Here is a 127,796-nt window from a genome sequence, read left to right as displayed (position 1 = left end):
CGGGCTGAACGGTGGCTTCACCAGAGGAACAGGGTTGCAAAAGGCAATCAACGTTGCTGTTGGTGTTCTTCCAAGGCTGGAAAGGCAGTTGGGCAGGGGATGAACTAGGATCGCCAGGACTCGCATGTGCAACGGTGATTCGAAAGCGCTCCCCATGGGAAACGCTCTAGCATGGCCCTGGGTTGATAAGCTTTATGTCAGGAGGTGTCGCGATGGCAAAAGCAGCCTGGTTTCATGCTACAAACACAACGGGAAGGTCCCTGATTTTGACCCTCTTTGTGGCGGCATCATCTGTGGCTGACAGCAGGGATGTGCTGTTTGGTCCGGGACAAGCCAGATTTATTGTTATTGTCCAGATTCATTACTGTTATTATCCCAGAATATGATTATCTGGGATCCTTTTGGCACAGGGAGGAGAGGCTTCTGGCCAGAGCTGGGAGTGTGCTAGAATCACCATCTTTCCTTGATTCTGGGCTTCCCCCGCCAGCTGGGCGCGTGGGGGTAGGTGCAAACGGAAGCCTCAGACGCTGCAGGCTCCTCGTGCCGGTTTTAACTGCGGAGGAAGACACGGAAAGAAGTCGCAGCGGAGAGGGAGGGGGGAAGAAAGAGGTAATTATTCATGTTTCACGACAGACAAGCATCTGGCACAGCCGCGCTTCCTCTTGTGTAGTAATTACGCTCAGCCATGTGTTGTGTTTGACGCTGGGAGAGCGGCTGTAATTTATTCTGGCTCTTCCCTTTGTCGTGCACCAGCTCCGGGGCTTGATTTTGGAACTGGGCGGGAGGGAATCCCGCTTGCCTCGCGGCCGCGCTCATCCCAAAGTGAGCTTTGGGCTGCAGTGATTTGTTTTCCCTCCTGCACCTGTGTGATTTACAAAGCTCATTGCCTCTGCTGTCTGGCTGACCCCTGTCATTCCTCGTCACCCAAAGGTTTCTTTTCGGGGCACTTTTTTTCATTCTGAATGAAGAAAGTGGTTGCAATGAATGAAAAATGTGCAGTCCCCTTTCTCCAGGAGCGGGAATGGTCTGGGTGCTTCTGCCGTGCTGCGATGTCTAAGGGACCTTCCTGGCTTGCAGAGCATCCCCCGCTGACTGACAGCGTGTCCATGGACATGCTGGGGCTAAATCAAAGCTGGTGGAGCAACCCTGAAAAATGTACTTGGTTTCAGGGTCCACTCTACGCAGAGAAGTCAAAGTCAGCAGGTATTTTGGAAACCCCCAAGGCCAATGTTCTGTCTGGGTTAGGCCATTGAGGGAGAAACGGTGGAGGAGCCATAGTTTGGTGCCCATCTCCACCAAGAAGCGCAAGGTGCAGAGCAGCCGGCAGTGCTGGGCTCCTGGGGCTCCAGCACAGCACGAGACAGGACCACCATCTGCCCACAGACAGATATTAAACTGTCTGTCTTGGCAGGGAGGTGGGAAACACGAAGCCTTCTTCTGCCCTGGCGCAGGATGCAACGCAGAGCATTGCACATGGGCTGGTTCCCTTGGCAAAAAAAAACCCCAAACAGTGTTTCTGTGAGAGCACCGTTTTCAGCATTGATGCGGACTGTGGAAATTGAGTGGATAAGTCAGCTGGAGGAGAGCGCTGGGGATGGGAAAACGGGGAAGAGCGAATTGGAGGGGTGGCCTGGGCACGCTGGCGTCTTGCATGGAGGATGTTGACTAGCCAAAGGGATTTAAAACTTGCTGGAATAGTCCACGGAGGTGGAAATCCTGGCTGTGGAAGTTGTTGGATGGGGAGAGCTGCCTCCTCCAGCACGCGTTGCCTACGCGCTGTGACACGGTGGAGACGCCCGTGCTGCTTTTGGGGTCACCAGCTGCGCCCATGGTGCTGAGCGCAGCCTTTGCAGCTGGCAGGTGAACTAACCCCCGTGCCACCTCCTCACCAGCCTCGCCAGCAAATCCCCGCTGCAGCACCCAGGGCTCCAACCCGCGCACGAGGCCGTGGGGGCGCGGGGCAGCTCGCGGGCCCGGAGGGGGACGCGGAGCGGAGGTGCTTTCCCGTCGGCCCCGCTGCAACATCTGACGCGAGAGCAGGATGTCGTTGCGGCGGCTTCTCATTGCAGCCTGGGGCAGGAACTGGGTTTTCGCAGCAGCCAGGAGGAAACGCGGCTCGCCGGTGAGACGGGGCCGACGCGGAGGGAGAGGTGGGGCGCTTGTGGACCTTGGACCGCGCTGCTGGAGCAAAGTCTCGGCGCGGTCCCGGCTGCGCGGGGAAGGAAGCGGCCATCGGGCGCCGTTGCTTCGCGGGGCCGTGCCGAGGATGCGGGGGGAGGAAAGGGGCTTCAGAAGGTGCCTTTCCTGCAAGATCTCCTTCTCCCATGGGTGCCAGCGCGCCTTCGGTTCTTACCCAGGTGCGCCCGGGCTTTTTTTTTTTGCTTTTATTATCCAAGCTACTACAAGGTAAACCAGTCAGATAGTTACAGGCTAACAATATATTTGATAATGCATTAGGGAGAAAAAAAAAAGGAAGGAAGGAAGGATCTGAGCCCAGGAGGTGGTTATTTTCAGCATTAATGCTAACTGAGCTGAAAACCCCAATCTCTCTCTCTTTCTGTCTCCTTTTTCTTTTCTTTTTTTCTTCTTAAATGCGAATTATGTGGTGCATGTGGCGTTTTGCAAGTCGGCCCCAAGAGGCGACCAGCTTGCACGTGGCGGGCTCGCCACCAGTGCAAGACCCGTGTCTTGGCCACGCTATCCCTGACGCAATTGCTTTATTTCTTTTTAAGTGCGATATTCCATATTTCTGGTATTCCTGGAGCCAGGGCGGACGAGGAAACTCGAGTTTCTTCTGGCTCCTCAGCCCTTCTGCTCCCTGCGGGGCTTGGGGCGCTTTGTCTCCAGGTGGGGCCAAGCGCTGCTCTCTCCCTCCCGACCTTAAAACGAGAAGGGAAAACAGCCCTGCCTGCCTTTTGTTTGCCTTTCCTGGACGCCTGATTAGGAAATGCCGGATACCTTCCCGCCGGGGGAAGCTATGAAGCTATTTTTCTTTCTTTTTTTTTTTTTTTTTTTTTTGGTGCTCCACTAACCTATTTCATTCCTTTTATTTATTTATTTATTTATTTATTTCTCCTTTTTCCCTTTCCTCCCGGCAAAAGCAGCACGAGGGACGTGGCAGGCACCACATCAGCAGCTGTGTGCTTGGGCGCGCTCTTGTTTTCCCACAAGGGATCGGGGCTCTGGCACCCGGGCTCAGCTTGCAGGCCCTTCTGCAGAACAGGACGCTGTGCCCTTCTCCAGGGAGCTCTGCTGGGGGCAGTGGCCCAAGAAGCGCTGGCTGGGAAGGGAGGTAGCCCAGGACCTCGGGAAGGCGCTGGATGATGCTGGCTCCGTGCTTTCCTCCTCTGCTCGAGCGCTGCTGTTTGGTCACGGGGTGGTGGCAGTGTGTCCCCTGCTGCCCTGCACCTCAGCTCATCCCACTGTGCTCTCTGCAGGCATGCGCTGAAGATGGAGCCGGGCAGCACTGAGCTGGAGAGGGTCAGCAGCAGCTCCGCCGAGAGCCTCAGCCCACCCTTCCGGAGTGTCCACGTCAGCTTCACGGCCGGCTCCAGCGACAGCCTCGACTCGGACGCGCGGACCGGCAGCGATGGCGGTAAGCAGCGCGCTGGCCCCAAGGAAGTGGCTGCCCACATCCTGAGCGCCGCCATCGCGGCACCGTCCATGGAGCAGGACGGCTGCCCGCCCCAGCAGCCCTCCATCCATCCGCTGCTTCTGCCCTGCTGCTTCTCCATGTCCTGGTGGGGCCCTTGAGGGTGCCCTTGGGCGACAGAGCGCTTGAGCAGGTTGCCCGCAGAGGCTGGGATACCTCCATGCTTGGAGATGCTCCAAAGCTGTCTGGGCACCATCCTGGACAACCTTCTGCAGGTGACCCAAGGGGGTTGGACTAGATGATCTCCAGAGGGATTGTCCTTCCAACCTCTGGGATTCTGCAACATGACGGTATCAGTTAAGCCAGCATCATCTTTTTACTCCTCTTCTTCAGTTGGCCCGCGTCCAAAGCATTTGTCCTGTCATTTGTATAAAGCCTCCATGTGAGAGCACTTGTGTTTCACCTGCACGTGCTTTCTCCTGCATGCGCCTCACAGGCAGCAGGTAGCCTTGCTGTAGGAAGTCCTCCCCTGATTCGAGGTGTACCAGACAGAGTCTGGTGCTAGAGGTCACCTCTCCGTCTCCTTGCATTCACAGCTGTTTCTTGAAGGGGTAAAATCTGCCTTTGTTCCTTTAACTGAGATCTAAAAATATTTACGATGAAGTCACCTTTTTTGTAAGTGTAACTTAGGCATGCACCAACATGTCCAGCAGCTCAGCAAGCATTTCCTTGGCAAAAGCAACACCGCGCGGTGGAAGTGCTGTCTCTCCAAGAGCAACAATTATGTGTGGCAATAAAATCAAGAGCATGAGCTCTGCAAACTCACTTTTTTTCACTGCTAGGTGGGAATTTTTAGGTGAGACTGTGCCAAAAAGTTGTATGAGGCAGAGGAAAAACCTTGTGGTTGAGCCCCAGGCTCTGCAGTGAGCTCTGCAGCTGTAGAGCAGTTGATTGCTCCATGGTTGGGTATCCAATGGAGATGGAGCCACAGGCAGGCATTAGCAGAGCTTGCGTTGTGCCCAAAGCCATGTGCCAATGGCACACTGAGCCGCCTGGGGCTCAGCCATGTTGTGGAACCTCTGAGCAAAGAAATCCAAATATCCACTGATAGAGGATGGATGGCAGGACAAACTGGCCAAATCCAAGGCCTTCCTCTAGGATTTGGACTTTGCAAAGAAAAGAAAACCCGACAAGGTCAATGTCCTCCCTGGGCTGCTCTGCATGCAACACGAGCCACACTGCCCTCACCACGCCATGGTGCTGCTGAAATTCAGCTCCCACCCAGCTTTGTTTAAATGTTTGTTGTCCAACAGGAACGCTTCAATCTCACCACCTCACTAGCGACATCTGGAGTAAAATATTCACCCTCTCCCAGCTTTTTACTCTGCAGGTTTTGGGGAGAGGGAATTTTTTAGGTGGCCGCCATACATAACCTGCCTGGAAGACCTGCTGCGTTACATTGGATGAAGCACCTACCCCGCTGGGTGCAGTTTTGCGAGGATTAGTCAACGAGGTTCATGCTTTGGGTTTGGGTGTTACCTCCTTTGCTTCTTGTGGGCGAGACGGGCCGAGGGGCTTTGCTGGTGGGGCCAACTTGTGGTGGTGATGGCGATGCGTTCCCAGCCGTTGAGGACCATCTGTTCCCCTGCCCATTGCCCATTTCTCTGTGTTGTTGTCCCCTAGGACACTCGTCAGAGCCGAACCACTCGCCACCAGTGGCCGAGAGCCGAGCGTTTCCTCCCATGCCTTTTGCTGCTGACCCCTGTGAGGACAGTGCCCCCTCGGACCCCAGCCACCCGCCCCCGCTGCCCCAGAAGAAGACGGTGAGCAGGGCCTTGTCCTCCCCAGACGGCTTCTGCTGGGGACCGGCCTCTTCGGCAATAGTGGCCGGTGCGAGGCTGAACGTCAGCCACTCCGACAGCAACGTCTGCCTCCGCGAGGAGCCCCCCTTGGGCTACCCTGCGTGCCTGGGGGGGCCCCCCGGCGCTTTCTCCTCCTCTGAGTCTCTGGAGAGAGGCTCCAAAGGGAATGGCTCCTGGGACTCCGCCGCCAGCAGGAGCACGGGGAGCTGCATGCCCAGCCGAAACCACCAGGCCCTTTCCTCCTCGCAGCTCAGTGTCTCCAGCCAGGCGTCCTCGGGCTCCAGCCTCCAGCTCCACAACCTCCTCAGCAACATCGAGAGCAAGGAAGGGGTGTACGCCAAGCTGGGGGCCCTCTATGCCGAGTCAGTGCGGCGCCTGGTTGCTAAGTGCGAGGACTGCTTCATGCGGGAGCAGAAGAACGAGCTGCACTTCAGCGAGAACAACTGGTCGCTCTTCAAGCTGACGTGCAACAAGCCCTGCTGCGACTCAGGGGACGCCATCTACTACTGTGCCACCTGCTCCAAGGACCCCGCCACCACCTATGCCGTGAAGGTAAGTCAATGGCCATAGCATGCACAGGCTCATCCCCATCTCCGTCTGAGGATGAGGCCAAGAGCCACAGGGTCCAAGCCACACTGGGGGTCCGTAGTGGAGCTGGGATTGAGCCTCCAAGCTCCTTCTCCCGGTATCTCAGCATGTGGATGGGAATGAGAGCCAGGCGTAGGCAGTGGGAAGCACGATCAGCATAGGGTGGCCCGTTTTCTCAGTGCTTGTCCTTCTCGTAACTGAAGATTGGCAGGTAAAACCCCTGCCAAAATTGCCATTGTCCCCCCACCCCTTGCAGAAAGTCACTCTGGAGGAGCAGTTTTGCCTGCCAGTCTAATACTTACAGCTGTGGAGCAGTAGGGTCCCCAGTAGCCCCACCATTTTTCCCCAAATCTTTGCTCTCTACAGAAATATTATATTGAAAACGTGGAGGCTTTCACCTCTGGCAACGCAAGCTGATTAAAAGCTATGCTAAAGAGCAGGCTGTTTCCTTCTGCATGCCTTTTAAGGTCTGGCCCAGAAACCGTGTGAGTGCTTCTGTGATCTTGAAACCAGCCGCCTTAAGACATTGCAGATCTCAGTAAGAGAGTGCAAGGGCTGACTGTGAGGTGCTTCATGAGGTCAGGTCTGAAATGCTTTCCTGCTAGCGTGCAAAACCCATGTTTGAAATGGAATTTTTTGATGCACAAAGTCATCTCCCTTAAACTTAGCTCTCTTAAGCATCTGCAACCCGCGCCACGTGCGTCCCGCGGACGTGGAGCTCTTGGCCTCGGTGGCTGCGTGAATGCAGAGCCTTTAATTTCTACTTTGATTCAACCCCAGGGGCACCTCATTGCTGCTGGTTCCTTGGGTTATTTTCCAAGCCTAATATAAATTGCCAAGAAAGCATTGCCAGAGATGCATTAAGTGGGGACAAAAAGCCCTGCTGAGCTGATTCCACCAGTGCAAAACCCCAAGGGGATGTTTTAGCTAAGTGATAACTTCAAAGCCGTTAGATACTCCGAGCAGTAACTTTTTTTTGGTGTGTTGGACCTAAATCCACTCATCTGCTGTCTGCCCCAGCTCCCTGGAAATGCTCTTTCCGCCCCAAAAGTCCGCCGGGGGGGATACAGAAGCAGCCCCCTTCCTCCCTTCTTGCTTCCGTGTTGCAAACTTGGGGGGGAAATGGATTTTGTGCCCAATCTATCTCGCACGCATGCTGACCATGTGCTCCGGGCTCTGAAACCTTTTACGCCGAGCTGCAGCCCGCCACTGCTTCCTGCGGGGACGTGTAAATACATCGCTGAGTTAAAAAAGGGGAAAAAAGGGAATGCCAGAAGGTCCGTGAGTTAATGGGTACCTCTATAATAAACCTGGGTTTAGGTTTGATCAGTCTTTGATGGACTCATAATGCTAAAACACATAAAAAAAAAAAGATAAATTCATGTCGTGTGGGCTTGAGAGAAACTAGACCGTAAATGATTTTTTTTTTAAATCCCTTGAGTTTGCTGGACTCTCACATATTCCTGAGCCCATTGCAAATGCTCACTTTCTCCCTAGGGTTTTTTTTTTTTTCTCAACGTGCCAATTGGACAGAGTTTGCGGCCCTCTTTCCCTTAAGAAGAGAGGTGGTGGCAAAGGATGTGGAAGTAGTCCCAGGTCTCCAGATGAGACGAGGGTTTAGCCGGGTGGGATCAGAGGAGGGCTTGGGCGGGAAGGGAGCTCTGCAGATCCCTGTGCACCCCTTGCTCCACCCAGCGCCACCCTGCTCAGCTCTTGGGGCATCTCTGTCACTGACAGGCTCTGCTTGGCTTTGCTCTCCCCTCCTGCAGATCTGCAAAGCTCCGGAGTCGAAGGGAGCCACTTCGTACTGCAGTCCCGCGGTGCCCGTGCACTTCAACATCCAGCAGGACTGCGGGCACTTCGTGGCCTCCGTGCCCTCCAGCATGCTGCTGTCCTCGGGCGGCGGCGGCGGCGGCGAGCACAACCGCATCGTGGTCATCACGCGCGAGGTGCCCAGCCAGACCACGGCCGACTTCGTGAGGGACTCGGTGGCGCTGCACCAGGCCAAGCCTGAGCTCTACGAGCGCCGCGTCTGCTTCCTGCTGCTGCAGCTCTGCAACGGCCTGGAGCATCTCAAGGAGCACGGCGTCATCCACCGCGACCTGTGCCTGGAGAACCTCCTGCTGGTGCCCTGCAGGCCGCCCATGAGCTGCGCCAAAGCCAAAGACGACAAACACTTGCCCCGCCTCATCATCAGCAATTTCTTGAAAGCCAAACAGAAGCCAGGAGCTGGAGACTCCAAGCTGAAGAAGAGCCAGGCCCGGCTGGCCCCGGAGATTGTGTCGGCCTCTCAGTACAAGAAGTTTGACGAGTTCCAGACTGGCATCCTCATTTACGAGCTGCTGCACCAGCCCAACCCCTTTGAGGAGAAGGTGCACCTGCGCGAGCAGGACTACAGCCCCGAGGACCTGCCGGCGCTGCCCAGCCTCTCCATCTACTCGCGGGGGCTGCAGCAGCTCGCCCACCTACTCCTGGAGGCCGACCCCATCAAGCGTGCGCGCATCGCCGAGGCCAAGCGCATGCTGCAGTGCCTGCTCTGGGGGCCCCGCAAGGACCTCACGGAGCAGCCCCTCAAGCAGCATGATGAGGCGCTGCGCCAGGCGCTGCGCAACTGGCTGGACATGAAGCGCGCGCTGCTCATGATGAAGTTCGCCGAGCGCGCCGTGGACGCCGAGCGCAGCGTGGAGCTCGAGGACTGGCTCTGCTGCCAGTACCTGGCGGCCGCCGAGCCCGCCGCCCTGGCGCGCACCCTCAGGCTGCTGCAGCTGCTCTGACGCCGGCGTGGGGCGGGCGGGCAGTGCCTGGAACCTTGCCCCGTTTAGGGGGATAATTAATATTATTATTATTATTATTATTATTATATTTTGGGGGGGAAAGGTAAGTCTGCCGTCTAATAAACTCCTGCCTGCGTGTGTGTGCGTTTCTACTGAGCACCACGTCCTGGAGGTGATTCCTGCGCCTGGGGCCTTTGCTTTCTTCCCCTGCCCACTCCTGGCCTGGCAGCAAGGTCTGATCAGCACGGTGGGCAGCAGGGCGCTCCCTGCTTTCCCGGGGAACAGGAGCCCCCGGTGCAAACGTTCCTCCCGCATGGGAGGGAGGATGTCGCGTCCGCACAGCGGTTGCCAAAGGGCCGGGACGGGGCTGCTCGCTCGCTCGCTTGCGGCGGGTGATGCGGCACGCTGGGAATTACCCCTTGTAAAGTTAATGAGATGGAAAATCCCCGCTTCGCCTCCCGAGGCCCCGGGGAGAAAGCCGGGCCACGTGGCTCCTTCCTTGTGCCTGCTCCTCGTCCCGGTTCTGCCATCGGGGCACCTCGAGAGAGCGTCACCCAGGCTCCACCAGCCCCTTCCGCCTCCCGCGCACGAGTCTTCTCCTGCAGCCTTGATGTGCCTCCATAACCAGCGTGACTTCAAGGAGGAATTTTTAAATTCCTCTGTAAAATTTTTTAATTCTACTCCCCCCCTTTTTTCTTTTTTTTTTTTTTCTTTTTCTTTTTTTTTTTTTTGACACTGTGAATCTTCTCCAGGCTTCTCACCTGGATCTTTATCTGTTGGGCTGAGATTGCTGCTGCTGCTGCTGAGAGGGAATGTGGTGCCTTGGCAGGGCACCCATTTCTGATGAGTTTCCCCCCGATCCCCGCAGGCAGGAAGCCTTGCACGTTGCTGCCTGCTGAAAAAATGCAGGACGGCTCCAACTGTGGTCGTCAGGGACTTTTTGTTCCCCTCTGCTGGCTTTATTGCATCTGGCTACTGTGTCTGCTCCCCTCCAACACAGGCATGAATCAGGGGCCTCCTGGCTGGTGAGGTCTGTTCCGTGGGCCATCCTGGAGACATTGCTGTCAAAAGCCTGGCCCTGTGGTCTTGCATGGACTGTGGGAGTGATTGAGCAGCTGAAAGGAGCCCAATATGTTTGGCATAGATGGGATCAAGAAATGACTGGATTCGTTGGCGAAGATGTGGGGAGCAAGTCGGAGGCACGTCTACAGGACAGCGCCCCAGGATGCAGGGAGAGATGGGGCACTGGCAGTGCAAACCCAGTGCTGGCTGTCCACAGGGAGATGGTTTATTTGAGGAAAGAGGCTTGCAAGGCTTGGAACCAAGGATGTGGCCAGACATCCCACTAGTCCACACAAAACGCACATGTTGGGATGCGCTTTGCATGCTAAGTTTCAGCTTAGTGAAAACCACTGGCCTTGATGCAGACAGTGTATTGGGGAGGGTTTAGCATTTAAAAGTCAAGGCCCCAGGAGCTGGACACAGCTGCTGACTGGTGCACTCACTGCACAGATGAGTTTGCGGGGCAGTGGGTGCCACATGTTTTCTCACCTGGGGTGTGAATGAGACAACTACAGGGTAGTTGGTGCTGTTGGGAGCGGTGCTGTGACCGCTCCTGCCCTGCTCTAGAGCCACCCCGGGTCCCCGTTCCCTCCCCGTCTGCATGGTGCTGTCACAGGACAGCCCTCTTACCCTGTGTGCTAGGTGTGACGTGGCCCAGCTGGCAGCACAAGGCAGCTAAGGACATGGTCAGCTCTGCTTAGCTCTCCTGGCGAGCAGCAGCAGCAATGCGAGGCTGTAGCTGACGGGAAGGATGCTGCTGCAGGAAGCCCAGAGCCGGTGGAGCTCGGAGAAGCTCTCGGTCTCTACGGCCACCAGGACGTAGGAGATGATGAGCTGGGTGAAGAGCCAGGTCGCACCATAGTAGAGGAGCTCAGCACCACGGGAGGCAACCTGGGCACGGAGGAAGGGATGGATGCGGTAGTCGGCCTCCACCATGATGGCCCAGCACAGGAATCCAAAGAGCTGCCCAGCCTGGAGGCCGTGCCACCAGGCAGAGAAGGCGAAGGTGGTGAGGAGCGGCCAGGCCGGGCAGCGCTCGAAGATGAGCCTCCTCAGCCAGCGCGATGTGCTCTTGTTCCAGGTCCGAGCAAAGACCGACACGCGGTTGGTGCTCTCCAGTGCCCACAGGTCGCTGCCCGAGAGGTCACCCTGGCCTTCCTCCGGCCCGAGGCCGGCGGCCTCCAGGAGGGCCTCATCCAGCATCCACTGCGAATAGTAGGCCAGCTTGAAGAGCAGGGCTTGTGCCCACACGCTGCTCACACAGCCGAGGCCAGTGCAGCCCCACACGGTGGCCAAGCGACCCTGCAGTGCCATGCGTAATGCCTGCAGAGCCAACGCACAGAGGCATCTCCAGCCAGCAGTCCCCAGCAGGCGGTGGGAAGCGAGCGGGAATTCGATCTGGGCCCGAAACCTCCTGAAGGAGCACAGGGGACCTCCTAGGAGGGCTGGGAAAAAGAGCAAGTAGCTACAGAGAGGCAGTGCTCGCTGCAGAACGCCCCGGCCAGGCTGGAGTGTGACGGTGCCCTCATGGACATCCAGGGACACAGATGTGACTTTCTGGGTCAACAGCATGAGGGCAGAGAGGACAACAGCTGACCTGGAAGGAAAACAGACAGGAGCTGCAAGCTTGCTGGGCTCAGGGGCTCTCCACCCTCCTGGAACACCTGGGAGGGCTCCAGGCTCTCCGAGGGCAGTGGGAGAAGGGACGGACATACCTAGTATCTTGTGGGTTCAGCACCTGGCTCCGCAGGCCCAGGTGGCAGAGTGTCAGCCAGGACATCTGGAGGCTGAAGGCCCAGCTGTGCACACGCGCCGGGCTGACGAAGAGGAGGATGAGCACAGAGGCAGCTGCGGGGATGAAGAGCAGCACGGCGTAGCCACCCGCGGACGCGCTGGCAAGGAGGCATCCTCCAGCGAGCAGGGAGGCGTACCTGGAAGGTAAGGGATGCCCTCTGGCTGCCCGTTAGGAGAAATGGGTCTTCAAAGTCCTGCTCCAGCCAGGCCCAGCAGCCTCCCTGATGCCCCAGTGGTTCCTCCCTTAGCTGTCCATGGGGCCAAGAGGCCACTGGGGCAGTTGTGGCTACAGGTCCCATTCTCTGCCTTGTTCTCTTGCCCATGGTGATACCCCCAACAGCACAGGAGGGGCAGACAAGGCTGTTCTGGGGCCCCAAACTGGCCCCACATGTCCTGCTGCACCTCTGTCCACCTGCTCCGAGAGCCACGAGCGACCAGCCCGGCCGCAGAGGCAACGGCCACATACCGGGCACTCAAAGAGAGGCGCCGCGACGCACAGAGGTGGTGGAAGAGAGCGGCGAAGGGCAGAGCCGCCAGCTGGTACGAGGCCACGGGGCAAAGGACGAGCGGGTTTGCCCAGCGCATGGAGCCACTTGCTTCTCTGATGTCCTCCGGTGCCGGGAGAAAGGACCGCACCGTGCGCCGCGCCGGCTCCTCTTTATACGCGGCAGGGCTGCACCGCCAACGGCCAAATAAAAACAGAGTGGGGCCAAGGAAACGGAGGCATCTGCAGCGAGGGCAGCAGAGCGTTTGCGTGCGTCAGGGCTGGCCCTATGGAGCACCAAGGGTTTCCGTGCAGGTGGAGAAAGAATTTAGGCTTGGTGTTTGCTTGAGCCATTGCCATGGAGAGCGTGTGAGCCACCAAGATAAGAGCCCTGTTGGGCTGCCAGGTGCATCGGGGTAGGAGAAATAAGGCTTTCCCCTTCCAGAGATGAATGCCTCAGAATACTTAGTTTTATGATCATCAAAAAAGAAATCTCAATTCTAAAACTAGATGAAGGCTGACATTTCATTTCTGCACTTTTCTACTCTTTAACAGCTTGTTAAAACCAGGAAGGTTTTTTTTGGTTTGTTTGTTTGTTTTTTCATGAGATTAAGTGACTCTGTGGACTGGCGGAAGTAGCAATATTTGAGCATTTAAATTTTCATTTAATGCTGAACCCCCAAGTCTATCTCAATTTTGCAAGAAAACTGCTCCTCCTAGAGACCAAAGGATTCAGCTGTGCAAATTCTGCATTTAAATGGCGAGAATGAGCTGGGGCTGTTTCTGAATTACCCTGCTGCATTGGCTGTCCCTGGGTTCACATATTGCCTCTGGACGTGGTCAGTACAGAGCATGCTTAAGATGCAAAATGCTGATTACTCCTTGGATTTCTGAATCCCTTGGAGTTTTTCCTATGCTGATGGTATCTGTGGGACCAAAACCCCAAGGAAAAAAAAATAAAAAAAGACTTGCTGCTGCAGAGAACCTGGCTCTTTGTTTGTGCAGAGTGTGTTTTAAGAACAGGCCATTAAGTGTTTGCAGTGTCTATGTGATAGCACTGGAGAGAAGCTTCTTCCATGCCAATTTGGGCATGTGTGGCATGCAGCAGCATCCTGGTTTCCATCCATCCTGCCGGACCCATGGAGGCCAGCATTGACTTTGCAAAGCAAATCAAATATTTTTCAAGACCTCTGCAATAACTGTTTGAGCAATTCACTGCCATGGTGCTGCAAAAATGCCCTTGCTTTTCTGGAAGCCGAAAGGATTTTCCCTGGCAGCGCGTGCTGGAAATTTTGAACATTGTGCAGTCCTCTTGTTCTACACCATTAGATAGGGGAGCACAAGAGAGAACTTTAACTGCTTCATTTCTATGTACCACACAAAGGAGGACTGGCATCTCGAGGCTTTCTAGTTGCTTTCTTAGTGGAATACCGTACCATTCTGGGGACATTTTTGCTTGCCTACTGTAATGCAGTCCGCACTGATTTGCTGCAAGACACTTTGCAAAGTGAAGGGTGTAAGTCAAAAACAAACAAACAAGCAAAAAGGTACTTTAAAGAAAAAAGAAATCAGACTCTAGAGAAAAGTGCATAAACATTAAAATAGGAAACTTTGTGACTTTGGGAAAGCCATTCAGTTTATGTGGCGTTTCCCATCTATCAACAAGGATGGTATCTAGTGCCTCCTTGTGGTACTAGAAAGTAGAGTCCATTAGAAACCTTGGGATTATTTGGGATTGCTGCCTTTGGTGGATGGCCCTTTTCCCCCCGGGTAAAAGTCTGGTTGCTTCTCCACAGTAGCAGAGGGTCCCTGGAGGTCTCATGGAGGTCTGAGAAGGTCATTTGTGCCCTATGATAAAGTAGCTTTGAGGCAGGTCCCACTGGCTAATTGGCTAATGAGGCAGGTCCCACTGATTAATTGACTGGCTCTAGACCTCCATGGATGTCAGAGGAACATCGACAGGGCCTAAGGTAGAAGCTAGGGGAATAAGATATAATTCAAAAGCTTGCCTTTGTTTCGGGTAAAGCCCACATGTTTTGGGGTAAAGCCCACATGTCCAGCCTCATTGAGCAGCCTGTCTCACTGAACAAATAGCTTGGTCTTGATGCTGAGCTGGACTTGGCTGCTGAGCAGGAGCCTCAGACCCACTGCAAGAGGAAATGGAGGTGGGTGGTGATCCAGACTCCATGCTGCTGATGAGGCCATTTGTTGACCATTAGTCTTCTACATAAAGGTGGGCTGAAATTGTGTATATGGTGTTTCCTATGCCGTATATAAACACACTTTGTGAAATGGCGACTAAATTTTGCCTTGAAAACTTCTGTTTCCTGTGTTCCTTGGTGAGGTGTGCCTGAACACAGAAGAGAAAAGAAAAAAAAAAAAAAAGGTTGCTCATGAAACAGATGTGGAGGTGATGAACCGAGGGGTATCTGGTGCGATGAGACTCACTGTGGAATGATTGTGAAGCATTGCAATGGCTGCTTAGTTTCAAACTAATCACAACGACAAAGTCCACACTCATGGTCCTGGGCGCTACACAAGCTTGGTGGCTCATGCGAGATTTTTCTCTTTGCAACAGTCCAGGACAGGCATGGCTTGAGTGTTTGAGTTTTCTGGGAATGCAGTAAGCATGGTGGTGCTTTCTAGGAGTACATCACTCCAATCTGGATGCTGCTTTTGTACAGTGCAATGTATGACTAACTTGACTTCAGTAAAAGGTGGGTGCAAAGCATATAAAAGAAATCTTTGAAAAATATCATGCTAAGATAGATGGTAATTCTGGCTCTACTTGTTTTCTAGGGCGGGAACTGCGTCCTTGTAGAAACATGCTCTCCTAGACACTGGTCAGAGACTCTGAGTGTTGCCCAGAGGCTACTAAGTCTGGAAGGATATGTTTCCTTCACAGGATCTCAGGTGTTTGCTGCACCTGGGCATTCCTGTTAAGGATGATCGAGTGTCATCATTGTTACAAGTCCCAGAAGATGAGGACTCAGCCACTGTCACAGAAGGGATTGTCCAGGGACTGTCCGAGCCATGAGGAGGAAAGTCCCACTGGCGGTTTGCCTAGAGCCTCCTTAAAAGCAAACCCAGCCCTCTTGGCTGAATGTCAAACTGGGCGTAACTTTGAAACTCAAGCGGAAGAGGAAAGGGGGAGCACAGAACTTGTGCTGGCAGCAGGAGCCTTCTGCTGCTCCTCAGCTGCTGCCCGAAGGTGTGAGAGCCCCTTGGACGCCCTGTGCCAGAGCCAGGTACTGCTGCTGAGGTGTGAGGGAGCGAGGGCTGAGTCCTCGGGGCAGGAGAGGGAGTTTTCCTGTGTTTGTGAGGGGAAGGAGAGCAGAATGCCGGTGTCCATGGGACTGGGGTTGTTGGGAATGGCCGGTGCAGATGATCACACAGGAGAAAGGACTTTAGTGCCCTCCCACTCCTGCCTGTCCACTCTTTGCTATGACCTTGTGGTCTTGCTTTCTGTGGGTCTCCTTGGAGAGCATGTGTCTCCTGCAGGGAATGCCTGTGATTCGAGCAAGGTGTTTTATTAGTCCTACCCTGCAGAGCTCCTTTCCAGCAGAAGGTCACCCCCAGCCTGTCCTGGTGCATGGGGTTTATGTCTCCCTAGGTGCAGGCCCCTGCACTTGCCCATGTTGAACTTCATGAGGTTCTTCTCTGCCCACCCTGGTTCCAGCCTCTCTGGTACCTTTGTAGGGCAGCAGAGCCCTCTGAGGCATCAGCCACTCCTCCCAGTTTAGTATCATCAGCAAAATTGCTGAGGAGGCACTCTGTGCTTTCATCCACAGTATTGTTGAGTAAGTCGAATAAGGCTGGACCCCGTGCTGACCCATGGGGGACCATGCTAGCTGCAGGCCTCCGAATAGGCACTGCACCACTGATCACAACCCTCTGAGCTCAGCTAGTTCTCGGTCCATCTCCCTGTCCACTCAACTAACCCACACTTCCTGAGCAGGCCTAGGGGATTTTATGGGAAGACGTTGTCGAAAGCCTTGCTGAAGTCAAGGGAGACAACATGCACTGCTCTCCCCTCATATATCCAGCCACTCGTGGCAATGCAGAAGCCTTCCAGACTGGCTAAGCATGATTCCCCCTTGATGAATCCATGCTCACTACCCCTCACCACCACCTTTTCCTCCACATGCTTAGAGGTGACATCCAAGATGAGTTGTTTCATCACTTTTTCTAAGATGGGCTGCACACAAAATACTTCTGCTACTTCCCCAGCCCATCCCTGCTAGGTTCTCTCTTCTCCACCAGCACAGCCAGTTTGCCCAGGCTCCCCAGGGCCCCTTCTGCCTCCTAGTCTCAGAGACCTTCTTCACAGCCCAGGCTTGCCTGGGGTTTACCATGGCTGGAAGCGAGGACTGGGGATGATGGAGAGGTCCATTTGGTGACCACCCTCTGCCTGTGGCTCAAGCCTTGTGCTGATTTCCTCTTTCTGCTGCTGCAAACTGAAACTGAAAGCTTGTGCTCTTCTTCCAGATTGACTGCAATTCTCCGAGGCACCTAATATGGCCGATGCAAACGCAGGCTTGGAGCGGGAGGCACTTCCCCACGTTTCTGAAGAAGACATGAATGAGATAAAGACTGCAATAGAGAAAGGAGACCTCACAGCAGCAGCTGCAAAGGCACAGGAGATCCTGGCTAATGAGGAAAAGATCCAGCTCCACATCGCTGTAACAGGGGACTCAGGCTCTGGGAAATCTTCTTTCATCAATGCTGTGCGTGACCTGGAGGACCATGAGGAGGGTGCAGCAGCAATTGGAGTGACGCAGACTACATATAAGTGCACCCCTTATCTTCACCCTGATTACTCCAATGTGATATTCTGGGACCTGCCTGGCATTGGGACTCCCAATTTCAAACCAGACATGTACTTTAAGAAGGTGAATTTCAACCGCTATGACTTCTTCATCATCATCTCCTCCAGGCGCTTCTCATACAATGATGCCATTCTTGCAAAGGCCATTCAGGCTCAGGGGAAGCGTTTCTACTTTGTGCGCTCCAAGGTGGATCAGGACGTGAGCAATGAGCGAAGATTCTACGATGAGGAGGGAGTCCTAAAGGCTAAAGGGAAAGAAGCTACTGGGAGCCGGCCACAGCAGTATGATGAGAGGGCAATCCTGTATAAGATCAGGCAGGACTGTGAAAAGAACCTGGAACATCTGGGCATACGGTCCCCTCGAGTCTTTCTTGTCTGCAGGGATGCGTTTAGCTTCAAGTTCGACGGTCCCACACTGTTGCAAACCTTCCTGGAGGAGCTGCCAAGTGAGAAGAAATTCACCTTCCTACGGACCCTGGCCCACCCTTCTAAGGAAGTGCTGAGGAAGAAGAAGGAGATGCTGATGAAGCGAGTCTGGCTGAAAAGCCTTGTGTCATGTGGAGCATCCGTTGAACCCACCAAGTGGCTCTCTGTAGCTGTTGATTCTACAATCCTGGTGACATCCCTTCAAGAGTACTGCCGGGTCTTTGGCCTGGCTGAGGAATCCCTGCAGAAACTAGCAAGGCAGGTGAACAAGCCTGTGGAGGAGCTGAAGGCTGTCATAAAGTCACCCCTGCTTGATGAAATATCCCGGGATCTTGTAATTAAGCTGTTGAGCAAGAGCTTTGATGTCGCTGCGACATACGTTCCACATTTGATCAAGTTCTTGCCAAAAGAGTTGCAGGTGATAGGCCATCTGTTGTCTGCAGGTATTGCTTTCTTCACCATGTTCTTTCTTTTGAGGAAATTTATCTCTGATGCTGCTGATGCCGCTGAATGTGTTTTGCTGAAGGCTTTAGAGGAGAAGATTCAAAAAAGCCACATGGGGATCTGAGCAGAAACTCTGCAAGGATTTGCCAGAACATAGTGTCCCTTCCTCAGCGCAGCCCTTTCCCTTCCCACAGCCCAGCCAGGCTGAACCCTGCTCATACTCTTACTCCCCTTCAACCTCACCGACACCTGTATGTCCTCATTTTCTGCACATATTTTAGTACCTGTGCTTGGGACTTTCCCCTCTCAGAGTTCTTCCTTGTAGATAGGATTAGAATTGCTGTTCGCAGAGGGCTTGTGTGTTCAGCCCGCTGAGGACATGGGCAGGTTTCCCCTATAATTCCCCTTTGGAATGTGTTGCAAAGGCTGTTCCTGGCTCTCACACATGCCTGGAGCTCCCAGCAAAGCAGGGGGGCATGGGAGCAGGAGGAGGGCAAAGGGAGGCTCTTCCCTTCCCCAGCAGAAATGCGCTCCAAAAGGACTGTGCGGCCTGGAGGTCCTTCTGGTGACTCTCACCCTTACTCCGGCCAAGGCAGAGCGGAGCTCTCTCTGCAGGAGGGCCTGCAGCTCTCTCAGGCCTCTGAGCCCATCTCTTTCGTATTGCCCAAGCCCTGCCTGCAACAGAAAGCGAAAGAAGAAAACCTGCAGGAGGGAAAACATGTAAACAGGAGTGCTGGGTGTGTTTACCCTGGTGGACTTTGCTTTTGTCCCCTGGGGTGAGGTTTGTGTCTAAGGGTGCATGGGCTGTCGCCTGCTTCTGAATCACAGAGTCACAGAGTGACTGAGGCTGGAAGGAACCTTGGGAGTTCCCAACCTCCCTGCTCGAGCAGGGTCAGCTGGAGCACCTTGCACAGGATCACATCCGGGCGGGATTTCAGTACCTACTGGAAAGGAGACTCTACAACATCTCTGGGCAACTTGTTCCAGTGCTCTGTCACCCTCACAATAAAGAAGCTATTCCTCACATTAAGATGGAAATTCCTGTGTTCCAGTTGGTAGCCATAACCTCTTGTCGTGTCACTGGCCACCACTGAAGAGAGTCTAGCCCCATCCTCTTGACACCCTCCCTTAAGGGGGTGGGTGTCGCACTGATATAAACACTGAGACACGCTGAGAAAGACTGTGGTGACACAGGCGACCGCCACAGAAACACGCGGCCAGCCAGGTCTGCAGCTGCGGGCAGTACCTGGACCTCTCCGTGTTACTGGGGAGCAGCAAAGCCAACCCCTGCCTTAGTGTGAGCAGGTTGACGAACTGCTTAGCCTGGTGGTGGAGCGGAAGGAGGGGGTCGAAAGGCTGCGGAGCATCGGGGAATGCGAGAAAGAAACAGTCTGGTGGGGCCGCGCTCTGCAGCCATCCCAGGAAGGGCACCCAGAGAACCCCAAATGGATCTGAGGATCCCCTGCCCTCCTGCCATAGGGCGGAGGGGGCAGAATTAACAGTATTAAGAGATGAACAGGAATGGAAACGGATCCCTGTTTGAGGTGGCGGGAGATCCCTTTCCAGGCCCGCCTCAGCCCCCGAGGTGACCACATTCAGCAGGTACGAAGCCCTGGAACTTGAGGGCCAGACAAATGAGGTCACGGATCCAGGTCCTTCTAGGGGTTGTCTGGGGCGAGACCATCCCATCCATGCCTTAAGGCCGCCCCCACTAAGGAGAAAAGGAGCAGGTGGAAGAAGCAGCGAGTGATGGTCGTGGGAGACTCCCTGCTGCAGGGCACAGAGGCACCAACCTGCAGAGCCGATCCCTTGTTCAGAGGGGTCTGTTGCCCTCCAGGGGTTCGAATAAGGGATGTCACAGAGAGACTGCCAAGGCTTGTCCAGGCGTCGGACTATTATCCCCTGTTACTGTTTCATGTGGGCACTAATGACGCCATGGGGAAACGCAGCAGTGTCAAATGAGATTTCTGAGCCCTAGGGACGGCAGTCAAGGTTCTGGGAGCCCGGGTTGTGTTCTCCCCTATCCTCCAATGAGGGGAATGGGTATGAGGAAGAAAAGGCGCATATTTCAGGTAAGCAGCTGGCTGCGCTGCCGGTCTTAGCAACAGGGTTTTGGTTTCTATGACCTTGGGACACTGAAGACCAGCAGCTACTGGGGAATGATGAGAGCCACCTCAGCAAGAGGGACACACATGTCTTTGCCAAAAGGTTGGCCAGCCTAGTTAGGAGGGCTTTAAAGTAAGCAAGAAGGGGGAAGGCGAGTGTTACCTGGACAGAAAAGTCAGTGTGACACAGCCAGAGTCAGGTGTCCAGCGGGAGCGTGGACATGGGGAAGCAAATATAAGATATGGTTATAGAGGGTCCTCTTTCACCCCTCCCAGGAAGCCTGCAGGCTCGATTCCTTCTCTGAAGTGTTGGTACACCAATGCACGCAGCACGGGGAATAACCAGGAGGAACTGGAGATCTGTGTGCGGTCCCGGTATCATGACTCATCGCAATTACGGAGTCATGGTGGGACAGCTCACATGACTGGAGCGCTGCCATGAAAGGCTGAGTGCTCTTTAGGAAGGACAGGCTGGGAAGCTGAGGTGGTGGAGCTGCTCTTCATGTGAGAGAGCAACAGGAACGCATGGAACTTGGGGATGGATGATGAGCGAGCTGAGAGCTCATGGGTAAGCATTAGAGGGCAGGCCAACATGGGACACACTGTGGTGGGTGTTTGCTACAAGCCACCTGATCGGGGTGAGGAGGTTGAGGCGGCCTCCTGCAGACAGCTGGAAGTAGCCTCACAGTCACAGGCCCTGTTTCTCATGGGAGGCTCCAACGACCCTGACATCAACTGAATAGACAACACAGCCAGGCACAAAAATTCCTGGAGGTTTCTGCAGAGCATTGGTGATAACTTTTTAACACAGACTGTGGAGGAGCCAACAAGGAGAGGGGGGCTACTGGACTGGGTACTAAGAAATAGAGAGGGACTTGTTAGAGATGTGAAGGTGGGGGCTAGCCTTCGCTGCAGTGACAATGAGCTGGCTGAGTTTAGGATCCAATGAGGAGGAAGCAGGGCGGTAAGTAGCCTTGCAGCTATGGACTCCAGGAGGGCCAACTTTACCCTCTTCAGAGACCTACTCGGAAGAATCCCAAAGGCTCCAGAAGGAAGGGGGGGACCAAGAGACCTGGTCAGTATTCAAGCAGCACTTTTTACACGCTCCAGATCGGTGCATCCCTGTGAGCAAGAAGTCAGCTGGGTTGGGCAGGAGACCTGCGTGGATGAGCAAGGAGCTCCTAGCAAAACTCAGACAGAGGAAGGCAGTATGCAGAATGTGGAAAAAAAGACAGGCCCTGTGGGAGGAATATAGGAATGTTGTCAGGGAATGCAGGGATGCAACAAGGAAAACTAAGGTGCTTGGGACTTTTGGAGCCGTGTGGTCTCTGAGAATACCCTGACTATCTCCGGCTCATCTCATATGCTCTGACTTTCTCACGCTACTCCTTTAGGTGACAACACAACTTTTCTGTCCGGATCGAAGCCTCTGACACAGTTGATGGAAGAACTCCCAACAACCGTGTGGCAATGTGCTCTAAGGTGCGGAATGACAGTATCAGAGGAGGAGTACGCTCTGATGATTGGGAATGATGGTGCCTTCTTGCACCCTGCTGCACAAACTGCCTTATCTAGAGGTTATTCAGCCTCGGACAGACTGCGTATCCATCCAGGAACCTCAGGTAGTTGCTGTCCTGGGGCCTCCTGTTAAGGATGCTCTGGTGCCAGTGACCCTACTAGGCCATGCAGATGAGAAGGACTCGTGCAACCTTACAGGAGAGATGGGCCAGGGACTGTCCAAGGACAGCTCTACAGGGGAGGAAAGTCCTACTGGTGGTTTGCCTGGAGCCTCCTTAAAGGGAAACCCAGCCCTTTCCTGCACCTCAAACTGGGCGGAACTTTGAAACACAAGCGGAAGAGGAAAGGGGGAGCACAGAGCTTGTGCTGGCAGCAGGAGCCTTCTGCTGCTCCTCAGCTGCTGTCCGCAGGTGTGAGAGCCCCTTGGACCCCCTGTCCCGGAGCCAGGTACTGCTGCTGAGGTGTGAGGGAGCGAGGCCTGGGCTGCGTCCTTGGGGCAGGAGAGGGAGTTTTCCTGTGTTTGTGAGGGGAAGGAGAGCAGAATGCCGGTGTCCATGGGACTGGGGCTGTTGGCAATGGCCGGTGCAGATGATCACACAGGAGAAAGGACTTCAGTGCCCTCCCACTCCCGCCTGTCCGCTTCTTGCTGTGACCCTGAAGGTCTTGCTTTCTATGGTCTTCAGTGTCCTTGGAGGACACGTGTGTCCTTGCAAGGACCTCCTGTGATTCCAGCAGGACATCTGTTAGATCCCATCTGGGCTCTAATCTGGCGCCCTGTGGTGAGAGGTGTCCTCAGCTTCTCCTGTGTTGGAAACAAGTCCAGCCTACATGAGGGCTGGGGCTGCTTGGAGGTGTCTGAGTGTGAGGAGAGCAGGACGCGGTGCCCAGAGGAGGTCAGGCCAGTTGTCGTGGCCATTCCTGCTGTGTTGTGCTTGGTCCTGGTCGGAAACACCGACAGAGCTCTTCCCTGCTCCCTGGGCTCCCTGGTGGTCGGAGAATTGCTCCCACCCTGGCACAGTTTTTTTGGGCTTCTCCATGCCCCAGCCCTGAGTCACTGGCTTTCGGATTTGTTCTTGCTGTTGCTGCCGCTCCCTGGCTGCTCCTTTTGCTCCCTGCAGGAAACTTTGCGCTTCCAGAGGACCATTGTTTCTTTAGATACAACCTGTCCATGTGCTCTCCTGGCGGCACAGGAGAACTGTGCCATTGTCTTGGATCAGTGCTTTCCCACATGCTCCCCTGGGGCAAAAGGAGGGTTAAGATCCACAAGCTTTACCTCGCAGAGCCCGTGCTAGCCGCTCCGCCAGCTGGTTACCAGGGCACGAAGCACTTTGGCTTCCTGCACGGTCGCTCCAGGGACTCTGCTAATGGGTCTCTGGGGCTGCAAGAGGCTGAGGTGGGGACAGGTCGCTTGGGTGCCCTGGCTCTGTCTGTGGCTCAGCCTTGTGCTCAGTTCCTCATTCTGCTGCTGCAAAACGAAAGTGAAAGATTGTGCTCTTCTTCCAGGCTCTCTGCACCCACACTCGCTGCAGATAAAATGGCCAGTGCTGACGCAGACTTGGAAAGAGAGTTCCTTCCCCACATTTCTGAAGAAGACATGGATGAGATAAAGGCTGCAGCTGAGAAAGGAGACCTCGCAGCAGCAGCTGCAAAGGCACAGGAGATCCTGGCTAATGAGGAAAAGATCCAGCTCCACATCGCTGTAACAGGGGACTCGGGCTCTGGGAAATCTTCTTTCATCAATGCTGTGCGTGACCTGGAGGACCATGAGGAGGGTGCAGCAGCAATCGGAGTGACGGAGACAACGATGGAGTGCACCCCTTATCCTCACCCTGATTGCTCCAATGTGATATTCTGGGACCTGCCTGGCATTGGGACTCCTAATTTCACAGCAGACACCTACCTTCAGAAGGTGAATTTCAACTGCTATGACTTCTTCATCATCATCTCCGCCGGCCGCTTCTCACACAATGATGCCATGCTTGCAAAGGCCGTTCAGGCTCAGGGGAAGCGTTTCTACTTTGTGCGCTCCAAGGTGGATGTGGACGTGAGCAATGAGCGAAGATTCTACGATGAGGAGGGAGTCCTAAAGGCTAAAGGGAAAAAAGCTACTGGGAGTCGGCCACAGCAGTATGATGAGAGGGCAATCCTGTATAAGATCAGGCAGGATTGTGAAAAGAACCTGGAACGTCTGGGCATAAGTTTCCCTCGAGTCTTCATTGTCTGCAGGGATGATTTTAGATTCAAGTTTGATGGTCCTAGACTGTTGGAAACCTTCTTGGATGATCTCTCAAGTGAGAAGAAACTCACCTTCCTACGGACCCTGGCCAACACTTCTAAGGAGGTGCTGAGGAAGAAGAAGAAGGAGCTGATGAAGCAAGTCTGGCTGAAAAGCCTTGCATCGGCTGGAGCTGCTGCTCTTCCCGTTCCTGGTCTCTCTACGGCTGTTGATATTGCAATTCTGGTGAGATCCCTTCAAGAGTACTGCCGGGTCTTTGGTCTGGCTGAGGAATCCCTGCAGAAACTAGCAAAGCAGGTAAACAAGCCTGTGCAGGAGCTGAAGGCTGTCATAAATTCCCCCCTGCTCAATGAAATATCCAAGGATCTTGTAATTAAGCTGTTGACCAAGAGCATTGGGGGCGCTGTGCAATATCCTCTGCTTCTCATCAAAGTAATTCCCATAATTGGGCCAGTGATAGGCTCCTTGGTTTCTGCAGGAATTGCTTTCCCCAGCACATTCTTTATGTTGAAGAATTTTCTCTCTGGTGCAGCTGATGATGCTGAACGTGTTCTGCAGAAGGCTGTAGAGGGGAGGACTTGGAAGAGCCAGATTTAAACCCTCACACAGTTTCTCTGATGTCTGCAGTGCTGCATGAATCAGTGCTATGCTCAAAATCTAAGGGGTATCACTGGAGTCTTTTCCAGGGCATTCATTTTACCAGAGGGGTTGATGTTGATAACTGGTAGTAGACACCATGAAATGCATAGCTGCCGCATGAGGAAGACAAATGACTTAAAAGGAAAAAGATGTACCTCTTGTTTCTTTTTGCCCTGCTCTCCATTTCCTGTCCATGAAGCTTGATGATGATGATGCTTTGCAGCTTTCTTATGCAGCAGCATTCGTTTGGTGGGGTTGAAATAAAATGACTTACCAACAAATACGTGTGCTGACAGTGCCTGCCTGAGAGCTGCCCTGCTATTGATGGGACACCATGGGGTAGGTGTCAGGGTGTGACGCGTCACGTGGACGCCTTTCCTGCAGAACCAACCGCAGTCCTGGAGGCTCGGGCTCTCTGCTGGTGCTGTGCTGCCCTCACGTGGGACTCCTTAGGAATAGCCCCAGTTTCAGTGTCAGCCTTCCCCAAGGTCAAGCCAGTTTCTCTGGCTATTGACAAGTGACAGCATCCCTAGGAGATGTGCAATGAGGTCCAAGTCTGTCCATGGAGGCAGAGTCAAGAGCTATAGCTCTCAGATAGATGGTCTGACCTCAAGCTGCATAAGAGACTCGTGTGTTATTTATGGGGGGACATTTGAGGTTACAGAGAATCTGGTGGTTCAGAGGGCTCACAAAAAGCCTCCTCAGGCTCTGCTGCTTTTAACCAAGCCAGGCCTCTTTTTGGAAAGAAACAAGGAAATCTTCAAAGCAGATGGCCAAGAGCAGTGGTCAGTCACTCCACACTTTCTTCCCCAAGCTTCATGGGCACCTGGCCCGTGCCCATCTCCTCTGACCTGTCTCCTGTGGTTGCAGTTTTTGGGTTGCTCACTCTGTTCTCTAATGCTTTGGCATGTTAAGGAGGACTTGTAAGTCTCCAACCACCCCCTAAGCTCCCATCCTACCATCTCCCAGCACCTGCTGGTACATACAATTTTTTGGAATTCTTTGGTTTATCCCTTCTTCTCATATGCAGCCCTCAACACGAGGTATACACAGGCTTTCTGGCCTATGTTTCCGGCTGCTCCACCAAGCGCTGCCCTGCCACTGACTAGTGAACAGGACACTCTGACTAGCGAAGGAAAGATCCACCTCTGGATTGCTGTAACCGGTGACTGAGCTCCAGAAAATCATCTTTCCTCAACGCTATTTGTGGCCTAGAGGAATTTGAGGAGGCTGCAGCTGAGATTGGTGCGATGGAGACAACGGTGGATTGCCTCCTTTGCAGAGTGCCTCCAGAATGCAGAGTTCTGGTGTCTGCAGATACAGCTTTCTGCAGAACATTCTTCCTTTTGAGGAAAGTTCTCCCTGCTGCTGCTGCTGCTGCTGCACATGTGCTGCAAATCCCTTTAGAAGGGAGGACTCAAAAGAGCCACTGGGGGATCTCAGTACCAACTGTGTGTCAGGAATGTGGGGAGCTCCCAGGGACAGAGGGTCGGAGAAACAAGACGCTCTGGGATGTAAATCCCAGAAGCCCAACCAGGTCTGGCCAGATGCATCCCCTGCCTTCAGTGCTGACTGACGCTCTGCCTGGCTGCCCCAGCAGCTGCCCTCGGCTTTCCCCAGAGCTGACTCCCCACTACCCGCAAATCATCCCCATCCTAGCTGGGCCGTGACTCGGTACTGCCTTGTTAGCTAAAGCCACGGGGTCCTCAGGGGCTGCGTGATGCTCTTGCCATGCACAGCTCTTCCCTCCCCTGGACACCCACCTTCCTCTACAACCCCCACGGCTCCACGCGGAGCAGGACTCTCTGCTCCTCGTGTACCCCATAGGTGTGATGGGGACAACCCATGACACAGAGAGCGCTCCTGGGTGCTGCTACAGAACCATGACAGCAATAAAATAATTATGCTTGGAACAATCAGCATGGAAGTCTCTTCTCCTAGTTTGCTGAGAGGCAAGTGCTCCTCTATTCTGCATGAAGGGGTGGAATGAAACTTGGACCAGAGCAGCAGCTCAGAACTTTGCCCTCATCAAGGCATCGGTGCTCCTGCTGCCACGTGGCAATTGCTTAGAGTTTCTGTAAGAGCAGGACTTCCTGGCACAGGGTGTCCTTCCCCTCTGCACTCATGATACAGTGCAAGCCCAGCCAATATGGAGGTCGTCCATGTGATTAACACAGCACAAGCCTTGTGCTGTATTCTCCATTCAGCTGCTGCCACTGGAAAGTGAAAGTGGTGCTCTTCTTCCCGGCTTCCCACCTGGCCTTTTCAGGCAAGGAAATTGATACCTCTTGCTCCACATCAGGCTGGGCTACATTTGAAATCCAGTCAGAGCAGCAGAGCAGGAGCACAGAGCTTGTGCTGGCAGCAGGAGCCTTCTGCTGCTCATCAGCTACTGCCCGCAGGTGTGAGAGCCCCTTGGACCCCCTGTGCGAGAGCCAGGTACTGCTGCTGAGGTGTGAGGGAGCGAGGGCTGGTCTGCGTCCTCAGGGCAGGAGAGGGAGTTTTCCTGTGTTTGTGAGGGGAAGGAGAGCAGAATGCCGGTGTCCATGGGACTGGGGGTGTTGGGAATGGCCGGTGCAGATGATCACACAGGAGAAAGGACTTTAGTGCCCTCCCACTCCCGCCTGTCCGTTTCTTGCTGTGACCCCGAAGGTCTTGCTTTCTATGGGTCTTCAGTGTCCTTGGAGGACACGTGTGTCCTTGCAGGGATCTCGTGTGATTCCAGCAGGACATCTGTTAGTTCCCATCTGGGCTCTAATCTGGCGCCCTGTGGTCAGAGGTGCCCCCAGCTTCTCCTGTGTTGGAAACAATTCTTGAAATGTTAGGAGATGGACCTTCGTAAATTGTGGGTTTAATATTAAGGCAGATAAACTGAAAATCTTTTGTATGTGAGAATGGCCAACTTTTGGAATGGCCTGGCCTCCCGAGGGGTCTTTGGACCCCGACGTAGTCTGAAAAGTATACTTTATCGTTATGGGAGATCCTGGCCACCCTGATCAGATTCCTTATATCGTTCCGTGGAATGATATCCTGAAAGAACCCCCCATTTGGCTACAAATGTGTATGGTAAAATGTGGAAATGGGCAGAAAGTACTAGCAATGAGTTTGGGGGAGAGAAGCCCCCCATTTCATCTGCACCATGCACACCCAGATTACCTGTCCTACAAGAACCACCCGAGGATCCGATTTTACCACCCTATAGCCCCCAAGAAGCACAAAGCCCCCCTGTGGTGCTGGATCAACCCGGTGGTCCTGTCCAGGATGACCCTCTATCTCCACCCACACCAGAAGGGGTCAAACTTATGGCCCGGTGGGAACTGGTGAAGCCATCTCTCCTGACTCCACCAGCTCCCTAGTATCAGTTTTACCGCTAAGGCAGGTCCCTGGAGGAAGTGGGAGTGCGCCCTTCTTCACCACGGACCTGTATAACTGGAAGCAACAAAACCCTCCCTTCTCAAAAAATTCTGGGAGCAGAGAGCACCTAAGGAACCTCGATACCCACAAATCCATGGGCCCTGATGGGATGCACCCCAGAGTGCTGCGGGAGCTGGCAGAGGTCATAGCTAAGCCGCTCTCCATCATCTTTGAAAGATCCTGGAGAACAGGGGAGGTGCCAGAAGACTGGAAGAAGGCCAATGTCACGTCAGTCTTCAAAAAAGGCAAGAAGGAGGACCCAGGCAACTACAGGCCAGTCAGCCTCACCTCTGTCCCCGGAAAAGTGATGGAACGGATCATACTGGCCGTTGTCTCCAGGCACATGGAGGACAAGAAGGTGCTCAAGAGTAGTCAGCATGGATTCCCCGAGGGGAATTCCTGCTTGACTAACCTGATAGCCTTCTATGATGAAATGACCGGCTGGATAGACGAGGGGAGAGCGGTGGATGTCGTCTATCTCGACTTCACCAAGGCTTTTGACACCGTCCCTCACAACATCCTCCTGGGCAAGCTCTGGAAGTGTGGGATAGATGAGTGGACAGTGAGGTGGATTAGGAACTGGCTGGATGGCAGGGCCCAGAGCGTGGTGATCAGCGGTGCAGAGTCTAGTTGGAGGCCTGTAGCTAGCGGGGTCCCCCAGGGGTCAGTCCTTGGTCCAGTCCTGTTCAATTTATTCATCAATGACCTGGATGAAGGCACAGAGTGCTCCCTCAGCAAGTTTGCTGATGACACAAAACTGGGAGGAGTAGCTGATACCCCAGAGGGCTGCGCTGCCATCCAGAGGGACCTGGACAGACTGGACAACTGGGCGGTGAAAAACCTCATGCAATTCAACAAGGCCAAGTGCAAGGTACTGCATCTGGGGAGGAATAACCCTAGACACCAGTATAGGCTGGGGACTGACCTTCTGGAGAGCAGCTCTGCGGAGAAAGACCTGGGTGTCATGGTGGATGATAAGTTGACCATGAGGCAGCAGGGTGCCCTCGTGGCCAAGAAGGCCAATGGGATCCTGGGGTGCATTAAGAAGAGCGTCTCCAGCAGGTCGAGGGAGGTGATCCTGCCCCTCTACTCAGCCCTGGTGAGGCCACATCTGGAGTATTGTGTCCAGTTCTGGGCTCCACAGTACAAGAGGGATGTGGAGCTGCTGGAGAGAGTCCAGCGCAGGGCTACAAGGATGATCAGGGGCCTGGAACATCTGCCCTACGAGGAGAGGCTGAGGGAGCTGGGCCTGTTCAGCCTGGAGAAGGGAAGGCTGAGAGGGGATCTGAGGAGTGTCTATAAGTACCTCAAGGGAGGGAGAGCAGAGGATGGTGCTGGTCTCTTTTCAGTGGTGGCCACTGACAGAACTAGAGGTAATGGCCACAAACTGAAGCACCAAAAGTTCCACAGGAATTTAAGGAAAAAATTTTTAACAGTGAAGGTGACAGAGCACTGGAACAGGCTGCTCAGACAGTTTGTGGAGTCTCCTTCTCTGGAGATCTTCAAAACCCTCTTGGATGCAGTCCTGTGCCACGTGCTCTAGGTGACCCTGCATGTGCAGGGGGGTTGGACTAGATGACCTCTAGAGGTCCCTTCCAACCCTAAGCATTCTATGATTCTATGATATCCCTTCTTAAATTTGTAATCTATAGTTATCAACCCACGTGGGAATGATTGTGAGCAGCTCCTCCATGCTCTATTTACATTGAAAGAGAGGGAGAGAATGTTAAGAGGAGCTAGAGAATCAATACCAGGTATAGAAGACCTGACCGAACATGGTCGTAGAAATGTTCAAGATGAACGTGCGCCTCTCCAATGGACGGAGTGGGATTACCATACAGTGGACGGGTGAAGGTCCACTGAGTTGTATCGGCAGTTTCTGATACAAGGGCTTCAAAAAACCCTACCAGCCAGAAAACCTACGAATTTGTCAATAGTAGCAGAAGTTAAACAGGGATCCTCTGAATCCCCCAATGCATTCTTGGAACGCCTGCTAGAGGCATATCGAATTTATACGCCTATCGATCCAGAGGGCCCTGCAAACCAAAAAGCTATAAATCTGGCCTTTGTGTCTCAATCAGCCTTAGGCATAAGAAAAAGGATCCAAAAACAAGACAGATTTGCAAGAAAAAATTTAGAACTGAACCAGTAGAAATTGCTCAGAAAAAAAATCACCAAGGCAACAATAGCGACAGTGGAAGCTCTACAAGCCACTCCACCCCGTCGTCCTCTAGATAGGAAGTTTCCCCAAGGAAGGGAAAGAGGAGATAATATGGGGAAGCCCGCCAGATGATCCGTTCTTGACCGAGATCAATGCACGATTTGTAAAAAGAGAGGACATTGGAAAAATGAGTGTCCTTACCGAAATGCGCCACCAAACTCACAAGAAATTCTATTTATGAAAGAAGAAAACAACTGACGGGTCGGGGCTCTGACAGCCCCAAGAACCCAGCGTAACTTTGGCGGTTCGGAGGCAACCTGTGTCATTCCTTATTGACACAGGAGCGTCACACTCAGTACTTAAAGAACCATTAGGCCTCCTGTCCCAAGAGACAACTAGGATACACCAGACAGATGGCAGCAGTTACATGAGAGACAGAGTCTGGTATGCAGTGGCCGCAGTGGTGCCTTACTGGAAGCTGTGTGGGCCTCCCGAGCAGTAGCCATTACCCACTGGCCAGCACACCAAAAGGGAAATAGTCAAAACAGGTGGCTCAACAGCCAGTAGGGCCACTACAAATCTTAACATTAATGGGGAGGATAAGCTGGGGCTGTTTCTGAATTACCCTGTTGCATTGGCTGTCCCTGGGTTCACATATTGCCTCTGGACGTGGTCAGTACAGAGCATGCTTAAGATGCAAAATGCTGATTACTCCTTGGATTTCTGAATCCCTTGGAGTTTTTCCTATGCTGATGGTATCTGTGGGACCAAAACCCCAAGGAAAAAAAATAAAAAAAGACTTGCTGCTGTAGAGAAGCTGGCTCTTTGTTTGTGCAGGGTATATTTTAAGAACAGGCCATTAAGTGTTTGCAGTGTCTATGTGATAGCACTGGAGAGAAGCTTCTTCCATGCCAATTTGGGCATGTGTAGCATGCAGCAGCATCCTGGTTTCCATCCATCCTGCCGGACCCATGGAGGCCAGCATTGACTTTGCAAAGCAAATCAAATATTTTTCAAGACCTCTGCAATACCTGTTTGAGCAATTCACTGCCATGGTACTGCAAAAATGCCCTTGCTTTTCTGGAAGCCGAAAGGATTTTCCCTGGCAGCGCGTGCTGGAAATTTTGAACATTGCGCGGTCCTCTTGTTTTACACCATTAGATAGGGGAGCACGAGGGAGAACTTTAACTGCTTCATTTCTATGTACCACACAAAGGAGGACTGGCATCTCAAGGCTTTCTGGTTGCCTTCTTAGTGGAATACTGTACCGTTCTGGGGACATTTTTGCTTGCCTACTGTAATGCAGTCCGCACTGATTTGCTGCAAGACACTTTGCAAAGTGAAGGGTGTAAGTCAAAAACAAACAAACAAGCAAAAAGGTACTTTAAAGAAAAAAGAAATCAGACTCTAGAGAAAAGTGCATAAACATTAAAATAGGAAACCTTATCTGCGACTTTGGGAAAGCCACTCGGTTTGTGTGGTGTTTCCCGTCTATCAATAAGGATGGTATCTAGTGCCTCCTTGTGGTACTAGAAAGTAGAGTCCATTAGAAACCTTGGGATTATTTGGGATTGCTGCCTTTGGTGGATGGCCCTTTTCCCCCCGGGTAAAAGTCTGGTTGCTTCTCCACAGTAGCAGAGGGTCCCTGGAGGTCTCATGGAGGTCTGAGCAGGCCATCTGTGCCCTATGATAAAGTAGCTTTGAGTCAGATCCCACTGGCTAATTGGCTAATGAGGCAGGTCCCACTCGTTAATTGACTGGCTCTAGACCTCCATGGATGTCAGAGGAACATCGACAGGGCCTGAGGTAGAAGCTAGGGGAATAAGATATAATTCAAAAGCTTGCCTTTGTTTCGGGTAAAGCCCACATGTTTTGGGGTAAAGCCCACATGTCCAGCCTCATTGAGCAGCCTGTCTCACTGAACAAATAGCTTGGTCTTGATGCTGAGCTGGACTTGGCTGCTGAGCAGGAGCCTCAGACCCACTGCAAGAGGAAATGGAGGTGGGTGGTGATCCAGACTCCATGCTGCTGAGGAGGCATTTGTTGACCATTAGTCTTCTACATAAAGGTGGGCTGAAATTGTGTATATGGTGTTTCCTATGCCATATATAAACACACTTTGTGAAATGGCGACTAAATTTTGCCTTGAAAACTTCTGTTTCCTGTGTTCCTTGGTGAGGTGTGCCTGAACACAGAAGAGAAAAGAAAAAAAAACCAAAAGGTTGCTCATGAAACAGATGTGGAGGTGATGAACCGAGGGGTATCTGGTGCGATGAGACTCACTGTGGAATGATTGTGAAGCATTGCAATGGCTGCTTAGTTTCAAACTAATCACAACGACAAAGTCCACACTCATGGTCCTGGGCGCTACACAAGCTTGGTGGCTCATGCGAGATTTTTCTCTTTGCAACAGTCCAGGACAGGCATGGCTTGAGTGTTTGAGTTTTCTGGGAATGCAGTAAGCATGGTGGTGCTTTCTAGGAGTACATCACTCCAATCTGGATGCTGCTTTTGTACAGTGCAATGTATGACTAACTTGACTTCAGTAAAAGGTGGGTGCAAAGCATATAAAAGAAATCTTTGAAAAATATCATGCTAAGATAGATGGTAATTCTGGCTCTACTTGTTTTCTAGGACGGGAACTGCGTCCTTGTAGAAACATGCTCTCCTAGACACTGGTCAGAGACTCTGAGTGTTGCCCAGAGGCTACTAAGTCTGGAAGGATATGTTTCCTTCACAGGATCTCAGGTGTTTGCTGCACCTGGGCACTCCTGTTAAGGATGATCGAGTGTCATCATTGTTACAAGTCCCAGAAGATGAGGACTCAGCCACTGTCACAGAAGGGATTGTCCAGGGACTGTCTGAGCCATGAGGAGGAAAGTCCCACTGGCAGTTTGCCTAGAGCCTCCTTAAAAGCAAACCCAGCCCTCTTGGCTGAATGTCAAACTGGGCGTAACTTTGAAACTCAAGCGGAAGAGGAAAGGGGGAGCACAGAGCTTGTGCTGGCAGCAGGAGCCTTCTGCTGCTCCTCAGCTGCTGCCCGCAGATGTGAGAGCCCCGTGGACCCCCTGTCCCGGAGCCAGGTACTGCTGCTGAGGTGTGAGGGAACGAGGGCTGGGCTGCATCCTCGGGGCAGGAGAGGGAGTTTTCCTGTGTTTGTGAGGGGAAGGAGAGCAGAATGCCGGTGTCCATGGGACTGGGGTTGTTGGGAATGGCTGGTGCAGATGATCACACAGGAGAAAGGACTTTAGTGCCCTCCCACTCCTGCCTGTCCACTCTTTGCTATGACCTTGTGGTCTTGCTTTCTGTGGGTCTCCTTGGAGAGACCCTTCCTTCTCCTGCAGGGAATGCCTGTGATTCCAGCAAGGTGTTTTATTAGTCCTATCCTGCAGAGCTCCTCTCCAGCAGAAGGTCACCCCCAGCCTGTCCTGGTGCATGGGGTTTATGCCTCCCTAGGTGCAGGCCCCTGCACTTGCCCATGTTGAACTTCATGAGGTTCTTCTCTGCCCACCCTGGTTCCAGCCTCTCTGGTACCTGTGTAGGGCAGCAGAGCCCTCTGAGGCATCAGCCACTCCTCCCAGTTTAGTATCATCAGCAAACTTGCTGAGGAGGCACTCTGTGCCTTCATCCACGGTATTGTTGAGTAAGTTGAATAAGGCTGGACCCAGTGCTGACCCATGGGGGACCATGCTAGCTGCAGGCCTCCGAATAGGCACTGCACCACTGATCACAACCCTCTGAGCTCAGCTAGTTCTCGGTCCATCTCCCTGTCCACTCAACTAACCCACACTTCCTGAGCAGGCTTAGGGGATTTATGGGAAGACATTGCCGAAAGCCTTGCTGAAGTCAAGGGAGACAACATGCACTGCTCTCCCCTCATATATCCAGCCACTCGTGGCAATGCAGAAGCCTTCCAGACTGGCTAAGCATGATTCCCCCTTGATGAATCCATGCTCACTACCCCTCACCACCACCTTTTCCTCCACATGCTTAGAGGTGACATCCAAGATGAGTCGTTTCATCACTTTTTCTAAGATGGGCTGCACACAAAATACTTCTGCTACTTCCCCAGCCCATCCCTGCTACGTTCTCTCTTCTCCACCAGCACAGCCAGTTTGCCCAGGCTCCCCAGGGCCCCTTCTGCCTCCTAGTCTCAGAGACCTTCTTCACAGCCCAGGCTTGCCTGGGGTTTACCATGGCTGGAAGCGTGGACGGGGGATGATGGAGAGGTCTATTTGGTGACCACCCTCTGCCTGTGGCTCAAGCCTTGTGCTGATTTCCTCTTTCTGCTGCTGCAAACTGAAACTGAAAGCTTGTGCTCTTCTTCCAGATTGACTGCAATTCTGTGAGGCACCTAATATGGCCGGTGCAAACGCAGGCTTGGAGTGGGAGGCACTTCCCCACGTTTCTGAAGAAGACATGAATGAGATAAAGACTGCGATAGAGAAAGGAGACCTCACAGCAGCAGCTGCAAAGGCACAGGAGATCCTGGCTGATGAGGAAAAGATCCAGCTCCACATCGCTGTAACAGGGGACTCGGGCTCTGGGAAATCTTCTTTCATCAATGCTGTGCGTGACCTGGAGGACCATGAGGAGGGTGCAGCAGCAATTGGAGTGACGCAGACTACGTATAAGTGCACCCCTTATCTTCACCCTGATTACTCCAATGTGATATTCTGGGACCTGCCTGGCATTGGAACTCCCAATTTCAAACCAGACAGGTACTTTAAGAAGGTGAATTTCAACCGCTATGACTTCTTCATCATCATCTCCTCCAGGCGCTTCTCACACAATGATGCCATTCTTGCAAAGGCCGTTCAGGCTCAGGGGAAGCGTTTCTACTTTGTGCGCTCCAAGATGGATCAGGACGTGAGCAATGAGCGAAGATTCTACGATGAGGAGGGAATTCTGAAAGCTAAAGGGAAAGAAGCTACTGGGAGCCGGCCACAGCAGTATGATGAGAGGGCAATCCTGTATAAGATCAGGCAGGACTGTGAAAAGAACCTGGAACGTCTGGGCATATGGTCCCCTCAAGTCTTTCTTGTCTGCAGGGATGGGTTTAGCTTCAAGTTTGATGGTCCCAGACTATTGCAAACCTTCCTGGAGGATCTGCCAAGTGAGAAGAAACTCACCTTCCTACGGACCCTGGCCCACCCTTCTAAGGAAGTGCTGAGGAAGAAGAAGGAGATGCTGATGAAGCGAGTCTGGCTGAAAAGCCTTGCGTCATGTGGAGCATCCGTTGATCCCACCAAGTGGCTCTCTGCAGCTGTTGATTCTACAATCCTGGTGACATCCCTTCAAGAGTACTGCCGGGTCTTTGGCCTGGCTGAGGAATCCCTGCAGAAACTAGCAAGGCAGGTGAACAAGCCTGTGGAGGAGCTGAAGGCTGTCATAAAGTCCCCCCTGCTCAATGAAATATCCAAGGATCTTGTAATTAAGCTGTTGAGCAAGAGCTTTGATGTCGCTGCGACATACGTTCCACATTTGATCAAGTTCTTGCCAAAACAGTTGCAGGTGATAGGCCATCTGTTGTCTGCAGGTATTGCTTTCTTCACCATGTTCTTTCTTTTGAGGAAATTTATCTCTGATGCTGCTGATGCTGCTGAATGTGTTTTGCTGAAGGCTTTAGAGGGGAAGATTCAAAAAAGCCACATGGGGATCTGAGCAGAAACTCTGCAAGGATTTGCCAGAAGACAGTGTCCCTTCCTCAGTGCAGCCCTTTGCCTTCCCACACCTGAATGATACAGCCCAGCCAGGCTGAACCCTGCTCATACTCTTACTCCCCTTCAACCTCACCGACACCTGTGTGTCCTCATTTTCTGCACATCTTTTAGTACCTGTGCTTGGGACTTTCCCCTCTCAGAGTTCTTCCTTGTAGATAGGATTAGAAGTGCTCTCCGCAGAGGGCTTGTGTGTTCAGCCTGCTGAGGACATGGGCAGGTTTCCCCTATAATTCCCCTTTGGAATGTGTTGCAAAGGCTGTTCCTGGCTCTCACATGCCTGGAGCTCCCAGGAAAGCAGGGGGGCATGGGAGCAGGAGGAGGGCAAAGGGAGGCTCTTCCCTTCCCCAGCAGAAATGCGCTCCAAAGGACTATGCTGCCTGGAGGTCCTTCTGGTGACTCTCACCCTTACTCCAGCCAAAGCAGAGTAGAGCTGTCTCTGCAGGAGGGCCTGCTGCTCTCTCAGGCCTCTGAGCCCATCCCTTTCATATTGCCCAAGCCCTGCCTGCAACAGAAAGCGAAAGAAGAAAACCTGCAGGAGGGAAAACATGTAAACAGGAGTGCTGAGTGTGTTTGCCCTGGTGGACTTTGCTTTTGTCCCCTGGGGTGAGGTTTGTTTGCTGTCATGGTGCTGAGGCTTTGTGTCTAAGGGTGCATGGGCTGTGTCGCCTGCTTCTAAATCACAGAGTCACAGAGTGACTGAGGCTGGAAGGAACCTTGGGAGTTCTCAACCTCCCTGCTCGAGCAGGGTCAGCTGGAGCACCTTGCACAGGATCACATCCAGGCGGGATTTCAGTACCTATTGGAAAGGAGACTCTACAACATCTCTGGGCAACTTGTTCCAGTGCTCTGTCACCCTCACAATAAAGAAGCTATTCCTCACATTAAGATGGAAATTCCTGTGTTCCAGTTGGTAGCCATAACCTCTTGTCGTGTCACTGGCCACCACTGAAGAGAGTCTAGCCCCATCCTCTTGACACTCTCCCTTTAGGGGGTGGGTGTCGCACTAATATAAACACTGAGACACGCTGAGAAAGACTGTGACGACACAGGCGACCGCCACAGAAACACGTGGCCAGCCGGGTCTGCAGCTGCGGGCAGTGCCTGGGCCTCTCCGTGTTACCTGGGAGCAGCAAAGCCAACCCCTGCCTTAGTGTGAGCAGGTGGACGAGCTGCTTAGCCTGGTGGTGGAGCGGAAGAAGGAGGTTAAAAGGCTGCGGAGCATCAGGGAATGCAAGAAAGAAACAGCCTGGTGGGGCCGCGCTCTGTGGTTGTGCCACACTCTGCGGTTGTCCCAGTGAGGGCACCCAGAGAACCCCAAATGGATCTGAGGATCCCCTGCCCTCCTGCCATAGGGCGGAGGGGGCAGAATTAACAGGATTAAGAGATGAACAGGAATGGAAACGGGTCCCTGTTTGAGGTGGCAGGAGATCCCTTTCCAGGCCCACCTCAGCCCCCAAGGTGACCACATTCAGCAGGTACGAAGCCCTGGAACTTGAGGGCCAGACAAATGAGGTCACGGATCCAGGTCCTTCTAGGGGTTGTCTGGGGCGAGACCATCCCATCCATGCCTTAAGGCCGCCCCCACTAAGGAGAAAAGGAGCAGGTGGAAGAAGCAGCGAGTGATGGTCGTGGGAGACTCCCTGCTGCAGGGCACAGAGGCACCAACCTGCAGAGCCGATCCCTTGTTCAGAGGGGTCTGTTGCCCTCCAGGGGTTCGAATAAGGGATGTCACAGAGAGACTGCCAAGGCTTGTCCAGGCGTCGGACTATTATCCCCTGTTACTGTTTCATGTGGGCACTAATGACGCCATGGGGAAACGCAGCAGTGTCAAATGAGATTTCTGAGCCCTAGGGACGGCAGTCAAGGTTCTGGGAGCCCGGGTTGTGTTCTCCCCTATCCTCCAATGAGGGGAATGGGTATGAGGAAGAAAAGGCGCATATTGCACGTAAATAGCTGCGCTGCTGGTCTTAGCAACAGGGTTTTGGTTTCTATGACCTTGGGACACTGAAGACCACCAGCTATTGGGGAATGATGAGAGCCACCTCAGCAAGAGGGACACGTGTGTCTCTGCCAAAAGGTTGGCCAGCCTGGTTAGGAGGGCTTTAAAGTAAGCAAGAAGGGGGAAGGGGAGTGTTGCATGGACAGAAAAGTCAGTGTGACGCAGCCTGAGTCAGAAGGTGTCCAGCGGGACCAGAGACTTGGGGAAGCAAATATAAGATATGGTTATAGAGGGTCCTCTTTCACCCCTCCCAGGAAACCTGCAGATTCGATTCCTTCCCTGAAGTGCTGGTACACCAATGCACGCAGCACAGGGAATAACCAGGAGGAACTGGAGATCTGTGTGCGGTCCCGGTATCATGATCTCATCGCAATTATGGAGACATGGTGGGACAGCTCACACGACTGGAGCACTGCCATGGAAGGCTGTGTGCTCTTTAGGAAGGACAGGCTGGGAAGTTGAGGTGGTGGAGCTGCTCTTTATGTGAGAGAGCAACAGGAACACATGGAACCTGGGTGTGGATGATGAGCAAGTTGAGAGCTCATGGGTAAGCATTAGAGGGCAGGCCAACATGGGACACACTGTGGTGGGTGTTTGCTACAAGCCACTTGATCAGGGTGAGGAGGTTGAGGCGACCTCCTACAGACAGCTGGAAGTAGCCTCACGGTCACAGGCCCTGGTTCTCATGGGAGGCTCCAACCACCCTGACATCAACTGGGAAGACAACACAGCCAGGCACAAAAATTCCTGGAGGTTTCTGTAGAGCATTGGTGATAACTTTCTAACACAGATTGTGGAGGAGTCACTGTGGAGAGCTGGGCTACTGGACTAGGTGCTAAGAAATAAAGAGGGACTTGTTATAACGAGATGTGAAGGTGGGGGGTAGCCTCGGCTGCAGAGACCATGAGCTGGCTGAGTTTAGGATCCAATGAGGAGGAAGCAGGGCGGTAAGTAGCCTTACAACCATGGACTTCAGGAGGGCCAACTTTAGCCTCTTCAGAGACCTCCTAAGAAGAATCCCATGGGGGATTCTAGAAGGAAGGGGGGCCTGAGCGAGCTGGTCAGTATTCAAACAGCACTTCCTCCACGCTCCAGATCGGTGCATCCCTGTGAGCAAGAAGTCAGGTGGGTTGGGCAGGAGGCCTGCATGGATGAGGAAGGAGCTCCTGGCAAAACTCAGACAGAGGAAGGCAGTATGCAGAATGTGGAAAAAAGGACAGCTCCCTTGGGAGGAACCTCAGGTAGTTGCTGTCATGGGGCCTCCTGTTAAGGATGCTCTGGTGCCAATGACCCTACTAGGCCGTGCAGATGAGAAGGACTCGTGCAACCTTACAGGAGAGATGGGCCAGGGACTGTCCGAGGACAGCTCTAGAGGGGAGGAAAGTTCCACTGGCGGTTTGCCTGGAGCCTCCTTAAAGGTAAACCCAGCCCTGTTCCTGCACCTCAAACTGGGCGGAACTTTGAAACACAGTTGGAGCAGCAGAGCAGGAGCACAGAGCTTGTGCTGGCAGCAGGAGCCTTCTGCTGCTCCTCAGCTGCTGCCTGCAGGTGTGAGAGCCCCTTGGACCCCCTGTGCCGGAGCCAGGTACTGCTGCCGAGGTGTGAGGGAGCGAGGGCTGGGCTGCGTCCTCGGGGCAGGAGAGGGAGTTTTCCTGTGTTTGTGAGGGGAAGGAGAGCAGAATGCCAGTGTCCATGGGACTGGGGTTGTTGGGAATGGCCGGTGCAGATGATCACACAGGAGAAAGGACTTCAGTGCCCTCCCACTCCCGCCTGTCCACTACTTGCTGTGACCCCGAAAGTCTTGCTTTCTATGGGTTTTCAGTGTCCTTGGAGGACACGTGTGTCCTTGCAGGGACCTCGTGTGATTCCAGCAGGGCATCTGTTACATCCCATCTGGGCTCTAATCTGGCACCTTGTGGTCAGAGGCGCCCCCAGCTTCTCCTGTGTTGGAAACAAATCCAGCCTACACAAGGGCTGGGGCTGCCTGGAGGTGTCTGAGTGTGAGGAGAGCAGGACGCGGTGCCCAGAGGAGGTCAGGTCAGTTGTCGATTCCTGCTGTGTTGTGCTTGGTCCTGGTGGAGGTTTCCATGAGCTCTTCTCTGCTCCCTGGGCTCCCTGGTGGTCGGAGAGATGCTCCCACCCTGGTACAGTTTTGTTGGACTTCTCCATGCTCCAGCCCTGAGTCACTGGCTTTCGGATTTGTTCTTGCTGTTGCTGCCGCTCCCTGGCTGCTCCTTTTGCTCCCTGCAGGAAACTTTGTGCTTCCAGAGGACCAATGTTTCTTTAGATACAACCTGTCCATGTGCTCTCCTGGCGGCACATGAGAACTGTGCCGTTGTCTTGGATCAGTGCTTTCCTACATGCTCCCCTGGGGCAAAAGAAGGGTTAAGATCCACAAGTTTTACCTCGCAGAGCCCGTGCTAGCCGCTCCGCCAGCTGGTTACCAGGGCACGAAGCGCTTTGGCTTCCTGCAGGGTCACTCCAGGGACTCTGCTAATGGGTCTCGGGGGCTGCGAGAGGCTGAGGTGGGGACAGGTCACTTGGGTTCCCTGGCTCTGTCTGTGGCTCAGCCTTGTGCTCAGTTCCTCATTCTGCTGCTGCAAAACGAAAGTGAAAGATTGTGCTCTTCTTCCAGGCTCTCTGCACCCACACTCGCTGCAGATAAAATGGCCAGCGCTGACGCAGACTTGGAAGGAGAGTTCCTTCCCCACATTTCTGAAGAAGACATGGATGTGATAAAGGCTGCAGCTGAGAAAGGAGACCTCGCAGCAGCAGCTGCAAAGGCACAGGAGATCCTGACTGATGAGGAAAAGATCCAGCTCCACATCGCTGTAACAGGGGACTCAGGCAATGGGAAATCTTCTTTCATCAATGCTGTGCGTGATCTGGAGGACTATGAGGAGGGTGCAGCCGAGATTGGAGTGACGGAGACAACGATGGAGTGCACCCCTTATCCTCACCCCGATTACTCCAATATGACCTTCTGGGACCTGCCTGGCATTGGGACTCCCAATTTCACACCAGACACCTACCTTCAGAATGTGAATTTCAACCGCTATGACTTCTTCATCATCATCTCCTCCGGCCGCTTCTCACACAATGATGCCATTCTTGCAAAGGCCATTCAGGCTCAGGGGAAGCGTTTCTACTTTGTGCGCTCCAAGATGGATCAGGATGTGAGCAATGAGCGAAGATTCTACGATGCGGAGGGAGTCCTGAAGGCTAAAGGGAAAGAAGCTACTGGTAGCCGGCCACAAAAGTATAATGAGAGGGCAGTCCTAGATAAGATCAGGCAGGACTGTGAAAAGAACTTGGAACGTCTGGGCATAAGTTTCCCTCGAGTCTTTCTTGTCTGCAGGGATGGCTTTACCTTCAAGTTCGATGGTCCTAGGCTGTTGCAAACCTTCCTGGAGGATCTGCCAAGTGAGAAGAAACTCACCTTCCTATGGGCCCTGAGCATCACTTCTAAGGAAGTGCTGAGAAAGAAGAAGGAAGAGCTGATGAAGCAAGTCTGGCTGAAAAGCCTTGCATCGGCTGGAGCTGCTGCTCTTCCCATTCCTGGTCTCTCTATGGCTGTTGATATTGCAATCCTGGTGAGATCCCTTCAAGAGTACTGCCGGGTCTTTGGCCTGGCTGAGGAATCCCTGCAGAAACTAGCAAAGCAGGTGAACAAGCCTGTGGAGGAGCTGAAGGCTGTCATAAAGTCCCCCCTGCTCAACGAAATATCCAAGGATCTTGTAATTAAGCTGTTGACCAAGAGCATTGGGGGCGCTGTGCAATATCCTCTGCTTCTCATCAAAGTAATTCCCATAATTGGGCCAGTGATAGGCTCCTTGGTTTCTGCAGGAATTGCTTTCCCCAGCACATTCTTTATGTTGAAGAATTTTCTCTCTGATGCAGCTGATGATGCTGAACGTGTTCTGCAGAAGGCTGTAGAGGGGAGGACTTGGAAGAGCCAGATTTAAACCCTCACACAGTTTCTCTGATGTCTGCAGTGCTGCATGAATCAGTGCTATGCTCAAAATCTAAGGAGTATCACTGGAGTCTTTTCCAGGGCATTCATTTTACCAGAGGGGTTGATGTTGATAACTGGTAGTAGACACCATGAAATGCATGGCTGCGGCATGAGGAAGACAAGTGACTTAAAAGGAAAAAGATGTACCTCTTGTTTCTTTTTGCCCTGCTCTCCATTTCCTGTCCATGAAGCTTGATGATGATGATGCTTTGCAGCTTTCTTATGCAGCAGCATTTGTTTGGTGAGGTTGAAATAAAATGACTTACCAACAAATACGTGTGCTGACAGTGCCTGCCTGAGAGCTGCCCTGCTATTGATGGGACACCATGGGGTAGGTGTCAGGGTGTGACGCGTCACGTGGACGCCTTTCCTGCAGAACCAACCGCAGTCCTGGAGGCTCGGGCTCTCTGCTGGTGCTGTGCTGCCCTCACGTGGGACTCCTTAGGAATAGCCCCAGTTTCAGTGTCAGCCTTCCCCAAGGTCAAGCCAGTTTCTCTGGCTATTGACAAGTGACACTATCCCTAGGAGATGTGCAATGAGGTCCAAGTCTGTCCATGGAAGCAGAGTCAAGAGCTATAGCTCTCAGATAGATGGTCTGACCTGAAGCTGCGTTAAGAGACTTTTGTGTTATTTATGGGGGGACATTTGAGGTTACAGAGAATCTGGTGGCTCAGAGGGCCCACAAAGTCTCCTCAGGCTCTGCTGCTTTTAACCAAGCCAGGCCTCTTTTCGGAAGGAAACAAGGAAATCTTCAAAGCAGATGGCCAAGAGCGGTAGTCAGTCACTCCACACTTTCTTCCCCAAGCTTCATGGGCACCTGGCCCTCGCCCATCTCCTCTGACCTGTCTCCTGTGGCTGCAGTTTTTGGGTTGCTCACTCTGTTCTCTGATGCTTTGGCATGTTAAGGAGGACTTGTAGGTCTCCAACCACCCCCTAAGCTCCCATCCTACCATCTCCCAGCACCTGCTGGTACATACAATTTTTTGGAATTCTTTGGTTTATCCCTTCTTCTCATATGCAGCCCTCAACACGAGGTATACACAGGCTTTCTGGCCTATGTTTCCGGCTGCTCCACCAAGCGCTGCCCTGCCACTGACTAGTGAACAGGACACTCTGACTAGCGAAGGAAAGATCCACCTCTGGATTGCTGTAACCGGTGACTGAGCTCCAGAAAATCATCTTTGCTCAACGCTGTGTGTGGCCTAGAGGAATTTGAGGAGGCTGCAGCTGAAATTGGTGCGATGGAGACAACGGTGGATTGCCTCCTTCGCAGAGTGCCTCCAGAATGCAGAGTTCTGGTGTCTGCAGATACAGCTTTCTGCAGCACATTCTTCCTTTTGAGGAAAGTTCTCCCTGCAGCTGCTGCTGCTGCTGCACATGTGCTGCAAATCCCTTTAGAAGGGAGGACTCAAAAGAGCCACTGGGGGATCTCAGCACCAACTGTGTGACAGGAATGTGGGGAGCTCCCAGGGACAGAGGGTCGGAGAAACAAGACGCTCTGGGATGTAAATCCCAGAAGCCCAACCAGGTCTGGCCAGATGCATCCCCTGCCTTCAGTGCTGACTGACGCTCTGCCTGGCTGCCCCAGCAGCTGCCCTCGGCTCTCCCCAAAGCTGACTCCCCACTACCCGCAAATCATCCCCATCCTAGCTGGGCCGTGACTCGGTACTGCCTTGTTAGCGAAAGCCACAGGGTCCTCAGGGGCTGCGTGATGCTCTTGCCATGCACAGCTCTTCCCTCCCCTAGACACCCACCTTCCTCTACGACCCCCACGGCTCCACACGGAGCAGGACTCTCTGCTCCTCGTGTGCCTCATGGGTGTGATGGGGACAACCCATGACACAGAGAGCGCTCCTGGGTGCTGCTACAGAACCATGACAGCAATAAAATAGTTATGCTTGGAACAATCAGCATGGAAGTCTCCTCTCCTAGATCTGAACCAGCTTGCTGAGGGGCAAGTGCTCCTCTATTCTGCATGAAGGGGTGGAATGAAACTTGGACCAGAGCAGCAGCTCAGATCTTTGCCCTCATCAAGGCATCGCTGCTCCTGCTGCCACGTGGCAATTGCTTAGAGTTTCTGTAAGAGCAGGACTTCCCGGCACAGGGTGTCCTTCCCCTCTGCAATCATGATACAGTGCAAGCCCAGCCAATCTGGAGGTCGTCCATGTGATTAACACAGCACAAGCCTTGTGCTGTATTCTCCATTCAGCTGCTGCCACTGGAAAGTGAAAGTGGTGCTCTTCTTCCCGGCTTCCCACCTGGCCTTTTCAGGCAAGGAAATTGATACCTCTTGCTGCACGTCAAGCTGGGCTGAACTTGAAATCCAGTCAGAGCAGCAGAGCAGGAGCACAGAGCTTGTGCTGGCAACAGGAGCCTTCTGCTGCTCCTCAGCTGCTGCCCGCAGGTGTGAGAGCCTTGTCTGCAGGGACGGTTTTAGCTTCAAGTTCGATGGTCCCACACTGTTGCAAACCTTCCTGGAGGATCTGCCAAGTGAGAAGAAACTCATCTTCCTACGGACCCTGGCCCAGCCTTCTAAGGAGGTGCTGAGGAAGAAGAAGGAGATGCTGATGAAGCAAGTCTGGCTGAAAAGCCTTGCGTCATGTGGAGCATCCGTTGAACCCACCAAGTGGCTTTCTGCAGTTGTTGATTCTACAATCCTGGTGACATCCCTTCAAGAGTACTGCCGGGTCTTTGGCTGAGGAATCCCTGCAGAAACTAGCAAGGCAGGTGAACAAGCCTGTGGAAGAGCTGAAGGCTGTCATAAAGTCCCCCCTGCTCCATGAAGTATCCCGGGATCTTGTAATTAAGCTGTTGAGCAAGAGCTTTGATGTCGCTGTGACATACATTCCACATTTGATCAAATTCTTGCCAAAACAGTTGCGGGTGATAGGCCATCTGTTGTCTGCAGGTATTGCTTTCTTCACCATTTTCTTTCTTTTGAGGAAATTTATCTCTGATGTTGTTGATGCTGCTGAATGTGTTTTGCTGAAGGCTTTAGAGGAGAAGATTGAAAAAAGCCACATGGGGATCTGAGCAGAAACTCTGCAAGGATTTGCCAGAAGACAGTGTCCCTTCCTCAGTGCAGCCCTTTGCCTTCCCACACCTGAATGATACAGCCCAGCCAGGCTGAACCCTGCTCATACTCTTACTCCCCTTCAACCTCACCGACACCTGTGTGTCCTCATTTTCTGCACATCTTTTAGTACCTGTGCTTGGGACTTTCCCCTCTCAGAGTTCTTCTTTGTAGATAGGATTAGAAGTGCTCTCCGCAGAGGGCTTGTGTGTTCAGCCCGCTGAGGACACGGGCAGGTTTCCCCTATAATTCCCCTTTGGAATGTGTTGCAAAGGCTGTTCCTGGGTCTCTCGCACGCTTGGAGCTCCCAGGAAAGCAGGGGGGCATGGGAGCAGGAGGAGGGCAAAGGGAGGCTCTTCCCTTCCCCAGCAGAAATGCATTCCAAAAGGGCTGTGCTGCCTGGAGGTCCTTCTATTGACTCCCACCCTTACTCCGGCCAAGGCAGAGCGGAGCTCTCTCTGCAGGAGGGCCTGCTGCTCTCCCAGGCCTCTGAGCCCATCCCTTTCATATTGCCCAAGCCTTGCCTGCCACAGAAAGCGAAAGAAGAAAACCTGCAGGAGGGAAAACATGTAAACAGGAGTGCTGAGTGTGTTTGCCCTGGTGGACTTTGCTTTTGTCCCCTGGGGTGAGGTTTGTTTGCTGTCATGGTGCTGAGGCTTTGTGTCTAAGGGTGCATGGGCTGTGTCGCCTGCTTCTAAATCACAGAGTCACAGAGTGACTGAGGCTGGAAGGAACCTTGGGAGTTCCCAACCTCCCTGCTCGAGCAGGGTCAGCTGGAGCACCTTGCACAGGATCACATCCAGGCGGGATTTCAGTACCTACTGGAAAGGAGACTCTACAACATCTCTGGGCAACTTGTTCCAGTGCTCTGTCACCCTCACAATAAAGAAGCTATTCCTCACATTAAGATGGAAATTCCTGTGTTCCAGTTGGTAGTCATAACCTCTTGTCGTGTCACTGGCCACCACTGAAGAGAGTCTAGCCCCATCCTCTTGACACCCTCCCTTCAGCGGGTGGGTGTCGCACTAATATAAACACTGAGACATGCTGAGGAAGACTTTGGCGACACAAGCGACCGCCACAGAAACACACGGCCGGCCGAGTCTGCAGCTGCAGGCAGTGCCTGGGCCTCTCTGTGTTACCGGGGAGGAGCAAAGCCAACCCCTGCCTTAGTGTGAGCAGGTGGATGAGCTGCTTAGCCTGGTGGTGGAGCGGAAGGAGGAGGTTGAAAGGCTGCGGAGCATCAGGGAATGCAAGAAAGAAACAGCCTGGTGGGGCCGCGCTCTGCAGCCATCCCAGTAAGGGCACCCAGAGAACCCCGAATGGATCTGAGGATCCCCTGCCCTCCTGCCATAGGGCAGAGGGTGCAGAATTAACAGTATTAAGAGATGAACAGGAATGGAAACGGGTCCTTGTTTGAGGTGGCAGGAGATCCCTTTCCAGGCCCACCTCAGCCCTCGAGGTGACCACATTCAGCAGGTACGAGGCCCTGGAACTTGAGGGCCAGACAAATGAGGTCACAGATCCAGGTCCATCTGGTGGTTGTCCTGGGCGAGACCATCCCATCCATGCCTTAAGGCCGCCCCCACTAAGGAGAAAAGGAGCAGGTGGAAGAAGCAGCGAGTGATGGTCGTGGGAGACTCCCTGCTGCAGGGCACAGAGGCACCAACCTGCAGAGCCGATCCCTTGTTCAGAGGGGTCAGTTGCCCTCCAGGGGCTCGAATAAGGGATGTCACAGAGAGACTGCCAAGGCCTGTCCAGGCGTCGGACTATTATCCCCTGTTACTGTTTCATGTGGACACTAATGACGCCATGGGGAAACGCAGCAGTGTCAAATGAGATTTCAGAGCCCTAAGGACGGCAGTCAAGGCTCTGGGAGCCCGGGTTGGGTTCTCCCCTATCCTCCAATGAGGGGAATGTGTATGAGGAAGAAAAGGCAGATATTTCAGGTAAACAGCTGGCTGCGCTGCTGGTCTTAGCAACAGGGTTTTGGTTTCTATGACCTTGGGACACTGAAGACCACCAGCTACTGGGGAATGATGAGAGCCACCTCAGCAAGAGGGACACACGTGTCTTTGCCAAAAGGTTGGCCAGCCTGGTTAGGAGGGCTTTAAAGTAAGCAAGAAGGGGGAAGGGGAGTGTTGCATGGACAGAAAAGTCAGTGTGACACAGCCAGAGTCAGGTGTCCAGCGGGAGCGTGGACATGGGGAAGCAAATATAAGATATGGTTATAGAGGGTCCTCTTTCACCCCTTCCAGGAAACCTGCAGGCTCGATTCCTTCCCTGAAGTGCTGGTACACCAATGCACACAGCATGGGGAATAACCAGGAGGAACTGGAGATCTGTGTGCGGTCCCGGTATCATGATCTCATCGCAATTACGGAGACATGGTGGGACAGCTCACACGACTGGAGCACTGCCATGGAAGGCTGTGTGCTCTTTAGGAAGGACAGGCTGGGAAGCTGAGGTGGTGGAGCTGCTCTTTATGTGAGAGAGCAACAGGAACGCATGGAACCTGGGGGTGGATGATGAGCGAGCTGAGAGCTCATGTGTAAGCATTAGAGGGCAGGCCAACATGGGACACACTGTGGTGGGTGTTTGCTACAAGCCACTTGATCAGGGTGAGGAGGTTGAGGCGGCCTCCTGCAGACAGCTGGCAGTAGCCTTGCGGTCACAGGCCCTGGTTCTCATGGGAGGCTCCAACCACCCTGACATCAACTGAATAGACAACACAGCCAGGCACAAAAATTCCTGGAGGTTTCTGCAGAGCATTGGTGATAAGTTTTTAACACAGACTGTGGAAGAGCCAACAAGGAGAGGGGCCTACTGGACTGGGTACTAAGAAATAGAGAGGGACTTGTTAGAGATGTGAAGGTGGGGGGTAGCCTCGGCTGCAGAGACCATGAGCTGGCTGAGTTTAGGATCCAATGAGGAGGAAGCAGGGCGGTAAGTAGCCTTGCAGCTATGGACTTCAGGAGGGCCAACTTTACCCTCTTCAGAGACCTACTCAGAAGAATCCCAAAGGCTCCAGAAGGAAGGGGGGGACCAAGAGACCTGGTCAGTATTCAAGCAGCACTTCCTCCACGCTCCAGATCGGTGTATCCCTGTGAGCAAGAAGTCAGCTGGGTTGGGCAGGAGACCTGCGTGGATGAGCAAGGAGCTACTGGCAAAACTCAGACAGAGAAAGGCAGTATGCAGAATGTGGAAAAAAGGACAGGCCCTGTGGGAGGAATATAGGAATGTTGTCAGGGAATGAAGGGATGCAACAAGGAAAGCTAAGGTGCTTGGGACTTTTGGAGCTGTGTGGTCTCTGAGAATACGCTGACTATCTCTGGCTCATCTTCTCATATGCTCTACAATGGGCTGACTTTCTCACGCTACTCCTTTAGGTGACAACACAACTTTTCTGTCCGGATCGAAGCCTCTGACACAGTTGATGGAGGAACTCCCAACAACTGTGTGGCAATGTGCTCTAAGGTGTGGAATGACAGTATCAGAGGAGGAGTACGCTCTGATGATTGGGAATGATGGAGCCTTCTTGCACCCTGCTGCACAAACTGCCTTATCTAGAGGTTATTCAGCCTCAGATGGAGTGCGTATCCATCCAGGAACCTCAGGTAGTTGCTGTCCTGGGGCCTCCTTTTAAGGATGCTCTGGTTCCAGTGACCCTACTAGGCTGTGCAGATGAGAAGGACTCGTGCAACCTTACAGGAGAGATGGGCCAGGGACTGTCCAAGGACAGCTCTACAGGGGAGGAAAGTCCTACTGGTGGTTTGCCTGGAGCCTCCTTAAAGGGAAACCCAGCGCTTTCCTGCACCTCAAACTGGGCTGAAGGTTGAAACTCAAGCGGAAGAGGAAAGGGGGAGCACAGAGCTTGTGCTGGCAGCAGGAGCCTTCTCCTTCAGCCTGCAGGTGTGAGAGCCCCTTGGACGCCCTGTGCCAGAGCCAGGTACTGCTGCTGAGGTGTGAGGGAGCAAGGGCTGGGCTGTGTCCTCGGGGCAGGAGAGGGAGTTTTCCTGTGTTTGTGAGGGGAAGGAGAGCAGAATGCCGGTGTCCATGGGACTGGGGTTGTTGGGAATGGCCGGTGCAGATGGTCACACAGGAGAAAGGACTTTAGTGCCCTCCCACTCCCGCCTGTCCGCTTCTTGCTGTGACCCCAAAGGTCTTGCTTTCTGTGGTCTTCAGTGTCCTTGGAGGGCACGTGTGTCCTTGCAGGGATCTCGTGTGCTTCCAGCAGGACATCTGTTAGATCCCATCTGGGCTCTAATCTGGCACCCTGTGGTCAGAGGCACCCCCAACTTCTCCTGTGTTGGAAACAAGTCCAGCCTACACAAGGGCTGGGGCTGCCTGGAGGTGTCTGAGTGTGAGGAGAGCAGGACGCGGTGCCCAGAGGAGGTCAGGTCAGTTGTTGTGGCCATTCCTGCTGTCTTGTGCTTGGTCCTGGTCGGAAACACCGACAGAGCTCTTCCCTGCTCCCTGGGCTCCCTGGTGGTCGGAGAATTGCTCCCACCCTGGTACACTTTTTTTGGGCTTCTCCATGCTCCAGCCCTGAGTCACTGGCTTTCGGATTTGTTCTTGGTGTTGCTGCCGCTCCCTGGCTGCTCCTTTTGCTCCCTGCAGGAAACTTTGTGCTTCCAGAGGACCACCGTTTCTTTAGATACAACCTGTCCATGTGCTCTCCTGGTGGCACATGAGAACCGTGCCATTGTCTTGGATCAGTGCTTTCCCACATGCTCCCCTGGGGCAAAAGAAGGGTTAAGATCCACAAGCTTTACCTCGCAGAGCCCGTGCTAGCCGCTCCGTCAGCTGGTTACCAGGGCACGAAGCGCTTTGGCTTCCTGCAGGGTCACTCCAGGGACTCTGCTAATGGGTCTCGGGGGCTGCGAGAGGCTGAGGTGGGGACAGGTCACTTGGGTGCCCTGGCTCTGCCTGTGGCTCAGCCTGGTGCTCAGTTCCTCGATCTGCTGCTGGAAAACGAAAGTGAAAGATTGTGCTCTTCTTCCAGGCTCTCTGCACCGACACTCGCTGCAGATAAAATGGCCAGCGCTGACGCAGACTTGGAAGGAGAGTTCCTTCCCCACATTTCTGAAGAAGACATGGATGAGATAAAGGCTGCAGCTGAGAAAGGAGACCTCGCAGCAGCAGCTGCAAAGGCACAGGAGATCCTGGCTGATGAGGAAAAGATCCAGCTCCACATCGCTGTAACAGGGGACTCGGGCTCTGGGAAATCTTCTTTCATCAATGCTGTGCGTGACCTGGAGGACCATGAGGAGGGTGCGGCAGCAGTCGGAGTGACGGAGGCAACGATGGAGTGCACCCCTTATCCTCACCCTGATTGCTCCAATGTGACATTCTGGGACCTGCCTGGCATTGGGACTCCTAATTTCACACCAGACACCTACCTTCAGAAGGTGAATTTCAACCGCTATGACTTCTTCATCATCATCTCCTCCGGCCGCTTCTCACAAAGTGATGCCATTCTTGCAAAGGCCATTCAGGCTCAGGGGAAGCGTTTCTACTTTGTGCGCTCCAAGGTGGATCAGGATGTGAGCAATGAGCGAAGATTCTATGATGAGGAGGGAATTCTGAAGGCTAAAGGGAAAGAAGCTACTGGGAGCCGGCCACAGCAGTATGATGAGAGGGCAATCCTGTATAAGATCAGGCAGGATTGTGAAAAGAACTTGGAACGTCTGGGCATAAGTTTCCCTCGAGTCTTTCTTGTCTGCAGGGATGATTTTAGATTCAAGTTTGATGGTCCCAGACTGTTGGAAACCTTCTTGGATGATCTCTCAAGTGAGAAGAAACTCACCTTCCTACGGGCCCTGAGCATCACTTCTAAGGAGGTGCTGAGAAAGAAGAAGAAAGAGCTGATGAAGCAAGTCTGGCTGAAAAGCCTTGCGTCAGCTGGAGCTGCTGCTCTTCCCGTTCCTGGTCTCTCTACGGCTGTTGATATTGCAATCCTGGTGAGATCCCTTCAAGAGTATTGCCGGGTCTTTGGCCTGGCTGAGGAATCCCTGCAGAAACTAGCAAAGCAGGTGAACAAGCCTGTGGAGGAGCTGAAGGCTGTCATAAAGTCCCCCCTGCTCAACGAAATATCCAAGGATCTTGTAATTAAGCTGTTGACCAAGAGCATTGGGGGCGCTGTGCAATATCCTCTGCTTCTCATCAAAGTAATTCCCATAATTGGGCCAGTGATAGGCTCCTTGGTTTCTGCAGGAATTGCTTTCCCCAGCACATTCTTTATGTTGAAGAATTCTCTCTCTGGTGCAGCTGATGATGCTGAACGTGTTCTGCAGAAGGCTGTAGAGGGGAGGACTTGGAAGAGCCAGATTTAAACCCTCACACAGTTTCTCTGATGTCTGCAGTGCTGCATGAATCAGTGCTATGCTCAAAATCTAAGGGGTATCACTGGAGTCTTTTCCAGGGCATTCATTTTACCAGAGGGGTTGATGTTGATAACTGGTAGTAGACACCATGAAATGCATAGCTGCCGCATGAGGAAGACAAGTGACTTAAAAGGAAAAAGATGTACCTCTTGTTTCTTTTTGCCCTGCTCTCCATTTCCTGTCCATGAAGCTTGATGATGATGATGCTTTGCAGCTTTCTTATGCAGCAGCATTTGTTTGGTGAGGTTGAAATAAAATGACTTACCAACAAATACATGTACTGACAGTGCCTGCCTGAGAGCTGCCCTGCTATTGATGGGACACCATGGGGTAGGTGTCAGGGTGTGACGTGTCACGTGGACGCCTTTCCTGCAGAACCAACCGCAGTCCTGGAGGCTCGGGCTCTCTGCTGGTGCTGTGCTGCGCTCACGTGGGACTCCTTAGGAATAGCCCCGGTTTCAGTGTCAGCCTTCCCCAAGGTCAAGCCAGTTTCTCTGGCTATTGACAAGTGACAGCATCCCTAGGAGATGTGCAATGAGGTCCAAGCCTGTCCATGGAAGCAGAGTCAAGAGCTATAGCTCTCAGATAGAGGGTCTGACCTCAAGCTGCATAAGAGACTCGTGTGTTATTTATGGGGGGACATTTGAGGTTACAGAGAATCTGGTGGCTCAGAGGGCCCACAAAAAGCCTCCTCAGGCTCTGCTGCTTTTAACCAAGCCAGGCCTCTTTTCGGAAGGAAACAAGGAAATCTGCAAAGCAGATGGCCAAGAGCGGTGGTCAGTCACTCCACACTTTCTTCCCCAAGCTTCATGGGCACCTGGCCCTCGCCCATCTCCTCTGACCTGTCTCCTGTGGTTGCAGTTTTTGGGTTGCTCACTCTGTTCTCTGATGCTTTGGCATGTTAAGGAGGACTTGTAGGTCTCCAACCACCCCCTAAGCTCCCATCCTACCATCTCCCAGCACCTGCTGGTACATACAATTTTTTGGAATTCTTTGGTTTATCCCTTCTTCTCATATGCAGCCCTCAACCCGAGGTATACACAGGCTTTCTGGCCTATGTTTCCGGCTGCTCCACCAAGCACTGCCCTGACACTGACTAGTGAACAGGACACTCTGACTAGCGATGGAAAGATCCAGCTCTGGATTGCTGTAACCGGTGACTGAGCTCCAGAAAATCATCTTTGCTCAACGCTGTGTGTGGCCTAGAGGAATTTGAGGAGGCTGCAGCTGAAAGTGGCGCGACGGAGACAACGGTGGATTGCCTCCTTCGCAGAGTGCCTCCAGAATGCAGAGTTCTGGTGTCTGCAGATACAGCTTTCTGCAGCACATTCTTCCTTTTGAGGAAAGTTCTCCCTGCTGCTGCTCCTGCTGCTGCTGCTGCACATGTGCTGCAAATCCCTTTAGAAGGGAGGACTCAAAAGAGCCACTGGGGGATCTCAGCACCAACTGTGTGACAGGAATGTGGGGAGCTCCCAGGGACAGAGGGTCGGAGAAACAAGACGCTCTGGGATGTAAATCCCAGAAGCCCAACCAGGTCTGGCCAGATGCATCCCCTGCCTTCAGTGCTGACTGACGCTCTGCCTGGCTGCCCCAGCAGCTGCCCTCGGCTCTCCCCAAAGCTGACTCCCCGCTACCCGCAAAACATCCCGATCCCAGCTGGGCCGTGACTTGGTACTGCCTTGTTAGCTAAAGCCACGGGGTCCTCAGGGGCTGCGTGATGCTCTTGCCATGCACAGCTCTTCCCTCCCCTGGACCCCCACCTTCCTCTGGGACCCCCACGGCTCCACGTGGAGCAGGACTCTCTGCTCTTTGTGTGACCCATTGGTGTCATAGGGACAACCCGTGACACAGAGAACGCTCCTGGGTGCTGCTATGGAACCATGACAGCAATAAAAATAATTATGCTTGGAACAATCAGCATGGAAGTCTCCTCTCCTAGATCTGAACCAGCTTGCTGAGAGGCAAGTGCTCCTCTATTCTGCATGAAGGGGTGGAATGAAACTTGGACCAGAGCAGCAGCTCAGATCTTTGCCCTCATCAAGGCATCGCTGCTCCTGCTGCCACATGGCAATTGCTTAGATTTTCTGTAAGAGCAGGACCTCCTGGCACAGGGTGTCCTTCCCCTCTGCACTCATGATACAGTGCAAGCCCAGCCAATCTGGAGGTCGTCCATGTGATTAACACAGCACAAGCCTTGTGCTGTATTCTCCATTCAGCTGCTGCCACTGGAAAGTGAAAGTGGTGCTCTTCTTCCCGGCTTCCCACCTGGCCTTTTCAGGCAAGGAAATTGATACCTCTTGCTCCACATCAGGCTGGGCTACATTTGAAATCCAGTCAGAGCAGCAGAGCAGGAGCACAGAGCTTGTGCTGGCAGCAGGAGCCTTCTGCTGCTCATCAGCTACTGCCCGCAGGTGTGAGAGCCCCTTGGACCCCCTGTGCGAGAGCCAGGTACTGCTGCTGAGGTGTGAGGGAGCGAGGGCTGGTCTGCGTCCTCAGGGCAGGAGAGGGAGTTTTCCTGTGTTTGTGAGGGGAAGGAGAGCAGAATGCCGGTGTCCATGGGACTGGGGCTGTTGGGAATGGCCGGTGCAGATGATCACACAGGAGAAAGGACTTTAGTGCCCTCCCACTCCCGCCTGTCCGCTTCTTGCTGTGACCCTGAAGGTCTTGCTATGGTCTTCAGTGTCCTTGGAGGACACGTGTGTCCTTGCAGGGACCTCGTGTGATTCCACCGGGACATCTGTTAGATCCCATCTGGGCTCTAATCTGGCACCCTGTGGTCAGAGGCGCTCCCAGCTTCTCCTGTGTTGGAAACAAGTCCAGCTACATAAGGGCTGGGGCTACCTGGAGGTGTCTGAGTGTGAGGAGAGCAGGATGTAGTGCCCAGAGGAGGTCAGGCCAGTTGCCGTGGCGATTCATGGTGTGTTCTGCTTGGTCCTGGTTGGGGTTTCCATGAGCTCTTCTCTGCTCCTGGGCTTCCTGGTGGTCGGAGAGATGCTCCCACCCCAGTGCAGTTTTGCTGGGCTTCTCCATGCTCCAGCCCTGAGTGTTGCTGCCACACCGGAGCTGCTTCCTCTGGGGCCTGCTGGATGCTTTGCGCTTGCAGAGGACCATTGTTTATTTTTGTACGACCTCTCCATGTGCTCTCCTGGTGACACACGAAAACTGTGCCGTTGTCTTGGATCGGTGCTTTCCTACATGCTCCCCTGGGGCAGGAGGAGGGATAAGATCCACAAAGTTTCTGGGAACAGCTGTCGTAGCTCGCAGAGCCCCTGCTAGCCACTCTGCCAGCTGGTTACCAGGGCACGAAGCACTTTGGCTTCCTGCAGGGTCACTCCAGGGACTCTGCTAGTGGGTCTCGGGTGTTGTGAGAGGTAGAGGTGGGGACAGGTCGCTTGGGTGCCCTGGCTCTGCTTGTGGCTCAGCCTTGTGCTGAGTTCCTCGTTCTGCTGCTGCAAACCGAAAGTGAAGATTGTGCTCTTCTTCCAGGCTCTCTGCACCCACACTCGCTGCAGATAAAATGGCCAGCACCGACGCAGACCTGGAAGGAGAGTTCCTTCCCCACATTTTGGAAGGAGATACGGAAATGATAAGGGCTGCAGGTGAGAAAGGAGACCTCGCAGCAGCAGTTGCAAAGGCACAGGAGATCCTGGCTGAGAAAGAAAAGATCCCGCTCCACATCGCCGTAACAGGGGACTCAGGCTCTGGGAAATCTTCTTTCATCAATGCTGTGCGTGATCTGGAGGACTATGAGGAGGGTGCAGCCGAGATTGGAGTGACGGAGACAACGATGGAGTGCATCCCATATCCTCACCCTGATTACTCCAATGTGACCTTCTGGGACCTTCCTGGCATTGGGACTCCCAATTTCACACCAGACACCTACCTTCAGAAGGTGAATTTCAGCCACTATGACTTCTTCATCATCATCTCCTCTAGCCGCTTCTCACACAATGCAGCCATTCTTGCAAAGGCCATTCAGGCTCAGGGGAAGCGTTTCTACTTTGTGCGCTCCAAGGTGGATCAGGACGTGAGCAATGAGCGAAGATTCTACGATGAGGAGGGAATTCTGAAGTCTAAAGGGAAAAAAGCAACGGGGAGCCGGCCACAAAAGTATAATGAGAGGGCAGTCCTAGATAAGATCAGGCAGGACTGTGAAAAGAACCTGGAACGTCTGGGCATAAGCTCCCCTCGAGTCTTTCTTGTCTGCAGGGATGGCTTTACCTTCAAGTTCGATGGTCCTACGCTGTTGCAAACCTTCTTGGATGATCTCTCAAGTGAGAAGAAACTCACCTTCCTACGGGCCCTGAGCATCACTTCTAAGGAAGTGCTGAGAAAGAAGAAGGAAGAGCTGATGAAGCAAGTCTGGCTGAAAAGCCTTGCATCGGCTGGACCTGCTGCACTTCCCATCCCTGGTCTCTCTACAGCTGTTGATTCTACAATCCTGGTGACATCCCTTCAAGAGTACTGCCAGGTCTTTGGCCTGGCTGAGAAATCCCTGCAGAAACTAGCAAGGCAGGTGAACAAGCCTGTGCAAGAGCTGAAAGCTATCATAAAGTTACCCCTGGAACACGAAATATCCAAGGATCTTGTAGCTAAGCTGTCGACCGAGAGCTTGGGAGCTGTGAAATACGCTACACTTATGATAACTGATCTTCCATTCCAACTGATAGGCGTTGCGGTGTCTGCAGGAACAACATACACCTGCACATCCTCTATGTTGAAGAATTTTCTCTGTGAGGCAGCTGATGATGCTGAATGTGTTCTGCAGAAGGCTTTAGAGGGGACAACTCAGAAATGACAGATATAATTCCTCACAGAGTTTCTCTGATGTCTCCAGTGCTGCATGAACCAATGCTAGACCCAAAAAGAAGTATCTTTAGTGCCATTTAAGTCTATTCTTTTACAGCTTAACCTGCATACTACATGCTTTCTTAATCAGCAGCATGAAGGAGACAAGAAGCTGAAAAAAAGAAGTATGTCGATTTGTTTCTTTTGCTTCTGCGCTCCATTACCTTTCCTTAAAGCTTGGTGATGACCCTTTGCAGATTGCTTGTGCAGAAGCATTTGTTTGGAGGGTTTGAAATAAAATACAAGTACTGGGATCTTCATCCACCAGGCACCCACCACATGAGCTACCAGCCCCACCTTACAAATAAATTTTTTTTTGCATCCTGTCTTTTCATTTCCATCTCCTGTTTGGTGACCCTTACTGAAGGGTGTAGGGGCAAGTGGGAGCCCTCTGGGTTACCCCTTCTTCCTGTATGCAGCCCTCAACACTTTGGGTCCACAGGAACTCTCTGGCTGCACAGGCTGCAGGTAAAGCCCTTTCCTGGAGAAGCTTCATGAGGGATCATCTCATGGGAACATCTCCAGAGGTGCCTTCCACCATTTGGTCCTTCTGTGGCTGGGGTGGCAACGGGGGAAGCGGAGCTTGGGCTCCTGTTTGCTCCTGAGCCTGAGGTTTGTGGCTTTCCCCACCCCATCGATTTTGCCTTTATCCAACCCAGGCTGATGGTGCCTGGGGAGCTCTGAGCCCTCTTTCCCCCTCTGCTCCCAACGGGCAAATGCTGGATGAAGGCATCTGGTGGAGAATGAATTTATAATGGAGGCATGTGTTGAGAAGGGGCACAAACCCTGCAATGAGAGGCACCAGGGGAGCTCCACAGAGCCCAGTGGGGTGGTCTAGGAGGCACTAAAGGCACCTCTAAGCCGAGGGAGCTGGGGGCCAAAAAGGCATGGGAGGAGGGATATAGGGCGGGCACAAAGCTGCTAGTGAGACGCTGGCATGACGCTAAGGACAAGCGTGGGGACGTGTGGGGCGCTGCCCTCCTCGCGGGCACAAAGCTTTCCACCATGCAAATCCAGGAAGCCCTTGGAGAGCGGCCGGCTAGTGGGGCCCCGCACAACCAGGGGGCTCTGCTGCCCTGGGGGCACCCAGGCTCCCCCAGCCTGCAAGGCTCCTCGCGGGCATTGGAAGCTCCTGAGCCCTGCACCTCTCGGGCCACGTGCACAGGAGGCTTCCCGCCTGCTTTCGCAGCGTGCTCTGACTTCTTGCTGCAGAGGACTTGGCCGAGCTCGAGGCTCCCCTCTACTCCCAGGAAGGCGCAGGGCAGCTGCGGGGAGCCTGCCAGCCATGCAGGTGCCCCACGCGTGGCAGCTCCTGGGTCTGGCCACGGCCGCACTCTGAGTGTCCCCCCGAAGCGAGGCCAAGGCAAGGGCAGCCGCTCTGCTGAGCCTCGCAGGTGCTGCCTCCCTCCGCCAGGCTCGCTCGTGCTGCCCCAGGAGCAGGGACAGCAGCGCGTGCAGCTGCAGGAAGCGCCGCCTCCTCGGCATGGGCAAGCTGGTGGTCTCGCCCAGTGCTGCGCCCACGAGGACGAGGGCACCAGGCATGGGGCTGCCCAAGCCCTTGCTCAGCTGCACAAGCTTTTCCTTCCTTATCTGCTTATCCTTCCTTACTCTTCCTTATCTGCTAACCGTTTTTTCTTAACCCCCTGCAAGCCCCACAATAGGCGTCCGGAGGATTTTCTGAGCCATGGGGTGGGGTGGGACTTGGCTCCGCCATTGGTTTTTTTGAATGTCTCGGAAATCCAGCGCCATCTTAAGTCTCACCTCCCCCAGACTGAGGCTTCAGGGGAGGAGACTCACTAAGAACCGCGAAAAGATCACACCTCTGCCCAGATACTGAAGCACCCATGTGCCAGGGTGATTGGTGCAAAGCACCCAGGTACTGGAGTGGCCTTGGGCAAGGGCGATTGGTGCCCACCGACCGCATCAGAATGACGCAGCAGATTTGTTGCCATAAAAGACCACCACTGAAGAGCCTGTGTGTGCGCACCCACCACCGAATACTGAGGACCATCAATGAGAGGCCCATGGGACAGCGTAGAATCCAGGTGGGGACTGTTCCTGCTTCTCCCTTGCTCATTTCTGCATCTTTTCTCACTCTTCTCTCCCTGTTTCTCCTCTCTTTCTCAGCCCTTATGCCAGGTCGTTATCACTAAGGAGCTGTGACCCATGCCGTGCTCTACCCACTCGTGGATAGAGAACCCCCTCCCTGATCGATAAAAAACAGGGAACAGACCCGAGACACGTGAGTTTGGACAAAGCACAGTTGAGGCACAGTAATGGTCAACCAAAGCTGCACTTTTTAATGGGTCACAGCACGAGCGAGCCTGGCGGAGGGAGGCAGCGCCTGCGAGGCTCATCAGAGCGGCTGCCCTTGCCTTGGCCTCGCTTCGGGGGGACACTCAGAGTGCGGCCGTGGCCAGACCCAGGAGCTGCCACGCGTGGGGCACCTGCATGGCTGGCAGGCTCCCCGCAGCTGCCCTGCGCCTTCCTGGGAGTAGAGGGGAGCCTCGAGCTCGGCCAAGTCCTCTGCAGCAAGAAGTCAGAGCACGCTGCGGAAGCGGGCGGGAAGCTTCCTGTGCACGTGGCCCGAGAGGTGCAGGGCTCAGGAGCTTCCAATGCCCGCGAGGAGCCTTGCGGGCTGGGGGAGCCTGGGTGCCCCCAGGGCAGCAGAGCCCCCTGGTTGTGCGGGGCCCCACTAGCCGGTCGCTCTCCAGGGGCTTCCTGGATTTGCATGGTGAAAAGCTCTGTGCCCGCGAGGAGGGCAGCGTCCTCCACGTCCCCACACTTGTCCTTAGTGTCATGCCAGCGTCTTGCTAGCAGCTTTGTGCCCACCCTATATCCCTCCTTCCATGCCTTTTTGGCCCCCAGCTCTCTCGGCTTAGAGGTGCCTTTAGTGCCTCCTAGACCACCCCACTGGGCTCTGTGGAGCTCCCCTGGTGCCTCTCATTGCAGGGTTTGTGCCCCTTCTCAACACATGCCTCCATTATAAATTCTTTCTCCACAAGACGCCTTCATTCAGCATTTGCCCTTTGGGAGCAGAGGGGGAAAGAGGGCTCAGAGCTCCCTGGGCACCATCAGCCTGGGTTGGATAAAGGCAAAATCGATGGGGTGGAGAAGGCCACAAACCTCAGGCTCAGGAGCAAACGGGAGCCCAAGCTCCGCTTCCACCATTGCCACCCCAGCCACAGAAGGACCAAATGGTGGAAGGCACCTCTGGAGATGTTCCCATGAGATGATCCCTCATGAAGCTTCTCCAGGAAAGGGCTTTACCTGCAGCTTATGCAGCCAGAGAGTCCCCATGTACCCAAAGTGTTGAGGGCTGCATATAGGAAGAAGGGGTAACCCAGAGGGCTCCCACTTGCCCCTACACCCTTCAGTACGGGTCATCAAACAGGAGATGGAAATGAAAAGACAGGATGCAAAAAAAAAATTATTTGTAAGGTGGGGCTGGTAGCTCATGTGGTGGGTGCCTGGTGGATGAAGATCCCAGTACTTGTATTTGATTTCAAACCCTCCAAACGAATGCTGCTGCACAAGCGATCTGCAAAGGGTCATCACCAAGCTTTAAGGAAAGGTAATGGAGCGCAGAAGCAAAAGAAACAAATCGACATACTTCTTTTTTTCAGCTTCTTGTCTCCTTCATGCTGCTGATTAAGAAAGCATGTAGTATGCAGGTTAAGTTGTAAAAGAATAGACTTAAATGGCACTAAAGATACTTCTTTTTGGGTCTAGCATTGGTTCATGCAGCACTGGAGACATCAGAGAAACTCTGTGAGGAATTATATCTGTCATTTCTGAGTTGTCCCCTCTAAAGCCTTCTGCAGAACACATTCAGCATCATCAGCTGCCTCACAGAGAAAATTCTTCAACACAGAGTATGTAGTTCCTGCAGACACCACAGGGCCTATCACCGGCAAGAATGAAAGAACAGAAAGTGTAGTGTATTTCACAGCACCTCCCAAGCTCTCGGTCGACAGCTTAGCTACAAGATCCTTGGATATTTCGTGTTCCAGGGGTTATGACAGCTTTCAGCTCTTGCACAGGCTTGTTCACCTGCCTTGCTAATTTCTGCAGGGATTTCTCAGCCAGGCCAAAGACCTGGCAGTACTCTTGAAGGGATGTCACCAAGACTGTAGAATCAACAGCTGTAGAGAGACCAGGGATGGGAAGAGCAGCAACTCCAGCCGATGCAAGGCTTTTCAGCCAGACTTGCTTCATCAGCTCTTCCTTCTTCTTCCTCAGCACTTCTTTAGAAGTGATGCTCAGGGCCCGTAGGAAGGTGAGTTTCTTCTCACTTGAGAGATCATCCAAGAAGGTTTGTAACAGCCTAGGACCATCGAACTTGAAGGTAAAGCCATCCCTGCAGACAAGAAAGACTCGAGGGAAACTTATGCCCAGACGTGCCAAGTTCTTTTCACAGTCCTGCCTGATCTTATCTAGGACTGCCCTCTCATTATACTTTTGTGGCCGGCTCCCCGTTGCTTTTTTCCCTTTAGCCTTCAGGACTCCCTCCTCATCGTAGAATCTTCGCTCATTGCTCACGTCCTGATCCACCTTGGAGCGCACAAAGTAGAAACGCTTCCCCTGAGCCTGAATGGCCTTTGCAAGAATGGCTGCATTGTGTGAGAAGCGGCCAGAGGAGATGATGATGAAGAAGTCATAGTGGTTGAAATTCACCTTCTGAAGGTAGGTGTCTGGTGTGAAATTAGGAGTCCCAATGCCAGGCAGGTCCCAGAAGGTCATATTGGAGTAATCAGGGTGAGGATAAGGGGTGCACTCCATCGTTGTCTCCGTCACTCCAGTCTCGGCTGCACCCTCCTCATAGTCCTCCAGATCACGCACAGCATTGATGAAAGAAGATTTCCCAGAGCCTGAGTCCCCTGTTACGGCGATGTGGAGCGGGATCTTTTCTTTCTCAGCCAGGATCTCCTGTGCCTTTGCAACTGCTGCTGCGAGGTCTCCTTTCTCACCTGCAGCCCTTATCATTTCCGTATCTCCTTCCAAAATGTGGGGAAGTGCCTCCCCCTCCAAGTCTGCATCAGCGCTGGCCATTTTATCTGCAGCGAGTGTGGGTGCAGAGAGCCTGGAAGAAGAGCACAATCTTTCACTTTCGGTTTGCAGCAGCACAACGAGGAACTCAGCACAAGGCTGAGCCACAAGCAGAGCCAGGGCACCCAAGCGACCTGTCCCCACCTCTACCTCTCACAACACCCGAGACCCACTAGCAGAGTCCCTGGAGTGACCCTGCAGGAAGCCAAAGTGCTTCATGCCCTAGTAACCAGCGTAGTGTTTAGCACGGGCTCTGCGAGCTACGACAGCTGTACCCAGGATCCTTGTGGATCTTATCCCTCCTCCTGCCCCGGGAGAGCATGTAGGAAAGCACTGAACCAAGACAACGGCATAGTTCTCGTGTGCCGCCAGGAGAGCAAATGGACAGGTTGTATCTGAAGATACGATGGTCCTCTGGAAGCACAAAGCATCCAGCAGGGTCCAGAGGAAGCAGCCTGGGAGCGGCAGCAACAACAAGAACAAATCCGAAAGCCAATGATTCAGGGCTGGGGCATGGAGAAGCCCAGCAAAACTGCACCGCGGTGAGAGCATCGCTCTGACCACCAGGGAGCCCAGGGAGCAGAGAAGGGCTCACGGAAACCCTGATCAGGACCAAGCAGAACACACCATGAATCGCCACGACAACTGGCCTGACCTCCTCTGGGCACCGCGTCCTGCTCTCCTCACACTCAGACACCTCCGGGCAGCCCCAGCCCTCGTGTAAGCTGGACTTGTTTCCAACACAGGAGAAGCTGGGGACACCTCTGACCACAAGGTGCCAGATTAGAGCCTAGATGAGATCTAACAGATGTCCCGCTGGAATCACACGAGGTCCCTGCAAGGACACACGTGTCCTCCAAGGACATAGAAGACCATAGCAAGACCTTCGGGGTCACAGCAAGAAGCGGGCAGGCGGGAGTGGGAGGGCACTGAAGTCCTTTCTCCTGTGTGATCATCTGCACCGGCCATTCCCAACAACCCCAGTCCCATGGACACCGGCATTCTGCTCTCCTTCCCCTCACAAACACAGGAAAACTCCCTCTCCTGCCCTGAGGACACAGCCCAGGCCTCGCTCCCTCACACCTCAGCAGCAGTACCTGGCTCCGGGACAGGGGGTCCAAGGGGCTCTCACACCTGCGGGCAGCAGCTGAGGAGCAGCAGAAGGCTCCTGCTGCCAGCACAAGCTCTGTGCTCCTGCTCTGCTGCTCTGACTGGATTTCAAAGGTCAACCCAGCTTGATGTGCAGCAAGAGGTATCAATTTCCTTGCCTGAAAAGGCCAGGTGGGAAGCCGGGAAGAAGAGCACCACTTTCACTTTCCAGTGGCAGCAGCTGAATGGAGAATACAGCACAAGGCTTGTGCTATGTTAATCACATGGACGACCTCCAGATTGGCTGGGCTTGCACTGTATCATGAGTGCAAAGGGGAAGGACACCCTGTGCCAGGAAGTCCTGCTCTTACAGAAACTCTAAGCAATTGCCACGTGGCAGCAGGAGCAGCGATGCCTTGATGAGGGCAAAGATCTGAGCTGCTGCTCTGGTCCAAGTTTCATTCCACCCCTTCATGCAGAATAGAGGAGCACTTGCCCCTCAGCAAGCTGGTTCAGATCTAGGAGAGGAGACTTCCATGCTGATTGTTCCAAGCATAATTATTTTATTGCTGTCATGGTTCCGTAGCAGCACCCAGGAGCGCTCTCTGTGTCATGGGTTGTCCCCATGACACCAATGGGTCACACGAGGAGCAGAGAGTCCTGCTCTGCGTGGAGCCGTGGGGGTCATAGAGGAAGGTGGGTGTCCAGGGGAGGGAAGAGCTGTGCATGGCAAGAGCATCACGCAGCCCCTGAGGACCCTGTGGCTTTAGCTAACAAGGCAGTACCGAGTCACGGCCCAGGTGGGACAGGGCCGTTTTGTGGGTAGCGGGGAGTCAGCTTTGGGGAAAGCCAAGGGCAGCTGCTGGGGCAGACAGGCAGAGCATCTGGCAGCACTGAGGGCAGGGGATGCATCTGGCCAGACCTAGTTGGGCTTCTGGGATTCACATGCCAGAGCATCTGTTTTCTCTTCATTCACCCAGAGTGTCTTGTTTGTCCGACCCTCTGTCCCTGGGAGCTCCTACATTCCTGTCACACAGTTGGTGCTGAGATCCCCAAGTGGCTCTTTTAAGTCCTCCCTTCCAAAGGGATCTGCAGCACATGTGCAGCAGCAGCAGCAGCAACAGCAGCAGGGACAAATTTTCTCGAAAGGAAGAATGTGCTGCAGAAAGCTGTACCTGCAGACACCAGAACTCGAAGCGCTCTGCAAAGGAGGCAATCCACCGTTGTCTTCATCGCGCCAGTCTCAGCCGCAGCCTCCTCAAATTACTCTAGGCCACGCATAGCATTGAGGAAAGATGATTTCCTGGAGCTGAGTCACCGGTTACAGCAATCCAGAGCTGGATCTTTCCTTCGCTAGTCAGAGTGTCCTGGGCCTTTGCAGCTGCTGCTGAGAGGACTTCTTTTGTGCCTGCAGCTCTTATCGCATCCATGTCTCCTTCACAAATGTGGGGGAGGTCAGAAGTGCCGCATGCAGGGGTCTGGTGCACAAAGAATCTGATATGTTGGGATTTCAGAAGAGGGCACACAAAACCTGCCACGAGAGGCACTAGGGGAGCTCCACAGAGCCCAGTGGAACAATCTAGGAAGCACTAAATGTGCCTCTAAGCAGAGGAAGCTGGGGGGCACAAACACATGAAAGGAGGGATCTAGGGCAGGCACAAAGCTGCTAGCGGGGTGTTGGCATGAACCTAAGGACACGTGTGAATATGTATGGGGCGCTGCCCTCCATGTGGGCACAAAGCTTCCCACCGCGCAGCTCCAGGAACCCCCTGGAGAGTGGCCCAGCCAGGGGGCCGGCACAACCAGGGGACTCTGCTGCACTGGGGGCATCTGCGCTCCCCCAGCCCGCAATGCTCCTCACGGGCGCTGCCAGCTCTCAGGCCCATTGTGCCTGTCCCTGCAGATGCTGCTGTGCCCAGTGCCCACCGAGTGCGTGGACACTGCTGTGAGGCAGCAAATGATGCTCACCGAGGTCGCCATGAGGTACCAAGGAAGCCAGGCCCCTTGCTTGGCTGAGGCGTCCCCGCTGTCCAGCCTCGAGGACACCTGGCCCAGGGCGCTGCCGGGCACCTGCTCCTGCTGCCTTGGTTCCCATGGGCTCTGGGGACAAGGTCCTGGTGTCTCCAGGCTTCTGCCCCAGAACGCAGGGCCCGGAGCCAGTGTGCGGGCACGAGGAGGTGCCTGCGGGCTCCCCGCCTGACACGGGAGCTGCCACCCACAAGCTCTGCAGCCAGCTCTGCCAGCAGCCAGAGCTCAGAGGCGCCCTGCTCTCCTTACAGCCGAGCGGGCCTGCACCTCTCGGGCCGCATGCACGAGAGGCTCCTCGATGCCTGCCCTGTCAGCCATGTGGCAGCTGCCCCATGTGCAGCAGCTCCTGGGGCCCAGCCTGGGCCTGGCCACAGTCGCGCTCTGCATGTCCCCCAAAGGCAAGGCCAAGGTGAGGGCAGCCGCTCTGCTGAGCCTCACGGCCGCTGCCTCCAACTGAGTTTAAATCTGCAGCCCAACATGACGTGCAGCAAGAGGGCTGCCTTTGCTTTTAAGGAGGCTTCTGGCAAAGCACGAGCAGGACTCTACTCCACAAAACCCAGGTATTTCAGCTGAGGTGGCAGCAGAAAAATATCCCTGCACACTAATGTCAGCTCCCAGCAGCATGGCAGGAAGTAGGGAGGTCGTGTGCATGGCCAGATACCCCGTCTGCTCCTGCCCCGCTCACTGTCCCCGGCTGTCCTGCCAGCAGTGGGCGTCCCTGGGCTCCTGGGGAGGGCACAGAGACCTCAGAGGCAGCACAGCCCCCAACAGCCTCTCCTGCTGTCACCCTTCACTGGCCCGACGCACAGGCCTCGAGCTTTCCCTGTGGTGCCCCTGCTCCAAGACATTCTGGGAATCCCAGGAAAGCCCAGGATCACAGGATCCTCTGGAGATCCACCTGCTCTGACTTCATCTTGGGAAGCAGGTCCTAGTTGAGCCTACCCACAGCCCCTTCATGGCAATTCCTGCTTATTACTGTGGACGAGGAGTCCACCACTTCTTGAGGCACCCTATTCCAACATGGAAGCTGTCCAATCCACTGTTGAGAGAGGTTTCGATGTAATCCCAATCGCAAGATTAAGAACAAACAGGATCAAATGCCGTACAACCTTGTAAGCTCTATTCTCATAACGAGGAGTAATCGCGATAGGACAGAGAGAGGAAGAGGAGAAAAAAAATGGTACGCAAGCAAGTGGGAGAGATGCAGCAAGGTTAGTTACCACCAGCAGCAGGAGTCCAGCTATGATTTGTTGGCTCCTCCTCGGTGCAGGTGATGGGCTCTTGAAGAAGAGTTCAGAAAAAAAGCTCCTCAGGGGCGCAGCCCTTTTACTGTCTCCAGTCTCCGCCCTCTTCCTCAAAGTTTCTGGTGCGTGTTGTTAGTGCTGTGTGCTCTGGTGCTCAGGGTGGTTTCCTCTTTATCTGACTTGCGCGCAAGCGCGGCTTAGTAGGCACTGCCAAGAATGTTATTGTTTGGGTCTTGAGCGGATAAGGCGGTCTTCTTGGGAACAGGATGCCGGGGTCAGGAGGTCGAAATGGTGCGGTAACAATGTCGAGACAAACACAATCCAAAACAGTCTCTTGCACAAGCTTAAGCGCATCAAGAGTATCAAGAATAGCTTCATTTTCCCAATGACTGCCAACGTCAGAAAGAGCAAAGAACGAGGTCTTAACCTTGAAGGAGGTCTTGTAGGAGGCCTCTTGTTTCTGGAAAAAAAACAGGCAGTCAAACTGCATAAAGTCTGTTAGAGGCTGCTGCTGTGGTTTCTGCTTTCATTACTGCAGACCTTACCTCATGCACGTCTCTTTCCGAAACAGGAGGAAATGCCTCCACCTCCGAGTGTCTGTCAACGCTGGCTATGGAAGTGGTGGCATGGAAGGGATTGCCTGGCCATGAAGAGGGGTTAGGAGGAGCGAACAGAAATGCCAAAGATGGGTTCCCTTGCATGAGGATGGAGACAGGTTGGAAGGAGGGAGAGAAGTGCAGAAGATCAGGAGCAAGGCTGTACGTCCTTAAAATAGGCGTGTGGTGTGAAATTTGGTGTACAAATTGCAGACAAGGCCCAGAAGCTCATACTGGAGGGCTGGAGGTGAAGATAAGGGGTGCACTCCACTGTTATCTTCATCACAGCAGTTGCAGCTACACCCTCCTCATGGTCCCTCTGGCCATGCATGGGATTGGTGAAAGAGGCTTTCCTGGAACCTGAGTCACCTGTGGGACTCGGCTCTGCCATTTTTTTTTCATGTCTCAGAAAATCCAGCACCATTTTAAGCCTCACCTCCCCTGGACTGAGGCTCCGGGGAGGAGACTCACTAAGAACTGCCGAAAGATCACACCTCTGTCCAGATACTGAAGCACCCATGTGCCAGGGTGATTGGTGCAAAGCACCCAGGTACTGGAGTGGCCTTGGGCAAGGGCGATTGGTGCCCACCGACGGCATCAGAATGACGCAGCAGATTTGTTGCCATAAAAGACCACCACTGAAGAGCCTGTGTGTGCACACCCACAAGGGAGTACTGAGGTCATCAACAAGAGGCCAATGGGACACCGTGGGATCCAGTGGTGACTGTTCCTGTTTCTCCCTTGCTCATTTCTCCTTCTTTTCTCGCTCTTCTCTCCCTGTTTCTCCTCTCTTTCTCATCCCTTTTGCCAGGTGGTTATCATTAAGGAGCTGTGACCCATAAAAAGTGCAGCTTTGGTTGACCGTTACCGTGCCTGGACTGTGCTTTGTCCAAACTCAAGGATCTCAGGTCTGTTCTCTGTTTTTTATTGGTCAGGCAGGGGGTTCTCTATCCACAGGTGGGTAGGGCACAGCATGGAAACTACAGGCGGGCTCCAAGTGGGGCTGACTGCACTGCGTTAAGAGAAATTAAACTGGAATCTGGCACACGGTGACTGCAGAGACATGTCTGAGAGGTGACATATCGTAGTCGTGGCAACCAAAAACACAAACAACTAGGGTAGATGCAACGCAATCTACGCTCTAATCTTTTCAAGGTTAGCGTTCTCTGCTAAGGGAGCCAGGGATTTCACAGACCAGCGATAATTCCTCCGTTTTGTATATGTGCTACAAAAATGGCACTAACGATTTGCTGCAGGGCCCTTTGCAGCAGACCGATTAAGCAAGGTACCATTAATAACACAATTACAATAATTAGCAAAATCAGCAAACCTGTTATCACTAGAGATGGTAACCACCCAGACAAACCCCAGTTGCCAAACAACTTATTTAACCACTCCCATCCATCATCCACTTGCAACTTGCGTACTCCGTCAGTTAGAGCAACTGTAGTCTCTACCACCCCCCCAGTTTGGATCTCTGGTCTCATTGATCCGTTGCCAGCATATTACGCAGCAGTTGAAGCCCTTGTATTCAGCTCAGGCAGATACTCGCCACCAATCAGTTTTCTCTGCTGGAACTCCCACCAGACACGTAGAAAAGGGATTTCGAGGATCGCTGGTAGCCAGGCGTATGGTGTTTTGATTGATGGCGTTGGCTAGGGTTATCCAGATGTTGCTGCCAGTTTTTCGGAGAGCAGCTGGAGGACAATCTCCTCCTCCATAACTTCCGAGGATGAGGAGGGCAGTGACTGCAACACAGGTTGCACACACCATGCTGGAACCCATCGTGGTCCACTCTCTGTGGAGACACAAGCATATCCCCTTCCCCAAGTTATGAGCTCGTGTGGCCCAGACCATTGGCCAGTAACCAAATCACAGACTTGCACCTGTACCCACTGTGGTACTTTTTCTGTTGTAGTCAAAGAGGAAAAATGCGAAAAAATGGGTGATAGAGTAGAGTTGTTAGGGAAGGAAAGAAAGTTAAGCACATATACAGCTTTTTCTAGTCTTGCCTGTGGGGACTCCCTCTGCATTCCTCCCTTTTGTTTTTGCACGAGGTGCTTCAGGGTGCCATGTAAGCGTTCAACGATGGCTTGGGTCTGTAGGGGAATGGGGAATCCCAGTTATGTGGTGAACATCCCATTGATTTTGAAAACTCTGCACCTTTTTGGAAACATAGGCAGGACCATTGTCAGTTTTTACTGTTTCAGGAATGCCGAGAGTTGCAAAGGCACGTTTAAAATGATGAATTATGTGTAAAGATTTCTCCCCTGCTTGGGCTGTAGCACAAGCAGCGTGGGAAAATGTATCAACAGAAACATGGACAAACCGAAGCCGCCTAAATTCAGAGATATGGGTGACATCCGTTTGCCGCAATTGTAACGCTTGTAGGCCTCTCAGGTTAACTCCATAGCAAACAGGCATCTGCTGTCCTTGACAATCAGGGCAGGTAGGAACTATAGATCATACCGCAGATTGTGTTAAGCCAAAGACTCAGCGCCGAGCTGCCTTGGTGAAAAAAATGATGAGATAATAAAGCCTGCTGGTGTTTGTTAGGGAGCAGACCCAAGGCCACTGCAGACACAAGGGCATCAGCCCTTGCATTACCCTCAGCAAAGAAGCCAGGTAATGCAGTATGACTGCAAATATGCAGTATAAAATAGGGTTCGGTTCTCTGTTGTATTGCAGACCATAGTTCCAAGAATACCGAAAACAATGGACGTTGATCAATAAGACAGAACCATCTTACCTAGCCATTCAACTAGATTGGCAACATAAGCAGAGACCATAACAATATTCACAGGTTGAAGGAACATTTGAAAAGCTACGGCCATAGCTCACAGCTCCACTATTTGAGGCGATCCTTCTTGTAAAATTACCTTATCATGCCATTCTTGGTTGTCATACCATACCACAGCAGCTTTACCAGTCTTTCCAGAACCATCTGTAAAGGCAGTGAATTCATCAACTGGCCCCATTTGGCTCAAGGGCTTTTGAAACACAGTAATTTCCCAAAAAAGCTTAAGAAGCGATGAGGGCAAATGATAAGAGATGTGCCCATAAAAATCAGCCATAGGTGCTTGAACTTCATACTTGTTGGCAAAGCACCATTCAAAATACCACATTTGTATTGGGACAACAATGCGATACGGATCCCTTCCTGTCAGTTCCACACATCTTTTACGAGCCTTCATAATAAGGTCTGCTAGAAGTTCAAACAATACTGGGGTAGTATTTCGAGGTCGAAAAGGTAAAAACAGCCATTCCAGAATATGTAAAGGATCTGCCCATTCAGGGTTCCATTGCACCAAGGCACTGAAAGGGGTTGTCCGATCAATGAGGACAAACAACTGAACTATCTGTAATGGGTCAATGCGGGATACAAATTTAGTTTGTAATAATGACTCTACCTGCTGGATTGTTTGAACTGCTGCAGGACTCAAAGTCCTAGGTTCGGAGGGATTAACAGAATGCTGGAGCAGTTCCAATAAGGGCTGCAGCTGGGAATTTGTGAGACCAAGATAGGGTCTAATCCAATTCAGCAACCCCATCAATTTTTGGACATCAGTAAGCGTTTGAATATTAGCACTAAGTTTGATGGGTTGTGGCGTCACTCACCGGGCAGTGACTGTAAGGCCTAAATATTTCCAGGGCTCCGTTCTTTGCACCTTCTCTGGTGCTATAACCAAGCCAAAATGCTGTAAGGATTGTCTAGCTACTTTTTCTAGATCGTTCAGCTGCTCCCTTTTCTGGGCTGCAAGCAAAATGTCATCCATGTAATGGTAACAGTAACAGTCTGGAAATCGCTCCCAAACAGGAGATAAAGCTTGAGCAACAAACCATTGGCAAATTGTTGGCGAATTATTCATACCTTGAGGTAACACCTTCCATTGATATCTTTTTGCTGGTTCAGAATGCTTGATAGGTAATACAGTAAAAGCAAATTTTTCCCTATCCTCAGATGGTAATGGAATGTAAAGAAAGAGTCCTTCAGGTCTATTACCCCAATATCCCAGTCCATAGGGATCACTGAGGGTGCAGGAAGGCTGGGCTGTAAAGCTCCCATGGTGGCCATGGCGGCATTTACCTGTCATAGGTCATGTAAAAGTCGCCATTTGCTAGATTTTTTCCTAATCACAGGGGTATTCCAAGGACGGTGAGAGGGTTCAACGTGCCCAGTCACAAGCTGTTCTGACACTAATTCTTGCAGGGCTTGCAACTTTTCCTCTGCTAGGGGCCACTGATCCACACAGGCCTGTCAGTTAACCAGGTTAAAGCAAGTGTGGGTCGACGAGCACCCTGCAACACAGTGGCCCCCGTCAAAAATCCGTCGTAATCCTAACTCCCCAATCTCTTCCCTATAAGTTCAGGGGTGCAGAGGTTATGTATGGTTTGATCGTTGCTGCTTGCCCATCAGGACTGGTGATCAGCACAGGTACAAGAGACACGCCCCCCTGAGTGGATCCCCCCAGCCCTACTACGCCCATCCCAGTGTTCACAATGGGCGAAGACGACAGCCAGGAATGTTGAGAGATAATAGTCACATCAGCCCCAGTGTCCAACAAACCTGTAATCTTCAATGTTGATGGTGAATAGCCTTTGTTGGAGATGGTACAAGTCATGTGTGGCCTCTGCGCTGATACAGGTTGCGACCAGAAAACTTGAGGTGGACCTGTAGAGCCAAAGCCTCCTTCTCATCGTTCCTTAAATTCTGTGTGAGGAACACAACTCGAAAAAGGCACAAGTTGAGCGGCATGGGTACCTTTGGGAATGGTTACTGGGGGATAGGGAGTAGACATCATTCTCCGAAATCCACAGTCATTCTCCACGACTTGTCACTCTTTTTGATGGGCCAGACAGGGTTATTCCAAGCTGTGGTAGTGGGTTTAAAACTCCTGCATCCACTAGGTCTTTAACTGTCTGCGAAATGTCTTCATGCCCCCCAGAATCTTGTACTGCGTCATGGCCATCAATTTAGTTGCGGCATGAATCTGCACAGGGGGCATTTTGACTTTTCTGACTAAAATTGTCTGAGTACTAATAGAGTTCTTTGTTCCAAATTGTTACAAACTGTCAGAAAGGTTCAAAGTTGGTCCCTTTAAAATAACAATTCCAATTATATATTGAGCGACAGGAATAATCATAACTGAATACAATCATTTTGGGAGGTTCTCGATTTTCATTTCTATGTATGTTTGCACAGCTTCAGTTTGGTTTCTTCTGCAGAAATTGCTTGGGATTTCCATATATTAAGGAGGCCTTCACTCTGGTAGCAATTGAGGCTTCTACAATTTGTAAGGACCGTTGCCGGTCAGTCGCAGTGCAGGTTGGCTGTCGCATCATTCTCGTTTCCCATGCTGAAGTATTTCCCTAGTCTCTTTCCAAGGATACAAGTCAGAATACGGCTCCCAGTCCTCCACTGGTGGGGGGACGCCATAGTCTGAGTTATTCCTGGCTTTCCCGCTTTCAAATTCTGCACTTTCTTGTTGTGCTTATTCAGCCCTCTCTGCTGACATATATTACACAATAAAGATCTAAAGACCACAGACACAAAGAGCACAAACACAGTTTCTATCCAGTGGCACGACCTCATGTAGCTGTGCACTCCACTAGTGAGTTCCACTGTTTCAATTGTCAAATCCCATCCTCATTGCCAATTACGTTGCGAATGGGCTTGGGATTTGGCAATAATCACACAAAACAAGGTGGCTATGGAGAACCTCTGTTCAGGTGAAAGCACATTAAAGAAGCAAAGTATGAATAATTACTCTTGAGGTAATACTTTTCGGCAGGATCCTGAGACTGAACCTTCTCTCGAGTTGGTGGGTTAGAGGGTTGCTGACAGGCTCCTAACTCGGCGGGCGTCCCCGCGGAGACAACGTAGGCCTCGGTGTTAGGAGTCTCGCCCCCCTCTCTCTCTCCACACTGTCTGTTTATGCCCGGTGCATCCTGCCACGTAGGGCCAGTACGTGCCAGCAGGCAGACCAGGGGACGGACAAACTCCGCCTTCAGTCACATAACCTTCCTTCCTGGGTGCACAGGTGCGCATCCCAGTAAGTGATCCCAGCCGTCAGTCTGAGGGTCCTGCCTTTCTCATCTTCCTCCCTCTCAGGTGTTTGACCTTAAACTAGTTTAGAGGATGTTTGCAGTTAAGTTGGCTACAAGCCCGTTTGAGCAGCCGCCTTCAACTGCTTTTGGAGGTCGGCTGTGAACCTGGCTGAGTAGCTGTCTCCGTGCTCCTTATCGCACAGCCCAGGCGGGCAAACATCTTCTTTCTCAGGATCTGGATTCTATTTCACACAATAGTTTTATGACTCTAAAGATCATACAAATTTCCACCTCCAATACATGCCACCCTGTGATCTGTAGAGGTCAATCTATTGTAGCGAAGGACCCGAACAGACAACGTTTTCATAGCAGTTTCAACCATACCTCGTGTCAGCATCATTATACAAAGCATAGAACACATAATAGAGACGATCATAGCAAATAGAAATAATAGCCCTAATAACAGTTTCTGTCCTCACTTAAAGCATTACAATTCTCCAACCCCCACTTTAAAAGACGGATCAAATCTCCAGGCTGAATATCCTTACTCCTCCCAGATTTATCCAGGATATGCTGCATAACTGGCAGCGCCCTGGAAGTCCCAGTCCAGATCTTCTGGCAATGGGGGCACATCCTCCCCCTTCTCTTTTTCAGGCTATAATGTTGGGCTGGTGGTAAAGGCCTTTACTGGAGATCTCTTCCTCCTCCCCCTCTTCCTCCCCCCTCTTCCTCTTCCTCCTCCTCCTCCCCCTTCCCCTCCTTCTCCTCCTCCTTCTCCTCCAGGACCAGACGGGAACACAGATTTATTCAAAGTCTCCCACTTGGCCTGCAATCCCTGACAATGACAGAGGGGTCTTGGTCCCCTCCCAGGGAAGTGACTGGCCGGGAGGTGACAGAGGTGCCCTGGTTCTCCCGGGGGAGAGCAGGTTCGCACAGCCCAGGGGAGAGCCAGGTGATCTCAGAATGGGAATCAACAGCAAAGTCACAGTAATAAAAGCTTTGTCAGGCTATAAGCCGCAGTTTTGATACTGTCAGCAGTGTGGATCCACCTGGGAGCACCCTAAATCTCGGAGTTCCCTTCCCCTCCCCGACTTCAGCTTTGTGCCCACCCTTGAACCCTCCTTTTATGCGTTTCTGCCCTCCACCTCCCTCTGCTTAGAGGTGCCTTTAGTGTCTCCTAGATCACCCAACCGGGCTCTGTGGAGCTCCCCTGGTGCTTCTCATGGCAGGTTTTTTGCCCCTTCTCAACAAATGCCTCCACTGCAAATTCTTTCCCCACCAGACACCTTCATTCAGCATTTGCCCTTTGGGAGCAGAGGGGGAAAGAGGACTCAGAGCTCCCTGAGCACCACCAGCCTGGTTTGGATAAAGGCAAAATCGATGGGGTGGGGAAGGCCACAAACCTCAGGCTCAGGAGCAAACGGGAGCCCAAGCTCCGCTTCCCCCATTTCCACCTCAGCCACAGAAGGACCAAATGGTGGAAGGCACCTCTGGAGATGTTCCCATGAGATGATCCCTCATGAAGCTTCTCCAGGAAAGGGCTTTACCTGCAGCCTGTGCAGCCAGAGAGTCCCCATGTACCCAAAGTGTTGAGGGCTGCATATAGGAAGAAGGGGTAACCCAGAGGGCTCCCACTTGCCCCTACACCCTTCAGTAAGGGTCATCAAACAGGAGATGGAAATGAAAAGACAGGATGCAAAGAAAATTTTTTTTTTAAGGTGGGATTGGGAGGTCGGTTGGGGGCCTGGTGGGTGAAGACTCCAGTACTTGTATTTGATTTCAAACCTACCAAATGAATGCTGCTGCACATCAGCGCTGGCCATTTTATCTGCAGCGAGTGTGGGTGCAGAGAGCCTGGAAGAAGAGCACAATCTTTCACTTTCGGTTTGCAGCAGCACAACGAGGAACTCAGCACAAGGCTGAGTCACAGGCAGAGCCAGGGCACCCAAGCGACCTGTGCCCACCTCTACCTCTCACAACACCCGAGACCCACTAGCAGAGTCCCTGGAGTGACCCTGCAGGAAGCCAAAGTGCTTCATGCCCTGGTAAGCAGCTGGCGGAGCGGCTAGCAGGGGCTCTGTGAGCTAGGACAGCTGTTCCCAGAAACCTTGTGGATCTTATCCCTCCTCCTGCCCCAGGGGAGCATGTAGGAAAGCACTGATCCAAGACAACCGCACAGTTTTCGTGTGTCGCCAGGAGAGCACATGGACAGGTCGTATCTAAATAAATGATGGTCCTCTGGAAGCACAAAGCATCCAGCAGGGTCCAGAGGAAGCAGCCTGGGAGCGGCAGCAATACCAAGAACAAACCCGAAAGCCAGTGACTCAGGGCTGGGACATGGAGAAGCCCAGCAAAACTGCAGCGGGGTGGGAGCATCTCTCTAGCCACAACAGAGCCCAGGGAGCAGAGAAGGGCTCATGGAAACCCCGACCAGGAACAAGCACAACACAGCAGGAATGGCCACGACAACTGGCCTGACCGCCTCTGGGCACTGCGTCCTGCTCTCCTCACACTCAGACACCTCCAGGCAGCCCCAGCCCTTGTGTAGGCTGGACTTGTTTCCAACACAGGAGAAACTGGGGACACCTCTGACCACAGGGTGCCAGATTAGAGCCCAGATGAGATCTAACAGATGTCCTGCTGGAATCACACGAGGTCCCTGCAAGGACACACGTGTCCTCCAAGGACATAGAAGTCCATAGCAAGACCTTCAGGGTCACAGCAAGAAGTGGACAGGCAGGAGTGGGAGGGCACTGAAGTCCTTTCTCCTGTGTGATCATCTGCACCGGCCATTCCCAACAGCCCCAGTCCCATGGACACCGGCATTCTGCTCTCCTTCCCCTCACAAACACAGGAAAACTCCCTCTCCTGCCCCGAGGACGCAGCCCTGGCCTTGCTCCCACACACCTCAGCAGCAGTACCTGGCTCTGGCACAGGGGGTCCAAGGGGCTCTCACACCTGCGGGCAGCAGCTGAGGAGCAGCAGAAGGCTCCTGCTGCCAGCACAAGCTCTGTGCTCCTGCTCTGCTGCTCTGACTGGATTTCAAAGGTAGCCCAGCTTGACGTGCAGCAAGAGGTATCAATTTCCTTGCCTGAAAAGGCCAGGTGGGAAGCCGGGAAGAAGAGCACCACTTTCACTTTCCAGTGGCAGCAGCTGAACGGAGAATACAGCAGAAAGCTTGTGCTATGTTAATAACATGGATGACCTCCAGATTGACTGGGCTTGCACTGTATAATGAGTGCAGAGGGGAAGGACACCCTGTGCCAAGAAGTCCTGCTCTTACGGAAACTCTAAGCAATTGCCACGTGGCTCTGCCTGTGGCTCAGCCTTGTGCTGAGTTCTCTGTTCTGCTGCTGCAAACCGAAAATGAAAGATTGTGCTCTTCTTCCTGGCTCTATGCATCCACACTCGCTGCAGATAAAATGGCCAGCGCTGATGCAGAGTGGCAATGGGAAATCTTTCCCAACATTTCAAAAGGAGACATAGCTGTGATAAAGGCTGTAGCTGAGAAAGGAGACCTCGCAGCAGCAGCTACAAAGGCACAGGAGATCCTGACTGAGAAAGAAAAGATCCCACTCCACATTGCTGTAACAGGGGACTCATGTGTTGGGAAATCTTCTTTCATCAATGCTGTACGTAGCCTGGAGGACCATGAGCACGGTGCAGCCGAGACAGGAGTGACGGAGAAAAAATTTATATGCACCCCTTATCCTCACCCTGATTAATCCAATGTGACCATCTGGCATCTGCCTGGCATTGGGAGTCCCAATTTCACACCAGACACCTACCTTCAGAAGGTGAATTTCAACCGCTATGACTTCTTCATCATCATCTCCTCTGGCCGCTTCTCACACAATGATGCCATTCTTGCAAAGGCCATTCAGGCTCAGGGGAAGCGTTTCTACTTTGTGTGCTCCAAGGTGGATCAGGACGTGAGCACTGAGCGAAGATTCTATGATGAGGAGGGAATTCTGAAGGTTAAAGGGAAAGAAGCTACTGGGAGCCAGCCACAGCAATATGATGAGAGGGCTATTCTGTATAAGATCAGGCAGGACTGTGAAAAGAACCTGGAACGTCTGGGCATAAGGTCCCCTCAAGTCTTTCTTATTTGCAGGGATGGTTTTAGCTTCAAGTTCCATGGTCCCAGACTGTTGCAAACCTTCCTGGAGGATCTGCCAAGTGAGAAGAAACTAACCTTCCTACAGGCCCTGGCCCACCCTTCTAAGGAGTTTCTGAGGAAGAAGAAGGAGATGCTGATGAAGCAAGTCTGGCTGAAAAGCCTTGCGTTGTGGACTTACTGCTCTTCCCATCCCTGGTCTCTCTGCAGCTCTTGATTCTACAATCCTGGTGAAATCCCTTCAAGAGTACGGCCGGATCTTTGGCCTGCAGAAACTAGCAAGGCAGGTGAACAAGCCTGTGGAGGAGCTGAAGGCTGTCATAAAGTCCCCCCTGCTCGACGAAATATCCAAGGATCTTGTAATTAAGCTGTTGACCAAGGGCTTGGGTGGTTCTGCGAAATATGTTCAGTTTTTCAAGAAAAATATTCCTGTACACTTCTCAGTGATAGGCTCTGTGGTGTCTGCAGGAACTGCTTTCTTCTGCACGTTCTTTATGTTGAAGAAATTTCTCTCTGATGTGGCTGATGATGCTGAGCGTGTTCTGCAGAAGGCTTTAGAGGGGACAATTATATATGTTAGAAATGACATATATAATTCCTCATACAGTTTCTCTGATGTCTCCAGTGCTGCATGAATCAATGCTAGACCCAAAAAGCAGTAACTTTAGTGTCATTTAAGTCCATTCTTTTTACAACCTAACCTGCATACTACATGCTTTCTTAACCAGCAGCATGAGGAAGACAAGAAGCTGAAAAAGAGAAATATCTCAATTTGTTTCTTTTGGTTCTGCACTTAACTACCCGTCCATGAAGCTCGATCATGAAGTTTTGCAGAGCAATTATGCAGCAGCATTTGTTTGTTAGGTTTGAAATCAAATGCAAGTACTGGGGTCTTCACCCACCAGGCTCCCACCCCACCAGCTCCCAGCCCCAGCTTGCACATTATTATTTTTTTTTGCATCCTATCTTTTCATTTCCATCTCCTGTTTGGTGGCTCTTAGTGAGGGGTGTAGAGGCAAGCGGGAGCCCTCTGGGTTACCCCTTCTTCCTATATGCAGCCCTCAACACTTTGGGTACACAGGGACTCACGGGCTGCACAGGCTGCAGGTAAAGCCCTTTCCTGGAGAAGCTTCATGAGGGATCATCTCATGAGAACATCTCCAGAGGTGCCTTCCACCATTTGGTCCTTCTGTGGCTGGGGTGGCAATGGTGGAAGAGGAGCATGGGCTCCTGTTTGCTCCTGAGCCTGAGGTTTGGGGCATCCCCCACTCCATCGATTTTGCCTTTATACAACCCAGGCTGGAGGTGCCCGGGGAGCTCTGAGTCCTCTTTCCCCCTCTGCTCCCAAAGGGCAAATGCTGAATGAAGGTGTCTGGTGGGGAAAGAACTTGAAATGGAGGCATGTGTTGAGAAGGGGCACAAAACCTGCCATGAGGGGCACCAGGGGAGCTCCACAAAGCCTGGTTGGGTGATCTAGGAGGCACTAAAGGTGCTTCTAAACAGAGGGATCTGGAGGGCACAAACGCATGAAAGGAGGGATGTAGGGTGGGCACAAAGATGAAGTCGGGGAGGGGAAGGGAACTCCGAGATTTGGGGTGCTCCCAGGTGGATCCACGCTGCTGACAGTATTAAAATTGCAGCTAACAGCCTGATAAAGCTTTTATTACTCTGACTTTGCTGTTGATTCCCATTCCGAGATCACCTGGCTGTCCCCTGGGCTGTGCGAACCTGCCCTCCCCTGGGAGGACCAGGGCCCCTCTGGCACCTCCCAGCCCGGTCACTGCCCCAGGAGGACCAGGCTCCCTCTGACATCTCCTGGCCCTGTCACTGCCCCAGCGGGAGAAGAGACCCTCTGCCAGCTCCCTGTCCTGTCACCTCCCGGCGTCGGTTTGGCAGTCGCCGCATGCCAGGCTCCGGTTCAGTTTCTGGTAACGCAGTGCACTCAGCCCCAGCTGGGGCCCGCCTGTAGTTTAACACAGAGCTTCAGTGGTCGCCTGGCCCTTGGCCCTCGGCAGCAACCCTGAGCTAACGCAGTGTAGTCAGCCCCACTGGGAGTCCGCTTGTTTTTTTGATGCCGTGCTCTACCCACCTGTGGATAGAGAACCCCCTCCCTGACCGATAAAAAACAGAGAACAGACCCGAGACACGTGAGTAATGGTCAACCAAAGCTGCACTTTTTATGGGTCACAGCTCCTTAATGATAACCACCTGGCATAAGGGCTGAGAAAGAGAGGAGAAACAGGGAGAGAAGAGTGAGAAAAGATGCAGAAATGAGCAAGGGAGAAGCAGGAACAGTCCCCACCTGGATTCTACGCTGTCCCATGGGCCCCTCGTTGATGGTCCTCAGTATTTGGTGGTGGGTGCGCACACACAGGCTCTTCAGTGGTGGTCTTTTATGGCAACAAATCATTCTGATGCGGTCGGTGGGCACCAATCGCCCTTGCCCAAGGCCACTCCAGTACCTGGGTGCTTTGCACCAATCACCCTGGCACATGGGTGCTTCAGTATCTGGGCAGAGGTGTGATCTTTTCGCGGTTCTTAGTGAGTCTCCTCCCCTGAAGCCTCAGTCTGGGGGAGGTGAGACTTAAGATGGCGCTGGATTTCCGAGACATTCAAAAAAACCAATGGCGGAGCCAAGTCCCACCCCACCCCATGGCTCAGAAAATCCTCCGGACGCCTATTGTGGGGCTTGCAGGGGGTTAAGAAAAAACGGTTAGCAGATAAGGAAGAGTAAGGAAGGATAAGCAGATAAGGAAGGAAAAGCTTGTGCAGCTGAGCAAGGGCTTGGGCAGCCCCATGCCTGGTGCCCTCGTCCTCGTGGGCGCAGCACTGGGCGAGACCACCAGCTTGCCCATGCCGAGGAGGCGGCGCCTCCTGCAGCTGCACGCGCTGCTGTCCCTGCTCCTGGGGCAGCACGAGCGAGCCTGGCGGAGGGAGGCAGCACCTGCGAGGCTCAGCAGAGCGGCTGCCCTTGCCTTGGCCTCGCTTCGGGGGGACACTCAGAGTGCGGCCGTGGCCAGATCCAGGAGCTGCCACGGATGGGGCACCTGCATGGCTGGCAGGCTCCCCGCAGCTGCCCTGCGCCTTCCTGGGAGTAGAGGGGAGCCTCGAGCTCGGCCAAGTCCTCTGCAGCAAGAAGTCAGAGCACGCTGCGGAAGCGGGCGGGAAGCTTCCTGTGCACGTGGCCCGAGAGGTGCAGGGCTCAGGAGCTTCCAATGCCCGCGAGGAGCCTTGCGGGCTGGGGGAGCCTGGGTGCCCCCAGGGCAGCAGAGCCCCCTGGTTGTGCGGGGCCCCACTAGCCGGCCGCTCTCCAAGGGCTTCCTGGATTTGCATGGTGGAAAGCTTTGTGCCCGCGAGGAGGGCAGCGCCCCACACGTCCCCATGCTTGTCCTTAGCGTCATGCCAGCGTCTCGCTAGCAGCTTTGTGCCCGCCCTATATCCCTCCTCCCATGCCTTTTTGGCCCCCAGCTCCCTCGGCTTAGAGGTGCCTTTAGTGCCTCCTAGACCACCCCACTGGGCTCTGTGGAGCTCCCCTGGTGCCTCTCATTGCAGGGTTTGTGCCCCTTCTCAACACATGCCTCCATTATAAATTCTTTCTCCACCAAATGCCTTCATTCAGCATTTGCCCTTTGGGAGCAGAGGGGGAAAGAGGGCTCAGAGCTCCCCGGGCACCATCAGCCTGGGTTGGATAAAGGCAAAATCGATGGGGTGGGGAAGGCCACAAACCTCAGGCTCAGGAGCAAACAGGAGCCCAAGCTCCGCTTCCCCCATTGCCACCCCAGCCACAGAAGGACCAAATGGTGGAAGGCACCTCTGGAGATGTTCTCATGAGATGATCCCTCATGAAGCTTCTCCAGGAAAGGGCTTTACCTGCAGCCTGTGCAGCCAGAGAGTTCCTGTGGACCCAAAGTGTTGAGGGCTGCATATAGGAAGAAGTGGTAACCTAGAGGGCTCCCACTTGCCCCTACACACTTCAGTAAGGATCACCAAACAGGAGATGGAAATGAAAAGACAGGATACAAAGAAAATTTTATTTGTAAGGTGGGATTGGGAGCTGGTGGGTTGGGGGCCTGGTGGGTGAAGACCCCAGTACTTGCATTTTATTTCAAACCTACCAGTGGAATGCTGCTGCACAAGTGAGCTGTTAAGCATCATCATCAAGCTTCATGGATGGCTAACTGAGAGAAGAACCAAAAGAAACAAATCGACATACTTCTTTTTTTTTAAGCTTCTTGTCTGCCTCATGCTGCTGATTAAGAAAGCATGTAGTAAGCAGGTTAAGTTGTAAAAAGAATGGACTTAAATGACACTAAAGCTACTGCTTTTTGGGTCTAGCATTGGTTCATGCAGCACTAGAGACATCAGAGAAACTGTGTGAGGAATTATATATGTCATTTCTGAGTTGTCCCCTCTAAAGCCTTCTGCAGAACGCGTTCAGCATCATCAGCTGCATCAGAGAGAAAATTCTTCAACATAAGGTATGTGCAGGGGAAAGAAATTCCTGCAGACACCATGGAGCCAATCACTGGCAAGAATGCAAAAACATTTTTCATGAGAAGCAGAGAATATTTTGCAGCACTTCCCAAGCTCTTGGTCAACAGCTTAATTACAAGATCCTTGGATATTTCATCGAGGAGGGGGGACTTTATGACAGCCTTCAGCTCCTCCACAGGCTTGTTTACCTGCCTTGCTAGTTTCTGCAGGGATTCCTCAGCCAGGCCAAAGACCTGGCAGTACTCTTGAAGGGATGTCACCAAGACTGTAGAATCAACAGCTATAGAGAGACCAGGGATGGGAAGAGCAGCAGCTCCAGCCGATGCAAGGCTTTTCAGCCAGACTTGCTTCATCAGCTCTTCCTTCTTCTTTCTCAGCACTTCCTTAGAAGTGATGCTCAGGGCCCGTAGGAAGGTGAGTTTCTTCTCACTTGAGAGATCATCCAAGAAGGTTTGCAACAGCCTAGGACCATCGAACTTGAAGATAAAGCCATCCCTGCAGACAAGAAAGACTCGAGGGGAGCTTATGCCCAGACGTTCCAGGTTCTTTTCACAGTCCTGCCTGATCTTATCTAGGACTGCCCTCTCATTATACTTTTGTGGCCGGCTCCCCGTTGCTTTTATCCCTTTAGCCTTCAGAATTCCCTCCTCATCGTATAATCTTCGCTCATTGTTCACGTCCTGATCCACCTTGGAGCGCACAAAGTAGAAACGCTTCCCCTGAGCCTGAATGGCCTTTGCAAGAATGGCTGCATTGTGTGAGAAGCGGCCAGAGGAGATGATGATGAAGAAGTCATAGCGGTTGAAATTCACCTTCTGAAGGTAGGTGTCTGGTGTGAAATTGGGAGTCCCAATGCCAGGCAGGTCCCAGAAGGTCACATTGGAGTAATCAGGGTGAGGATATGGGATGCACTCCATCGTTGTCTCCGTCACTCCAATCTCGGCTGCACCCTCCTCATAGTCCTCCAGATCACGCACAGCATTGATGAAAGAAGATTTCCCATTGCCTGAGTCCCCTGTTACGGCAATGTGGAGCGGGATCTTTTCTTTCTCAGCCAGGATCTCCTGTGCCTTTGCAGCTGCTGCTGCGAGGTCTCCTTTCTCAGCTGCAGCCTTGATCACAACCATGTCTTCTTCAGAAATGTGGGGAAGTGCCTCCCCCTCCCAGTCTGCATCAGCGCTGGCCATTTTATCTGCAGCAAGTGTGGGTGCAGAGAGCCTGAAAGAAGAGCACAATCTTTCACTTTCGGTTTGCAGCAGCAGAATGAGGAACTCAGCACAAGGCTGAGCCACAGGCAGAGCCAGGGCACCCAAGCGACCTGTGCCCACCTCAGCCTCTCACAGCCCCGGAGACCCACTAGCCAAGTCCCTGGAGTGACCCTGCAGGAAGCCAAAGTGCTTCGTGGCCTGGTAACCAGCTGGCGTAGTGGTTAGCACGGGCTCTGAGAGCTACAACAGCTGTTCCCGGAAACCTTGTGGATCTTATCCCTCCTCCTGCCCCGGGGAAGCCTGTAGGAAAGCACTGAACCAAGACAACGGCACAGTTCTCATGTGCTGCCAGGAGAGCACATGGACAGGTTGTATCTAAAGAAACGATGGTCCTCTGGAAGCGCAAAGCATCCAGCAGGGTCCAGAGGAAGCAGCTCGGGTGTGGCAGCAATACCAAGAACAAATCCGAAAGCCAGTGACTTAGGGCCGGGGCATGGAGAAGCCCAGCAAAACTGCACTGGGGTGAGAGCATCGCTCTGACCACCAGGGAGCCCAGGGAGCAGAGAAGAGCTCATGGAATCCCTGATCAGGACGAAGCACAACACAGCAGGAATGGCCACGACAACTGGCCTGACCTCCTCTGGGCACCGCGTCCTGCTCCCCTCACACTCAGACACCTCCGGGCAGCCCCAGCCCTTGTGTAGACTGGACTTGTTTCCAACATAGGAGAAGCTGGGGGCACCTCTGACCACAAGGTGCCAGATTAGAGCCCAGATGAGATCTAACAGATGTCCTGCTGGAAGCACACAAGGTCATTGCATGACACGCGTGTCCTCCAAGGACACTGAAGACCACAGAAAGCAAGACCTTTGGGGTCACAGCAAGAAGCGGGCAGGTGGGAGTGGGAGGGCACTAAAGTCCTTTCTCTTGTGTGACCATCTGCACTGGCCATTCCCAACATCCCCAGTCCCATGGACACCAGCATTCTGCTCTCCTTCCCCTCACAAACACAGGAAAACTCCCTCTCCTGCCCTGAGGACGCAGCCCAGCCCTCGCTCCCTCATACCAGGGCAGCAGTACCTGGCTCTGGCACAGGGGGTCCAAGGGACTCCCACACCTGCAGGCAGCAGCTGAGGAGCAGCAGAAGGCTCCTGCTGCCAGCACAAGCTCTGTGCTCCTGCTCTGCTGCTCCAACGGAGTTTAAATCTGCAGCCCAACATGACGTGCAGCAAGAGGGCTGCATTTGCTTTTAAGGAGGCTCCTGGCAAAGCACGAGCAGGACTCTACTCCACAAAACCCAGGTATTTCAGCTGAGGTGGCAGCAGATAAATATCCCTGCACACTAATGTCAGCTCCCAGCAGCATGGCAGGAAGGGCAGGAGGGAGATCGTGTGCATGGCCAGATACCCCGTCTGCTCCTGCCCCGCTCACTGTCCCCGGCTGTCCTGCCAGCAGTGGGTGTCCCTGGGCTCCTGGGGAGGGCACAGAGACCTCAGAGGCAGCACAGCCCCCAACAGCCTCTCCTGCTGTCACCCTTCACTGGCCCGACGCACAGGCCTCGAGCTTTCCCTGTGGTGCCCCTGCTCCAAGACATTCTGGGAATCCCAGGAAAGCCCAGGATCACAGAATCCTCTGGAGATCCACCTGCTCTGACTTCATCTTGGGAAGCAGGTCCTAGTTGAGCCTACCCACATCCCCTTCATGGCAACTCCTGCTTATTACTGTGGACGAGGAGTCCACCACTTCTTGAGGCACCCTATTCCAACATGGAAGCTGTCCAATCCACTGTTGAGAGAGGTTTCGATGTAATCCCAATCGCAAGATTAAGAACAAACAGGATCAAATGCCGTACAACCTTGTAAGCTCTATTCTCATAACGAGGAGTAATCGCGATAGGACAGAGAGAGGAAGAGGAGAAAAAATGGTACGCAAGCAAGCGGGAGAGATGCAGCAAGGTTAGTTACCACCAGCACCACGAGTCCAGCTATGATTTGTTGGCTCCTCCTCGGTGCAGGTGATGGGCTCTTGAAGAAGAGTTCAGAAAAAAAGCTCCTCAGGGGCGTTCCTCACGGGAGCAGCCCTTTTATTGTCTCCAGTCTCCGCCCTCTTCCTCAAAGTTCTGGTGCGTGTTGTTAGTGCTGTGTGCTCTGGTGCTCAGGGTGGTTTCCTCTTTATCTGACTTGCGTGCAAGCGCGACTTAGTAGGCACTGCCAAGAATGTTATCGTTTGGGTCTTAAGCGGATAAGGCGGTCTTCTTGGGAACAGGATGCCGGGGTCAGGAGGTCGAAATGGTGCAGTAACAATGTCGAGACAAACACAATCCAAAACAGTCTCTTACACAAGCTTAAGCACATCAAGAGTATCAAGAATAGGTTCATTTTCCCAATGACTGCCAACGTCAGAAAGAGCAAAGAACGAGGTCTTAACCTTGAAGGAGGTCTTGTAGGAGGCCTCTTGTTTCTGGAAAAAAAACAGGCAGTCAAACTGCATAAAGTCTGTTAGAGGCTGCTGCTGTGGTTTCTGCATTCATTACTGCAGACCTTACCTCATGCACATCTCTTTCCGAAACAGGAGGAAATGCCTCCACCTCCGAGTGTCTGTCAACACTGGCTATGGAAGCGGTGGCATGGAAGGGATTGCCTGGCCATGAAGAGGGGTTAGGAGGAGCGAACAGAAATGCCAAAGATGGGTTCCCTTGCATGGGGATGGAGACAGGTTGGAAGGAGGGAGAGAAGTGCAGAAGATCAGGAGCAAAGTTGTACGTCCTTAAAATAGGCGTGTGGTGTGAAATTTGGTGTACAAATTGCAGACAAGGCCCAGAAGCTCATACTGGAGGGCTGGGGGTGAAGATAAGGGGTGCGCTCCACTGTTATCTTCATCACAGCAGTTGCAGCTACACCCTCCTCATGGTCCCTCTGGCCATGCATGGGATTGGTGAAAGAGGCTTTCCTGGAACCTGAGTCACCTGTGGGACTCAGCTCTGCCATTTTTTTTTTTCATGTCTCAGAAAATCCAGCACCATTTTAAGCCTCACCTCCCCTGGACTGAGGCTCCAGGGGAGGAGACTCACTAAGAACTGCCGAAAGATCACACCTCTGTCCAGATACTGAAGCACCCATGTGCCAGGGTGATTGGTGCAAAGCACCCAGGTACTGGAGTGGCCTTGGGCAAGGGTGATTAGTGCCCACCGACGGCATCAGAATGACGCAGCAGATTTGTTGCCATAAAAGACCACCACTGAAGAGCCTGTGTGTGCACACCCACACGGGAGTACTGAGGTCATCAACAAGGGGCCCACAGGACGCTGTGGGATCCAGTGGTGACTGTTCCTGTTTCTCCCTTGCTCATTTCTCCTTCTTTTCTCGCTCTTCTCTCCCTGTTTCTCCTCTCTTTCTCATCCCTTTTGCCAGGTGGTTATCATTAAGGAGCTGTGACCCATAAAAAGTGCAGGTTTGGTTGACCATTACCGTGCCTGAACTGTGCTTTGTCCAAACTCAAGGATCTCAGGTCTGTTCTCTGTTTTTTATTGGTCAGGCAGGGGGTTCTCTATCCACAGGTGGGTAGGGCATGGCATGGAAACTACAGGCAGGCTCCGAGTGGGGCTGACTGCACTGCGTTAAGAGAAACTGAACTGGAATCTGGCACATGGTGACTGCAGAGACATGGCTGAGAGGTGACATGTCGCAGTCGTGGCGGCCAAAAACACAAACAACTGGGGTAGATGCAACGCACACTACGCTTTATTGTTTTCTAGGTACATTATTTATACCGAGTTTTCCTCGTCGTGGCTGCTGTTTATTGGTGAGGACTACAAAGGACAGTAGCTAGTGACAGAGTTATGGTTGGACGATTCTTAGCTTGGTCAGTTTCTGCTCCGTGGCCATAACCTTCTTAAACTTGTTAATAACTTTCTGCTGTCTCTGTGTGAACTCCCTATCTCATAGATACACTCTAATCTTTTCAAGGTTAGCGTTCTCTGCTAAGGGAGCCAGGGATTTCACAGAACAGCTGTAATCCCTGACAATTCCCCCTTTTTGTATATGTGCTACAAAAATGGCACTAATGGTTTGCTGCCGGGCCCTTTGCAGCAGACCGATTAAGCAAGGTACCATTAATAACACAATTACAATAATTAGCAAAATCAGCAAACCTGTTATCACTAGAGATGGTAACCACCCAGACAAACCCCAGTTGCCAAACAACTTATTTAACCATTCCCATCCATCATCCACTTGCAACTTGCGTACTCCGTCAGTTAGAGCAACTGTAGTCTCTACCACCCCCCCAGTTTGGATCTCTGGTCTCATTGATCCGTTGCCAGCATATTATGCAGCAGTTGAAGCCCTTGTATTCGACTCACGCCGATACTCGCCACCAATCAGTTTTCTCTGCTGGAACTCCCACCAGACACGTAGAAAAGGTATTTCGAGGATCGCTGGTAGCCAGGCGTACGGTGGTTTGATTGATGGCATTGGCTAGGGTTATCCAGACGTTGCTGCCAGTTTTTCAGACAGCAGCTGGAGGCCAATCTCCTCCTCCATAACTTCCGAGGATGAGGAGGGCAGTGACTGCAATGCAGGTTGCACACACCATGCTGGAACCTATCACGGTCCACTCTCTGTGGAGACACAAGCATATCCCCTTCCCCAAGTTATGAGCTCGTGTGGCCCAGACCATTGTCCAGTAACCAAATCACAGACTTGCACCTGTACCCGCTGTGGTACTTTTTCTGTTGTAGTCAAAGAGGAAAAATGCAAAAAAATGGGTGATAGAGTAGAGTTGTTAGGGAAGGAAGGAAAGTTAAGCACATATACAGCTTTTTCTAGTCTTGCCTGTGGGGACTCCCCCTGCATTCCCCCCTTTTGTTTTTGCACGAGGCGCATCAGGATGCCATGTAAGCGTTCAATGATGGCTTGGGCCTGTAGGGGAATGGGGAATCCCAGTTATGCGGTGAACATCCCATTGATTTTGAAAACTCTGCACCTTTTTGGAAACATAGGCAGGACCATTGTCAGTTTTTACTGTTTGAGGAATGCCGAGAGTTGCAAAGGCACGTCGAAAATGATGAATTATGTGTAAAGATTTCTCCCCTGCTTGGGCTGTAGCGCAAGCAGTGTGGGAAAATGTATCAACAGAAACATGGACAAACCGAAGCCGCCTAAATTCAGAGATATGGGTGACATGCGTTTGCCACAATTGTAACGCTTGTAGGCCTCTCAGGTTAACTCCATAGAAAACAGGTGTCTGCTGTCCTTGACAATCAGGGCAGGCAGCAACTATAGATCGTGCTGCAGATTGTGTTAAGCCAAAGACTCAGCGCCGAGCTGCCTTGGTGAAAAAAACGATGAGATAATAAAGCCTGCTGGTGTTTGTTAGGGAGCGGACCCAAGGCCACTGCAGACACAAGGGCATCAGCCCTAGCATTAACCTCAGCAAAGAAGCCAGGTAATGCAGTATGACTGCAAATATGTAGTATAAAATAGGGTTCAGTTCTCTGTTGTATTGCAGACCATAGGTCCAAGAATACCGAAAACAATGGACGTTGATCAATAAGACAGAACCATCTTACCTAGCCATGCAACTAGATTGGCAACATAAGCAGAGTCCATAACAATATTCACAGGTTGAAGAAACATTTGAAAAGCTACAGCCATAGCTCGCAGCTCCACTATTTGAGGTGATCCTTCTTGTAAAATTACCTTATGCCATTCTTGGTTGTCATACCATACCACAGCAGCTTTACCAGTCTTTCCAGAACCATCTGTAAAGGCAGTGAATTCATCAACTGGCCCCCTTTGCCTCAAGGGCTTTTGAAACACAGTAATTTCCCAAAAAAGCTTAAGAAGTGGATGAGGGCAAATGATAAGAGATGTGCCCATAAAAATCAGCCATAGGTGCTTGAACTTCATACTTGTTGGCAAAGCACCATTCAAAATACCACATTTGTATTGGGACAACAATGCGATACGGATCCCTTCCTGTCAGTTCCACACATCTTTTACGAGCCTTCATAATAAGGTCTGCTAGAAGTTCAAACAATACTGGGGTAGTATTTCGAGGTCGAAAAGGTAAAAACAGCCATTCCAGAATATGTAAAGGATCTGCCCATTCAGGGTTCCATTGCACCAAGGCACTGAAAGGGGTTGTCCGATCAATGAGGACAAACAACTGAACTATCTGTAATGGGTCAATGCGGGATACAAATTTAGTTTGTAATAATGACTCTACCTGCTGGATTGTTTGAACTGCTGCAGGACTCAAAGTCCTAGGTTCGGAGGGATTAACAGAATGCTGGAGCAGTTCCAATAAGGGCTGCAGCTGGGAATTTGTGAGACCAAGATAGGGTCTAATCCAATTCAGCAACCCCATCAATTTTTGGACATCAGTAAGCGTTTGAATACTAGCACTACGTTTGATGGGTTGTGGTGTCACTCACCGGGCAGTGACTGTAAGCCCTAAATATTTCCAGGGCTCCGTTCTTTGCACCTTCTCTGGTGCTATAACCAAGCCAAAATGCTGTAAGGATTGTCTAGCTACTTTTTCTAGATCGTTCAGCTGCTCCCTTTTCTGGGCTGCAAGCAAAACGTCATCCATGTAATGGTAACAGTAACAGTCTGGAAATCGCTCCCAAACAGGAGATAAAGCTTGAGCAACAAACCATTGGCAAAGTGTTGGCGAATTATTCATACCTTGAGGTAATACCTTCCATTGATATCTTTTTGCTGGTTCAGAATGCTTGATAGGTAATACAGTAAAAGCAAATTTTTCCCTATCCTCAGGTGCTAATGGAATGTAAAGAAAGAGTCCTTCAGGTCTATTACCCCAATATCCCAGTCCATAGGAATCACTGAGGGTGCAGGAAGGCCGGGCTGTAAAGCTCCCATGGTGGCCATGGCGGCATTTACCTGTCATAGGTCATGTGAAAGTCGCCATTTGCTAGATTTTTTTCCTAATCACAGGGGTATTCCAGGGACGGTGAGAGGGTTCAATGTGCCCAGTCACAAGCTGTTCTGACACTAATTCTTGCAGGGCTTGCAACTTTTCCTCTGCTAGGGGCCACTGATCTACACAGGCCTGTCAGTTAACCAGGTTAAAGCAGGTGTGGGTCGATGAATACCCTGCAACACAGTGGCCCCCGTCAAAAATCCGTCGTAATCCTAACCCCCCATTGTCCTAAACAATCTCTTCCACACAAGTTCAGGGGTGCAGAGGTTATGTATGGTTTGATCATTGCTGCTTGCCCGTCAGGACTGGTGATCAGCACAGGTACAAGAGACACGCCCCCCCGAGTGGATCCCCCCAGCCCTACTACGCCCATCCCAGTGTTCACAATGGGCCAAGACGACGGCCAGGAATGTTGAGAGATAATAGTCACATCAGCCCCAGTGTCCAACAAACCCGTAATCTTCAATGTTGATGGTGAATAGCCTTTGTTGGAGATGGTACAAGTCATTTGTGGCCTCTGCGCTGATACAGGTTGCGACCAGAAAACTTGAGGTGGACCTGTAGAGCCAAAGCCTCCTTCTCATCGTTCCTTAAATTCTGTGTGAGGAGCACAACTCAAAAAAGGCACAAGTTGAGCGGCACGGGTACCTTTGGGAATGGTTACTGGGGGATAGGGAGTAGACATCATTCTCCGAAATCCACAGTCATTCTCCACGACTTGTCACTCTTTTTGATGGGCCAGACAGGGTTATTCCAAGCTGTGGTAGTGGGTTTAAAACTCCTGCATCCACTAGGTCTTTAACTGTCTGCGAAATGTCTTCATGCCCCCCAGAATCTTGTACTGCGTCATGGCCATCAATTTAGTTGCGGCATGAATCTGCACAGGGGGCATTTTGACTTTTCTGACTAAAATTGTCTGGGTACTAATAGAGTTCTTTGTTCCAAATTGTTACAAACTGTCAGAAAGGTTCAAAGTTGGTCCCTTTAAAATAACAATTCCAATTATATATTGAGCGACAGGAATAATCATAACTGAATACAATCATTTTGGGAGGTTCGTGATTTTCATTTCTATGTATGTTTGCACAGCTTCAGTTTGGTTTCTTCTGCAGAAATTGCTTGGGATTTCCATATATTAAGGAGGCCTTCACTCTGGTAGCAATTGAGGCTTCTACAATTTGTAAGGACCGTTGCCAGCCAGTCGCAGTGCAGGTTGGCTGTCGCATCATTCTCGTTTCCCATGCTGAAGTATTTCCCTAGTCTCTTTCCAAGGATACAAGTCAGAGTATGGCTCTCAGTCCTCCACTGGTGGGGGGGGACGCCATAGTCTGAGTTATTCCTGGCTTTCCCGCTTTCAAATTCTGCACTTTCTTGTTGTGCTTATTCAGCCCTCTCTGCTGATATATATTACACAATAAAGATCTAAAGATCACAGACACAAACAGCACAAACATAGTTTCTATGCAGTGGCATGACCTCACATAGCTGTGCACTCCACTGTTTCAATTGCCAAATCCCATCCTCGTTGCCAATTAGGTTGCGAATGGGCTTGGGATTTGGCAATAATCACACAAAACAAGGTGGCTATGGCGAGCCTCTGTTCAGGTGAAAGCACATTAAAGAAGCAAAGTATGAATAATTACTCTTGAGGTAATACTTTTCGGCAGGATACTGAGACTGAACATCCTCTCGAGTTGGCAGATTAGAGGGTTGCTGACAGGCTCCTAACTCGGCGGGCGTCCCCGCGGAGACAATGCAGGCCTCAGTGTTAGGAGTCTCGCCCCCCTCTCTCTCTCCACACTGTCTGTTTATGCCCGGTGCATCCTGCCATGTAGGGCCAGTACGTGCCAGCAGGCAGACCAGGGGACGGACAAACTCCCCCTTCAGTCACATAACCTTCCCTCCTGGGTGCACAGGTGCACATACCAGTAAGTGATCCCAGCCGTCAGTCTGAGGGTCCTGCCTTTCTCATCTCCCTCCCTCTCGGGTGTTTGACCTTCAAACTAGTTTAGAGGATGTTTGCAGTTAAGTTCGCTACAAGTCCGGTTGAGCAGCCGCCTTCAACTGCTTTTGGAGGTCGGCTGTGAACCTGGCTGAGCAGCCGTCTCCGTGCTCCTTATCGCTCAGCCCAGGCGGGCAAACATCTTCTTTCTCAGGATCTGGATTCTATTTCACACAATAGTTTTATGACTCTAAAGATCATACAAATTTCCACCTCCAATACATGCCACCCTGTGATCTGTAGAGGTCAATCTATTGTAGCGAAGAACCCGAACAGATAACGTTTTCATAGCAGTTTCAACCATACCTCGTGTCAGCATCATTATACAAAGCATACAACACATAATACAGACGATCATAGCAAATAGAAATAATAGCCCTAATAACAGTTTCTGTCCTCACTTAAAGCATTACAATTCTCCAACCCCCACTTTAAAAGACGGATCAAATCTCCGGGCTGAATATCCTTACCCCTCCCAGATTTATCCAGGATGTTGCACCTTGTGAAAGAATGGACTCAGTCTGGGATGCAGAGTGAGACAACTTTATTCTCAAACCCACTTCTTTTATACTCTCTTAACACAAGTGTTGCAAAGATTACAATCAATCAGCATCTTGCCAGCCGTGCAGTTGTGGTTATCTTCTTTTCCTTGCTTTGTTCCTCATCTGCTGACAAGACATTCCACATGCTGTTGTTGTCCTCCTCCTTTTCCTGCTTTGCTCCTTGCTGATAAGACATTCGTCCTTGGGGTCAACCGTCCACTACCAAGGCATTCAGCACTTCCGTCTCCAAAGAGGGCCTCCACATCTCCCCCTTCTTTATTTGTTTGTGGTATTGCCATAGCTGTTTTTAGCTGAACAGCCATAACTTGGTTAAAGGATCAATCAATCAAGCACTGAACACATAATAAGAAACAAGGCAGATACACTAACAATAAACGAAATACAATTAGTACAACATACAGGTAGTACAAATGAACAAAATACAGTTAATACAATAATTAGAAACTTTGCGTAAATATGGCTAAGCAAAAGATTGTTTAGTTTGTTGCATTTACTCCCATGGTTTGATTCCAACAAGCATAACAGTGTCCTTTTCCCAAGGTCGCTCCAACACTCTTGAGTCTGTCCTTGAGATCCCCAGATCTCCCCCTTCTTTATTTATGAAGAATGCTTGTTTCAAGGCACGGTCTATTAAACACTGAATTGTTTTTAACAAACATGGAATACAAATTAAAAGGCAAACAAAGATTATCAGGCACATCAAGCCTATTTGCAATGTTCCCTTAATCCACGCAGCTAATCCTAAATTCCCCAAAAGATTCCCAAAAATATTGAAACCATCGTCTTGACGGAACTTCTGCACTCCTTTTTGTAAATTTTCAGTGCTTTTATGGATGGATTCCGAATGGTCAGATAAATTCATGCAACAGAGTCCATCAAAAATCCTGACACCCATGGCCTTGTGCTAATAACAAAAAGTCTATAGCAGCTCTATTTTGAAGTGAAGCATGCCTAACAGAATTAACATCTAGCATAGCCCACTCAGTGCCAGGGAAGTAGCATTAGTCTGTTTTGCCAGCCAGCAACCAAGCTTATTTAAGGTTACTAGCGCTTTCCCTGATGCCACCCCGGGTGTAAATATAGATGCTGGTACGATTTCTGCAGTGTTCCAAAATGTTACTTGGTCATCACACTCAGATTGAAAAGCGTGTATGGCGCGCTTGGGACGTTTTCTATGGTTATTAATCATTGAAATGTTGGGTGTCAACAGAGTCGGCCTTCCAATGCTGCATGGTCCTCCGCATGCGCGAGAGGGAATACCAGGCCAGACACGATCTCCGCAAATTAGAAATAGGCCCTTTGGTAATTTGAGTGGATATCTACCAGATAAGGTTAATTTTGCAGCAGTATAGTTGCACCATGCAGTGGCATTTCTATACTCCGGTAGGGTAGCATTCAGCCATTGTATTTTATGTGGCTCCAGATCCTTTGGATCTCGTCTTTTGTATCCTGGGAGGGGAGGGGATACTTCTTTCCAGTTGGCCCATCCATCTGTATAGTTAAGATACACACAATAATCCATTTTTACTGATCCTAACAAATCTAGCTCTTGTGGCTCTATATTCATTTTTGGAAACCATGGGACCCAATTATTCCACTTATCAACTATGTCAGTTGGTTTATCACTTATATATGGACGCCTTTCGAGGGGGACCTGCCAATCATCAACAGGTTGTCCTACCAGACAGGTTACAAAAGGATTTCCTGGACTAGATAATGACAAACACAACGTGTCCTGTCCCGTTTGATTGGCCAGAGTTACCCATATGTTAGTTTTAGGCTGGGGTGGCATCCACTGCGGTGTGGGTGATGTCATGGTGCAGATGATGATGATGATTGTGATAAAAAAGGCTTGATCCATCGAGCAGGTACCCATCTTGGCCCTGAGCCTGTAGAAACACAAGCATATCCTCTACCCCAGGTTATTAAAGGAAAAGGCCCTTCCCACTGATTCGTCTGTGGGTTTTTGGCTACAACCTGGGCTTTTTCCTGAACTTTGTGTTGTCTGTGTGAATCAAAATGTCGGTATATAGGGGGTCCCTCTTCTGTCCAGTGATTTAAAAAATTCAACACATAGCAAGCTTTTGCTATGCGTTCCTGTGAGGATAACCCTACGCTCCCCTTTTATTATTTTTGTAGCATATTCTTAAGGGTGCCATGTGTACGCTCAATAATTGCTTGGCCTGTGGGTGAATGGGGGATACCAGTGATGTGTTGGATTCCCCATTGTTGAAAGAATATTTGCATTTTTTGTGCTATATAAGCTGGACCATTGTCAGTTTTTATAGTTTTTGGCACTCCCAACATTGCAAAGGCCATCATAAAGTGTCGACATACATCTTTGGCCTTCTCACCTGTATGTACAGAAGCATAGATACAGGATGAGAAGGTATCAACAGAAACATGCACATATTTAAATCTGCCAAATTCAGGGATATGCGTTACATCTGATTGCCAAATTTCAAGCGCAGAAAGACCGCGAGGGTTTACTCCAATGGATGGTACTGGTAAAATGCGTTGGCAGTCTGGGCATGACTGTATGATTTGTCTAGCTTGTTCCTGAGTCAATTGGAACGACCTCCGTAACGCTTTTGCATTTTGGTGATAAAAGTCATGCAACAAACACGCTTGTGCAAAGCGATCTGGTAGAACTACAGCTCCTGCAAGGCTATCTGCTTGAGCATTACCTTCGCTAATAGGTCCAGGCAGTGAGGTGTGCGAGCGTACATGTTGGATAAAGTACGGATAAATCCTTCTGTTTAATAGCCATCTGAGCTTCCAGAGAAGCGCAAAGAGGGTCTCGTTTGAAACCTCTTTTAAAAAGGAGTGTTCTAATCTAGAGACTAACCCTGCGACATAGGCAGAGTCTGTTATGTTAACTGCAGAGGGCCATCGTGTAAAAACGCGGACGACCGCTGATAATTCCACTATCTGTGGTGAGCCTGTGACAACATGTACGTCGCTCTCCCAGTGCCCTTCATCACTTTTCCAGACTACAACTGCATGCCCTGTCCTACCTGAGCCGTCAGTAAATACTGTAAGAGCATCAGGTATTGGCGTAAGGCTCAAATGGGAAACAGGTAATAGAGAAAGAGAGTTAAAAGACTGTATGATTTTATGTCCTGGAAAGTACTTATTTGTCCTGGATAATCTGCCAAGGCACACTGAAAAACAAAAGACTGGTGAGTCAGAAAGGTTAATTGTTTTGTACTGAGCGGTAAATAAATAATATCAGGCTCTATGCCATCTAGAAACATCAAACACTCTCTTCCTTTTTGAATAACCATCGCGATCATATCAATAGCAGTGGTGACAGTTTTGCCAAAATTATGAGGTAGAAACACCCATTCTAAGATTATTAACGGACATGCATCCTGTGGTATCCATTGTGCTAATAGGCCATAAGGTTGGAAGCTAGAATAAAAAACAAAAAGACTGACAGGATAGTTCTGCTTTCGTCTGTGAACAGTCTGAGTGGCTAATTTGTTCACAACTTTGTCAAGTGCAGCTTGCGCAGGAGGGGTAAGCTTCCTTGGGGATGTCAAACTCGTATCTCCTTCTAAAAGCTTAAATAGAGGATGTAATTCCTCCGTGGAAATCCCTAGGGAGGGATGGATCCAGTTAATAGTTCCCAAGAGTTTTTGAAGACCATTTAAAGTTTTTATGTCTGTTTTTAGAGTCAATAATTGTGGTCAAATTTGATGATCAGAAATTCTCCATCCTAAATATCGCCAAGGCGGAGTTTGCTGTACTTTATCTTCTGCAATTTTTAATCCTGCAGCCGATGCTGCTCACGTAATCTGACGCAGAGCCTCTTGTGCTGTTTCCTTTTGCTCTGCAGCAATCAATAGGTCATCCATATAGTGATAGATGAGGACGTTGTTGAAATACTTCCGTACTGGACTTAAGACTGCTGCCACAAATTGTTGACATAATGTAGGACTATTTTTCATGCCTTGTGGCAAAACTTTCCAATGATATCTGTTATGGGGTTCCATAGCATTGATGGAAGGTACAGAAAATGCAAACCGAGGTGCATCCTGTGGTGCAAGTGGAATGGTAAAGAAACAGTCTTTCAAATCTATTACGATCAAAGTCCATGTTTGAGGTAACATCGCTGGAGAAGGGAGTCCAGGCTGTAAGGCTCCCATATCTTCAATGACCTCATTGATTTTTCTAAGGTCATGTAACAATCTCCAGGAATTATTTTTCTTTTGAATTACAAAAACTGGTGTATTCCAGGGGCTTGTAGTAGGAACTATATGTCCAGCTTGCAATTGTTCCTCTACTAACTTGTGTAACTGCAGCAGTTTATTTTGTGGATGGGGCCACTGATCCACCCATACCGGCTTGTCTGTTTTCCAGATCAAGGGTTGGACCTGCTGCTGGATAGTAGCCCCTAAGAAAAATCCGCACTTAACTGCATGCCCCATTGACTCAAACAGTCTCTCCTCCACAGGGTAACGGATCCAGGCAATATAAATGGTCTAATGGTTGGGTTCTTTTCCCCTTCCTTCCGGACTAATAATATTTATCAGGCTTTCGCTTTGCATTGGGGTACTCTGCCCACCAATTCCCGAAAGCAATGTATGCGCATTCAATAGGGGTAAACTGTTTGGCCATTGCGAGGCAGCGATGACTGCAACGTCCGCTCCGCTATCTAAAATTCCTTGTGCATTAAACTTTATCACTCCTGATTGTAGTGTACAGGATATCTGTGGGCGGTTCATAGTTATCTGTTGAGTCCAGAAGATCTCTGGTTGTCCCGTGGACCCAAAAGAGTCTATGCCGCGTTTAGTTTTTGCAGCATTTGGTGTCTGTGGTAAAAAGTATACTAGTTGTGCTATTCGGCTCCCCGCTGGCACAGTACAGGGTGGTATCGGAGTCCATACCATTATCTTTATTTCTCCTTTGAAATCTGCATTGATAACTGCAGGTAACACAAACAGCCCTTGTCTTGTTGTTGAAGATCGCCCAACCAACAGTGCTGCTATTCCTCACCCCAGGGGCCACGGACACCAGCTGGAATTAGCACAACTGATGTATCGGTAATTAGCACTTCTATTGTGGTGGCCAGGTCCACCCCAGCGCTGCCGCTTGTGCTGGCGCACAGGTGGCCGCTGCTTCCGCGTGAGGCCGCTCTGAGGGGTGATTTGTTGTCACAGCGCGACCCCTTGCCGCGCTGCGCTTGAAGTTTCCCCAAGGGGCTAATGGTTGACCTTCCTTATCAAATTTTGATCGACACTGATTAGCATAGTGTTGTCCTTTGTGACAGCGTGGACATACTCCAGGCGCTCCTCTGTTTGCTTGCGTTTTTGGACAGTATTTACGGAATGACCAAATCGGCCACAAGCAAAGCATGGATTTTTCATAGACATTGTTGCAAACGCCTCGGCCATCAGAGAGCATTCATACAGTTTAGAGCTGACATTAATGCATGCCTTCAGCATGTCATCAATAGTAGGATCCTTTAGTGTTCGCAAAACTCTGGCAATCAGGGTTAGCATTCTCAATTGCTAGTTGTTTAAAAATGTAGCTTTGTGCTTGTTCATTATCAATTTGCTTCTCCAGAGCCTCATTAAGCCTATCTAAAAACTTCATGTAAGGCTCATTCGCATCTTGTCTTATGGTAACAAAAGGCTGTCGTTGGTTGTTTGCCACTCTCTGGGACGGCCTTAAGGGCGTGGAGAGCAAGTGCCTTAACTTGTTGCAGGCCCTCAAGGGGAATTCCTGCTTGTGCTGTTGTGGCACTGTGGTCACCCTGCCCCATTAGCACGTCCACAGTAACAGCCCGTAATGGACCTTTTTTTGACAGCCGCTGGTTTTCCTCCCCCTGTGCTCGAGCAAGATGTCTCATTTTTGACTCCCACATCGTATATCGCATATCAGTCATAATCAGGTGAAACAAAGTTTTAAAATTGTGAGGAGTAAAAACCAAAGTATCACAAAGAGATTGTATAAGGTGGGTGGTATATGGTGCGCCAAGGCCTTGATCTGTCACCGTGCGCCGCACGTCCTTAATAAGACTGTATGACAATCCTTCCCAGCGCGAATTCTGGTCTGGCGCGTAGATAACGGGGAAGACTATCAGCATGCCCACATCCCCCGCCTGTTTTGCTCCTCATTTTACGGAGGCCCATTTATCATGCAGATCCAGGGAGTATAGGTCTGGCTCCTTCTCAGGGTTAATAGGACCAGGGTCAAAAGGATCATCGTCCTGGTCATCAGGTGGCTGTACCGTGAAGGCTTTTGCAGCGCATTTTGTTTTCTGATTCTCATCAGGACATGATTGAGGTAATGGAGGCGCGGAGGGGATGGCAGAGGCCCCGACTCCGTCATTTGTGTTCAACTGCGACCCACTGTGAGATTTCAGCGTTTCGAATACAACTCGCCATTGTGGCAACAGGCCAGCAGCAGCCTTATCACCGCGAGTGGCACAGTCCCATAATCGGACCCCAATTTGGTCCCACTTCTCCGTATCAAATACGTTCTTACTGTTCACGGAGGGATCATTTTTAGAAGCCCGTTTAGAAACCTCAGGCTCAGGAGCAAACAGGAGCCCAAGCTCCGCTTCCACCTTTGCCACCCCAGCCACAGAAGGACCAAATGGTGGAAGGCACCTCTGGAGATGTTCCCATGAGATGATCCCTCATGAAGCTTCTCCAGGAAAGGGCTCTACCTGCAGCCTGTGCAGCCCGTGAGTCCCTGTGGACCCAAAGTGTTGCGGGCTGCATATAGGAAGAAGGGGTGACCCAGAGGGCTCCCACTTGCCTCTACACCCTTCAGTAAGGGTCATCAAACAGGAGATGGAAATGAAAAGACAGGATGCAAAGAAAATTTTAGTTGTAAGGTGGGATTGGGAGGTCGGTTGGGGGCCTGGTGGGTGAAGACCCCAGTACTTTTATTTTATTTCAAACCTACCAAATGAATACTGCTGCATATCAGCGCTGGCCATTTTATCTGCAGCGAGTGTGGGTGCAGAGAGCCTGGAAGAAGAGCACAATCTTTCACTTTCGGTTTGCAGCAGCAGAACAAGGAACTCAGCACAAGGCTGAGCCACAGGCAGAGCTAGGGCACCCAAGCGACCTGTCCCCACCTCAGCCTCTTGCAGCCCCCAAGACCCACTAGCCGAGTTCCTGGAGTGACCCTGCAGGAAGCCAAAGTGCTTCGTGCCCTGGTAACCAGCTGGCGGAGCGGCTAGCACGGGCTCTGTGAGCTACGACAGCTGTTTCCAGAAACCTTGTGGATCTTATCCCTCCTCCTGCCCCAGGGGAGCATGTAGGAAAGCACTGAACCAAGACAATGGCACCGTTCTCGTGTGCCGCCAGGAGAGCACATGGACAGGTCGTACCTAAATAAATGATGGTCCTCTGGAAGCACAAAGCATCCAGCAGGGTCCAGAGGAAGCAGCCTGGGAGCGGCAGCAACAACAAGAACAAATCCGAAAGCCAGTGACTCAGGGCTGGGGCATGGAGAAGCCCAGCAAAACTGTACCAGGGTGGGAGCATCACTCTGACCACCAGGGAGCCCAGGGAGCAGAGAAGAGCTCATGGAAACCCCGACCAGGACCAAGCACAACACAGCAGGAATGGCCACGACAACTGGGCTGACCTCCTCTGGGCACCACGTCCTGCTCTCCTCACACTCAGACACCTCCAGGCAGCCCCAGCCCTTGTGTAGTCTGGACTTGTTTCCAACACAGGAGAAGTTGGGGGCACCTCTGACCACAGGGTGCCAGATTAGAGCCCAGATGGGATCTAACAGATGTCCTGCTGGAAGCACACAAGGTCCCTGCAAGGACGCACGTGTCCTCCAAGGACACTGAAGACCACAGAAAGCAAGACCTTTGAGGTCACAGCAAGAAGCGGGCAGGTGGGAGTGGGAGGGCACTGAAGTCCTTTCTCCTGTGTGATCATCTGCACCAGCCATTCCCAACAACCCCAGTCCCATGGACACCGGCATTCTGCTCTCCTTCCCCTCACAAACACAGGAAAACTCCCTCTCCTGCCCTGAGGATGCAGCCCAGCCCTCGCTCCCTCACACCTCGGCAGCAGTACCTGGCTCTGGCACAGGGGGTCCAAGGGACTCCCACACCTGCAGGCAGCAGCTGAGGAGCAGCAGAAGGCTCCTGCTGCCAGCACAAGCTCTGTGCTCCTGCTCTGCTGCTCTGACTGGATTTCAAGTTCAACACATCTTGACGTGCAGCAAGAGGTATCCATTTCCTTGCCTGAAAAGGCCAGGTGGGAAGCCGGGAAGAAGAGCACCACTTTCACTTTCCAGTGGCAGCAGCTGAATGGAGAATACAGCACAAGGCTTGTGCTATGTTAATCACATGGACGACCTCCAGATTGGCTGGGCTTGCACTGTATCATGAGTGCAGAGGGGAAGGACACCCTGTGCCAGGAAGTCCTGCTCTTACAGAAACTCTAAGCAATTGCCACGTGGCAGCAGGAGCAGCGATGCCTTGATGAGGGCAAAGATCTGAGCTGCTGCTCTGATCCAAGTTTCATTCCACCCCTTCATGCAGAATAGAGGAGCACTTGCCCCTCAGCAAGCTGGTTCAGATCTAGGAGAGGAGACTTCCATGCTGATTGTCCCAAGCATAATTATTTTATTGCTGTCATGGTTCTGTAGCAGCACCCAGGAGCGCTCTCTGTGTCATGGGTTGTCCCCATCACACCCATGAGGCACACGAGGAGCAGAGAGTCCTGCTCCGCGTGGAGCCGTGGGAGTCCCAGAGGAAGGTGGGTGTCCAGGGGAGGGAAGAGCTGTGCATGGCAAGAGCATCACGCAGCCCCTGAGGACCCTGTGGCTTTAGCTAACAAGGCTGTACTGAGTCACGGCCCAGCTGGGATGGGGCCGTTTTGTGGGTAGCGGGGAGTCAGCTTTGGGGAAAGCCGAGGGCAGCTGCTGGGGCAGCCAGGCAGAGCGTCAGTCAGCACTGAAGGCAGGGGATGCATCTGGCCAGACCTGGTTGGGCCTCTGGGATTCACATCCCAGGGCATCTTGTTTCTCTTCACTCACCCAGAGTGTCTTGTTTGTCCGACCCTCTGTCCCTGGAAGCTCCTACATTCCTGTCACACAGTTGGTGCTGAGATCCCCAAGTGGCTCGTTTGAGTCCTCCCTTCCAAAGGGATCTGCAGCACATGTGCAGCAGCAGCAGCAGGGACAAATTTTCTCGAAAGGAAGAATGTGCTGCAGAAAGCTGTACCTGCAGACACCAGAACTCAAGGTGCTCTGCAAAGGAGGCAATCCACCGTTGTCTTCATCGCGCCAGTCTCAGCCGCAGCCTCCTCAAATTCCTCTAGGCCACGCGCAGCATTGAGGAAAGATGATTTCCTAGAGCTGAGTCACCGGTTACAGCAATCCGGAGCTGGATCTTTCCTTCGCTAGTCAGAGTGTCCTGGGCCTTTGCAGCTGCTGCTGAGAGGACTCCTTTTGCGCCTGCAGCTCTTATCACATCCATGTCTCCTTCACAAATGTGGGGGAGGTCAGAAGTGCCGCATGCAGGGGTCTGGTGCACAAAGAATCTGATATGTTGGGATTTCAGAAGAGGGCACACAAAACCTGCCATGAGAGGCACTAGGGGAGCTCCACAGAGCCCAGTGGAACAATTTAGGAAGCACTAAAGGTGCCTCTAAGCAGAGGGAGCTGGGAGGCACAAACACATAAAAGGAGGGATCTAGGGCAGGCACAAAGCTGCTAGCAGGGCGTTGGCATGAACCTAAGGACACGCGTGAATATGTATGGAGCGCTGCCCTCCATGTGGGCACAAAGCTTCCCACCGCGCGGCTCCAGGAACCCCCTGGAGAGCGGCCCAGCCAGGGGGCCGGCACAACCAGGGGACTCTGCTGCACTGGGGGCATCTGCGCTCCCCCAGCCCGCAATGCTCCTCACGGGCGCTGCCAGCTCTCAGGCCCATTGTGCCTGTCCCTGCAGATGCTGCTGTGCTCAGTGCCCACCGAGTGCGTGGACACTGCTGTGAGGCAGCAAATGATGCTCACCGAGGTCGCCATGAGGTACCAAGGAAGCCAGGCCCCTTGCTTGGCTGAGGCGTCCCCGCTGTCCAGCCTCGAGGACACCTGGCCCAGGGCGCTGCCGGGCACCTGCTCCTGCTGCCTTGGTTCCCATGGCGGGCGCACAGGGCTCTGGGGACAAGGTCCTGGTGTCTCCAGGCTTCTGCCCCAGAACGCAGGGCCCGGAGCCAGTGTGCGGGCTCCCCTCCTGGCACGGGTGCTGCCACCCGCGAGCTCTGCAGCCAGCTCTGCCAGCAGCCAGAGCTCAGAGGCGCCCTGCTCTCCTTACAGCCGGGCAGGCCGGCACCTCTCGGGCTGCATGCACGGGAGGCTCCTCGACGCCTGCCCTGTCAGCCATGTGGCAGCTGCCCCATGTGCGGCAGCTCCTGGGGCCCAGCCTGGGCCTGGCCCCGGCCGCGCTCTGCGTGTCCCCCCGAGGCAAGGCCAAGGTGAGGGCAGCCACTCTGTTGAGCCTCACGGCCGCTGCCTCCCTTTGCCAGGCTTGCTCGCGCTGCCCCAGGAGCAAGGACAACAGCGCATGCAGCTGCAGGACACCTCCTCGGCATGGGCAAGCTGGTGGGCTGTCTCGCCCGGTGCTGCACACTCGTGGACGAGGGCACCAGGCGCGGGGCTGCCCAAGCCCTTGCTCAGCTGCACAAGCTTTTCCTTCCTTATCTGCTTATCCTTCCTTACTCTTCCTTATCTGCTAACCGTTTTTTCTTAACCCCCTGCAAGCCCCACAATAGGTGTCCGGAGGATTTTCTGAGCCATGGGGTGGGGTGGGACTTGGCTCCGCCATTGGTTTTTTTGAATGTCTCGGAAATCCAGCGCCATCTTAAGTCTCACCTCCCCCAGACTGAGGCTTCAGGGGAGGAGACTCACTAAGAACCCCGGAAAGATCACACCTCTGCCCAGATACTGAAGCACCCATGTGCCAGGGTGATTGGTGCAAAGCACCCAGATACTGGAGTGGCCTTGGGCAAGGGCGATTGGTGCCCACCGACCGCATCAGAATGACGCAGCAGATTTGTTGCCATAAAAGACCACCACTGAAGAGCCTGTGTGTGCACACCCACACGGGAGTACTGAGGTCATCAACAAGGGGCCCACGGGACGCCGTGGGATCCAGCGGCGACTGTTCCTGCTTTTCTCTTGATCATTTCTCCTTCTTTTCTCGCTCTTCTCTCCCTGTTTCTCCTCTCTTTCTCAGCCCTTATGCCAGGTGGTTATCATTAAGGAGCTGTGACCCATAAAAAGTGCAGCTTTGGTTTACCGTTACCATGCCTCAACTGTGCTTTGTACAAACTTAAGGATCTCAGGTCTGTTCTCTGTTTTTTATTGGTCAGGGAGGCGTTTTTCTATCTGCTGGTGGGGAGAACTCAGCATGGAAACTACAGGCGGGCTCCGAGTGAGGCTGACTACACTGCGTTAACTCGGGGTTGCCGCCAAGGGCCAAGGGCCGGGCGACCATTGAAGCTCTGTGTTAAACTACAGGCAAGCCCCAGGTGGGGCTGAGTGCACTGCGTTACCAGAAACTGAACCGGAGCCTGGCACGCGGCGACGGCCAAGACATGGCTGGGAGGTGACAGAGGGGCCTTGGTCTGCCGGGGGCAGTAACAGGACAGGGAGGTGAAAGAGGGGCCCTGCTTCCCCCGGGGCAGTGACAGGGCCGGGAGGTGGCAGAGGGAACCTGGTCCCCTCAGGGCAGGGCAGTGATAGGGCCGGGAGGTAACAGAGGGGCCCTGGTACCCCCCAGGGGAGGGCAGGTTTTAACAGGCACAGCCAAGAGCTGTCGGAATGGGAATCAACAGCAAAGTTGCAGTAATAAAAGCTTTGTCAGGCTGTTAGCTGCCATTTTAATACTGTCAGGAGTGTGGATCCACCTAGGGAGAACCCCAAATCTCGGAGTTCCCTTCCCCTCCCCGACTTCAGCTTTGTGCCCGCCCTACATCCCTCCTTTCATGCGTTTGTGTCCCCAAAATCCCTCTGTTTAGAAGCACCTTTAGTGCCTCCTAGATCACCCAACTGGGCTCTGTGGAGCTCCCCTGGTGACTCTCATGGCAGGTTTTGTGCCCCTTCTCAACACATCCCTCCATTACAAATTCTTTCCCCACCAGACACCTTCATTCAACATTCGCCCTTTGGGAGCAGAGGCACCTACAGCCTGGTTTGGATAAAGGCAAAATCGATGGGGTGGAGAAGGCCACAAACCTCAGGCTCAGGAGCAAACAGGAGCTCAAGCTCCGCTTTCCCCACCCCAGCCACAGAAGGACCAAATGGTGGAAGGCACCTCTGGAGATGTTCCCATGAGATCATGCCTCATGAAGCTTCTCCAGGAAAGGGCTTTACCTGCAGCCTGTGCAGCCAGAGAGTTCCTGTGGACCCAAAGTGTTGAGGGCTGCATATAGGAAGAAGTGGTAACCTAGAGGGCTCCCACTTGCCCCTACACCCTTCAGTAAGGATCACCAAACAGGAGATGGAAATGAAAAGACAGGATACAAAGAAAATTTTAGTTGTAAGGTGGGATTGGGAGCTGGTGGGTTGGGGGCCTGGTGGGTGAAGACCCCAGTACTTGCATTTTATTTCAAACCTACCAGTGGAATGCTGCTGCACAAGTGAGCTGTTAAGCATCATCATCAAGCTTCATGGATGGCTAACTGAGAGAAGAACCAAAAGAAACAAATCGACATACTTCTTTTTTTTTTAAGCTTCTTGTCTGCCTCATGCTGCTGATTAAGAAAGCATGTAGTAAGCAGGTTAAGTTGTAAAAAGAATGGACTTAAATGACACTAAAGCTACTGCTTTTTGGGTCTAGCATTGGTTCATGCAGCACTAGAGACATCAGAGAAACTGTGTGAGGAATTATATATGTCATTTCTGAGTTGTCCCCTCTAAAGCCTTCTGCAGAACGCGTTCAGCATCATCAGCTGCATCAGAGAGAAAATTCTTCAACATAAGGTATGTGCAGGGGAAAGAAATTCCTGCAGACACCATGGAGCCAATCACTGGCAACAATGCAAAAACATTTTTCATGAGAAGCAGAGAATATTTTGCAGCACTTCCCAAGCTCTTGGTCAACAGCTTAATTACAAGATCCTTGGATATTTCATCGAGGAGGGGGGACTTTATGACAGCCTTCAGCTCCTCCACAGGCTTGTTTACCTGCCTTGCTAGTTTCTGCAGGGATTCCTCAGCCAGGCCTAAGACCCGGCAATACTCCTGAAGGGATCTCACCAGGACTGCAACATCAACACCAAAAGAGAGACCAGGGATGGGAAGAGCAGCACCTCCAGCTGACGCTAGACTTTTCAGCCAGACATCCTTCATCAACTCATTCTTCTTCTTCCTCAGCACCTCCTTAGAATTATTGGCCAGGGTCCGTAGGAAGGCGAGTTTCTTCTCACTTGGCAGATCCTCCAGGAAGGTTTGCAACAGTCTGGGACCATCAGACTTGAAGGTAAAGCTATCCCTGCAGACAAGAAAGACTCGAGGGGAGCTTATGCCCAGGCGTTCCAGGTTCTTTTCACAGTCCTGCCTGATCTTATACAGAATAGCCCTCTCATCATACTGCTGTGGCCGGCTCCCAGTAGCTTCATTCTCTTTAACCTTCAGGATTCCCTCCTCATCGTAGAATCTTCGCTCATTGCTCACATCCTGATCCACCTTGGAGCGCACAAAGTAGAAACGCTTCCCCTGAGCCTGAATGGCCTTTGCAAGAATGGCTGCATTGTGTGAGAAGCGGCCAGAGGAGATGATGATGAAGAAGTCATAGCGGTTGAAATTCACCTTCTGAAGGTAGGTGTCTGGTGTGAAATTGGGACTTCCAATGCCAGGCAGGTCCCAGAAGGTCACATTAGAATAATCAGGGTGAATATAAGGGGTGCATATAAATGTTGTCTCCGTCACTCCTGTCTCAGCTGCACCCTGCTCATGGTCCTCCAGGCTACGCACAGCATTGATGAAAGAAGATTTTCCAACACCTGACTCCCCTGTTACGGCGATGTGGAGCGGGATCTTTTCTTTCTCATCTAGGATCTCCTGTGCCTTTGCAGCTGCTGCTGCGAGGTCTCCTTTCTCAGCTGCAGCCTTTATCACATCCATGTCTTCTTCAGAAATGTGGGGAAGGAACTCTCCTTCCAAGTCTGCGTCAGCGCTGGCCATTTTATCTGCAGTGAGTGTGGGTGCAGAGAGCCTGGAAGAAGAGCACAATCTTTCACTTTCGGTTTGCAGCAGCAGAACGAGGAACTCAGCACAAGGCTGAGCCACAGGCAGAGCCAGGGCACCCAAGCGACCTGTCCCCACCTCAGCCTCTTGCAGCCCCGGAGACCCACTAGCCAAGTCCCTGGAGTGACCCTGCAGGAAGCCAAAGTGCTTCGTGCCCTGGTAACCAGCTGGCGGAGCGGCTAGCACGGGCTCTGCGAGCTACGACAGCTGTTCCCAGAAACCTTATGGATCTTATCCCTCCTCCTGCCCCAGGGGAGCATGTAGGAAAGCACCGATCCAAGACAACATCACAGTTCTGTTGTGCCGCCAGGAGGACACATGGACAGGTTGTACAAAAAGAAACGATGGTCCTCTGGAAGCACAAAGTGTCCCACAGAGAACAAAAGGAGCAGCCAGGGAGCAGCAGCAACAACAAGAACAAATCCGAAAGCCAGTGACTCAGGGCTGGGGCATGGAGAAGCCCAGCAAAACTGCACTGGAGTGGGAGCATTTCTCCGACCACCAGGGAGCCCAGGGAGCAGAGAAGAGCTCTGTCGGTGTTTCCAAGCAGGGCCAAGCACAACACAGCAGGAATGGCCACGACAACTGGCCTGACCTCCTCTGGGCACCGCGTCCTGCTCTCTTCACACTCAGACACCTCCAGGCAGCCCCAGCCCTCATGTAGGCTGGACTTGTATCCAACACAGGAGAAGCTGGGGGTGCCTCTGACCACAGGGTGCCAGATTAGAGCCCAGATGGGATCTAACAGATGTCCTGCTGGAAGCACACGAGGTCCCTGCAAGGACACACGTGTCCTCCAAGGACACTGAAAACCATAGAAAGCAAGAACTTTGGGGTCACAGCAAGTAGTGGACAGGCGGGAGTGGGAGGGCACTAAAGTCCTTTCTCCTGTGTGATCATCTGCACCGGCCATTCCCAACAACCCCAGTCCCATGGACACCAGCATTCTGCTCTCCTTCCCCCTCACAAACACAGGAAAACTCCCTCTCCTGCCCCAAGGACGCAGCCCAGCCCTCGCTCCCTCACACCTCAGCAGCAGTACCTGGCTCCAGGACAGGGGGTCCAAGGGGCTCTCACACCTGCGGACAGCAGCTGAGGAGCAGCAGAAGGCTCCTGCTGCCAGCACAAGCTCTGTGCTCCTGCTCTGCTGCTCCAACTGTGTTTCAAAGTTCCGCCCAGTTTGAGGTGCAGGAACAGGGCTGGGTTTACCTTTAAGGAGGCTCCAGGCAAACCGCCAGTGGAACTTTCCTCCCCTCTAGAGCTGTCCTTGGACAGTCCCTGGCCGATCTCTCCTGTGAGGTTGCACGAGTCCTTCTCATCTGCACGGCCTAGTAGGGTCACTGGCACCAGAGCATCCTTAACAGGAGGCCCCATGACAGCAACTAGATGGACACGCAGTCTATGTGAGGCTGAATAACTTCTAGATAAGGCAGTTTGTGCAGCAGGGTGCAAGAAGGCACCATCATTCCCAATCATCAGAGTGTACCCCTCCTCTGGTACGGTCATTCCGCACCTTAGAGCACATTGCCACACAGCTGTTGGGAGTTTCTCCATCAACTGTGTCAGGGGCTTCGACCTGGACAGACAAGTTGTGTTGTCACCTAAAGGAGTAGCGCGAGAAAGTCAGCCCATTGTAGAGCATATGAGAAGATGAGCCAGAGATAGTCAGGGTATTCTCAGACACCACACGGCTCCAAAAGTCCCAAGCACCTTAGCTTTCCTTGTTGCACCCCTGCATTCCCTGACAACATTCCTATATTCCTCCCACAGGGCCTGTCCTTTTTTCCACATTCTGCATACTGCCTTCCTCTGTCTGAGTTTTGCCAGTAGCTCCTTGCTCATCCATGCAGGCCTCCTGCCCAACCCACCTGATTTCTTGCTCACAGGGATGCACCGATCTGGAGCGTGGAGGAAGTGCCGCTTGAATACTGACCAGGTCTCTTGGGCCCCCCTTCCTTCTAGAGCCCTTAGGATTCTTCTTAGGAGGTCTCTGAAGAGGCTAAAGTTGGCCCTCCTGAAGTCCATGGTTGTAAGGCTACGTACTGCTCTGCTTCCTCCTCATTGGATCCTAAACTCAGCCAGCTCATGGTCACTGCAGCCGAGGCTAGCCCCCACCTTCACATCTCTAACAAGTCCCTCTCTATTTCTTAGCACCTAGTCCAGTAGCCCACCTCTCCACATTGACTCTTCCACAATCTGTGTTAAAAAGTTATCACTAATGCTCTGCAGAAACCTCCAGGACTTTTTGTGCCTGGTTGTGTTGTCTTTCCAGTTGATATCAGGGTGGTTGCAGTCCCCGTAAGAACTAGGGTCTGTGACCGCAAGGCTACTGCCAGCTGTCTGCAGGAGGCCGGCTCAACCTCCTCACCCCGATCAAGTGGCTTGTAGCAAACACCCACCACAGTGTCTCCCATGTTGGCCTGCCCTCTAATGCTTACCCACGAGCTCTCAACTCGCTCATCATCCACTCCCAGGTTCCATGCGTTCCTGTTGCTCTCTCACATAAAGAGCAGCTCCACGAACTCACCTTCCCAGCCTGTCCTTCCTAAAGAGCACACCGCCTTCCATGGCAGTGCTCCAGTCGTGTGAGCTGTCCCACCATGTCTCCGTAATTGCAATGAGTCATGATACCGGGACCGCACACAGATCTCCAGTTCCTCCTGGTTATTCCCCGTGCTGCGTGCATTGGTGTACCAGCACTTCAGGGAAGGAATCGAGCCTGCAGGCTTCCTGGGAGGGGTGAAAGAGGACCCTCTATAACCATATCTTATATTTGCTTCCCCATGTCCATGCTCCCGCTGGACACCTTCTGACTCTGGCTGCACCACACTGACTACTCTGTTCATGTAACACTCCCCTTCCCCCTTCTTGTTTTGTTTAAAGTCCTGGCCAACCTTTTGGCAAAGACACGCGTGTCCCTCTTGCTGAGGTGACTCCCCTCATTGGAGGACAGGGGAGAACACAACCCGGGATCCCAGACCCTTGACTGCCGTCCCTAGGGCTCTGAAATCTCATTTAACACTGCTGCGTTTCCCTATGTCGTCATTAGTGCCCACATGAAACAGTAACAGGTGAAAATAGTCTGATGCCTGGACAGGCCTTGGCAGTCTCTCTGTGACATCCCTTATTCGAGCCCCTGGAGGGCAACAGACCCCTCTGGACAAGGAGTCGGATCTGCAGGTTGGTGCCTCTGTGCCTTGCAGCAGGGAGTCTCCCACGACTATCACTCGCTGCTGCTTCTTCCACCTGCTCCTTTTCTCCTTAGTGGGGGCGGCCTTAAGGCATGGATGGAATGGTCTTGCCCTAGTCAACCCCTAGATGGACCTGGGTCCGTGACCTCATTTGTCTGGTCCTCAAGTTCCAGGGCCTCGTACCTGCTGAATGTGGTCACCTCGGGGGCTGAGGTGGGCCTGGAAAGGGATCTCCTGCCACCTCAAACAGGGACCCGTTTCCATTCCTGTTCATCTCTTAATCCTGTTAATTCTGCCCCCTCCACCCTATGGCAGGAGGGCAGGGGATCCTCAGATCCATTTGGGGTTCTCTGGGTGCCCTTTCTGGGATGGCTGCAGAGCGCGGCCCCACCAGGCTGTTTCTTTCTTGCATTCCCTGATGCTCCGCAGCCTTTCGACCTCCTCCTTCCGCTCCACCACCAGGCTAAGCAGCTCGTCCACCTGCTCACACTAAGGCAGGGGTTGGCTTTGCTGCTCCCCGGTAACACGGAGAGGCCCAGGCACTGCCCGCAGCTGCAGACCCGGCTGGCCGCGTGCTTCTGTGGCGGTCGCCTGTGTCGCCACAGTCTTCCTCAGCGTGTCTCAGTGTTTATATCAGTGCGACACCCACTGCCTTAAGGGAGGCTGTCAAGAGGATGGGGCTAGACTCTCTTCAGTGGTGGCCAGTGACACGACAAGAAGTTATGGCTACCAACTGGAACACAGGAATTTCCATCTTAATGTGAGGAATAGCTTCTTTATTGTGAGGGTGACAGAGCACTGGAACAAGTTGCCCAGAGATGTTGTAGAGTCTCCTTTCCAGTAGGTACTGAAATCCCGCCTGGATGTGATCCTGTGCAAGGTGCTCCAGCTGACCCTGCTCGAGCAGGGAGGTTGGGAACTCCCAAGGTTCCTTCCAGCCTCAGTCACTCTGTGACTCTGTGATTCAGAAGCAGGCGACACAGCCCATGCACCCTTAGACACAAAGCCTCAGCACCATGACAGCAAACAAACCTCACCCCAGGGGACAAAAGCAAAGTCCACCAGGGCAAACACACTCAGCACTCCTGTTTACATGTTTTCCCTCCTGCAGGTTTTCTTCTTTCACTTTCTGTTGCAGGCAGGGCTTGGGCAATACGAAAGAGATGGGCTCAGAGGCCTGAGAGAGCAGCAGGCCCTCCTGCAGAGACAGCTCTACTCTGCTTTGGCTGGAGTAAGGGTGAGAGTCACCAGAAGGACCTCCAGGCCGCACAGTCCTTTTGGAGCGCATTTCTGCTGGGGAAGGGAAGAGCCTCCCTTTGCCCTCCTTCTGCTCACATGCCCCCCTGCTTTGCTGGGAGCTCCAAGCATGCGAGAGACCCAGGAACAGCCTTTGCAACACATTCCAAAGGGGAATTATAGGGGAAACCTGCCCGTGTCCTCAGCAGGCTGAACACACAAGCCCTCTGCGGACAGCAATTCTAATCCTATCTACAAGGAAGAACTCTGAGAGGGGAAAGTCCCAAGCACAGGTACTAAAAGATGTGCAGAAAATGAGGACACACAGGTGTCGGTGAGGTTGAAGGGGAGTAAGAGTATGAGCAGGGTTCAGCCTGGCTGGGCTGTATCATTCAGGTGTGGGAAGGCAAAGGGCTGCACTGAGGAAGGGACACTGTCTTCTGGCAAATCCTTGCAGAGTTTCTGCTCAGATCCCCATGTGGCTTTTTTGAATCTTCTCCTCTAAAGCCTTCAGCAAAACACATTCAGCGGCATCAGCAGCATCAGAGATAAATTTCCTCAAAAGAAAGAACATGGTGAAGAAAGCAATACCTGCAGACACCAGATTGCCTATCACCTGCAACTCTTTTGGCAAGAATTTGAGCAAACGTGGAACATGTGTCACAACGACATCAAAGCTCTTGCTCAACAGCTTAATTACAAGATCCTGGAATATTTCGTGAAGCAGGGGGGACTGTTTGACAGCCTTCAGCTCCTCCGCAGGTTTTTTTACCTGCCTTGCTAGTTTCTGCAAGGATTCCTCAGCCAGGCCAAAGACCTGGCAGTACTCTTGAAGGGATGTCACCAGGATTGTAGAATCAACAGCTGTAGAGAGCCACTGAGTGGGATCAAAAAAAACTCCACCTGACGCAAGGCTTTTCAGTCAGACTTGCTTCATCAGCATCTCCTCCTTCTTCCTCAGCACCTCCTTAGAAGGCTGGGCCAGGGCCCATAGGAAGGTGAGTTTCTTCTCACTTGGCAGATCCTCCAGGAAGGTTTGCAACAGTCTGGGACCATGGAACTTGAAGCTAAAACCATCCCTGCAGATAAGAAAGACTTGAGGGGATCTTATGCCCAGATCTGCCAGGTGCTTTTCACAGTCCTGCCTGTTCTTATCCAGGACTGCCCTCTTCTCACACTCATCGAGTTAGCAGGATATGTCAGGGGTAACAGGAAGGGCTTCTATAAATACATCAGCAGCAAGAGGAAGGCTAGGGAAAATGTTAGTGCACTGCTGAATGGGGAGAGTGCCTTGGTGACGGAAGATGTTGAGAAGGCAAAGTTACTAAATGCCTTTTTTGCCTCTCTCTTTACTGCTAAGGCCAGTCCCCATGAACTACAGAGCATGGAGACAAGAGAGACAACCAGGACAGAGGAGGACTTTCCCTTGGGTTAGAGATTATTTAGGCAAACTGGAGACCCATAAATCCAAGGGCCCAGATGGAAGGCACCCAAGAGTGCTGAAGGAACTGGCGGGGGTTATTGCTCAGCCACTCTCCATCATCTTCGAGAGGTCATGGAGGGTGGGAGAGGTGCCTGAGTACTGGAAGAAAGCCAGCATCACTGCAGGCTTCATCAAACTGGGAAAGAGCCGGGAGGAGCCGGGAAACTACAGGTCGGTCAGCCTCACCTGCGTCCCTGGAAAGGTGATCGAACAGCTCATCCTAGAGACCATCTCCAGGTATGTCAAGGAAAAGAAGGTGATGAGGAGTAGTCAGCATGGTTTCACCAAGGGAAAGTCATGTTTGACAAACCTGATAGCCTTCTACAATGAGGTGACCGGCTGGCTGGACAATGGGGCAGCCGTGGATGTTGTCTACCTTGACTTCAACAAGGGTTTCGACACCATCTACCTTAACACCCTCATAGGAAAGCCTCAGAAGTGTGGACTGGACGAGCAGACAGTGAGGTGGATTGAGGACTGGCTGGATGGCAGAGCCCATAGGGTGTTGATAAATGGGGCCGAGCCTGGTTGGAGGCCTGTGGCCAGTGGTGTCCCGCAGGGGTCAGTACTGGGGCCGGTGCTCTTCAACTTGTTCATCAATGACTTGGACGAGGGCACAGAGTGCACCCTCAGCAAGTTTGCAGATGACACCAAACTGGGAGGAGTGGCCGACACTCCCGAGGGCTGTGCTGCCATTGAGAGAGACCTAGACAGGATGGAGAGTTGAGCAGAGAGGAACCTTATGAGGGTCAAGAAGGACAAATGCAGGGTCCTGCACCTGGGGAGGAATAACCCCAGGCACCAGTACAAATTAGGGGTTGACCTGCTGGAAAGCAGCTCTGTGGAGAGGGATTTGGGAGTCCTGGTTGACAACAGGTTAATCATGAGTCAGTAATATTCCCTCGTGGCCAAAAAGGCCAATGGGTTCCTGGCCTGCATCAGGAGGAGCGTTGCCAGCAGGGTGAGGAAGGGGATCCTCTGCCTTTACTCAGATCTGGGGAGGCCACACCTGGAGTATTGGGTGCAGTTCTGGGCTCCCCAGGACAAGAAGGACATAAGGCCATCACCCCACTCTGCAGATCTGATGTAGTGGAAGCAGCCCTAAGAATCACCGCGCTCCCACCGAAGCAAGGTCAGTCCATAGGGTCAGCTGGGTGTTATCTCCCAACAGCACCAGGGATGTGGCTCATGAATGAGGCCAAAATGCCCACTATGGGAAGGGAGTTGGGAAAGATATGTCAAACTCTGCTAATAACACCACCCTCAGGCCGCAGGTTTCTTGGTATCTTGCAAATAACCAGTGGCTCAAGCCTAGCATCATCTCATGAAAATATGAAAGTAGAGTCAGATCTCTGGGTCTGGGTTGCCTTTCTGTCAAGTGGGAGCAAGTATCACACAACCTCCAAAGCTGCAACTCTGAGAAACTTTTTTTTTCCTTTTTAAATGTTTTGTGATAGTTTTAGAATTGTTGCCCTTTATCTCTCTCTGCCTCCTCTCCCGTTAAGTGCTCTGCCAGGGTTCTGCATCGTTTACAACAACCTATAAAAATATCTTCTGCTGCAATATCTCCCCTGTTCTTTGGTTCAAGGCAGAAAATTTATGAATTATTTAAAATACCAAAGTACCCATCTGAGGCTGCTAATGCCTCAGATATTCATTTATTTGAAGTATCTCAGTGTTTCTCTACAGAAACCACTCCACAAAATTACAAGGAGGAAGTAGCAGCTCCATGTCTCAAAGCAGAAATAGGGAGGAGGAGAGAAAGGAGGAGTGGGGCCCCTCACAGGTAGAAGGCAAGGAGATGTGCAAGGACAAGGCCATGTTCTCTTGTGGGTCTCAGGTGGTTTTGAAGGTGACTGCTCACCCCATACTTGCCACTGTGTTTGGGGGCTCAGAAATGGAGGTGAGGGGCTGAACTTCCGGTGCTCAAAGATAAGCTCAGTGGGCTGTATCAGGTGCTTGGAAAATGAAGCTAAATCCTATGGTCGGTCTGCATTCATGCTCAGTATAGAATATAAACGCATAGTGCAGCCCTGCAAGATTGGGTTCATGAATGAACAATTAAGCATTTCAGTTACTCCCAAAAAATCCCAAACCAAAGTTTACCTGATTACAGGTCTGAAGATACTCCCCTATGCCTTAGTTTGTCTATGCCCCAAAACTGAAGTCCTGAGAATGTTGTAAGGGTCCTCCATTTCTACCTGCAGGGCGCCATTTTTTCATGTTTTTGAATTGCTTGTTTTAAGGACAGCAACGCTTTGCAATGTCGCAGGACCTGGGCAGAGGAGATGGGAGGAGGCCATGGGAGCTGTCACCTTGAGCACTGTGCAGTAATAGTCCTACCTGGGCTGTTATATGGAGAGCTTGAAGCTGCGCCTGAACTGAAGATGGCATTAATGTCCCAGGGCCCTGTAATTCAGACCCAGGGAGAGAGATAAATTAGGCATTCCTAAAAGTGGCAAATTCCAACAGATTTAACAGTTTTTCTGCTAAGATTTATATAAAACACAGGATTTGGGCTCCTGAACTGAATGATCAATCTGTCATTCTGTGAGCCCTGCTAAACAGGCCCAGCTCACTCAGCCTTCCTCATAAGATAGATGCTCCAGTCCCTTAATCATCTTTGTTGCTCTACACTGGACCCTCTCTAGAAGTTTCCTCTCCCTCCTCTTTAAAGAGACTGATGTTGAGAAGACAGCATGTAGAAAGCATCTCAGTGTTAGGCTCATCTGCCCTCTGAAATTTTTATTTTCAGTGAGTTTCAGATTTCCTTGCAATTTCAAAGAGTGCGTTGGTCAGTGAATCCAAGCATTGATATGTTTCCTGTATTAACTTGCATAAAGATGTGGTTTCAGTAGTGGTATCTGAAAATATATTTCTTTCCTCCGTGACTACTTCAGCTATGTAGCATCTGCTGAAATTTGTATATCTCTTTTTCATACTTGTTCTTCTTGTTCCTTTCTGCGAGTTCACAATATACAACTTTTTTTTTTACCCATTTTCCAGATTCCTGTTGGCTTTGGTGGGTTCAGAAGGGAACCCTTGCTACTGACCCACTGGAGATGAGTCAACATGTCCCTTTCTTAGAATGCTGAAGGCAATTAAAAGCTCTCTGAAAAACACCCAAGTTCATAATTGCATAAAGAGACTGTGCTATGCTCTTTTATCTCCTCAGATGCTAAAAAAGAACCTTTTGGGCCAGAAACGTGTTTAACAGACAGTGACTTTGAACTTTGGATGGACATCACCATGCAGCAAATTTACCTGCGTGCCTGAAGATGGTCTCTTCGAAGATCATTACATCCTGAAACTTTTCTTTGAAGGACATCTTCTCATCAAAATCACTTGTAAGAGGGTAAAACTCAGTGTTTTTAATACCACAGAAAAGGTATGAATAGAATTAAGTTTGGTTAACTTGCTCTGCCTTAACAAAATGCCAGCTTTTCAAAAATCTCACTTCATGTTTTTCTCCAAATTTTCTTTTTTTTTTTGCCCTTTTCTTCATTTTGTGTATGTCCTTAATCCTTTAATACTTCTTCTTATCTTTACATGTTTGCTCAGAATCCTTAATGTTTGATGGAGCCCTTTTTCAATCAATTTTTATATTTGTCAAGGAACAGTAAATAAGCATAGTATTACAGATTAGATAAAAAGGTTATTAAAGTCGCACCAATGCAATCCATATTAATTCCTGAACTGTCATGGGGCTTCCTACCACTGCAGAGGAGGCCATCTCAAATGTCTTAATCCCTGAAATACAGAATAGTAAGAAAGATGTTGCATTTTGACTTTTAGGCCTGCAGCGTGTGCATAAAACTAATGGTCTCCAAGGACACACTGAGGACCATTCTCACAAAGGAAGAAATGAAATTAAAATGAGGCCACTTGAGTTCCTCTGGAACTTTCTAACTATTTCCTAAGTATTTACTTGGATAGATTTATTATGTTGCTGCTGATGCTCTTAAATCAGTTGGGATTTGTATCTACAAAACTACTTTTAAAGAAAAAGGGATGGGGAAAGGTGAACTTTATTACAAGTTCACAGGAAATGCTGTCTTCATAAAATAACTGCTCTTTACAGCTTTCTGTTGAAACATCCCCATTTCTCCGAGTTACCTGAATATTTTCTATTTACAAAATATTACCACTTGTGTTTTAGTGCTGGAAATTTTCTCCAGGTTTACAACTCCTACAAAGGCATCTTATGTTCATTACTGTCTCTATAAAAACTAGCGATTTGGTAGAAGCCATGCACTTTAAGAGCTGTCATGGGACATGCAACATATTATGTTTGGATTGGGAAGAGAGATGACAAATATCATAAAGTTCTCCATCTTCTCAGCCAATTTCAATCTGGCACCTTCAAAATGCTATGATCTATTTCTCCACATAGCAGAACACATTAGCCGTCTCTTTTTCCAGGCTTTGACTTTAGTGAGTGAGTGATGAGCACCATGAAGATGGAGCAATGGTCCTGATTAGTGAGTAGGGCAAGTGTAAATGTCTCCCCCCTCAAGCTACCAGGCTCCTAAGAGGTGCTGCTGCATGTTGACTCCCCAGGAGATGTGTACACAAATATGTATACATATATACATCAACATTGTACTGATATTCGCAGCTAGTGAAGTAGCAGTCATGATGCTAGGGAGGCTGCTTGCTAAAGATGCCACTGTCATTCCTATTCACCCTCAAAATGCCAAACTGCTATTTGTGCAGGTTCTGTTCGTGGTCTGTAGGGGCCACAAACACAGGGGCAGGAAGTCCCTCCTTCAAAGAGATGATGGCTGCAGGGTGGAGAGGTGCCTCTTTCTCCATAACACTGATAAACTTTGCTGCACACCTCTTTGGAGGATATCACCTCCTTTCTATGGCAGGCCCATGTGCAAGCCTTACACTTATGGGAGTAGGAGCAACAAATAGGTCTGCAATGAAGCCTGTTGGGGAGATATATGTGAATGAAAGATCAACCTTGCTGCTATAAGGCAACATCACCCCATAAGATAATACAGGGAAAAAACACTTCTAGGGGAAAGTTGCACTTGAATTCCTTCCTTGTGTCTTTCAACAAATATTCATGAGTTTTTAACATGGACATTATGCTTCAACTAATGCCAGGGAGTCAGGAAGTGGGTGAGATTTTTCTATGAATATTGAATACAAGAGAGAAAACATAAAGATGAAAATCAGCATCTGTTATGCATAGTCAGAAAAAAATCTCGCATGAAACATCTTGAATGTCTGATTAGTTTAAACAGAAATGCTACACCTTGAGCTTCAGACCTGGGCATGACTGAAGCATTTCGGTGCAAGACTGAATGGGGAGCACATCTCCATGGGCCTGGGACTCCTTGTGCTGAGAACAGAGGGCACCATGGGATCTACGTGCAGGCGCACACCCATCTTCTGACTTCAAGTGTTAATCTTCTTTTTCAGCAAAATGGACATGCATGGGCTTTCATTTTTGCTTCCAGGACACTTATGCAAGCATTAAAGGATGTCAGGCCTAGCCACAGTCCCTATGAAGCTCTCCTGCAAGTATCCCCATTTGTTGACGGTTCCACCATGACAGTTTCCCTCTGAAATCACTTATTTAGTCCTTAATCCACTCAAGACACCTTGCTGGCATTGTATAATACTGTGAAAAATAAAATAATACTATGAAAATGAATTCTTCAGTGGGAGATGAAAGTTTACAAGCCTTGTAATTTCCTTATCAAACAAATCCAAATCAGCTCTGTCTGACAAGGTCGCACGGAGGCCCCAGGAGGTCCCACGAAGGCCCATACAGACCCCCTGGCCCAGGGCGTGTGGAGGCCCTGAGAGGCCGCACCAAATCCCATAGGGCCCCCCGGCCCAAGGCGCGTGGAGGCCCCGGGAGGCAACACAAAAGCCCACAGGGACCTCATGGACAAAGGCATGTGGAGGCCCCAGGACGCCGCACGAAAGCCCTTTGGGACCCACTGGCGCAGGGCGCACGAATGTACCAAGAAGCCACACGAAAGTCCATAGGGAACCCATGGCTCAGGCCGTTTGGAGGCCCTGGGAGGTCTCACTAAAGACCATAGGGACACCCTGGGCGAGGGGGTGTGGGTGCCCCTGGAGGCCGCACGAAAGGCCATAACGTCTCCCTTGTGCGGGTGCACGGAGGTACCTCGAAGCCTCACAAAAGCCTATAGGGACCCCCTGGCCCAGGGCACACGGAGGCCCCAGGAGGCTGCACGAAAGCCCATAGGTCCCCCTAGCCCAGGGCACATGAAAGCCTCGGGAGGACGCACGAAAGCCCATAGGGCGCCACTGGACCAGGGCATGTGCAGGTCCCGGAAGTGCTCACGAAAGCCCATAGGGACCTCCAGGCCAGGGCGCACGGAGGCCCTGGAATGCGGCACGAAAGCCCTTAGGGACACCCTAGCAAAGGACACACGGAGGCACCTGGAAGGCGCACGAAAACCCTGGGCCAGGGGGCACCGAGGCCCCAGGAATCCGCATGAAATCCCATAGGGACCTCCTGGCCCAGGGCACACGGAGGCCCCCGGAAGCCGCACGAAAGACCATAGGTACCCCCAAGCCCAGGACATGTGGAGGTACCGGGAGGCTGCAAGAAAGTCCATAGGGAACCCCTGGGCCAGGGCTCATGGAGGCCCCAGGAGGCCGCACGAAACCCCAGAGGACCCCCGGGCCCAGGGCGTGTGGAGGTCCCAGGAGGCTGCACGAAAGCCCATAGGGCACGCCTGCCTTGGGCGCACAGAGGCACCAAGAGGCAGTACAAAAGCCCATAGGACCCCCCTGGCCCAGGGCGCGTGGATGCCCCAGGAGGCCGCACGAAATGCCTTAGGGACCTCCTAGGCCAGGGTGCACGGAGGCCCTGGGAGGCGGCACAAAACACCATAGGTACCCCCTGGCCTAAGGCATGTGGAGGTCCTGGGAGGTTGCACGAAAGCCCATAGGGACCCCCTGGCCCAGGGCGTGTGGAGGTCCTGGGAGGCTGCATGAAAGCCCATAGGGACACGCTGGCCAAGGGTGCACGGATGCCCCTCAAGGCCGCACAAAAGCCCATAGGACCACCCTGGACCAGGGAGCACAGAGGCTCCAGGAGGTCGCACGAAAGCCCATAGGGAACCCAGGGCCCAGGGCGTATGGATGTCCCCGGAGGCTGCACGAAAGATGCCCCCCTCGCCCAAAGTGTGTGGAGACACCAGGAAGCCGCACGACAGCACATTGTGAACCGCTAGCCCAGGGTGCACGGAGGTTCCTAGAGGCAACACGAAAATCCATAGGGACCCCCTGGCGCAGGGCGCACTGAGGCCCCAGGAGGTGGCACAAAAGCCCATAGGGACCTCCTGGCCTAGGGCACATGGAGGCACCGGGAGGCCACACGAAAGCCCATAGGGATCTCTTGGCCTAGGGCGCACGGAGGGCCCAAGAAGCTGTACGAAACCCCATAGGACACTCCTGACCCAGAGTGCACGGAGGCCGCGGGAGGCCACACGAAAGCCCATAGGAACTCCCTGGCCCGGGGCATGTGGAGGCTATGGGAGGCCGCACAAAAGCCCATAGCGACCCCATGGATGAGGGCGCACGGAGGACCCAGGAAGCCACATCAAAGACCATAAAGACCCCCTGGCCCAGGGCATATCAAGTATCCTAGATGCCGCATGAAAGCCCATTGGCTGCCCCCCGGCCAAGGGCACACGGAGGCCTTGGAAGGCCGCACAAAAGCCCTTAGGGCCACCCTGGCCCCAGGGCACACGGAGGCCTTGGGAGGCTGCACGGAAGCCCATAGGGCTCCTTGGCCCAGGGCATGTGGTGGCTCCGAAATGCTGTATGAAAGCGCATAGGTTCCCCCTGGCCCAGCCGGTGTGGAGGTCCCGGCAAGCTGCACGAAAGTCCATAGAGATCCCTTGGCCCAGGGTGCACTGGGGCCTCAGGAGGCCGCACAAAAGCCTATAAGTAACCCCTGGCCCAGGGTGCAAGGAGGCCTCGGGAGGCCGCCCGAAAACCCATAAGGACCCCCTGGCTGGGGGCGTGTGGAGGTCCCGGAAGGCGCACGAAAGCCCATAGAGACCCCCTGGACCAGGCTGCATGGAGGCCCCAGGAGGCCACACAAAAGCCCATAGGGACCACTTAGCCCTGTGTGCACGGAGGCCTTGGGAGGCCGCGCATAAGCCCATAGGTACCCGCTGGCCCACGGCAAAAGAAGACCCCGGGAGGCCACAAGAAAAACAATAGGGACCCCCTGGCCCATGGCACAAGGAGGCCACGGGAGTCCACACAAAAGCCCATAAGGACCCTGGGTAACCGCATGAAACCCATTGGAACCCCCTGGCCCAAGGCACACAGAGGCCCAGAAATGACGCCTGAAAGCCAATAGGGACACCTGGGTGAGGGAACACGGAGGCCCCGGGAGGCTGCACCAAAGCCCATAGGGGCCCCCTGGCCAAGGGCACATGGAGACCCTGGGAGCCCGCACGAAACCCCATCAGGGCCCCTGGCCAGGACGCACAGAGGCCCCAGGAGACCGCACGAATGCCCATAGAACCCCCTGGCCCCGGGCACACGCAGTACCCAGTTGGCCGCATGGAAGCCCATAGTGCCGCCGTGGCCAAGGGCACACGGATGCCCCCGGAAACCGCACGAAAGTACATAGGACCCCGCTGGACCAGGGCACACGAAGGCCCCGGGAGCCCGCACGAAAGTCGATAGGGCCCCACTGGCCTAGGGCACACGGAGGCCTCAGGAGGCCGCACGAAAGCCCGTAGCGCCCTCCTGGCTCAGGGCACACAGAGGCCCCAGGTGGCCGCACGAAAGACAATAGGGACCCTCCAGCCCAGGGCACATGGAGGCCCCGGGAGGACACACAAAAGCCCATAGGGCCCCCTTGACCCAGGGTGTGTGTGGCATCGGGAGGCCCCACAAAAGCCCATAGGGCCCCCCTGGCACATGGCACACGGAGACCCCGACAGGACGCACGAAAGCCCAAAGGGACTCCCTGTCCCAGGGTACATGGAGGCCCCGGGAGGACTCATGAAAGCCCATAGGGCCCTGCTCTCCCAGGACGTGTGAAGGACCCAGGAGGCCACGCGAAAGCCCATAGGAGCCCCCTCACCCAGGGCACACGGAGGCCCCATGAGGCCGCACAAAAGCCCATAGGGCCCCCTAGCCCAGGGCACATGGAAGCCCCAGAAGGCGGCACAAAAGCCCATAGCGCCCCCCCCCGGCTGAGGGCACACTGAGGCCCTGGGAGGCCGTACAAAATCCCATAGGTCCCCCTGGCCCAGGGCACACGGAGGCCCCAGGAGGCTGCACAAAAGCCCATAGGGCGCCACTGGACCAGGGCATGTGCAGGTCCCGGAAGTGCTCACGAAAGCCCATAGGGACCTCCGGGCTAGGGCGCACAGAGGCCCCGGAATGCGGCAAGAAAGCCCATAGAGACCCCCTGGCCCACGGCAAAAGAAGGCCCCGGGAGGCCACACGAAAGCCCATAGGGACCACTTAAGCCCTGTGTGCACGGAGGCCTTGGGAGGCCGCGCATAAGCCCATAGGTACCCGCTGGCCCATGGCAAAAGAAGGCCCCGGGAGGCCACAAGAAAACCCATAGGGACCCCCCTGGCCCTTGGCACAAGGAGGCCACGGGAGTCCACAAGAAAGTCCATAAGGACCCCCTGGCCCAGGGCACAAGGAGGCGACAGGAGGCCGCACGAAAGCCCGTCGGTACCCCCGGGCGCAGGATGCATGGAGGCCCTGGGAGTCCACACGAAAGCCATAAGGACCCTGGGTAATCGCACGAAACCCATTGGAACCCCCTGGCCCAAGGCACACAGAGGCCCAGAAAGGACGCCTGAAAGCCAATAGGGACACCCTGGGTGAGGGAACACGGAGGCCCGGGAGGCTGCACCAAAACCCATAGGGGCCCCCTGGCCAAGGGCACATGGAGACCCTGGGAGCCCGCACGAAACCCCATCAGGGCCCCTGGCCCAGGATGCACGAAGGCCCCAGGAGACCACACGAATGCCCATAGAACCCCCTGGCCCCGGGCACACGCAGTACCCAGTTGGCCGCATGGAAGCCCATAGTGCCGCCGTGGCCAAGGGCACACGGATGCCCCCGGAAACTGCACGAAAGTACATAGCACCCACCTGGACCAGGGCACACGGAGGCCCCCGGAGGCCGCACAAAAGCCCATAGGGCCTCCCCGGACGATGGCACAAGGAGGACCCGGGAGGCCGCACGAAGGCACATGCTACCCCCCCTGGTCCTGGGCACATGGAGGCCCTGGGAGGCCACACGAAAAACCACAGGGCCCCCCTGGCCGAGGGCAAATGGAGGGCCCGGGAGGCCGCATGAAATTCCACAGGGCACCACTGGCCTAGGGCGTGTGAAGGCCCTGGGAGGACGCACAAAAGCCCATAGGGTCCCCCTGGCCCAGGGCCCATGGAGGCCCCGGGAGGTAGCACGAAAACCCATAGGGCCCCCTTGGCCCAGGGCATATGGAGGCCCTGGGAGGCCGCACAAAAGCCGATAGGGCCCCACTGGCGTAGGGCACACGGAGGCTGGGGGAGGCCGCACGAAATCCCATAGGGCTCCACTGGCCTAGCGCACACGGAGGCCCCGACAGGACGCACGAAAGCCCAAAGGGACTCCCTGTCCCAGGGTACATGGAGGCCCCGGGAGGACTCACGAAAGCCCATAGGGCCCTGCTCGCCCAGGACGTGTGAAGGACCCAGGAGGCCACGCGAAAGCCCATAGGGGCCCCCTCACCCAGGGCACACGGAGGCCCCAGGAGGCCGCACAAAAGCCCATAGGGCCCCCTAGCCCAGGGCACATGGAAGCCCCAGAAGGCGGCACAAAAGCCCATAGCGCCCCCCCCCGGCTGAGGGCACACTGAGGCCCTGGGAGGCCGTACAAAATCCCATAGGTCCCCCTGGCCCAGGGCACACGGAGGCCCCAGGAGGCTGCACAAAAGCCCATAGGGCGCCACTGGACCAGGGCATGTGCAGGTCCCGGAAGTGCTCACTAAAGCCCATAGGGACCTCTGGGCCAGGGCGCACGGAGGCCCCGAAATGCGGCATGAAAGCCCTTAGGGACACCCTAGCAAAGGACACACGGAGGCACCTGGAAGGCGCAGAAAAACCCTGGCCAGGGGGCACCGAGGCCCCAGGAATCCGCATGAAATCCCATAGGGACCTCCTGGCCCAGGGCACACGGAGGCCCCCGGAAGCCGCACGAAAGACCATAGGTACTCCCAAGCCCAGGACATGTGGAGGTCCCGGGAGGCTGCAAGAAAGTCCATAGGGAACCCCTGGCCCATGGCACATGAAGACCCCAACAGGATGCATGAAAGCCCAAAGGGACTCCCTGTCCCAGGGTACATGGAGGCCCTGGGAGGACTCACGAAAGCCCACAGGGCCCTGCTCGCCCAGGACATGTGAAGGACCCAGGAGGCCACGCGAAAGCCCATAGGGGACCCCTGGCCAAGGGCACACGGAGGCCCCAGGAGGCCGCACGAAAGCCCATAGGTCCCCTCTGGCCCAGGGCACACGGAGGCCGTGGAAGGCCATACCAATGCCCATAGGGCACCCCTGGCTCACAGCACACGGAGGCCTCAGGAGGCTGCACGAAAGCCCATAGCGCCCCCCTGGCTGAGGGCACACGGAGGCCCCGGGAGGCCGCACGAAAGCCTGTAGCGCCCCCCTGGCTCAGGGCACACAGAGGGCCCAAGTGGCTGCACGAAAGACCATAGGGCCCCTCCGGCCCAGTGCACACGGAGGATCCAGGAGGACACACAAAAGCCCATAGCGCCCCCTTGACCCAGGGCATGTTGTGGCATCGTGAGGCCACACGAAAGCCCATTGTACCCCCCTCACCCAGGGCACACGGAGGTTGTGGAAGGCCACACCAATGCCCATAGGGCGTCCTTGGCCCAGGGCACATGGAGGCCCCGGGAGGCGGCACAAAAGCCCATAGGACCCCCCTGGCCCAGGGCACACGGAGGCCCTGGGAGTCCGTACGAAATGCCATAGAGACCCCCTGGCCCAAGGCGCATGGAGGCCCCAGGAAGCCACACTAAAGGCCACAGGGACCCCCTGGCCCAGGGCACATGGAGGTCCCGGGAGGCCGCACGAAAGCCCATGGAGCACCCCAGACCAGGGTATACGGAGGCCTCTGGAAGCCACATGAAGGCCCATAGCCTCCCCGCTAGCCCAGTGTGAATGGAGGCCATTGGAGGCCGCGCAAAAGCCTGTAGGGGTCATCAGGCCCAGGGCACACAGAGGCCACATGAAAGCCCATAGGGCGCCCCAGGTTCAGTGCGCACAGACGCCCCGTGGGACCACACGAAACACCGTCAGGCCCACACAGCCCGAGGCGCAAATAGACCTTTGGGGCTCGCAGGAATGCCCGGTGGGCTCTCATGCCAAGTGACCACGGAGGGTTCGGGAGGCCGCACGAAATCCCCTAGGGCCCCCACAGAGCCCCATGTGTCACGAGTGGCACCCGTCCTCGACTGGGTCCCATCATGGCAGACAACAGGAGGGTGTCAGGGAAGTGGCACCAGGACTCAGTGTCCCAGCACAGGGATGCTAATGAGATGCAAATTTGGCCACGACTGGCTGTTCAGAGAGCACCAGGGTCAGATTATGGAGGACAGTCCTAAAGTTGCTTGGAGTTCAGAGGTGTGTTGCTGCTGTGGCCTGGGAGCGGTGAGACGCTGCTGAGATGCTAATGTGATGCACATTTTATGGTAATGAGCCCCCAATTGGCTCTTCAGGAGCTTCGTTCTTAGCCCTGTTTTCTCCCTGTCCAAGCGATGAGGGACAGACGCGGTCCATGTGGAGCGGGGCTGGGGGAGCAGGGGAGGAGCCGACTGCAGGGGCGGAGACAGGGACAGCCGGGCTGGGACCGATTGGCGAGGGGCGGGGCTGTTGTTTCTGTGCGGTTTTGTTGTTTGTGGACCGTGGGGGTGTTCGGGTTCCAGCTGCAGAGTAATGGCATACTAAGAGTATGTTAATTGTATGCTAATGACGTGCTATTAACACCGGTGCTCATGGGTGTTGTGAGCGAGCAGGGGCGTGGTCAGAGACAAAGGAGGCGTGGCCAGCGAGGAAGGGGGCGGGGCACTGACGAGGCCAGGTGCCGGGGGCGGAGCCCCAAGGGGCGGGGCGAGGTGCCGGGAGGGGCGGGGCCCCTGGTGTCCGTTCCTCGCGCCTGCGCGGCTGCTCCTGTCCCTCGAGGCGCGGGTCGGGGTGCGCGGGCTTCGCTCCAGCTGCTCCCGGCCGCTTCTCGCAGCCCGGGGCCAGCGGATCCCGCCGCGCTGCCCGGACCGCCCGGCCCAGATAAGCGGCGGCGGCGGCCGGGCCGGGCCGGGCCGGGCCGGGCCAGGGCGGAACGGAGCGGAGCGGAGCGGGGGCTCCGGGGCCACCCGGAAGCAGTGGGGTGGGGCGCGGAGCGGCCGGGCTCGGGGCTGCGGGGCGGCCGCTGCCGGCGCCGGGAAATAAAGGCCGAAGGGCCGGAGCGCAGCGGCCGCCCGCCCGCCCCGGGGCTGCGCCGCGGGCTGGGCCCGGCCCGCCCGGAGGGGGCCCGACCCAGGTCCCAAGCACGACCCGCCCCGACCCCCTTCCCGTCCCGTCCCCACCAGCGCACACGGGGCTGGGAGGGCTGGGGCACCTCTGGGCTGTGAGAAGAGGGGCTGAAGGGGTGGCCTGGGGGGGGGGTCTTTGCCTCCCTGCCCAAATGTTGCATTTCTGGGTCTCCCGCACGGGTTCAGGGGTCTGATTCAGCCTTGCGTTTTGGGGTTGAAAGCCAGCGGCTCAGTCTGACCTGTAAAGAGCCCCCAACTCCTTATTGCAGACCCCGTATTGCAGGATCTCCTCTCCCCTTCCAAGCCTGGTGTTTCTGGCGCTTCCCCACTCTGCTCGTAGGGCACTTTGGGAGCTCAGCAATGGTGGCCGAATGCTGTGTTTTGGGCACCTACAAACGTGTTCCTGGGGCTGTGGGGCAGGTTCAGAAACAGAGGATGAGTCCTGCGTTTCTGAGCTCTAAACTTGAGGCTAAGTGCTGTTTTTCTGGGGCTCCCCAAGAGGTCCCAGGGCCTGGTTGCAGAGCTCAGGAATGGACACTAAAAGTCCTGCGTTTTGGTGCTCAAAAGCAGAGTGTAAGGGCTGAGTTTGGGGTTCCAGAACAGAGCCCACATGGTGGTTGGTGCAGCCTGGGAGCAGCGAGCGAGTGCTCTGCCCTGCAGTGCCCAAAGCAGAGGGTGGGGGGAGCCCTCAGGGTGGGGGCTGGGAGGGGGGCTGGGCCGGCCTTTGCCAGGGGGGTGTTTGGGCGCTTGGACCCTCAGCGGAGGTGGGGTCCATTCGTGGGCGCCGCGACGGCAGGGAAGCCCCCGTGCACCGGGCCCAACCTTGGCGCCTGACTTGGTTTGTGGCGCTAGAGGCCCTTCTGAGGCACCCTTTGTTCGTGGTGGGTCCAACTCTTGGCCTCTGTTTGCTACGGATGGGCTGACGACGAACTGCTTATTTCATGTGGATGCAACATTAAATATGACGTCAATAGGCAGGTTGTGACACTGATTGTTTTACGACCTTGTCAAGGGGGAATATTGCAAGCGCAACAGTGGACTGGGAGAGGGAAAAACCCCAGCAGACACCGTCTTGGCAGCGCAGGGATTATCGGGCAGCTGTGTGAGTGGCTGGATGCTGATACCGTCAAGTATCAACTGGGACCCAAAAGTGGGGTGGGAGCCGCATGCCGGGCCCCAGCGCGTCTCCCTGCAGGGACTCGTGCCATTCCCTGAGCGAGCTGTCGCATGGAGACGTTTAATGGGCTGATCCGCCCCGTGTCCCTGTGCGCTGGGCCGGCTCCACATCCTCCGGGAGAGTAGCCAGGAGCTGCCACCACCAGCATAGGCCGAGACGGAGGACGATGCCGTCCCCAGTCTGAGAGCAGCAAGCGAGAAGGAAAACCAGGGCATCCTTGTCCAGGGAGCGGGGCGAACTGGGATGGTTTTCTTTGCCGTGCGGAGGAGAATGATGTGGCCGGGCGGCTGCTCCACCGCAGCGCTCGGGAACGCGGGTTTGCCCAAAGGGACGTGCGGGCCCCTTGCTGCGCCGTGCGCTGCACCCTGGATCCCGGGAACGGGCACCCAGGGCACGGGCGCGTCGTGTGCGGTGCCGGGAAGACGCCGGGGGGTGCAGGGGACAGGACACCCCGGTCACGCTGCTCCCAGCGCTCCCCGCGTGCCCTGACGGGGGACAGGGACTCCCGCACACAGCGCTCGGGCCCTGCTGCTCCGCGGGGCTGGGGGTGTCACAGCGCAGCGGCAGCGGCGCAGGCCCCGCCCGCTTCTCCCGCGGCTGACACTCGCCCCGGGCGCGGGGCGGCAGGACGGGGAGTCCCCGCGCCCGCCGGGGCCGGGCAGAACCGGAAGCTGCGCCAAGGGGCGGGGCCGGAACCGGAGCCGCCGCCACGAAGGGGGCCGGGAGCAGCAGCCGCGGGAGGCGGTGCCGGGTCCGCGCGGAGCGGCGGTTCCGCCGGGAGAGCCGGGAGCCGCGGGAGCGGCAGCGCGGGCGGCAGCGCCGAGCGGGAGCCGGAGGCAGCGCCGGAGCAGCCGGGAGCGGGAGCCGCGTGGGCGCCGGGGCCGCTGCTCGGGCGGAGGCCCCGGGCCGGAGCCGCCCCGGTGCGGGGCCCCTTCCCGGCAGCGGGAGCAGCCGGTGGCGCCGGGGTCCCGCCGGGGCGGCCCGAGCCCTGCGCGGGGACGGCGAGAGCCGCGGCGGGCGGGGGCGGCGGCGTCGGCCCGGCCGGGCAGCGCTCGCGGCTCCGGGCGGCGGCACCGAGCGCGGTCCCGGCCAGGCCGGGGCTCGGCCCTGTCCCCGCTCGGGCCCCGCGGCCGTCGCGGAGCCCCGCGCAGCGCTGGAGCCGGTGAGTAACGGGCTGGGGGGCTCGGGCCGGGGAACGGGTCGTGTGGGGGGCGCCGCGGGGCTCCCGCGCCTCGAGCCGGGCGATGTGGAGCCCGCAGGGACCGCGGGAGCTGCCAGCACCGTGAGCGCTGGTGGGACTGTGCCCCAGCCTGGAGTGGGGCTGGGAGGGAAAACAACCAAACTTGTTCAGCTCACCGGTCCGGGTATGATTTATTATTATTATTATTATTATTATTTGGGGGGGTGTGATAAACCAACTCGTTTAACCGATTGCTCTCATTTTTCTAATTATCTTGTTAATCTTGTTTATGTGATGGACCTGTTTCTCTGCTAGATCTGATTTATCTCATTATCTTGTTAAACTCCTTGATGGGATAAAGA

General features: G+C 53.1%; 11 protein-coding genes across 11 annotated transcripts in view; 7 read left to right on the top strand and 4 right to left on the bottom strand.

The window, feature by feature from the left end:
- PRAG1 (PEAK1 related, kinase-activating pseudokinase 1) overlaps positions 1–8,851 on the top strand; it is a 12,904-nt gene extending 4,053 nt beyond the window's left edge. Inside the window, exons 3-5 of the mRNA XM_088531512.1 lie at positions 3,438–3,595; positions 5,276–6,006; positions 7,812–8,851. Coding sequence (XP_088387638.1) covers positions 3,438–3,595; positions 5,276–6,006; positions 7,812–8,816 — 1,894 coding nt within the window. The 3' untranslated portion in view covers positions 8,817–8,851. The remainder of the gene's footprint in view (positions 1–3,437; positions 3,596–5,275; positions 6,007–7,811) is intronic.
- A 1,714-nt stretch (positions 8,852–10,565) lies between these two features.
- Positions 10,566–12,257, bottom strand: MBOAT4 (membrane bound ghrelin O-acyltransferase MBOAT4). The gene is made up of 3 exons (XM_010215835.2): positions 12,139–12,257; positions 11,594–11,809; positions 10,566–11,475 (listed from the first exon to the last, which is right to left on the bottom strand). The coding sequence occupies exons 1-3, from the start codon at positions 12,255–12,257 to the stop codon at positions 10,566–10,568; spliced, it is 1,245 nt and encodes a 414-aa protein (XP_010214137.2).
- A 4,416-nt stretch (positions 12,258–16,673) lies between these two features.
- LOC148593273 (interferon-inducible GTPase 5-like) lies at positions 16,674–17,978 on the top strand. Its single transcript, XM_088531511.1, has one exon. The coding sequence runs from the start codon at positions 16,674–16,676 to the stop codon at positions 17,976–17,978; it is 1,305 nt and encodes a 434-aa protein (XP_088387637.1).
- Positions 17,979–23,071: 5,093 nt separating this feature from the next.
- Positions 23,072–24,281, top strand: LOC148593272 (interferon-inducible GTPase 5-like). The gene is made up of 2 exons (XM_088531510.1): positions 23,072–24,010; positions 24,246–24,281. Exons 1-2 carry the CDS (start codon positions 23,072–23,074, stop codon positions 24,279–24,281), a joined length of 975 nt encoding a protein of 324 aa, XP_088387636.1.
- A 10,065-nt stretch (positions 24,282–34,346) lies between these two features.
- LOC148593271 (interferon-inducible GTPase 5-like) lies at positions 34,347–35,591 on the top strand. Its single transcript, XM_088531509.1, has one exon. The coding sequence runs from the start codon at positions 34,347–34,349 to the stop codon at positions 35,589–35,591; it is 1,245 nt and encodes a 414-aa protein (XP_088387635.1).
- Positions 35,592–40,250: 4,659 nt separating this feature from the next.
- On the top strand, positions 40,251–41,622 carry LOC148593270 (interferon-inducible GTPase 5-like). Its single transcript, XM_088531544.1, has one exon. The coding sequence runs from the start codon at positions 40,316–40,318 to the stop codon at positions 41,612–41,614; it is 1,299 nt and encodes a 432-aa protein (XP_088387670.1). The 5' UTR covers positions 40,251–40,315; the 3' UTR covers positions 41,615–41,622.
- Positions 41,623–49,731: 8,109 nt separating this feature from the next.
- On the top strand, positions 49,732–51,128 carry LOC148593269 (interferon-inducible GTPase 5-like). Its single transcript, XM_088531543.1, has one exon. The coding sequence runs from the start codon at positions 49,774–49,776 to the stop codon at positions 51,070–51,072; it is 1,299 nt and encodes a 432-aa protein (XP_088387669.1). The 5' UTR covers positions 49,732–49,773; the 3' UTR covers positions 51,073–51,128.
- Positions 51,129–54,640: 3,512 nt separating this feature from the next.
- Positions 54,641–55,921, top strand: LOC148593268 (interferon-inducible GTPase 5-like). Its single transcript, XM_088531508.1, has one exon. The coding sequence runs from the start codon at positions 54,641–54,643 to the stop codon at positions 55,919–55,921; it is 1,281 nt and encodes a 426-aa protein (XP_088387634.1).
- Positions 55,922–59,949: 4,028 nt separating this feature from the next.
- Positions 59,950–60,966, bottom strand: LOC148593267 (interferon-inducible GTPase 5-like). Its single transcript, XM_088531506.1, has one exon. The coding sequence runs from the start codon at positions 60,955–60,957 to the stop codon at positions 59,950–59,952; it is 1,008 nt and encodes a 335-aa protein (XP_088387632.1). The 5' UTR covers positions 60,958–60,966.
- Positions 60,967–80,517: 19,551 nt separating this feature from the next.
- Positions 80,518–81,851, bottom strand: LOC148593266 (interferon-inducible GTPase 5-like). The gene has a single exon (XM_088531542.1). The coding sequence runs from the start codon at positions 81,821–81,823 to the stop codon at positions 80,534–80,536; it is 1,290 nt and encodes a 429-aa protein (XP_088387668.1). The 5' UTR covers positions 81,824–81,851; the 3' UTR covers positions 80,518–80,533.
- Positions 81,852–104,225: 22,374 nt separating this feature from the next.
- Positions 104,226–105,682, bottom strand: LOC104565943 (interferon-inducible GTPase 5). The gene has a single exon (XM_010212690.2). The coding sequence runs from the start codon at positions 105,529–105,531 to the stop codon at positions 104,242–104,244; it is 1,290 nt and encodes a 429-aa protein (XP_010210992.2). The 5' UTR covers positions 105,532–105,682; the 3' UTR covers positions 104,226–104,241.
- Between the last annotated feature and the right edge of the window lie 22,114 nt (positions 105,683–127,796).

Source organism: Tinamus guttatus, unplaced genomic scaffold (genome assembly GCF_059628265.1).
Source record: "Tinamus guttatus ecotype Peru unplaced genomic scaffold, ASM5962826v1 Tinamus_guttatus_pri_ptg000423l, whole genome shotgun sequence".
NCBI classification, from domain to species: Eukaryota; Metazoa; Chordata; class Aves; order Tinamiformes; family Tinamidae; genus Tinamus; species Tinamus guttatus.
This window is presented reverse-complemented; position numbering and strand designations above follow the sequence as displayed.

Coding starts and splice junctions, on each gene's coding strand:
- LOC148593267 (XM_088531506.1), bottom strand. CDS start 60,957: ATGATAAGGGCTGCAGGTGAGAAAGGAGACCTCGCAGCAGCAGTTGCA.
- LOC148593270 (XM_088531544.1), top strand. CDS start 40,316: ATGGCCAGCGCTGACGCAGACTTGGAAGGAGAGTTCCTTCCCCACATT.
- LOC148593268 (XM_088531508.1), top strand. CDS start 54,641: ATGGCCAGCACCGACGCAGACCTGGAAGGAGAGTTCCTTCCCCACATT.
- LOC104565943 (XM_010212690.2), bottom strand. CDS start 105,531: ATGGCCAGCGCTGACGCAGACTTGGAAGGAGAGTTCCTTCCCCACATT.
- LOC148593272 (XM_088531510.1), top strand. CDS start 23,072: ATGGATGAGATAAAGGCTGCAGCTGAGAAAGGAGACCTCGCAGCAGCA. Junction 24,011..24,245: donor TGCAGAAACTAGCAAAGCAG/GTAAACAAGCCT, acceptor TCTCTGGTGCAG/CTGATGATGCTGAACGTGTT.
- LOC148593266 (XM_088531542.1), bottom strand. CDS start 81,823: ATGGCCAGCGCTGATGCAGACTGGGAGGGGGAGGCACTTCCCCACATT.
- MBOAT4 (XM_010215835.2), bottom strand. CDS start 12,257: ATGCGCTGGGCAAACCCGCTCGTCCTTTGCCCCGTGGCCTCGTACCAG. Junction 11,810..12,138: donor CGCCTCTCTTTGAGTGCCCG/GTATGTGGCCGT, acceptor CTTACCTTCCAG/GTACGCCTCCCTGCTCGCTG. Junction 11,476..11,593: donor CTGAACCCACAAGATACTAG/GTATGTCCGTCC, acceptor TTTTCCTTCCAG/GTCAGCTGTTGTCCTCTCTG.
- LOC148593273 (XM_088531511.1), top strand. CDS start 16,674: ATGGCCGATGCAAACGCAGGCTTGGAGCGGGAGGCACTTCCCCACGTT.
- LOC148593269 (XM_088531543.1), top strand. CDS start 49,774: ATGGCCAGCGCTGACGCAGACTTGGAAGGAGAGTTCCTTCCCCACATT.
- LOC148593271 (XM_088531509.1), top strand. CDS start 34,347: ATGAATGAGATAAAGACTGCGATAGAGAAAGGAGACCTCACAGCAGCA.